We start from the raw sequence: 144,179 nt of genomic DNA, 5'->3' as shown, positions 1-144,179 counted from the left end.
ACACAAGATAGTATTAGGGGGGTTACTTAGGGGGTTACTTTGTCCTAATACTGTCATAGATGATAATTTAATTTGACAAACATTTAATATTTGATACAAATATTATTATTTCAGATACCAAACATATTTATTACAAACTTAATGTTAATATTAAAACTTATACATTAATACCGTTTTCTGCTTTAGTAGAAAGCCTTTCAATTCCATCACCATTAAAAACTCTAATGTAAAAATTTACATCTTTGTCAAAATAAATATCCAGTCTTTCTCCATGAACAATGTTGTTGGAGATTACAAAGTTTGCCCATTGTTCATCAATAAAACAACAACCACAACTTCTAGTATCTTCTGGTACGCTTACCACTCTTACTTCCCAAAATCTGTATTATTCCCACGGTGAATTTTAGCTGGATACTTGAATTTTTAAAGAAAGTGTTTCCATTCTGCAGGAACTGGCTGAAATAAAAAAAAAAAAAAAAGAAAGGATTAACTTTTTATTTACTAAAATAGAAAAGAAATGTATAAATATAAAACTTAATGCAAAATGTATTTACAAGACTATTCCGATAATATGTTATGAAATTAACATATTATTTTTCCATATTTGCATAGAAATCAATCATTGTCTTCAGTATTGAATAGAAGAAGAAAAAATATAAGGTAATGATACGGAACTCAACCTTATATAGAACAATATAGGTTGTTAACTTTATATAGAAAAAATAGAGGTTGTTAATTTAAGTCTTTTAATAGAAAAAACCTGATTTAGTCCAGCCTTTAAATAGAAATCAGTTGTCTATGAATAGTCTCAAAATAGAAGTCTGATTTGTATGACTTTTTGATGATGCATTAATTACTTTTTCAGATTTGTATGACTTTTTGATGATAAAATGAAATACTTTTCAGTTTTGAATGACTTTTTCATGACTTCAGTCAAATTTGTATGACTTTCTCATAATGCTATAAATTAATTTTTTCAGCATTGTTTAACTTTTCAGCAATAATAAATTTTTTTTTTTCTGACAAATTTGATCTTATCCTGACAAACAACATGTTATTTCTCACATGTGTAAGGGTTATTTTAGGGGGTTACTTTAGGGGGTTACTTTTTAGAATTTAGTTGGTCATATTTTTTATATTCTTATGTGTAAAGTTTACTTAAGGGGTTATTATGGGGTGTTAAATAGGGGTTACTAAACGATTTTGACTGGGATTACTAAGGGCAAATGGGTTACTAAAAAGGTTATTAGAGATGTTAGTTACAGGGTTACATAAGGGGTTACTGAGGGTGTAATATAAGGGGTTATTAGAGGAGTTATTTAGGTGCTTTTATAAGGGGTTACCAGAGGGGTTAAGGGCAGATGGCATTCATATTCCATTAATTTGGGGTTACTAGATGGGTTACTAAGGGCAGATGGTTTACTAGAGAGGTTACTAAAGATGTTAGTAATTGTTACATCAGGGGTTACTTAATGGGTTACCTTTAAATTGTTATTAGAGGGTTACTTAATGGGTTACCTTTATATTTAATTCTCATTTTATAAGGGTTACCTTTATGTTGTTATCAGAGGGCAGATGTATTATTTAAGGGTTACTAATTATAATTTGATATAAGGGCTACTTTAGGGGGTTACTTTTAGGAGGTTACATAAATATATATTTATTCTCATATGTGTTTAATTTAAGGGGTTTCTTTTCATGATCTTTTCTTTCTTTTGTTTTTTTTTCCCTGTTGATTTCTTTTTTTAACTATGTATTTTTGTTTTATTTAGAGATATCTTATGTCAAGATACATGACAATCAAAGGTCGTAAAAATGGAGTGGATGTAATGGATTTCCCAATTCGAATGATTAAAGTTGATGGACAGAAATCTGGTGCCAATGTTGATTGTGGAGTGTTCTATCTTTATCATTGTGCTTCATATTTTGGCAAATCATTTAAAATTTATCGTTTAAATCAGGTGAAATGTTATTATCTTCTAAGATTTTTAAATGTTTAGTCTTCTACACTGTTTTTCTGTTTTTTTTATTTTATTGATTTAAATTTTCTTTTTATACGTTTTTCTAGATAATTGAACGTCGTCGATATCGAGCTGAAATTTGTGCTTCACTGGTTTTGTCTGATTTAAATAAGACAAGAGAAAATGTATTGTCACGTGTTGATGATTTTGTCAAAAACAATGAAGCAATTATGATTGAAGTTTTAAGGAATGAAAAGCTTGTTAGAGAGGCTGAAATTGAAGCTTTGAAGGCAGAGCAACAAGCTGATTTTGAAAGGAGAAGAAAAGCTAAATCTGATAGAGAAGTAGCAGCTTTGGTGGCTGCTACAATAGCAGCAGAAGAAGCTGCTGCTGAAAGAAAAACAACAAGAAACGAATCAGCACAAATTGGAGCTGTTGAAAAAGAAGAAGTTGTTTTAGTGGCTATTACAATAGCAGCTAAACATGCAACTTTAAATAGAAAATCAATACGTAATGCATCAGCAGCAGCAGCACCAGTACCAACAATATCACCTAGATCTAGAGCTCCAGTTGTCAAGAGTAATGGACCAGCAGCATCATTAGTAGTACCAGCACCAGCATCTAAATCTAAAGCACCATCATATAGAAAGAAGAATTGAAATGAGAACTCAAAGGACAGTAAGGAATATATTTTTCTCTAGGTTTTTAAGTATCATTGGATTCATTTGAATTTTATTCATATAGTTTGTTAATGTTTGATTTTTTTATCTCTATGTTGGATGATTAGTCACACTTGATCTTGATGCATTGTTAATATTTCAAAGTATGTAAACTAGTTTAAAATTTTGTTCAGTTTTTTTTTTTTGTCTATGGAATATTATGCGCTAGGGGTTACTTGGGATTACTTTAGATATTAGACGACTTATTAGAGGGATTATTAAAAGGGTTAGGGGTTAGGGTTAGGGGTTACTTCACTTTATTTTTGTTGAGGTTACTTGGTTTTTTTTTTATTTTTTATTTTTTATTTTTTTTTATTTACATTATTGTTACATTATGTATGTTAGGGGTTACTTGGGGTTTTTTTATTCCTTATTAGGGGTTACCTTTATTTACATTGTTGGGGTTACTTTCATTTACATTGTTGGGGTTACTTCCAGGTGTTTATATAGGGGTTACTTGGAGCTTATAAGGGGTTACTTCCATTTACATTGTTGGGGTTACTTCCATTTGTTTATATAGGGGTTACTTAGGGTTATATGTTTCATTATCAGGGGTTACTTGGGGTTATATGTTTCCTTATTAGGGGTTACCTTTATTTACATTGTCAAGGTTACTTCCATTTACATTGTTGGAGTTACTTGCATTTGTTTATATTATTAGTGGTTACTTGGTGTCATGTTTCCTTATTGGGGGTTACTTTTTTTTTTTTTAATTTTGTTTGTATATATATATGTTAGGCGTTACTTTGGGTTAAATGCTTCTTAATTGAAGGTATATGTCAGGGGTTACTTTTATTTTTTTCTTTATGGTTACTTGTTATTTATTTACAATATTATATACATGTTATAAAAATTAAAAAAATATCTACAACTTAAATTATAAATGTCAAGGAAAATAATAACTTAATAAATATTATTTCTACATTATTCTAAAATTTTAACTGTTGTAAAGATAAAACAGTAATATGAAATTAAATGAGCTTTGGATTTACTACAGGTGTGATTGTTCCAAATTCTCTTGTGTCACCTTTTGCTTGCATTGCTTTTGTTTTCTTTGTTTTTGGTCGTTTTCCTTTTTCAAAGTGTCCCTTGATTCTTTTACTTCCCTCTTTAGTGTTTGCCCTTGCTGGATCACTCACTGTTGGTATTTCTTCTTCATTTTGCTGTTCTATTGTGGCTTCATCAGATTGTTCTCCTTCTTCTTGTGCTGCTTGCATTTCTACCTGTGTTTTTATTTGTTCTACTTCCTCTTCAATTTTCTTTAGTTGTCTCTCTAAGAAGTTGCGTGTCTCTTTGTGGTGTTGATACTTCAGAATTAGATTGTAGCTCTTTCTTGCCCTTGTGTGACGCCAAGGCATAAATTTCTCTCTTGCTATTGAATTTTATATTGCATTTTCATCCTTTTTTTTTCCATATATGAGATTTAGCCATCTTTGTCCACCTTGCTGAGACATAATGTTCAAGAATTCTTGTAATTGAATGCTGGTGTAAGATGCGTAAACAATGATAACAAAGCCATCCTACTTCTTCAAAATTTTTGCATGAGCATGCAACTTTATTTTGTGTGCTAACAAATGTGACCTTTTGCCTAGAAGACATGTCATCTTCAATTTGCACGTCATAAAAGTAATGATCTCCCAATTGACCATGTAGATGTGCTATGCAACCCATTGAATAACTAAACTCTGATTCAAAATCTCTGAAAATTGTCTGTGTGTATATCTCTGATGCATACTTCAACAGTCCATACGTGGGGAAATGTGATGCTGGTTCAGAGTTTAAACACTTAAAATATGCATCAAATTCATTTTTTCTCCATTTGTTCACAGTTTTCTTGAATATTCTGAAAAAATCTGACAGACTTGTGTTCTTGTTTGCTTTAAATCCAACAGCATTATTAATACTCTCACTTCTTTGAGAAGATAAAATACCAGCAGAAAAAAAGTCTTTACTCAAAGTTGTGCACCACTTCTCCCTAAGGTTATATAACCTTTTGAACCAGGTATTTTTTTTTTCAAGTTTATAGGTTGTTATCATGTTATCCCAATAAATTTGAAATTCTTCTGCTGTTACACAACCACTTAGACATTTATTGAATGCATCTTTGAAAGATGTGTTTCGTTTTAATTCTCTAAATCTTGAAACAACATTTTTTATTAGATATATGCCAGATACATAACCTATGCCTTGAGTGAGGAAATACCTGTAAGTTTACAAGGGAAGAAAAGGGTTATTTAATCAATTTTAATATGGTTAGTTGCTCATTAATATTGGGGTTACATAGGGGTTACTTGCTCATTAATATTGGGATTACATAGGGGTTACTAAAGGATTCTGACTGGGGGTTCTTATTTTTGATATATTGAGTTTGGTGGTATTTATTTATTTTTAATATACTAGTTATTTTTACTGGAGTTTATGGGATTACTTAATGGGGTTACTTAATGGGCTTTCTTAATGGGGTTACTTTATTAATTTTGACATGGGTTACTTAATTAATAATTATAGGAGTTACTTAATCAATTTTTATAGCAATTTTACTTAATCAATAATTACAAGGGTTACTTTATCCATTCTAATACTAGTTTTTTTGACAAGGGTTACTGAATCAATAATTACAGGATTTATTAAATCAATTTTAACAGTGGGTTACTTAATCAATTTTACTTAATCAGGAGGTACTTAATCAATAAATACAGTGGTTACTTAATCAATTCTAATAGGGGTTTTATGACAAGGGTTCCTAAATCAAGGGTTTTTTGGTAATTAGTTTGGTGGTTATTTAGTCTGTTTTTAGAAGAGTTACTTATTAGTTCATGTGTTACTTAGGGGTTACTTAGGGGGTTACTAAGGGGTTTACTAGAGGGGTTAGCAAAGGGGTTATTGGAGGGAGTACCAGAGGGGTAATTTTGGATTTGCTTAATGGGTTACTTACCTGAGGGGTTACTGAAGGGACTACCAGAGTGGTTTCTTAGTATTTGCTGAGGGGGTTACTTAGGGGGTTATTACAGGGTTACTTAGGGGGTTACCAGAGGGGTTACTTAGAGGGATTACCAGAGGGGTTACTTAGAGGTGTTACTTAGGGGGTTACCAGAGGGGTTACTTAGAGGGGTTACCAGAGGGGTTACTTAGGGGTTACTTAGGAGGTTACTAGAGGGGTTACTTAGGGGGTTACCAGATTGATTACTTAAGGGTGATCAGAGGGGTTACCAGTTAGTTCAGTTATTTTAGTTTAGAAATAGAGGGGTTACTTAGGGGGTTACCAGATTGATTACTTAAGGGTGATCAGAGGGGTTACTAGTTAGTTCAGTTATTTTAGTTTAGAAATAGAGGGGTTACCATAAGGGTTACCAAAGGGGTTACTTTTATATGTAGGGTTTAATTAAGGGTTCCTAAATCAATAAGTACAGGAGTTTCTAAATCAATTTAAACAGGGGGTTACTTAATCAATGATAGGGGATAGAAGATTACTAGATAGATAAAAAATATTGTGTTTACCTTTTCAATTGCATTAGACATTGTCATGCCTTGATCTGTGAATATTGTAGCTGGTTGACTGCCTCCCATAGACTTTTTAAAAGTTGTTAAAAGGTACTCAAATGTATCTGTCTTCTCATCAGCTATAAAAGCACAGCCGAACATCACATTCTGCCAATGATTATTCACTCCCACTATAGGTGCACAAATGAGGTTGTATTTGTTAGTTTTGTAAGTTGTGTCAAAAATAGTTACATCACCATAGACATTAAAGTCCTCTCTCATTTCAGAGTCTCTCCAATATATGGCTGTTAGCCTGTTACTGTTTTTATCACCTCCTAGTTTAAATCTGAAGAAAAAATCTTCTTCTTCTGCCTGTCTTTTATATAGACTGTCTATAACAGTTTGTGCATCTCCACCTTCAATTTCTTTCATTTTTCTTCTTGATATTTAGTTTAAATGATCTCTCAAGGTATGACCTAGAAATTCTACACCCCCAGCTTCATTTGTCATCAAGTTGTAAGCTTCAGTTGGCTTTAACCCACTCTCTGCCATAAGGTCAATTACTTTTGCTTTTTCTTCAGTGATCTTTCTTTCTGATCTGTGTAGATGTTGCCATGCTTTTCTTATTAACTCATGGTTGTGATTCATGATATTGTTCCTCAATTTTAAACAGGCCTTCCTTGTTGTTTTTTGCTCTTATTAATGCTTTGCAACCTGTTCTGGTTGTAGGAACTTGTTTTACTTTTTTTCTGTTTTCATTAGTTACAGGAGGAGTTTTTTGTACTTTAGCTTTGCATCTAAACCCTTCTTTAGAACAAACAAAATCTTTTCCTTTTATTTGTTTGTTATCTCCTTGAGTCCATCTTGTGGTTGATAGTCTTACTCCAAATCCCATAGCAAATGCATGCTCTTTATATATGTCACCAATTTCACCCAAAGTTTTTGCTGTAAATCCTATTAGGCTTCCTGTATAATCAAAATCTTCTTCTTTGTGATCTTGACTATGTTGTGTGAGATTGTTATCATTTGTGCTTTCTTCTGTTAATGTGCTCTAAGTTTGTTCTGCTGTGTTTGCACTTGGTTCTGTTGTTAATGTATAATAAAAATTATCTTACATACAGTTATCATGTAGAATATTTAATTCAATTACAGTAAATAAAAACAATTAGTGGTTACTACAGTAGTTATTTAAAGGTGATCACTTAAGAAAGGTCAATTTAAGTGATTACTTGATCAGATGTGTTTGAATTACTTAAAGCTTACTTAAGGGAATGCTTAAGGGGTTATATAATGGGTTACTTAAGGGGATGCTTAAGGGGTTACATAAAGGCAATTAGTTTGGTGGTTATTTAGTCTGTTTTTAGAAGAGTTACTTATTAGTTCAGGTGTTATTTAGGTGTTACTTAGGGGTTACTTAGGAGGTTACTAAGGGGTTTACTAGAGGGGTTAGTAGAGGAAGTACCAGAGGTGTAATTTGGGTTTGCTTAATGGGTTACTTACCAGAAGGGTTACTGAAGGGACTACCAGAGTGGTTTTTTAGTATTTGCTGAAAGGGATACTTAGGGGTTACTTAGGGGGTTATCAGAGGGGTTACTTAGGGGGTTACCAAAGGGGTTACTTAGAGGGGTTACTTAGGGGGTTACCAGAGGGGTTACTTAGTGGGATTACTTAGAGGGGTTACTTAGGGGTTACTTAGAGGGTTACCAGAGGGGTTACTTAGGGGTTTATCAGATTGATTACTTAAGGGTGATCATAGGGGTTACTAGTTAGTTCAGTTATTTTAGTTTAGAAATAGAGGGGTTACCAAAGGGGTTACTTTTATATGTAGGGTTTGCTTAAGAGGTTACTTGGTCAGATGTGTATGTATTACTTAGGGGTTACTTAGGGGGTTACTCAGGGTTTACTATAGGGTTTACAAGAGGAATTATTTAGGGTTTGCTTAAGGGGTTACTTACCAGAGTGGTTACCGTAGGGACTATCAGAGGGTTTTCTTAGTATTTGCTGAGGGGGTTACTTATTAGGTGGTTATCAGATTGATTACTTAAGGGTGATCAGAGGGATTACCAGATAGTTCAGTTATTTTAGTTCAGAAATAGAGGGGTTACCAGCTCAGATTTTGATCGGGTTGCTTTTATATGTAGAGTTTGCTTAAGAGGTTACTTGGTCAAATGTTTAGGTGTTACTTAGGAGTTACTTAGGGGGTTACTTGGAATATTTCTATATGTACGGATTACCAGTAGGGTTTCACAGAGGGTTACTTGTATTGTTTTCCTGGGTTACTTGGTAATTCATAGTAATAATGATAACTAGAGGTTACTTGTAATGTTTTTCCTGGGTTACTGAATAAGAAATGGTATTCCTGGGTTACTGAAAAATTGATTATAAACATGTATATAATCGATTTAATTATATTGCAGAAATATTAATATAAACATGTACTTTTACCTGTAATTTCGATGTTTTCCAGTATATGTTGTTGAATTTCTCTAATTTTCTTTTCGATCTCTAAATTACTTAATAAATCGCCTATTTCTTCAATTTCCATGGTTTCTTGTGAATCTGGAAAATTTTGATCTTCGTTATCCATGTGAAAAATCTCTGAAAAAGTGAGAAAAATCGGAGTTTTAGAAAAATCGAAGTGTGAGAAAATGAAAAAATGCGGCGGGTCATTTATTAGGTTTTTGGGAAGTGTGAGAAATGGGTCCCGGTTTTTTGGAAACTTTTGTGGATCCCGTTATTTTTATTCGCCTCCGTTATTTGTGCTGAGTTGGCGTACGACCGTACGGTGCGGTTGGTGGCACAGAAAACGCGATGATATGGTATAACTTCTTATCCGATATACTCATTTAAGAAATTGAGTATAATTTTTAATTGTAAATTTGTGTAAAATAAGAAAATTTATTTGCTAGAATAAGATGAATATTCTTTCTTATCTTCAAAGTAAGAAAACCAAATAGAGTTTCATCTTTGGATTGAATTTTACTTAAGGAAAAATTAATTTTACAATTTGCTGAAAGATTGAGTTTTTCATTCACCTTGTAAAAAGTATGAGAAAGTATTTATGTGAATTTTTCCTTAAAACACTTATTGATATTATATTAATTACTTCTAAGCTTTTCCTTATGTGATTTAATTATTTAACTCTTATGAATAATATTTTGACAAATATACCTTTAAAAATGTTTATTTACTTATTTGCCTTCATTAACATTAATTTCCTTTTTTTTAAATTCTTAAGAATTGTGTACGAACATTTATAGCCCGTAAAATAATTTGTATAAATAAATAGATTATCTTTGATATTATAGAATTTTTGATGAAATTAGAGAGAGAAATATGTTTTTCTTAGATGTGCCAAAATATATCAAAATGAATGTCTATTTATAGAACATAAAGTTTTAGGATTGCTGTTATAAATTTTTAATTAATCCAAAATATATAAAATATCCATTATAACTAACTAACAGTAGCAATTTTGAAACAAAAATTTTGATTGGTTTCTTTAACCAGACACGTGTTGCGCCATGGATTCAATAGATATAACTTAAAGTTTCATTATCTTTCTCTTATTTATTTATTTTCTAATAAAAAAACTCTCCCGTATTAGACTTCATCAAAGCTACATGCTCGATTGAATTTGTTATAGTTCTTTTTATTTAATGAACGTCTTAACAACTTTAACAATTTTTATTAAATTTTCTAAAATTTAACTTAGTTTAGGTTGAATTTTATGTTCTTAATCTTTTTTAGTCAGCTTTCTAAAAAACATAAGTATGATGTTCTAAATTTTAATTTGAATTTTTTTTAAATAAAGAATGAATTACTTTTGATATGAAGAACTACATTAACATGCAAGAACAAGTCACATCTTTGGGAAAATTAATATTATGAGAAAATACAAATTTTAAAAGCAATAAAATTCATATTGATCAGCTTAAGACATATGTTATTATTAGTTGATATTTGGTATATGTTATAAACGAGATATGAGTTAATATTCTAAAATTTAAGTTTGTTGCTCTAAAAATTGTTTTATATGTTCTTGAGCTTGATTTACAAGTTCCAAAAACCAAAAGGTTGATTTACATCATTTCAATATGAAGAAATATATCAAATGTAACTCCATTGCTTTTAAAGCATAATTTCGTAACTAAAATTTAAAAAAAAAAAATAAATAAAATTCTCTTGAAGAAATTTTCAATTTTTCGCTTAAAACTTGTGTTTTAGATTACTTAAGCCATTGTTATAAGTATTTTGACTTCCATGCTCAAAAAGTCAAATCTGAAGTTCTAACAATGTGTTATAAAGTTATAATATATATAGAAAGCTTTCATTCTTTTTCCTCTTTCTACATTCTCATATAATTGAGGATATTTTTTTGGAAAAGATATTTAGGAATATCTATATTTGTATCTGTATTTATACTTTATTATATATTAAAAAGCGTTCCTAAAAACGTTTATGTGCTAGGTGGCACCCTAGCCATGTCATCTTTCAACTATGAGCATATTCTAATTAAAATGTCTATCATGAGATTCGAACTCATAACCATAAAAATATGAATGAGATGTCTTACCATCTCATCCATATATTATATAGGATAGCTCTCGCTGGACTATCGCCTAGCCCCCAGGGTGCGCACTCACCGCTGAATAAGCGACTAAAGGAGGGCTCGTTAGTCCGGCAGAGTCAGCCCGCAGGGCTGACCAGGCTAAGCTCTCCACGAAGGAGATAGTACGCCTATAAATAGAGGGTAAAGTACAACGGAAAAGAGGTTAGACACTCAAGTTATTACACTTTCTATATCTCTCTAAGTACACTTTCTCTCTCTAAACACTCTCTAACTTAAGCTTCGGAGGGGGGTTCCTCGAGCCACCCCCGAGGGCAGTTTACGTGTGCTACCGTGTGTAGGTTGCTGACGGGACCCAGGTTATCCTGCAGAACCCTTGGATCCATACCTGGAACAATTGGCGCTAGAAGGAGGGGATTGGATCATCTAACCTGAGGTTCACCAACTAAGCTAGGGACTAGTTAACCAACCACCATGGCCGGAGAAGAAACTGTACAAACACTCACGTCCAAAACTAATGAGACCAACCAAACACCACAAAAAACACCCCCAGTAACCAGCGATCCAAAAGGATCCACCGGAAACCCTAAATCGACCATCTCGCAGAAATCCAACCCCATCGGATCGACATCAGCCACTGCTAAAGCAGCGGCGAAACCAGTAGATCCGGTAGGATCCAACTCTATTTTCAAGTACGGAATGCCGTTAACAGGCGCGAACAATGAGCTTATTGTCTCAGCACCTGCAACCCAGAAACCGCAACCCGTGAACATGCTAGCCATTCTGCAGAACCTCTCTAAGTGCAGCAAGGAGCAGCTGGCTGCAATGACAGCGATCCTTACCAATATGGGTAAGGGGGCAAGCCCATCACCGACAACGGCAGCTGCGGAGCCCGCAGCGAAAAAGCCGGAAGTCTCAACTCTCACCCCGGAGCAAAAAGAGCTCATTCAGCTGAGGAAAAAGGTATTGGAGCTAGAAGCTCGCAACCTGAATCGGGAATGGAGCGTGGAGGAAATAACCCCCGCTCGAATCAGCCTAGAGAAGCGGGTCCCTCGCAGTAGGTCACCGGCCGCAGAGCGAGGACCCAGCCCGGAGAGAGACAAACGAGCGCGAATCCAGGTTGTTCCAGATGATTCCCCATTTTGTCGGGAGATTCTGGAAGAACCCATGGAGAAGGTGAAGATGCCGAGCTGCAAGTACAATGGAACCACAACACCCAAAAGCCACATATCAGCTTTCGAGAATCATATGGTACTCTACACCATGACGGACTCAGTCTGGTGTAAGGCTTTCCCACCAACTCTAGAGGAGCTGGCAGCGGAATGGTACGGCGCCATCCCCAAATGTTCTGTATACTCGTACAGCCAGCTGAAGAGAATGTTCATGGAGCATTTCATAACATTGGTGGACAGAACCAAGATGACAACCGAACTGATGTCCCTGGTTCAGGAAAAGGATGAGCCTCTGAGGGAGTTCGTCACTAGATTCAACATGGAGGCAACAACCATTCCAAATATGAGCCAGGAAGTAACGCTATTAGCAATGCAGAGTGGCCTACTGCCAGGGTCACCATTCAGAGCATATATGGGGCGTAAGAGCCTCAAAACGCTCGCTGAAGCGCTGGGTAAAGCGCATGAGTTTATCAAAGCAGACGAGACTGACAGAGCAATGCTGGGTAGGAAAGCAACAGGTGACTCGGTTAAGCGGGCAGAGGTCACCCGGGCAGAGAACACACCCAGGGTGGACCAGCCAAGCAGAGCTGAGCAAACCCGCAGAGAAGCCAAGGCCGGGGAAGTTTGATCAGTATACCCCACTAACCCATTCCAGATCTCACATATTCAGCGTAAATAAGGCTGTGATAAGTGGCAGAGGCCTCCAAGGTTGGTAAACAGGAGTCGTGATACCAGTAAGTGGTGTGACTTTCACGTGGATTATGGCCATACCACTGAAGAATGCACGCACTTGAAGGACAACATAGAGGACTTGGTCAGGAGAGGATACCTGAGTCAATTTAAGCAGCGTGGTGAGGCTCCTAGAAGAAGGGAGGAGGATAGAGCGGGCCGAGCTGACTGTAGAGGAGGTCAGAGGGGCCCAGCTGGAGACAAGGATAGAGATGGCAAGCCAGAGGGCAGGGTGTACGTGATCAGTTGGGGTCCGGTACATGGGGGGACAGTAAATAGAGCGTGGGCTGACCTGCGGGCGATGATACATCAAATAAACGACAATAATAAGCGTAGATGGCCACCTCTTCCCCCGCAGCCGCGAGCCACGTTCGACGAGTATGACCAGAAGGGCATAATTTACCCTCATGATGACCCGCTGGTGGTGACAATGAGAATTGCAAACTGGGAGGTGGATAGAATACTGATAGATGGAGGTAGCTCAGCCAACATCATATACATCAGTGCGTTCAATGAGCTGAAGTTGGACAGAAAAGACCAAAAGAGAGTAAACTACGAGGTCACTGGGTTTAATGGCTCGGGGCTTACCCCAGAAGGCATAATCAAACTCTCAGTCCGGGTAGGAGAGAGGTCAAGAAGGCGTGATGTCCGAGCAGAATTTCTCGTGATAAACTCCCCTTCACCCTACAATGTAATCATTGGAAGACCGCTCATCCACAAGATAGGCGGGGTGGTATCCACTTACCACCTGGACATGGCTTACACAACTAATGAGGGTTGGTCAGCAAAGCTCAGGGGAAGCCAGAAGACAACCCAACAATGTTACATAACTGCCTTGAAGCAGCCTGCCAAAACCAGACAGCGGTCCGGTTCCGAGAGAAGGCTCCCTGAGCAACCTGAGAGGAAGTCAAGGAAAAGGAAGCGTGAAGAGTACCACAGGGAAAAAGATAAACAGAAGTTGGCAATGAAAAACTTTAAGCCTGCAAAAGAATAAATGACCAGACCACTTCCCAGCGGGGAGCATGTCACAGTTGAGCTCACAGAAGGTGATCCCTCGAGGACGGTGAAGATTGGAAAAGACATTGATCCAGGAGTAGGGGTGCACCTCACAGAGCTGGTAAGAAAGAATAAAGACATTTTTGCATTTTCTGCAGATGAGATGCCCGGAATTGACCCAGCAGTCATGGTGCATAAGCTGAATGTGAAGGAGGATATTAGGCCAGTCAGGCAGAAAAAGCGAAGCTTCTCCACAGAGAAAAACCAGGCAATCCAGGAAGAGGTAAAAAAACTCTTGGAAGCAGGATTTATTGAACCCTGTGACTATCCAGAATGGTTAGCCAACGTGGTCATGGTGAAGAAGGCAAATGGCCAATGGAGAATGTGTGTAGATTTCACAAATCTTAATAAAGCCCGCCCGAAGGACTGTTACCCACTGCCACGGATAGATCAACTGGTAGACTCAACCAGCGGGCACGCCTTGCTAAGCTTTATGGACGCCTTCTCAGGGTACCATCAGATCAGCCTACACGAGCGAGACAGGCAGAAAACTGCATTCATTACCGAAGGGGGAGTGTATAATTACATAGCTATGCCTTTCGGGCTGAAGAACGCTGGAGCAACTTTTCAAAGGCAATGGATAGAGTATTCCTTCACCAGAAGGGAAGAAATGTGGAAGTATACGTTGACGACTCAATTGTTAAGAGCGTCACGCAGGCTGGACATATCATGGATCTGGAGGAAACATTCGCCACCCTGAACAAGTATAGAATCAAGCTTAACCCGAAAAAGTGTGTCTTTGGAGTGAGCTCCAGAAAGTTTTTGGGTTTTCTAATCAGCGAGAGAGGAATAGATGCCAACCCAGAAAAGATCGAAGCAGTCCTCAATCTGCCCGAGCCTAAGAGCATCAAAGATATCATGCGGCTGACAGGCAGAATGGCCGCAATGACCAGATTCATCAGCAAGTCAGCAGACAAAGCCTTGCCATTCTATCAGCTGTTGAAAGGAAACAGAGAATTCAAGTGGGGGACTAAGGAGAAAGAAGCCTTTGAGGGTATTAGGAGCATCTGACTAGGCTCCCAACAATGATCAGCCCGGAGCTGACGGAAAAGCTGCAGTTGTACATCTCAGCGTCAATACAGACAATCGCAGCCGTCCTGCTGGTAGAAAGACAGAAGCAACAAAGGCCGATATATTTTGTGAGCCACGTGCTGACCGAGGCAGAGCAAAGATACCCCCTAGTAGAGAAGCTAGCCTTCGCAGTGGTCACAATAGCAAGAAAGCTAAAACCATACTTTGACGCGCATATAATAGAGGTCCTTACAAACCACCCACTGGAGAAAGCATTACAAAAGATGGATGCGTCGGGTAGACTCTTAAAGTGGGCAATCGAGCTTTCTGAGTATGAATTTGAAGTCAAGCCTAGAGCAGCCATCAAGGCACAAGCTTTAGCAGACTTCAAAGTGGAAGCCTCCTACGAGGAGAAAGAGGATGACGTTGGGGTCTGGAAGGTGGAAGTGGATGGATCCTCAGCCCAAACGGGGAGTGGGGCAGGAGTCATAATGACGTCTCCAGAAGGAAACGTATTTGAGTATGCAATCAAGTTCAAGTTCAAAGCGTCTAATAATGAAGCAGAGTACGAGGCGACGCTGGCAGGCCTGCGTATGAGCCTCGCAGCCGGAGCCCGCAAAGTACACCTACAGACTAATTCTCAGCTCGTTGCCAGCCAACTGCAGGGGGCGTATGAGATAAGGGAGGCCACTATGATGAAATACGTAACCAAAGTGAAAGAGCTAGCAGCCCAGCTAGTCCATTTCTAGATAGACTTGGTCCCTAGAGCAGGAAACTCTCAGGCTGACGCCTTATCTAACTTAGCTAGCTCCACCTTACAAAGCCTCACAAGAACAATGATGGTCGAAGTGTTAGAGGAGAGCAACATCGCTGAAAAGGAGCAGCAAAACTGCGTCAGGAGTCAAAGAGCCTGGTTCTCAGACATCTTGGCATACAAACTTCATGGCTCGTTGCTGATGGTCGAAGTGTTAGAGGAGAGCAACATCGCTGCCCGATGATGAAGCACAGGCTAAAAAGGTGAAGAAAAACGCAAATTGGTATGTAGTGATGAATGGAGAGCTCAACAAGAAAGGCTTCTCAAAGCCGCTGCTGAGGTGTATTCCAGAATGGGAGCAGGAGGGAATTATGGAAGAAGCCCACTCCAGAATATGTGCCAACCATATCGGCGGGAAAGCATTGGGAGTAGAGGTCCTTAGAAGAGGGGCATATTGGCCAACTCTCACGCAAGACGCACTAGCATATGTCAAAAAATGCGACAAGTGTAAAAAATATTCACCAGTCATAAATCAGCCAGCAAACGATCCGACTCCAATCCTCAGCCTGATCCCGTTCGCTCAGTGGGGAATGGACATATTGGGACCTTTCACCACTGGGTCGGCGGGCAGGAAGTATCTCATTTATGGCAGTAGATTACTTTACAAAGTGGATAGAAGCTGAACCCACCAAGTACATAAAGGCAACCCAGGTCTGAACACTTATATGGAAGAGCATCATCACTAGATTCGGGGTGCCACGGTGCATAGTCTTTGATCATGGGTGCCACGGTGCATAGTCTTTGATCATGGGTGCCAATTTGACTGTGACACCATAAAGGACTACTTGGGAGATATGGGCACCAAGTATGCAAGTGCCTCAGTCTGCCACCCGCAAAGCAATGGCCAAGCAGAGGCAGCAAACAAGCTGATGATGACAGCCCTAAAGAAGAAGCTGGAGGAGTACAAGGGCCTGTGGGCAGACTTAGTCCCAGAGGTCTTGTGGGCAAATAGGACCACTGAGAAGGAGTCAACTGGTAAAAGCCCTTTCACCCTAGCCTACGGGGTTGATGCAGTTGTCCCTGTGGAAGTGCAAATCCTTAGCCTGAGGATACAGCACTATGAGCAGCAAGGAAATGAAAAGCGCATGCTGGAAGAGCTAGACTTCCTGCCAGAAGTAAGGCTAAAAGCAGCCCTTAAGCTGGCAGCCCAGAAGAGCAGGATCTCAAAAGCTTTCAACAAAAGGGTTAAGCACAGGGAGCTCCTGCTAGGAGACTTAGTCCTCAGGAGGACAGTAGCAGCTGGAAGAGGAAATCAGCATGGAAAGCTGGCAGCAAACTGGGAAGGTCCTTTCATCATCCACGAGTAGGTTGGACCAGGCGCGTTCCTCCTTACAGATCAAGAAGGTCAGGTCTTAAGAAACAGTTTCAATGTTGATGTGTTAAAGAAATATTTTGTTTAAATAGCCTAAAACCTAGTTGTTTCAAGTTGATAAATTTCTATTTAGTCCATGATGTGTTAATTAAGGCATTTGAGCCATTTTTGTTCAATGAAATACAAGCCTCTACGTGAGGAGTATGTTGCGTAAATTTGTTTAATATAGTATGCCCAAGAATCATATACTAACATGCAGAAATCAAACAAGAATAATAATAAAGTGTTAGAGGCAAGAAGCACTCTAGTGCAAAATGACAAAGTGAAAGCATCCCTCCTTAAAACCTCGCTTCACATGCAAAAAGCAAAACAGGGCACCACCTCGGGGACGCCTGAGGGGGGGCCTGACACGTTCAGCTTAAGCAGGGGAGGAGAGAGGAAAAGAAGAAGATGAGCTACATGGGCAACACTAATGTTCTCTTAGTCCCATCCAGCCAATCTCTTCGAGGGGGGAGAGGAAAGGAGAAGACAATCAAGCAGTAAGCCCTTACAAAAAGAAGTAAGCAGGCAGTAAACAAGCTGAATGACATAAATAAGTCGCAGCATAAACAAGCTGAACGACATAAATAAGTCGCAGCATAAATAAGCTGAATGACATAAATAAGTCGCAACATAAACAAGCCGAACGACATAAACAAGTGGCATCATAAATAAGCTGAATGACGCAAATAAGTCACAGCAAAGCAAGCTGGTGACACAGACGAAATAAACAAAAAGCTGATCGACACAAACAAGTCTCAGCAAGGAGAAGTCGAATAACCCTAAATCAAATATGTCCACCAACACGCAGACGAAGCCTTTGGTCAAAGCCAAGTGAAGTACACAACGCGCAAACACTTGAAGCAGATAAAGCAGGAAGGACAAAGTGTAACAAAGTCCCTGCCGAAGCACAGAAGAGCGCAAAAGAAACAGAAAAGCGCTAGGCAGCTAAATTAAAAAGACAGGAAGGCCCAACCTACAAGGTCCCACCAAATGTAATAAAGAGCAAACATGCAGACAATGAAATAAACAGCAAGAAAAGCAGCAAGAGGAGATCATAAGGAGCATACATTATAAGGCTGAACCCCTGCCCACCAAGGCAGAGTAAACATCCAGCAGGTCAGTCACAGAACAAATAAAGCTGAGCCCTCATCCACCAGAACAAGGAAACACTCAGCGGGTAAAGTTAGAAGATCACAAATTCAAGTTAAGCTGGACAGACCCATCAACGAAAGAAAAAGTATTCTGAAAATACACAGAGGAACATAATCTTTGGCAGCTATACAGCCCAAAGAAAGTAACAAAAACTACCTAGTTACAACATATCTAGGTGAGGGAAACTCAGAGGAACCACTGGAGTAGGAGGGTGACAACCGCCATAACCTTTATTGATCATCAGTCAGAGACTCCACTCTAGTAGCTGCAGCAACGTCAGGGCAGAGAGGCACCTCCAAGTTCAGCACGGCGTGGTTGGGGATCTTGCAGCCAGCAGCGCGAAGGTGATCAGCGGGAAGATCGAACAAACCAGCCTCACCGGCAGCTTCAACCTTAGCCCAGAAGGCATTAAAGCGAGCCTGCTGCTCTTCACCCTCACCATACAAGCTGCTAACGCATTGAGTCGCAGCTTCCCATCCTCCATCATGGTGGTCAGCCAGGAGCTTAGAGAAAGCAGGAGAGAGCGCAAAAGACTTGAGAGCCTCTCTCCTAGCAGCCTCCAGCGCAACAACATGCGCAGCCTGTAAATCTGCCACCTCCGCCTCTAACGTCTTCACTCTGGCCTGAGAAGTCCCCAATTGCTCCTCGCAGTCCTTCAGCTTGGTCTGAGTAAGCTGAAATTCTCCCAATTGGAGCTGCAAGGCATCCGCCTTCTCCCTCAGCGGAGTCATCTCATTGGCCATAGCATCCCTCTCAGCTTGAGCCTGCTGAACCTCCAGAGTCTTCTGGGAAAGAGTTATACCCTTTTTCTAAAATTCCTTCTCCACCGACATCAAGGCATTGGACAAATCCCCCACAGACATAACAAGTTGCAAGAAAAGCAGAAAAGAAGAATCAGCCAAAGTGGGATTTAACAAAAGAAGTTAACAATATAAAAAAATAAATTAATAATAAAAATAAAGTATAAGAATAGATAAAACAAGACAGCAGCAACAAAACAAGCAAAGAAAAGCTGAAACGAGAAAAAGAAAAGCCAAAAGCAGAGGCTTACCTTCTGCAAATCATGGCAAGCGGTAGCTGCTGGAAGGCTGACTGAGCTGCGCGTAGAATCCGCAGGGAGACGATCCAATTTTTACACTTTTAATATTGGGGAGCAGATTAACCACAGGTTCTTACACATGCAGCATTCACATCAAGGTTGTGGGATTTTGAGTGGAGAGTTGGTTATTATTCGCAATTTATCTCTTTTGCAAGTTTGAATTTATTTAAACTCTGGTTTTATTTATTTACTACTTTTATGGGGTTTTGAATAAGGGCATTAATGGTTCTAAGTTGTAAGATTTAATTTGGTTTTGGTTATTGGTTTCGAAACTTATTTATAACTAAGTTAGTTTTTCCGCTGCTATTTCTGATAAAGCCTTAACGTTTGAACATGTGGCAGTAGCACGCCAGTAATTCTCTTGGAATTGTTCAGGTTATTAACAGGTTTTAAGAGAGAATTATTGGGGTGTTACACTTTTTGAAAGTGTTACCATTCATTACCCAAAATATTACATAAGACCTTAGGTAACATGGGCGGAAGTATCACCCAATAAAGTGTTACCTATTGTCTATAATAACACTTTTACCACTTTATGTAACACTTTGTGGGTGTTACATAAGGCTAGTTTTGTACTAGTGATGGGTCGTGGTCTCTGTGACAAGTTTTCGTTGGTAAAGCTTTGGGATTATTTGACTCACTTAGTTTTTTCTAAAAATACGTCTCTCTCCACTCCGACTTCCAATTCTCCTTTAGGTATTCCTTATCCTTTACCACATTATATAATTGTGACAAATTTTCTGTGAATTATCATAAGTTTCTTGCAGCAGTGTAAGTAGATAGGCCAGGATTCAAAATCATTTAAAGAGGCCATGATACATGAAGGTTGGCGTAAGTCTATGCAAGAGTAAATAAAAGCATTAGAAGACAATGGGACTTCGACTCTAGGGAATATTCTCCCAAGTAAACGTGCTTTAGGGAGTCAATGGGTGTATAAGACAAAGTTTTTGTCGGATGGTGATATTGGACGCCTCAAGTCTCGGTTAGTTATTTTCGAGAATCATCAGCAAGAAGGTATTGATTACAGTGAGATGTTTGCACTTGTGGCAAAGATGACAGCAATACAGGCATTTTTAGCAATTGTGGCCTCTAAAAATTGGGAACTCCATCAGATGGATGTTCACAATGCCTTTCTGGATGGTGATGTTGATGAGGAGGTGTATATGAAATTTCCTCCCGGGTTTGAGTGTTTGGATCTGAATCTTGTGTGTCGTTTGAAAAATCTCTGAATGATTTGAAATAAGCTCGCGGATGTTGGTTTACCAAGCTAGTTACGGGTTTGAAAGGGTACGACTTTCTACAATCTTACTCTGATTATTCTCTTTTCACATATACGTACTAATGACAATGTTCAGATGAATGTCTTAGTTTATATTGATGATCTTATTATTTCTGGGAACATTTCTGCTGCACTTATGAGTTTCAAGTCTTATCTTATGATTGTTTCAAATGAAGGATCTTGGTCCTTTGAAATATTTTTTGGGCATAGAGGTTGCTCGAAGTTCATCTGGTTTGTTTTTGTGTCAAAGGAAGTATACTTTGGATATTATTTCTGAAGCAGGTTTGTTAGGAGCAAAGCCAAGCGGATTTCCTATTGAGTAAAATCACAAACTTGGTCTTGCTACAGGCAAGCTTTTTACGGATCCCAAGGCATATCGGAGGCTGGTAGGCCATTTTATTTACCTTGCGGTCACTAGGCCTGACTTGGCGTATGCAATTCATATTTTGTCTCAGTTCATGCAAGAGCCTCATAGTGAACATTGGGAAGCGACTCTACGTGTAGTTCGCTACTTAAAGGAACCTTGGGTCAGGATATTTTGTTGAATATAGATAGTGACTTAACTCTGTAGGATTGGTGTGATTAGATTGGGAGGCTTGTCCACTTACTCGTCGCTGTCCACTTACTCGTCGCTCTTTAACACATTGGCTTGTGTTCCTCGGGCATTCACCTATTTCGTGGAAGACTAAAAAACAACACACGGTGTCGAAGTCCTCTGCTGAGGCTAAATATAAGTCTATGTCTGTGATAACTTGTTAGTTGAAATGGCTTAAGGCCTTGTTGTTGGGCTTGGGAGTGCATCACCCCAAAGCAATCAAGTTATTTTGTGATAGTGAGTTAGCTTTGCATATTGCAAAGAATCTTGTTTTTCATGAGCGAACAAAACACATTGAGGTTGACTGTCATTTTGGTGAGGATGCAATTTATGAAGGCTTAATTTATCCATCTTATGTTTCTACTCCTCAATTGGTATATATCTTCACGAAGGAACTTGGGAAGGCGCAATTCGACAATCTTCTCTCCAAGTTGCACTTTTTACACTCATACTCCAACTTGAAGGGGGGGGGGGGGGTTATTGTGGATATATTTTGGTTAAAGATACTTGGGAATATTTAGTTGTTATGTGAGGTTATCTTTTATATTGTATCATAATTTCTAGTTACCATGTTATAGTAATTCTAGGGTTAGCTTTGTGTATATATTGATCTAATAAGATTAATGAGATTTAAGCCATAAGTTCATACAAATTCTACATATATACCTTTCTCTCTTCTCAATTGAAAAAGTATATATGAATGAAAACACTTAGCCTACAAATACATCTTATATTATACCAAAGTTAACGTAAAATTTTTTTTGTAAAAAAAATAATCTCTTTCTCTTTCTTATCTTCTCTCATTCCCCATTAATTAGTTCATGTTAATTATCATGCATTGAAATCACAACATTAGGTTTACTATTTTGCTGCAAACTCATGATAGTCGTTGAAAATTTTGTTGTTATTTTTTTTCTTCTTTGAGATTCTTAGTGACTCCACATATATATGGGGTTTTTTTCTATCAATTTGAAGTTATGGAGAAATTTGTTTAACTGCAGCAATTTTGCAACAAATTTTGTATAAATTTAAGAGAGGGAGAGTGAGAGAGATAGAAGGGGGAGAATTTTTAAATTAGGTGAAATTTAAGATAGAGAGAGAACAATTGGAGATTTATTTGGGAGAAAATTTTTGGAGAAACTTATGAAAGAAAAACTGGAGGAAGAATGAGTGAATGGGGGAATTTTGGAGAGAGAAATTGAGTGAAATTTGAATCTTTGATCTTGTTTATATGTTCTTAAAAAAGTGTTGAGTACATTTTAAGCAAGTACGTAAGAAAAGTTCAATGTTTACATTTTACAATTATACCATTATGTCAACTAAATATCCACCTTTACATCTAATTTAATTTTATTAATTAGATTAATTCTTACATAAAAAGGTGTACTTACATAGGGAAGGATTATTTTATGAGAAAATCCAAGTTTCTCATAGTACGTTTGTTGTTAATCAAATGACAACATTGTAAATAAGTCGCCTTGATTGTCGCACTTTAACATTAAAAATTTCAGTATTTTGCTTTGTTGTCCACTTGGTAATTGACTCGAGTTCAAAACTTAACCTTATAAGTTAGCTCAGTCAATTACCATAAGGCATGAAGCAACTTTGTTAACCGAATCTTACCCAATTAACACCGAAAGGGGAACATTCTAGAGAGAGAAGATAAATGAAATTTCTCCATCGAAGTGCTAATTGGGATTGTAGTTTTTATTTTTTGTTCGTATGCAAGCTTTTATCGTAAAATTATATGCAATTGTCACCTTATTTCTCCGTTTTTTCTTAGGTTTTTCGTTTAATTCAGCAGTGAAGTTGCCGAAAAATGGTGGTGGTGGAGTCGATTTCGGTGTTGGCGAAGACATCATTGAAGCGAATTGAAGGTGACGAAGAAGATAAAGGTGGCTGAGGAAGGAAATGAAGAAGATGTCTAAGGAAGAAGATGAAGTTGGGTGAGGAAGAAAATGAAGTAACTGTCCAAAGGGATAACGTCATTTAACACAACTTTCATAAGGTTGACTCAGGTAGATACCAAATTACAATTGTTCCAGGTATGGATCCAAGGGTTCTGCTGGGTAAGCTGGGTCCCGTCAACAACCTACACACGGCAGCACACGTAAACTGCCCTCGGGGGTGGCTCGAGGAACCCCCCTCCAAAGCTTAAGTTAGAGAGTGTTTAGAGAGTAAAAGTGTACTTAGAGAGATATAGAAAGTGTAATAACTTGAGTGTCTAACCTCCTTTCCGTTTTACTTTACCCTATATTTATAGGCGTACTATCTCCTTCGTGGAGAGTTTAACCTGGTCAGCCCTGCGGGCTGACTCTGCCGGGCTGATGAGCCCTCCTTTAGTTGCTTATTCGGTGGTGAGTGTGCACCCTGGGGGCTGGGCGATAGTTCAGCGAAAGCAATCCTATACAACTAGCCCCTCAAGAGGTGGTATGAGGTCACTCATGCCGACTCTTTCCCTGTAAGAACGTTCTTCTCAACTGAGCCCAGCTGGAAGGAATAGCTCAGCAGGAGCAATCCCCTACAACAAGCCCCTCAAGAGATGGCGTGAGGTTCTTTCATGCCAGCTGCTCTGAGCGTGTAGCCTTATCGGCCCTGACTCAACGGGTCGTCTGACTGAAATAACCTGCACACTTCTAGCCCCTCAAGTCTCTAAGGTGTTGAGGCGCCCTGGAGACTTGGGAGGTCAGGCATTGCTATTGCTGAGTCTGTTATCCTATTTCTTGTATGGTGACATTGGTTCCAGACTTAAGAGGTGATGAGCTCGCAGAGAGGAATTTCGATCACTCCCGCTGAAGTCTGAGAAATGACGAGCTTGTAGAGAGGATTTTCGATCACTCCCGCTGAAGTCTGAGAAAGGACGAGCTTGCAGAGAGGATTTTTTATCACTCCCGCCGAAGTCTGAGAAATGACAAGCTTGCAGAGAGGATTTTCGATCACTCCCGCTGAAGTCTGAGAAATGACAAGCTTGCAGAGAGGATTTTCGATCACTCCCGCTGATGTCTGAGAAATGACGAGCTTGCAGAGAGGATTTTCGATCACTCCCACTGAAGTGCTCTCCTCTCAATTTTTTTTTAGGCGGGAATCGCATTTGCATGAGTGGGACACATGTTGGCAATCCGAGCTGTCAGTTTGATTTTACTGAAGTGACATGGCAGTTTGGCTTTGCCTTATGTCTAACTGCCCATTTACTCCATTCCCCATGTTCAGCCTTTAAACAGTTTTGCTTAGCTTGATGACATGGCTGACATGTATCGGTTTGATCATTATGTAGTGCGCGGTGGGAATACTAGGACTCCATCACCTTCTCCTTCCCCAGCAGTTCAATCAAGTAGAATGGCTGAGTCTCCTGGTGACCGCTCATACTTCGACTGTCAGCCCACTTATGTTGTTGAGCCCGTAGAGGAGGGCAAGACTGAATTCTTCCTTGATGACAAGTGTTATGGGCCTAAGAACTGCGTGCTAGATTCCAGTTGGCGTAAGGACGCTGAGAGACTGGGCCTGGCTGCTGTTGGGCAGAAGTTTTACGGTTTTGGGGAGGGCTACGAGCTGGTTCTGCCTACTAATGGTGCGAAGTTATCAGCCCCTCCTGCAGGTCATATTGTTGTATTTGCCTCGCAGCTAGACTTGGGCTTGAGGTTCCCCTTGGACCCCACCTTAGAGAAGCCGCTACGTGCTTTTAACATCTGCATATCTCTGGTGCACCCTGCCTCCCTTCATACCCTGATTTGTCTACTGTGGTTTTTGAGGTTTTGAAGGTACCCTGAGTCTCTGCATTTGTTCAAGTCTCTCATGAGCCTGAAAAGATCAGCCTCTAGGACTGAGTCAGGGTGGTACTATGTCGCTCCCAAAGAGAGTAAAGTCTTGTCCTACCCAAAACTTGGGTGTTTCAGGGACTGGACTGGCAAGTTCTTCTGGGTGAGGGTGCCTTCCAATTTTGCTACTCCGCGCAACTTCAGAGAGATTCGCACCAACATGGCTGGGGTCATAGTTTCTCCTTCTGAACCTGCTCGTGAGACGGAAGCTTTTGAAGCTCTGCAGGGAGCGGGGACATGTGACTCCAAGTTTCCCAAGGTCTGGCTGCCCAACTCTATTTACATCGTGGGTAATGAGCAGCTTTCTGCCATGCGTTTGTGCCGTACACATGAGTCTGGTAAGCTCTTTCTGCCTTCTGCCTTTTTTCTGTTTTCTGTCTTTTCTTATTTTTCTTTTTCTTTTTTTTTTTTTTGCTCTTGCCTCCCTGCCTTATTTGAATTTTTGTCATTTTGTGTTTTTAGGCTATGACAAGTTGGACAAACGCATGCTCGGGCTGGCCGATAATTGAAAGGACCCTTTGACTGCCACTCCTGAGAACCCTCCTCAGCTCTTTGATACGCTGGAGGTGTTTGCGGGTTCCCTGAAGGACGAGGTGCGTTTGGCTCCTACTAAGCTGCGGGTTGTTGTTGGCACCGTGGTTACTGGCGAGCGTGCTGGGTCCAGCCACACTGAGCCTGAGCCTTCGTCTTCTACCGTTAGGAGTAGGCGTGATACTCGCCCTGCTCCTCAAAAGGTGGCTTCAAATTCTGAGGCGTTAGTGGCGCCTGCTGCTTCCCCTGAGAAGCAGTCTGTCGCGGCTTCCGGCCGGGTGGCACCTCAGACTTCTGTTGCCAAAAGGCAACGTGAACAAGCTTCTGAAGAACCAAAGGCTACTGCCGATGATTTTGCTGACAGTGTTCTCAAGTTTCCCTCTGAGGGGATTGAGACCACTGCTGCGGGTGAAAAACCCGTTTCCTCTGCTGAGCATGTTCTGCTCTTTCCTACTTCTACTAATGATACTTCTATTGCGAAGGGCACTGCAGTTCCTTCTGTTGCAGCTACTGATTTTCAGCTTCCTAATGAATCTGTCATGGAGCTTCCAAGGATTCCGCCGCGTCCCTACGGGCTGAGGGGGCGGCTCCGAAGCACTACCCGGGGTGGGCTCTCCCGAGCTACGGGCTCTATCCAGCAGGATCGTCCAGTGATTGACCTGGAGGACAATCCTATGTCTTCTGCCCCTGCTAGGGATGAGCCAGAGGCGAAAAAGGCTCGCACTTCTCCTAGCCCAGACCCTCTTGCTTCCACGTCTGCCAACACTGGACTTCCAGGTGGGAACGTTGGTGGGGGAGACACTCAGAACTCTAGTGAGCTTAACCGCTGCGTTCATCAGTTCTTGGGTGATGCCTTTGAGAATCCTCTTTCTGCGTCCTCACTCTCTTCTGGAGGGACTTTTCGCTCTACTGGGGCCATTGAGTTTGCTGAGGTCCCTATTGACATTCATCTTCACCCAATACTCTGTCCTTCTAGAGCTGAGAACGCTCCCTTTCGGCCTTTGATGAATGTGAGGGTTGATGAGTCTTTATTTGTAGACGACCCTCAGAAGGGTGGTACTCTAGGATACCGCCTGACTCAGGGGGTTCGTCTCCCTGCGGATTCTATGGCAGCTCAGTCAGCCTTCTAGCAGCTACTGCTTGCCATGATTTGCAGAAGGTTAGTCTTTGCTTTTGGCTTTTCTTTTTCTCGTTTCATCTTTTCTCTACTTGTTTTGTTGTTGCTGTCTTATTTTACTTATTATTATACTTTTTTTTTATTGTTAACTTCTTTTGTTAACTCCCACCTCGGTTGACTTTTCTTTTCTGCTTTTCTTGCAGCTTGTTATGTCTGTAGGGGATTTGTCCAATGCCTTGCTGTCAGTAGAGAAGGAATATCAGAACCAGGGTATAACTCTTTCCCAAAGGACTCTGGAGGTTCAGCAGGCTCAAGCTGAGAGAGATGCTATGGCCAATGAGGTGACTCCGCTGAGGGAGAAGACGGTTGCCTTGCAGCTCCAATTGGGAGAATTTCAGCTCACTCAGACCAAGCTGAAGGACTTCGAGGAGCAGTTGGGGACTTCTCAGGCCAGAGTGAAGACGTTAGAGGCAGAGGTGGCAGATTTACAGGCTGCGCATGCTGTTGCGCTGGAGGCTGCTAGGAGAGAGGCTCTCAAGTCTTTTGCGCTCTCCCTTGTTTTTGCTAAGCTCCTGGCTGATCGCCATGATGGAGGATGGGAAGTTGCGGCTCGATGCGTTAGCAGCTTGTATGGTGAGGGTGAAGTGCAGCAGGCTCGCTTTAATGCCTTTTGGGCTAAGGTTGAAGCTGCAGGTGAGGCTGGTTTGTTCGATCTTCCCGCTGATCACCCTCGCGTTGTTGGCTGCAAGATCCCCAACTAGGCCGTGCTGAACTTGGAGGTGCCTCTCTGCCCTGACGTTGCTACAGCTATTGGATTGGAGTCTCTGACTGATGATCAATAAAGGTTATGGCGGCTGTCACCCTCCTACTCCAATGGTTCCTCTAAGTTTCCCTCACCCATATCTGTTGTAACTAGGTAGTTTTTGTTACTATCTTTGGGGTGTATAGCTGCCAAAGATTATGTTTCTCTGTGTATTTTCAGAATACTTTTTCTTTTGTTGCTGGGTCTGTCCAACTTAGCTTGAATTTGTGATCTTCTAACTTTACCCGCTGAGTGTTTCCTTGTTCTGGTGGATGAGGGCTCAGCTTTATTTGTTCTGTGACTGATCTGCTGAATGTTTACTCTACCTTGGTGGGCAGGGGTTCAACCTTATAATGTACTTTCCTTTTGATCTCCTCTTGCTGCTTTTTTTGCTGTTTACTTCATTGTTTGCATGCTTGCTCTTTATTACGTTTGGTGGGGCCTCGTAGGTTGGGCCTTCCTGTCTTTTAATTTAGTTGTCTAACGCTTTTCTGTTTCTTTTGCGCTCTACTGTGCTTCAGCAGGGACTTTGTTACATTTTGTCCTTCCTGCTTTATCTTCTTCAAGTGTTTGCGCGTTGTGTACTTCACTTGGCTTTGCCCAAAGGCTTCGTCTGCGTGCTGGTTGACATATTTGATTGAGCGTTATTTGACTTATCCTTGCTGAGGATTGTTTGTGTCGATGAGCTTTTTGCTTATTTTGTCTGTGTCATCAGCTTGCTTTGCTGTGACTTATTTGTGTCGTTCAGCTTATCTATGCTGCGACTTGTTTATGTCGTTCAGCTTGTTTATGCTGCGACTTATTTATGTCATTCAGCTTGTTTATGCTGCGACTTATTTATGTCATTCAGCTTGTTTATGCTGCGACTTATTTATGTCGTTCAGCTTGTTTATGCTGCGACTTATTTATGTCATTCAGCTTGTTTACTGCCTGCTTACTTCTTTTTGTAAGGGCTTACTGCTTGACTGTCTTCTCCTTTCCTCTCCCCCTCGAAGAGATGGGCTGAATGGGACTAAGAGAACCTTAGTGTTGCCCATGTAGCTCATCTTCTTCTTTTCTTCTCTTCTCCCCTGCTCAAGCCGAACGTGTCAGACTCCCCCTCAGGCGTCCCCGAGGTGGTGCCCTGTTTTTCTTTTTGCAGGTGAAGTGAGGTTTTAAGGAGGGATGCTTTCACTTTGTCATTTTGCGCTAGAGTGCTTCTTGCCTCTAACACTTTATTATTATTCTTGTTTGATTTCTGCATGTTAGTATATGATGCTTGGACATACTATATTAAACAAATTTATGCAACATACTCCTCACACAGAGGCTTGTATTTCATTGAATAAAAATGGCTCAAATGCCTTAGTTAACATAACATGGACTAAATAAAGGTTTATCGACTTGAAACAGCTATGTTTCAGGCTATTTAAACAAAATATTTCTTTAACACATCAGCATTAAAACTGTTTCTTAAGACCTGACCTTCTTGATCTGCAAGGAGGAACGCGCCTGGTCCAACCTGCTCGTGGATGATGAAAGGGCCTTCCCAGTTTGGTGACAGCTTTCCATGTTGATTTCCTCTTCCAACTGCTGCTGTCCTCCTGAGGACTAAGTCTCCTGGCAGGAGCTCCCTGTGCTTGACCCTTTTGTTGAAAGATTTTGAGATCCTATTCTTTTGGGCTGCCAGCTTAAGGGCTGCTTTTAGCCTTACTTCTGGCAGGAAGTCTAACTTTTCCAGCATGCGCTTTTCATTTCCTTGCTGCTAATAGTGTTGTATCCTCAGGCTGGGGATTTGAACTTCCACAGGGACAACTGCATCAACCTCATAGGCCAGGGTGAAAGGGCTTTTACCGGTTGACTCCTTCTCAGTGGTCCTATTTGCCCACAAGACCTCTGGGACTAAGTCTGCCCACAGGCCCTTGTACTCCTCCAGCTTCTTCTGTAAGGCTGTCAGGATCAGCTTGTTTGCTGCTTCTGCTTGGCCATTGCTCTGCGGGTGGAAGACTAAGGCACTTGCATACTTGGTGCCCATATCCCCAGGTAGTCCTTTATGGTGTCGCAGTCAAATTGGCACCCATGATCAAAGACTATGCACCGTGGCACCCCGAATCTAGTGATGATGCTCTTCCATATAAATGTTCAGACCTGGGTTGCCTTTATGTAGTTAGTGGGTTCAGCTTCTATCCACTTTGTAAAGTAATCTACTGCCACAATGAGATACTTCCTGCCAGCTGACCCAGTGGTGAAAGGTCCCAATATGTCCATTCCCCACTGAGCGAACGAGATCGGGCAGAGGATTGGAGTTAGATCGTTTGCTGGCTGATTTATGACTGGTGAATATTTTTGACACTTGTCGCATTTTTTGACATATGCTAGTGCGTCTTGCGTGAGAGTTGGCCAATATGCCCCTCTTCTAATGACCTCTACTCCCAATGCTTTCCTGCCGATATGGTTGGCACATATTCCGAAGTGGGCTTCTTCCATAATGCCCTCCTGCTCCCATTCTGGAATACACCTCAGCAGCGGCTTTGAGAAGCCTTTCTTGTTGAGCTCTCCATTCATCACTACATACCAATTTGCGTCTTTCTTCACCTTTTTAACCTGTACTTCATCATCGAGCAGCGAGCCATGAAGTTTGTATGCCAAGATGTCTGAGAACCAGGCTCTTTGACTTCCGACGCAGTTTACCTGCTCCTTTTCAGCGATGCTGCTTTCCTCTAACCCTTCGACCATCACTGTTCTTGTGAGGCTTTGTAAGGTGGAGCTGGCTAACTTAGATAAGGCATCAGCCTGAGAGTTTCCTGCTCTGGGGACCAAGTCTATCTGGAAATGGACTAGCTAGGCTGCCAGTTCTTTCACTTTGGTTACATATTTCATCATAGTGACTTCCCTTATCTCATACGCCCCCCTGCAGTTGGCTGGCAACGAGCTGAGAATCAGTCTGCAGGTGTACTTTGCGGGCTCCGGCTGCGAGGCTCATACGCAGGTCTGCCAGCGTCGCCTCGTACTCTGCTTCATTAATAGACGCTTTGAACTTGAACTTGATGGCATACTCAAATACGTTTCCTTTTGGAGACGTCATTATGACTCCTGCTCCACTCCCCGTTTGGGCTGAGGATCCATCCACTTCCACCTTCCAGACCCCAATGTCATCCTCTTTATCCTCATAGGAGGCTTCCACTATGAAGTCTGCTAAATCTTGTGCGTTGATGGCTGCTCTAGGCTTGACCTCAAATTCATACTCAGAAAGCTCGATTGCCCACTTTAAGAGTCTACCCGATGCATCCATCTTTTGTAATGCTTTCTCCAGCGGGTGGTTTGTGAGGACCTCTATTATATGCGCGTCAAAATATGGTTTTAGCTTCCTTGCTGATGTGACCACTGCGAAGGCTAGCTTCTCTACCAGGGGGTATTTTTTCTCTGCCTCGGTCAGCACGTGGCTCACGAAATATATCAGCCTTTGTTGCTTCTGTCTTTCTATCAGCAGAACGGCTGCGATTGTCTGTATTGACGCTGAGATGTACAACTGCAGTTTTTCCCTCAGCTCCGAGCTGATCATTGTTGGGAGCTTAGTCAGATTCTCCTTAATACCCTCAAAGGCTTCTTTCTCCTTAGTCCCCTACTTGAATTCTCCGTTTCCTTTCAACAGCTGATAGAATGGCAAGGCTTTGTCTGCTGACTTGCTGATGAATCTGGTCAGTGCGGCCATTCTGCCTGTCAACCGCATGATATCTTTGATGCTCTTAGGCTCGGGCAGACTGAGGACTACTTCGACCTTTTATGGGTTGACATCTATTCCTCTCTCGCTGATCAGAAAACCCAAGAACTTTCTGGAGCTCACTCCAAAGACACATTTCTTCGTGTTGAGCTTGATTCTACACTTGTTCAGGGTGGCAAATGTTTCCTCCAGATCCATGATATGTCCAACCTGCGTGACACTCTTAACAATTGAGTCGTCAACGTATACTTCCACATTTCTTCCCTTCTGGTGAAGGAACACTCTATCCATTGCCTTCTGAAAAGTTGCTCCAGCGTTCTTCAGCCCGAAGGGCATAGCTATGTAATTATACACTCCCCCTTCGGTAATGAATGAAGTTTTTGAAGGAGTTATGTCTTCGATAAGTGCAATTACTAAATATATCAAGGATCACTATTATGGAGATAATAAGTTCATTCTATAGGGTCGTCAATGTTTGGTGCTAGATATGACAATTGATCTTTGGGCTAGCTTAATGGCCCAAAGCCTTATAGAATGGATCCTACAAGGTTACACATAAGAGTATTGGGTTAAAAAAGTTAGAGGCCCATTATTGGGCCTCATGAGTTCATGACATACCATGTTGATGATTGGGCTTGGATAGTTAGAAGAGTCTAATGGGTTTTGGACTTGACATGGTTTTATTTCTAGATATGATCTATAAATATAAACCATGCCTAGGGTTGCAAGACAGAACAATTGACATACAGTGAATTGTCACACAAGCAACCAGGTTTCCCAAAAACCTTAACTCTCTCTCTCTACTCGGCCCTCTCTCTCTCCTCCCTGTCCGTACGGCCCTCCTCCCCGTGTGGCGCGTGTGGTGGCGCGTGGGTGGTGTTGTGGTGTGTTCGTGGCTCAAATCTCCGTTGAAGGTTGATTGAAGTGTTCAGTCACAACTAACTAGCATTAGTGGGGGTTTAATCCATGCTCGTGGACTAAGTAGAGGAATCACGCTTGGGGTTCTTTATCTCCCAATGTTCTTGCTCGATCGCACGTGGAATCACGCTTCAAAGGTACGATTATATGTTCTTTATGTGTTATGCATTAGATCTTGGGATTAGGTACTGTATGAATATGATTCATGTTTTTCCGCTGCGTAGTACCTATAATTCCCTACAGTGGTATCAGTTAGCCTATTGCATTTACGCATATTGACTATAATTCTTTGATAGTCCACAATTTTAATTCAATTAAGAGGGAGATTAATTTAATTATGGTTCAATTATTATATTTAATGTGATTAAACTTTTGGAATCGATTAAATATGATTTAATTATGCTCCAAATAGCCATGAAGAGACCGAATTTTAGCCCTAATATGTTCGAAAATTTCGAACCCCCTAACCCTATTTTTCTAATTTTTTGAAATTCCTAGCCCTAAAATATGATTTTTGTGCTTGATTTTAATTTAATTCGATTTATTTTATGATTCATAATTTTAATCGGATTGATTTATGCATAAAAGTGATTTATGTATGATGATCAATTTAATTTTAAAAGTTAGAATTAAATTGGGATTAATTTTATGATGAACCCTAATTTTAAAGTTGAATGTGATTTAATTTTAATCTTATGGACTGATTTAATTTAATTTTAATAAATGTTATTTTAATTAAATTAAAAACAAAAAAAAAAATATTTTGGTCGGCAACCGCGGCTGGGTGGCGCAGCCACGGCGGCTGCCGACCAGGTGGTGGTCCAAGAGGGAGGGAAGGGGAGGGCGGAGGTCGAGGTGGCTGTGGGCAGCAGCGTGCAAGTGTTGCACGGCTGCTGCCACGGCTCCCAGAGCAGCTGCCCGCTGCTGCCTTGCGGCAGTGGCTGCTGTTATGGAAGCCAGCCACCGTGGCTAGCTTCAGCTAGCCAACCACAGTGGCCGGCGGTGGTGGCTTGCGGTTTTTTCAAAAAAAAAAAAAAGTTTTGAAAAATTTATTTCAAGATAATTATGAATTATTTTGGGATAAAATCAGTTTTATTTTGGATAAGATAAAATATTTTGAAAATATGATCTTTTATTTTAAAAGATAAAATTGGTTTTATTTGGATCTTTCAAAAATTGTTATATTTGATATTATCCATATTTAAAGTTGTTAAATTGATAATTATTCATAATTAAAGTGGTTAATTTTGGATAAGATTTGTTAGGATATTCTGAGCATATTCCAAAAGGATAATAATTGATTTAAATAATGTGATTATCCCATAATTATATTTGGATAATAATTGATTTAAAATTTTGTGATTGGCTAGTAATTAGGATAGAATTTCCTAACTTTGTTAGGATAATCTTTGAGGATAAATATGATTTATCTTTTAAGATTAAAATAAGATTTGATTCTATCTCATGACTAGTTTAGAATATATGATATTTTATTGATGGTCATGAATAATATATGATATTATCTAATTGCATTTATTAAAATATGAGATATTTTGGTGTCATGTTTCCTTAATTATGAACATTCGATGTTGTAGTTTAGGAAAGCATGATGAGTGATTTATTATGTGGCAATTTTATAATATATGATATTATTTACTGTTATATAATGACTAGTATGGCCCAGTAGATTACTAAATACGATCTGCGCATCGTGATGTATTTTTGTAATCTTAGTACGGTCTACGTACCAATAAAGTATTTTTGTAATTTTATTTAAGTAGTAGATAGAATAGAGTAAAATTACAGGTTGCAGTTAATCCAAGAAGCCCATGAAGTGAAGGACCAAAGGAGCAAGGTGGATGAGATCCATGAAGGTTCAAGTGGGAGCTTTTTGCTTTATTAGTTTCTTAGGATTAGGGGGCCATGTTATGTCTTGTTTATGCATTCAGTTTATTATGCATGTTAGATTTTATTGATGTTTTGTGATGATGCGCTAGAGTTCACTATTTAATCACAACATAATAAATCTAGGTCCCAGTAATATTGAGGTTGCTTTTCCAATTAAAAACCCGATGAAACCTTCGATATTTATGATAGGTCATGCCTCAGCTGGGTGTCATATTATATCTTAGGGGAGTGGGGGTAAATCACGTTTTACACTTTTAATTGGTTATACTCAACAAGGTTACCTAAAGAGTTTAGAACCTTGAAGCTAAGGGTAATAATTAAACATGTGATGGTTAATTATTCAACCAAGAGTTACAAAGAGTTGTAATCAGTAAAGAGTTTACTCACCTTGAAAATGTAATACTTGATGGTAGGGCCTCAGTCCGGTCAATTATTGCACAAATAAAGGATCTTGGAATCATTCTATTCAATAGGGATCAAATTAAAATTGAATAAATGCTTTAAAGTTGCCAATTTAATTCGCTTATGGCACTTTAAATTTTTATTAAACATAATTGAATTTTGCGTTTACTTACAAGTAACATGTCGTTCTAATTTTATTATTATATATAATCTCCTCAATTGAAAATAAAGTTGAGAAACGTTCTCAAATGTTTAAAAGATAATCCATAAACCTATATTCCAATTTTTCTAAAATGGTTCTAAAAGGCAAGTTTTAGAAATCCATGTCACATGTCTAGGGTTGGTTTTATTCAAAATGTTTGAGTAAAATACCAACACATCTTCATTTTGAAAAGTGTTTCAAGGGATAAAATGAGATGGGAGGTACAAACCCTCTAAAATACAAGTATAAAAGTCCAATAAAATCTCTTATCTTCAATATGATTGAATATAAGAAAGTGATTGGAAATCTCTATGATCAAAAGTTGATCAAATGACGCTATTCTTCATCCACTTTATATAAGAGTTAAATAGTTGATTAAACTCTATTATAAATAATGTTTGAATAGGCTTAGCAAAATCATGAAAAGTGCTTAAAGTAGTTAAGCAAAGCATCATTTTGAACCTAAGAGAAGTGTTCTAAGTGGCTCAAATGGGAAAGGTTTAGGAATATATGAGGATTGCATTAAGAAGTTATGGGCCAAGAAATGCAAACAAGTTGCTACCTCTCAAACCTAGAACTACTTATAAGCTAAAAGTTGTTATGAACAACAAATGTTTCAAATTAAATGGACCAATTCCAATTGATTAGAAACTATCTCATATAGTTGGAAGGTAAAAGAATGGAAATGTTCCAATTTAAGAAGTATATTATAGAAATTAATTTAGCACATTGCTACATCTTGGACATATGATGTCTTGTTTAGTTCTCTCTCATTGAGAATGAGGTTGAACTAAATGAAGAAGTATGGCTAAAGGAGAAATAAATCTACAAGTTTAGAAGCAAATGTTGCTACTTCACAAGTAGAATCTATGAGTCTGGAAGCAAAAGTTGCAACTTTACAAGTAGAACCTATATTTCACCTTACCTTGTTATTGGCTAGAATTAAATAAATGTTATTCATTCTTGCCATTATCAAAACACCATTCAATGTTAGTAATGACTACGCATAGAAGATTCAAAAACGTGGAATAATGTTATTCTATGCTTCATTGAGTCATAATGTGTTTTGAGTTGCTAAATATAGGTTCAAAGTTCTATATGATAGAAAAGTTAAACCATTTCTATATATAAATTGTCTCTAAAATGTCAATTAATTCGAATGAAAAATGAACATTGCATGCGAAAGATCCAAAGGGATGGACTTTCAATATCATTTGATTATGAATCCATTGATATATGTAAATATCATTCTAATTTGAAATTATTGACAAAGTCACCATTTAGAGAAATTATGATGCGAACTCGAGGTCAAATACATATCGATGTAAGAAAACCAAAGGTTCAAAGGCTAGAGACGGACAATGAAACTTCATTTGTGATACGATCACTACTTGTGCTTAGTTGAAGCATAAGAGTGAAAATTTTGAAAAGTTCAAAATGTTCAGTATGAAGTTCAGTATCAACTTGACAAGATAATAATTGCATTACAATATGATTGTAATTGTGAAAATTTGAGTCAAGACATTTACTTGGCAACACATTCAAAATATTGCGATATGATCGTAATAATGAAAATTTAAGCCAAGACCAATGATGAACATCCAAGAGTTGTGAAATCGTTTCACGACAAACTTCGAAAGAAAACCTTGTGAAGTGTTTATGAAGGGAGCTATCAATCTATATGAGATATATTTTGATAATGGATAAAATTACCTATCTTCCAACCATTATTCAGGGGATATACTTTTAAGATAAGCTACAAAACTAAACAAGCTACATAAGTCAAATCAAATTGTAGCAAAGGCTTCATATGTGATATGGATAAGAAGAGTTCTTATAAAGTCTTTCTACAAAGCAAGGAATAAATATTGTATTAAATCGTTTAATGTACGATCAATTCCTACACAGAGCACGGGGTACTACTACTCAAATCATACTTAGCACAAAATGTTTGTTTCTCAAGTAGGTGCCTTATGGAAATTTTTCCAAAAGGTTAAGTGGGAGTAGTATAAATCTCGAAAGAGTTCGAGAAAAGCAACAAACAAACATGGCTCAAACCATGATTGGTTCACCCTATGCTAAAAATGCCTCCTCAAAAAGGAAAGTGGGAGTATAAGAATCTCGAAAAGTTCGAGAGCCTTGAAAGAGTTCAAGAAAAGTGATTTCGAAAATCTTGAAGAAATTTGAGAAGTAATCGAATCAAAGCAACAATATGAGCATGATTCACCTCATGTTACAAGTGACAACGCATGGTCTCATTAAGTGTAATGGGAATAATAACCATGTGTCGAAGGTAGTACATTCCAAGTGCACATCCTCAATTGTCGTTTCTCATTGAAAGCTAAACAAAGTTGTTGTATGAGCTTCAATTGTTGCATCAAACCCACAACAATGACTAGCATATGTAAAACTTAGTCAAAGAAATATGATTTCATATTGATTAAGAGTTCTAAAATATTCATTTTGGAACATGATGATTATGCAAGTAACAAAGATGATTTGATAAGTTATGACTCCAAGTGGTTTAAAAACCAGGAAATCTGAAATAGATTCTAAGTCTGTAAGCAAGTGTATGACACTTGAATAATTTGCCTAATTGGGTGAGACCCATTATAAGAAAAACAGACAAGAAAGAAAAATGTTTTCTAACTGAAGCAAAGACTTATTAAAGGATTCAACTAATTCATAGTATGACTATGACTACGATGAAAACTTTATATTAGTCATGTTGCAAAGATCTATTAAAGATATTTTAGTGATTACTACCTTATAAGATTTGGTAGATGGACTTCAAAACACTTTATTGAAATTGTTCATGAAAGAAGATTTGTATATGATACAATCAAAAGTTTGAAGATCCAATAATCCTAGGGATGCATAGCATCATGGAGTTAGTGTTCTTTATTTTGTGAGTTAATCAAATCGTTTGATGTTCTCATAAAATGAAGAAAAGGTCTTGTGTATACAAGATGTTTAGTGGGAGCTATGAAGTCTTCTTGGTCTACTACAAAGAGCAATTATTCATTTCTTGAAGGGCCAAGTGATGGCTAATGCATTTTGTATGGAAATCTTGAAGAAGAAGATGAGTACATTTGGGATTCAAGATCTATAGAGATAGGTTTTGATGGATGTTTGAGCTTGGTTAAGAAACTTATATTGATAAGATTCTTATAAAGTTCAACGTTATATTGAAAGGAGTTTCAATCCCATGTAACATGGCACATTGCTTATGATTCAATACTTTGAGAAAGGTTGATGAAATTAAGGTTTTGAGTGATGATCCTCATGCAATATGCAAAGGATGCATCATGCATGTCATGGACTATACTCGTCTATTTGATTCACATGTTTTAAGAACGAGTGATGATAGATTTCAGTCGAAATCCAATGTAACGTTGGAATACAAATTAGAAATTTCTAAGTTCCTTGTGAAAGGACGAAGGAAATTCTTAGTGTATGGAGATGAAAATGATTATAAGATTTAGAAATTGCAAAATTCATGTTTATGAGAATATCTAATGAACTCTACTTAATAAACCCCTTCCATTTCCAAAGCATGAGAAACATGCAAATGAAACTGGATTGAGGCAAATAATGTAATTAGAAGTTGTATTTGTTTTTGGAGAAAAACAAGTTACATATGTAATACATTCATTTGCAGAATTATGTTTATCAGTTGAAACAAAGTTTCAATCTTATTTAATCGTGGTTTCAAGATTAAATAAAATGTCCAAAATAACTATGAATTGATGGGCTCATCAGGTTGATGACCTGGTGAATGAAACCCCACAGGTGAACTAAATTCATATATTATTTAAGTTCCTAGTTCGGAATCATTAAACTGGACATAAATGATTTCAATTCATGGACTAGCATGTAAGATTGATTGGATAGTGCAGTTTCATGGGCTATAGGAGCATAGTGATGATGCTCGGTCAATCACATGGATATGCATGAATGATGCATGATCGAACTACTGACCTACTTTGAAGTTCAAGTATAGAGCTTCCGGATATATTAGTGGATTCCTTTGACATGAGTGGAACATTGATTTCATTCAATGGATGTTATGGCTGTGGTACACTCAAACGTCTGCCCGTAACTGGAGATTATAAGGGTGTTTCCCGGTTATTTCAGAAATTGAGTGGGAGCTTTGGTTGCCACAAGATTGGATAGAGTCTACCTATTTAATTAGGAATGTGTCTTGGCCTCTTGAAGAGGGAGAATTCAGAGAAATGCATGGCCGTGCTCAAATGGATTACATAGTAATCATTTGTTTTGTAATTCTCACTCACAAGAAAAGATTTGAAGACTAATATGATCACGACATGAGATGCAATCATATTATCAAATCGACACACATTGACTTAAGGAATTTGAATATTGCGCACTTGTCTCAGACAAGTGGGAGATTGAAGGAGTTATGTCTTCGATAAGTGCAATTACTAGATATATCAAGGATCACTATTATGGAGATAATAAGTTCATTCTATAGGGTCGTCAATGTTTGGTGCTAGATATGACAATTGATCTTTGGGCTAGCTTAATGGCCCAAAGCCTTAAAAAATGGATCCTACAAGGTCACACATAAGAGTATTGGGTTAAACAAGTTAGAGGCCCATTATTGGGCCTCATGAGTTCATGACATACCATGTTGATTATTGGGCTTGGATAGTTAGAAGAGTCTAATGGGTTTTGGACTTGACATGGTTTTATTTCTAGATATGATCTATAAATATAAACCATGCCTAGGGTTGCAAGACAGAACAATTGACATACAGTGAATTGTCACACAAGCAACCAGGTTTCCCAAAAACCTTAACTCTCTCTCTCTCTACTCGGCCCTCTCTCTCTCCTCCCTGTTCGTACGGCCCTCCTCCCCGGGTGACGCGTGTGGTGGTGCGTGGGTGGTGTTGTGGTGTGTTCGTGGCTCAAATCTCCGTTGAAGGTTGATTGAAGTGTTCAGTCACAACTAACTAGCATTAGTGGAGGTTTAATCCATGCTCGTGGACTAAGTAGAGGAATCACGCTTGGGGTTCTTTATCTCCCAATGTTCTTGCTCGATCGCACGTGGAATCACGATTTAAAGGTACGATTATATGTTCTTTATGTGTTATGCATTAGATCTTGGGATTAGGTACTGTATGAATATGATTCATGTTTTTCCGCTGCGTAGTACCTATAATTCCCTACAGTTTTCTGCCTGTCTAGCTTGAGCAGGTTGATCTGATGGTACCCTGAGAAGGCGTCCATGAAGCTTAGCAGGGCGTGCCCGCTGGTTGAGTCTACCAGTTGATCTATCCGTGGTAGTGGGTGACAGTCCTTCGGGCAGGCTTTATTAAGATCCGTGAAATCAACACACATTCTCCATTGGCCATTTGCCTTCTTCACCATGACCACGTTGGCTAACCATTCTGGATAGTCACAGGGTTCAATAAATCCTACTTCCAAGAGTTTTTCCACCTCTTCCTGGATTGCCTGGTTTTTCTCCATGGAGAAGCTTCGCTTTTTCTGCCTGACTGGCCTAATATCCTCCTTCACATTCAGCTTATGCACCATGACTGTGATGTATCCATTCTATATAGTAATTTACCCCCTCCCTTGGTCATAATTAGTAGTGTTTTTGGCTCTTTCGAGCCACTTTTATTACTAATTTGGGGTTTCTAGTGTTTTCGTAGTCTTTGTTGAGTTTTGTAGGAAATTGCGCCTTTGGAGCATTTTCTCGGGTTTTTCATGGAGCGACTACGGGAATTAGAAGTGCATGACCATCTTTGAAGCCCAAGGTCGGTTAGAATCATCGAGCCAGTGATTAAGGGCTCGGTAATTGGGATCCCGAGGTATTTGGACCGAGTATTCAAGACCCGAAGAGGAAATCCGGATTGGGCCGAGAAATCAAGCCCAATCGAAGTCCGAGCCTCAAAGTGAAGCAAGGGCCCGATCGGGCAACCTCTAGCACGATCGGGCGCGGCGCTGCTGGTGCTGTGTGTGGCTTATAGCGTGCCCGATCGTGCGAGCGTCTAGCACGATCGGGCGATGCTGCTAGAAAGGAACGCGAAGAAAAAGGCGCGCCCGATCGGGCGCGTGTTTCTACAGGACCTGATTAGTTTAGTTTTGATTTCTGTTTTAGGGAACGTTTATATAAGAGTTTTGTACGGAATTTTGTTTATCTTTTTTCTTAGACTTTCTCTCTCTACTTAGGATTTTTCTCTCTCTTAATTTTTCTCTCAACTCTTATTCTTAATTATTTCCATTAATACAGATTAGTTCGGTAACTATTTCTCTTCTCTTAATCTTAGTTGTTTATTTTACTCCTTTCATCATGATTTGTTTTATTGCTTTGATTAGTTTAACTTCTGTTATGTATGAGTAGTTTTCATTCTAGGGTTTATGGGGATCCATGAATAATATGAAGGGGTAATTTATTATTGTTGATTATCAATGCTAGATTAATTTCCTATTGATTGATTTAATGCTCTGTGACTAGATTAGGCCTGATCTTTTATGCATGAGTCTGACAATATTGATTTGAGATTTGACAGATGAGAATTGATGTTTAGGTGTAGTTTCAATAGGCATGTTAATTTATAAATGGTTAGGTCGAGATTCGAAAGATGAGATTTAATACCGGTAAATTAATTGTGTGATTATAATACGTAGCGAAAGCCCTTTATAATCTGATTAATATATGCATTGATGAATGATTATTATTTTCTACCCTGGAATATTATTTATTGGTGAACCTATGCCCTAGATACTTTATATATTATTTTCTCCCTATTCTTAATGTTCGTAGTTTAGTTTCATATTCAAATTCACATATTGGTTACTTTATAATTTAGATTACTTTAGTTAATTAGGAATAGAAAGACTTGTTTCCCTGTGGAGATCGACCCTACTTCCCTATCTACTTTAGTTAGAGGACTTAGATATTTACTTTTGATTAGGGGATACGACTTTACCCTGTCAGACTGCTGGGTCAATTCCGGGCATCTCATCTGCGGAAAATGCAAAAATGTCTTTATTCTTTCTCAGCAGCTCTATGAGTTGCACCCCTACTCCTGGATCAATGTCTTTCCCAATCTTCACCGTCCTCGAGGGATCACCTTCTGTGAGCTCGACTGTGACATGCTCCCCGCTAGGAAGTGGTTTGGCCATTTCTTCTTTTGCAGGCTCGAAGTTTTCCATAGCCAACTTCTGTTTATCTTTTTCCCTGTGATACTCTTCACGCTTCCTTTTCCTCGACTTCCTCTCAGGTTGCTCAGGGAGCCTTCTCTCGGAACTGGACTGTTGTCTGGTTTTGGCAGGCTGCTTTAAGGCAGTTATGTAACATTGTTGGGCTATCTTCTGGCTTCCCCTGATCTTTGCTGACCGACCCTCATTAGTTGTGTAAGCCATGTCTAGCTGGTAAGTGGATACCACCCCGCCTATCTTATGGATGAGCGGTCTTCCCATGATTACATTGTAGGGTGATGGGGAGTTTATCACGAGAAATTCTGCTCGGACATCACGCCTTCTTGACCTCTCTCCTACCCGGACTGAGAGTTCGATTATGCCTTCTGGGGTAAGCCCCGAGCCATTAAACCCGGTGACCTCGTAGTTTACTCTCTTCAGGTCTTTTCTGTCCAACTTCAGCTCATTGAACGCACTGATGTATATGATGTTGGCTGAGCTGCCTCCGTCTATCAGTATTCTATCCACCTCCCAGTTTGCAATTCTCATTGTCACCACCAGCGGGTCATCATGAGGGTAAATTATGCCCTTCTGGTCATACTCGTCGAACGTGGCTCGTGGCTGCGGGCGAAGAGGTGGCCATCTACGCTTATCATTGTCGTTTATTTGATGTATCATTGTCCGCAAGTCAGCCCGCGCTCTATTAACTGTCCCCCCATGTACTGGACCCCCGCTGATCACGTACACCCTGCCCTTTGGCTTGCCATCTCTATCCTTGTCTCCAGCTGGGCCCCTATGACCTCCTCTGCAGTCAACTCGGCCCGCTCTATCCTCCTCCCTTCTTCTGGGAGGGTCATCACGCTGCTTAAATTGACTCAAGTATCCTCTTCTGACTAAGTCCTCTATGTTGTCCTTCAAGTGCGTGCATTCTTCAGTGGTATGGCCATAGTCCCTGTGAAAGTCACACCACTTACTGGTATCACGACTCCTGTTTACCATCCTTGGAGGCCTCTGCCACTTATCATCAGCCTTATTTACGCTGAATAAGTGAGATCTGGAATGGGTTAGTGGGGTATACTGATCAAACTTCCCAGGCCTTGGCCCTCTCCTTGGATCGGACCTTCTCAGTCCCACTGCCCTGTCCGCTTCTCTACGGTTTTGCTCAGCCCTGCTTGGCTGGTCCACCCTGGGTGTATTCTCTGCCCGGGTGACCTCTGCCCGCTTAACTGAGTCACCTGTTGCTTTCCTACCCAGCATTGCTCTGTCAGTCTCGTCTACTTTGATGAACTCATGCGCTTTACCCAGCGCTTCAGCGTGCGTTTTGAGGCTCTTACGCCCCATGTATGCTCTGAATGGTGACCCTGGTAGTAGGCCACTCTGCATTGCTAACAGCGCTACCTCCTGGCTCATATTTGGGATGGTTGTTGCCTCCTTGTTGAATCTGGTGATGAACTCCCTCAGGGACTCATCCTTTCCCTGAACCAGGGACATCAGCTCGGTTGTCATCTTGGTTCTGTCCACCAAGGTTATGAAATGCTCCATGAACATTCTCTTCAGCTAGCTGTACGAGTACACAGAACATTTGGGGATGGCGCCGTACCATTCCGCTGCCAGCCCCTCCAGAGTTGGTGGGAAAGCCTTACATCAAACTAAGTCTGTCATGGTGTAGAGTACCATATGATTCTCGAAAGCTGATATGTGGCTTTTGGGTGTTGTGGTTCCATTGTACTTGCAGCTCGGCATCTTCACCTTCTCCATGGGTTCTTCTAGAATCTCCCGGCAAAATGGGGAATCATCTGGAACAACCTAGATTCGGGCTCGTTTGTCTCTCTCCGGGCTGGGTCCTCGCTCTGCGGCCGGTGACCTACTGCGAGGGACCCGCTTCTCCAGGCTGATTCGAGCGGAGGTTATTTCCTCCACGCTCCATTCTCGATTCAGGTTGCGAGCTTCCAGCTCCAATACCTTTTTCCTCAGCTGAATGAGCTCTTTCTGCTCGGAGGTGAGAGTTGAGACTTTCAGCTTTTTCGCTGCGGGCTCCGCAACTGCCGTTGTCGATGATGGGTGATGTGTTTATTTTATATAGTATTTTACCCCCGTCCCTTGGTCATAATTAGTAGTGTTTTTGGCTCTTTAGAGCCACTTTTATTATTAATTGGTGTTTTCTAGAGTTTTCGTAGATTTGGTTAACTTTTGCAGGGATTTATGCTTTTGGAGTATTTTCCCGAGATATTTTGGAGAAATCACGAGCATTATATTGGAGAAGCACGACCAGAGTTTATAGCCCATGGCCGGTTAGAGCCATCGAACCGGTGATTAAGGGCTCGGTATAGGTGATATCGGGGCATTTGGACCGAGTATTCAAGACCGGAAGAGGAAATCCAGATTGGCCCGAAGAATTGGAGCCCAATCAAAGTCCAAATATTGGCCCAAATGAGCCGCCCGGCCAAAGAGGCTGGCGCCCGGAGGCGCGCCCGGCCGGGCGGGAGAAGCTTAGGCTGGCACCCGGTGACGCGCTCGGCCGGGCGCGAGATTAGTATTAGGAGCAAAAAAGGCGCGCCCGATCGGGCGGTGCCTCGCCCGATCGGGCGCGTGTATTTCTTAGTAGACGATTAGCGTCGTTTTAATTTGTTTTAGTTTAGGATTTTGTACGGAGTATAAATACTCCTCCGTAATACGATTTTAGGATCTCTTCTTCTCTCTTTTTACTTTTTCTTTACTCTCTTAATTATTCTCTTAGAATTCTCTCTCTAAACCTTTGTTCTTAATTTTACTCTTAATTCCAGATTTATTTTGGTAACGATTCCTCTTCTCTTAATCTTAGTTATTTATTCTATTCCTTTAATCATGTCTTATTTTATTTCTTTGATTTGTTTAGTTTTTAATATGTGTGAGTAGTTTTATTTCTAGGGTCTGTGGGGATCCATAAATAATATGAAGGGGTAAATTGTTGTTGTTAATTATCTATGCTAGATTAATTTCCTATTGATTGATTTAATACTCTGTGACTAGATTTGTGCAGATCTTTTATGCATGAGTTTAACAATATTGATTCGAGATTCGACAGATGAGAATTGATGTTTAGGTCTAGTTTCAATAGGCAGGTTAATTTATAAATGGTTAAGTCGAGATTCGAGAGATGAGATTTAATACCGGTAGATTAATTCTGTGATTGTAATACGTAGCGAAAGCCCTTTACAATCTGGTTAATTGATGCATTGATGATTGACTATTATTGATTATTGGTATTGCATGATAATTTCTTATTGAATTGTTTTAACGTTTTACAATTTCGGCTTGTAAAAGTATAGCAATATTAAATTGATGAATCGAGCAGATGTTAATTTGATATTAAAGGCTATTTTCAATAAGAACTTAGATCTAGTAAATTGTGAGAGCCTGTTAGATCTATGTTGATTAATAAATTGCGAGAGCCTGTTAATCGTGTTATTTATGCAATGTCAATGATTGATTACTATGTTTTACCCTGGAGTATTATTTATTGGTGAACCTATACCCTAGATCCTTTCATATATTGTTTCCTTCCTATTCTTGATCTCCGTAGTTTAGTTTATTATTCACATATAAATATTGGTTACCTAATAATCTAGATTATATTAGTTAATTAGGAATAGAAAGACTCGTTTCTCTGTGGATTCGACCCTACTTCCCTATCTACCTTAGTTAGAGGATTTAGGTATTACTTTTGATTAGGGGATACGACTTTACCCTGTCAAAATTTGGCGCCGGGGAAACGGTTTTATTTTTATTTCTGATTGTTTTTGTAGTCTAGATTATTTCCCTTTTGTCTCAGAGACCGTTAGTTCTCTAAGACAAATCTCATATTTGCTTCTAGTTTTTGTTTATGCCCAGGTGTTCCAGATCAGGTTACATCCCATTCGATCCTGAGATCGAACGTTCCTTCCATAGACAGAAAAATTTCTACAAGCAAATCCTGGCGGATTCTGGTGATAATAACAATAATCACCGAGATCCTCCAATTGGTTCTAGCGATTCAGAGACATCATAAGACGCAGAATTAGAGATGACGGCTCCAAAGAAGCTTAGTGATTATTCACAACCAAAGCTTACGGATTTTCCACATCTCACCCCTACTCCGGCTCTTGATGGGGTTCAATTTGAAATCAAACCTCAATTTATAACGATGATAGAGAGGAAGCAATTCAGTGGAGCCAAGGGTGAAGACCCGAATCTTCACATTGCCGACTATTGTCAATATTGCAACACCATCAGGCAAGCCGGGGTCACTCAAGACCAAATCAGGGAGATTCTCTTTCCTTTCTCTTTAACTGGAAAAGATAAATTGTGGTTTAATGGCTTAAATAGAACTACACTTGGTATAACTGACTGGGAAACTCTTGTTTTGAATTTCTATAACAAGTATTATCCTGCAGAGAGAACAGCAGTACTACGGAGTGCGATTCAGAACTTTGCCCAAGAAGCCGATGAATCTTTATATGAGACTTGGGAGAGGTTCAAGGACTTACAAAGAGAATGCCCTCACCATAATTTAGCGCAATGGCAGTTAATCCAAGCCTTTTATAACGGCATTGGAAATTCCTCTAGAATAATTTTAGACTCTGCAGCTAGTGGGAGATTCATGAATCTTAATGTTGATGATGCAGGTCAGGTTATTGAAGATATGGCGATACACAATTCCCAATTTGGGAATCCCGGAGGATTTTCTAACAAGGGGAAGCATAGTGTCGACTTTGTATCCTTTTTGCAAGCTCAACTAACCTCTATTTGCCAAAAATTAGATAATCTGAGCACTACTAATGTAGCTAATGTTTCTGCAATTAATAATAATTCTAATGAGGCCTTATGTGAAAATTGTGGTATTGTAGGTCATTGGGAGCAAGATTGCAGGAGTTCCGTGGAGCAAGTTAATGCCTTCCAAGCTTATAGGCAGAATAACCCATACTCCAACACCTACAATCCTGGGTATTGGAATCATCCGTACCTTTCCTACCGGAGCACTAACGTTCAAAATCCACCACCACAAGAACCACAGGCGCCACAGCAGCAGAAATATTATCATCCCAATGCTAGCCAGAAGAACCAACCACAACAAACCCCCTCATCTTCCGACCCTTCTCTGGCGGAAATAAGAGTAATGTTGGTTAATATGCAAAAGCACATGGAGAGCAGAGATGCGACAATTGATCAAATTCTAGCGCATAATAAAATTATGGATAATCAAATTGCGCAACTCTCCGCTACTCTACAAGCCCGCCAACAGGGAGCTCTGCCGGCACAGCCGACTAGGCCTTTGGATCAAGAATTTGCAATTACTCTAAGGAGTGGTTCAAACTATGAAGGGCCCTCTAAGCCCAGAGTTGATGAACCTATTTTATTAAATAATGCTAATCTTGATTCCGTTAAACCAAACAATGTAGTTGATAGCCCTGCAGGGCTAAAGGATAATACTAACATATCTAATTCTACATTGCAGGGTACAACTCCAGAGAAGGTGGCTACTCCAGACAAGAATAATAATGCTCCAAAGCCAATTATCAAACTTCCTTTCCCCAATCGTCAATTGAAGACAAACTTGGATAAGCAGTTTGGTAAGTTCCTGGAGGTGGTTAAAGATTTGAAGGTAACAGTTCCCTTTACTGAATTGATCACACAAATCCCCTCATATGCAAAATTTATGAAAGAAATATTGACGAGAAAAAGGTCTATTAGTGAGGTAGAGACAGTAGCTTTCACTGTAGAGTGTAGTGCCGTACTTCAAAATAAGTCTCCACCTAAATTAAAAGATCCGGGTAGTTTTTCTATCCCTTGTCATATTGGCAATCTCTTGATTGATAATGCATTATGTGATTTGGGTGCTAGTGTTAGCGTCATGCCATTATCTGTGTGTTCTAAGTTGAATATGGGTAAATTAAAAGCTACCAATATAACTCTACAAATGGCCGACCGTTCTTTCAAATACCCCTTAGGTGTTTTAGAGGATGTCCCCGTTAGAGTAGGTAAATTTTATATACCTGTAGATTTCGTTGTTCTTGATATGGCTGAGGATACGCAAACCCCAATTATTTTGGGTAGACCATTCCTTAACACTGCAGGAGCAGTCATAGATGTAAGAAGTGGTAAGTTAACACTATCAGTAGGGGATGATAAAGTTGTTTTTAATCTGAATAATGCCCCTAAAAGCTCCATGACTGAGGAGAAATGTTTCAGTGTTAATGTGGTTGTAAATTATTATAACAAGCCCCAAGCTCTTGAAAAAGATCCCTTGAAGGCGGTATCTTGTGTTGCATCCTTTTCAGATGAGATAGACAAATGGCAGAAGGAAGTCGATGCAATAAAAAGAGCACTCTATAATGTTGGTCTTGGTTTCAAGGATGAACAAGTGGAACCGATCGAGCAAGTTGTGCGAATCGAGCCTACGGTAAGTGTTCCGCCAGATCGAGTTGCAAGTGTTGAACGCAATGACAATTTGAAGCAACATTCGATCGAAGAAGGGTTTTTAGTGCGTAGCATTGAAGATCCCCCAATCCAAGTCAAGGAGGATCCACCAGATAAGGAGATTTAGCGTCCCACAGGGTATGTCAGGAAGCCGCATCGCAGCCTAAACACTGCTAGACCGGGTGAGAAACCACCTGATCAAGCGTTAGGCCAAGGGTCCTAGAAATTGTACTTGGTAAGAAGGTCGTGCGGGACCTAGATAAACCAGCGCTTTGCGGGAGGCAACCCGTATTTTTAATGCTTTTTAGACTAGTTTTTCTTTTCTTTTTCTTATGAGAGGAGAGATGAGGGAATTTAACGAGTTCTATGAGTGTTTGTACAGGTTTGAAGGAAAAGAGTTAGCCAAATTTTGGAGAAAATAATTAAATTAATATTTCGCCGATTTAGTCTCGGGCCCGACCGGGCGAAGCTCGCCTGATCGGGCCCGAGAGCAAGGATTTGAAAATAAGTAATTTTGCCCGACCGGGCGCGAAATTCGTCGTATACGGACTAAGTTGTCCGCCCGACCGGGCGCGAGAAGGGTGAAAATTTTGACTTACAGATCGCCCAATCGGGCGAATGGCGCCCAACCGGGCACGACAGCTAGAAGGAATCAGGTCGTTAGATCGCCCGACCGGGCGCGAAAGGTTACGAAATTAAGGCAATTCAGATCGCCCGACCAGGCGCGAGAATCAGCTACGAAATTTTCCAGATCGCTCGACCGAGCGACCCACCGCCCGACCGGGTGCGAGCGTATCCGCCCCCTTCTTCTTTCTTTTCTTCTTTCTTTCTCCATTTCTTCTTTCCTCCATTACTTTCTCTCTCTAAAACTCAAATTCTCTCTACCTTCTCTCTAAGATTTCTCCTTCATTTCTTACCCAAATTCAAAACTCTTTATATATTTGTGATCCTCTCTTCATCCTCTTCACTTTCATATAAAAATTTTTCAGTTTTAATTCAATAAATTTTCAAACCCATTTCTTGAACATGGCATCAAAGAGGGCTAGGTCCATTTTTGGTAGGAGCTCCAGTTCGAGGGAGGAATACGACCCGGACTTGCAACTCCCATACTGGCCGACGATCCGGATTGTGAGCCGGGAACAAAAGGAACGGCTAGAGCATTTGGTCGGTCGTGAGGTAATTCCTTCTCGGTGGTTACACCGCCCTACCCTAGAATCATTTGGTTTGTATGATTTTGTTAAACGATTTTTGAATGACATTGGCATGAGAAAATTTGTTGACATGCACTATCCTACATACCGAGAACTTACTTGTGAATTCCTGTCCACTTTTCATGTTGTTAGTAGTAGAAATGGGCCAAATTTATTTTTCAGGTTAAATAATAGAAATATTAGTTTAACTTTTGTAGAATTTTGTAAAATTTTTGAATTAAATTCTGAATTATCTCACCAGTGGCATGCGGACTATAAAATGGGTGACTTATATTATGATTTGACTGGTTTACCTACCCCCGACCCCCAACATGCTAGTACCAAACCTATTCACCACCCTGTCCCAAAAATCTGGCAAAGATTTGCGGGTTTGTGTTTTTTAGGTAGGGCCGAGCCCCATAACGCTCAAACTAACGAACTAGCTGTCATAGGACATTATGTGTACGGGTACGGGAAATTGAACATAGGTAGGTTTATAGTTCACCATTTGAGTAGGCATGCCACAGCCAGCACCACTTCCAAGTCCCCTATCCGTTTAGGTGGCCTTATCACTCGAATAACAGTGAAAAAGGTCGGTTTTGTAGTAGACGGACCCCACCAGCTGACCAACTGTGGACCAGATACCTACATGACTGCTAGGTATTTTGAGGATGTGGGGTGGGTTAGACCGGATAGCGAGCAAACACCATTTTGGTGTATTCGAACTGGGAACGAGCAACCTTTGCCCATTTTTCCCCTACCCAGTCCAGACTTGACCGCCTTTCCCCCAGGGCAACTTTCTTACACTTATGATGTTTTAGTTTCCAACGCTAGGGGACAGGCACCACCACCACCAGTTCCACCACCCCAGCCTCAGCCCGAGGTGGCTTTCTCTCCACCTCGTATGTCCCACTCCGTCCCTCATGTTGACTCTGACCCAGTTTGGGATCTTCAGAGTATAGGTCAGGCCCTAGGACGTATCGAGCATTCAGATACTGACCTTAGGAGGATGGTAGGCTCCTTAGACCAGAGGTTAGGGTACCTAGAGAGGAACCAGGGTAGAGCTCTCTACCCTATGTACGATGATTATGCTCGTCGGGGCAACATTCCCGACGACGCTATTCACCCTGACTGGTTTCAGCCTCCACCCTAGGGATATGATAGGGATCCCACTGCCCGTGGTATTTACACTGACTATTCTTCTTTCTTCGGGTACGGGCAGGACATTCCTTTCGGGGGACCGGCGGGGGGGGGAGTTTTCACGCTGATTATTTTGGTGGTAGCTCTTCTGGTGCAGGTGGTGCAGGTGGCAGTGGAGGTGCGGGTTTCGGCTCGATGGACGAGGATGATGAGGACTAGCTATGCTGGGCTAGTTTCCGAGCCAATGAGGACATTGTCTGATTCTGGCTTGGGGGAGGTTTTGGTTTGGTATATTTCTTTTTCTCTTTTCTTTTATTTTTGGTGTGTTTTCTTAGGTTAGATTTCTTGCTTTCTAGGTTAGTTTTTATTGCTTTCTTATATATGAAAAATACAAAAAAATTGAAAAATAAAAAAATCCAAAAATACGTTCCAATGAATTATAAATTATGCTTCCCTGTGCCCCTTACTTGAGGAAATTGTTTTGATTCTTGGTATTTGATGATAGGCATTGTGGATTAGTTGATCATGATTTGATGTTTGATTGCCCTGAAACCTTAACATGCGTCAATTTGTCCAACTTCTTGTGAATATAGTGCTTGACTAGTTGATTTGGTAAGGAATGTGTGATAGTTCCATAGTTCCTGGTATATCAATGAATTTGAGTATTGGTTTGCAACTATAAGTAATGTTTATATGATTCATTATTATGCACATTGTGGAGGACGAAGGCATTTGTTCTTTTAGGTAGCCTCCAGATGATTGTAGAAACATTTGTTCCCTTCTTGCTACCCATGTTGTTGCCTTGACATTTTGTTGTTTATTAGCCACATTACAAGCCTATTTTGCCCCGTTGATTACTAGTCCCAAGCTTGGCTTGGGGGAGCTATTAGTGAGTGAGGTGAGGGAGTTTGTAGTGTGCTTAGTATTAGCACAATTTGGGTGGGATTTGAGAAGTTGTTTTGTTGTTATTCATGTTTATTTTTGATGAGTTTGAGAGTTATATTTTCTTGAAAAAATAAAGCATGATATTATGAAGAAAAAAAAAAGAGAAGTTCAAGAAAAAAAAAACAAATGTGAAAAAATAAGTGAACTTCGAAAGAAAAAAAATGTTCAAATGTTCTATTTGGAGGTTGATCAAAGGAAAAAAAAAAGAGCTTCATTGAAAAAAAATTCAAGTTTGAAAAATAAAGTTTGTTTATTCACTCTATTTCTTCATTATTATATCTTATGAGTGAAATTGTAAGAGTTGGGTTTATTTATTATGATTGGAGTTTATTTGGTTGATGTTAGAGTTGGTTATGTAGGAGATGTATGATCACTATTTATTTTGATCATGGGTTTTATTAGGATATAGCTCCTTTAAGCATAGCTTTTCTCTCACTTAGCTTATTCCCAAATTTATCCTACCCTTTACCCTAGCCTTACATTACAAGCTTTAAAGACCTTCCGACCTTTGTGCATAGAATTGTATGAATGTGAAAGTGTTGTTTATCAATGCAAGTTATGATTTGGCATATTTCGAGTCGACTAGTAGGATTGAGCGTTCATTGTTTTATACACACGAGAGTGTGAGTTGGGAGGGCATTGTTCACATAAAGGGGTTGGATGGAGAGCGATCGAGTACATCTTTTACTCGCCACGAAAATAAGAGTTGAGTGTGTGAGCACTAGTCTTGAATTCTATATGCTCTTGTGGTTTGCTCTATTTGACAATTGTTAGGGAAGAAAGGTAATTGAATGGACTAGATTGGTTGACTCTGAAGCATGTTTATTTGATTTACCCTGAATCGTTTGTGCTTGATTTTTACTTTTTGGGGTGAAGCATATTTATTGATTCATTGATGAGATCTTTGCTTAAGGACAAGCAAAGGTTTGGCTTGGGGGAGTTTGATGTGTCTATTTTATATAGTATTTTACCCCCGTCCCTTGGTCATAATTAGTAGTGTTTTTGGCTCTTTAGAGCCACTTTTATTACTAATTGGTGTTTTCTAGTGTTTTCGTAGATTTGGTTGACTTTTGTAGGGATTTATGCTTTTGGAGTATTTTCCCAAGATATTTTGGAGAAATCACGAGCATTGGAGAAGCACGACCAGAGTTTATAGCCTAGGGCCGATTAGAGCCATCGAACCGGTGATTAAGGGCTCGATATAGGTGATACCGAGGCATTTGGACCGAGTATTTAAGACCGAAAGAGGAAATCCAGATTGGCCCGAAGAATTGGAGCCCAATCGAAGTCCAAATATTGGCCCAAATGAGCCGCCCGGCCAAAGAGGCTGGCGCCCGGAGGCGCGCCCGGCCGGGCAGGAGAAGCTTAGGCTGGCACCCGGTGACACGCCCGGCCGGGCGCGAGATTGGTATTAGGAGCAAAAAAGGCGCGCCCGATCGGGCGCGTGTATTTCTTAGTAGACGATTAGCATCGTTTTAATTTGTTTTAGTTTAGGATTTTGTACGGAGTATAAATACTCCTCCGTAATACGATTTTAGGATCTCTTCTTCTCTCTTTTTACTTTTTCTTTACTCTCTTAATTATTCTCTTAGAATTCTCTCTCTAAACCTTTGTTCTTAATTCTACTCTTAATTCCAGATTTATTTTGGTAACGATTCCTCTTCTCTTAATCTTAGTTATTTATTCTATTCCTTTAATCATGTCTTATTTTATTTCTTTGATTTGTTTAGTTTTTAATATGTGTGAGTAGTTTTATTTCTAGGGTCTGTGGGGATCCATAAATAATATGAAGGGGTAAATTGTTGTTGTTAATTATCTATGCTAGATTAATTTCCTATTGATTGATTTAATACTCTGTGACTAGATTTGCGAAGATCTTTTATGCATGAGTTTAACAATATTGATTCGAGATTCGATAGATGAGAATTGATGTTTAGGTCTAGTTTCAATAGGCAGGTTAATTTATAAATGGTTAAGTCGAGATTCGAGAGATGAGATTTAATACCGGTAGATTAATTCTGTGATTGTAATACGTAGCGAAAGCCCTTTACAATCTGGTTAATTGATGCATTGATGATTGACTATTATTGATTATTGGTATTGCATGATAATTTCTTATTGAATTGTTTTAACGTTTTACAATTTCGGCTTGTAAAAGTATAGCAATATTAAATTGCTGAATCGAGCAGATGTTAATTTGATATTAAAGGCTATTTTCAATAAGAACTTAGATCTAGTAAATTGCGAGAGCCTGTTAGATCTATGTTGATTAATAAATTGCGAGAGCCTGTTAATCGTGTTATTTATGCAATGTCAATGATTGATTACTATGTTTTACCCTGGAGTATTATTTATTGGTGAACCTATACCCTAGATCCTTTCATATATTGTTTCCTTCCTATTCTTGATCTCCGTAGTTTAGTTTATTATTCACATATAAATGTTGGTTACCTAATAATCTAGATTATATTAGTTAATTAGGAATAGAAAGACTCGTTTCTCTGTGGATTCGACCCTACTTCCCTATCTACATTAGTTAGAGGATTTAGGTATTACTTTTGATTAGGGGATACGACTTTACCCTGTCAATGGGCTTGCCCCCTTACCCATATGGTAAGGACCGCTGTCATTGCAGCCAGCTGCTCCTTGCTGCACTTAGAGAGGTTCTGCAGAATGGCTGGCATATTTACGGGCTGCGGTTTCTGGGTTACAGGTGCTGAAACAATAAGCTCATTGTTCGCGCCTGTCAACGACATTCCGTACTTGAAAACAGAGTTGGATCCTACCGGATCTACTGGTTTCGCCGCTGCTTTAGCAGTGGCTGATGTCGATCTGATGGGGTTGGATTTCTGTGAGATTGTCGATTTGGGGTTTCCGGTGGATCCTTTTGGGTCGCTGGTTACTGGGGGTGTTTTTTGTGGTGTTTGGCTGGTCTCATTAGTTTTGGACGTGGGTCTTTGTACAGTTTCTTCTCCGGCCATGGTGGTTATTTATCTAGTCCCTAGCTCAGTTGGTGAACCTCAGGTTAGATGATCCAATCCCCTCCTTCTAGTGCCAATTGTTCCAGGTATGGATCCAAGGGTTCTGCTGGGTAAGCTGGGTCCCGTCAACAACCTACACACGGCAGCACACGTAAACTGCCCTCGGGGGTGGCTCGAGGAACCCCCCTTCGAAGCTTAAGTTAGAGAGTGTTTAGAGAGAGAAAGTGTACTTAGAGAGATATAGAAAGCGTAATAACTTGAGTGTCTAACCTCCTTTCCGTTGTACTTTACCCTCTATTTATAGGCGTACTATCTCCTTCTTGGAGAGTTTAGCCTGGTCAGCCCTGCGGGCTGACTCTGCCGGGCTGATGAGCCCTCCTTTAGTTGCTTATTCGGCGGTGAGTGTGCACCCTAGGGGCTGGGCGATAGTTCAGCGGGAGCTATCCTATACAACAATAATATCCTTATTCGAGATTACATGTTTACCCTTTGTTTATCAAAGTGATGAACCTAAAATTACTCTATTATTACCAAATTCATCCCCTATATATTTCCCCTTTTTAAAATTAGTCGATATGTTTTGACTTTTTAGTATATTTCACTCCAATCTTATTGGATTCCTCATGTGTATTTCAAAAAATCTAAATTTTTATAATTTTAACTTAGTGATGATTTTAGGTATTTACGATTAAATAATGCAGGTACGCATAATGAAAAATGTGTCAACTAATTTGAAACGGAGGAAATAAATGAACAAATAAATTATATAACTAATATATAAAGCTAAACTTTTAGCCAGATCACGAGGCAGCGACACTTGGCGTTCTAACTTTTCGCCAAGTGTCGCGTCACGTTGGATTGATTTAAATAAATTTCATAAAATAAAATTTAGAATTCTATTTGGATAGAATTTTAGTATAAATTTGCTAGTTTACATCTTTATTTTCGATTAAATACCAAATTTCAGATGTACAAATTGAATTATAATTTATTCAAAAAAAATTATTAGATTATAATTCTCAAAAATTATCATATAACTTTATTTTTTATATCATAATAATTTTTTGAGCGAAAGAAGTAGTTTGAAGCTTAAAACATCCATTTATAATATATACTAATTGGTAAAAATAATATATTTCACAATCTAATAGAATTTTATTACTATGTAGACTTATCAATTAGGGTCGGGTCATGAGTTATCTCGGATTGTTTCACTTTAGGTTACGAGTCAATAAATGTTCAACCCTTGCCCAAAGTTTTGGGTTCGGGTCAACCAATCAACGTGCTTTGAACATTTATTTTATTTAATTTTTTTGCTGAATTTTTTTAAAAAAAATTTAATGTATTAAATCAAACGTTTCCACCAACATTATTATTAGTCATTACATGCCTACTAGATAACAAATCGTTACAAAAGTACATCAATTCCTAACTAATTTTATATCAATGACATATTTTAAAATTTGACATATTAATTAAAATTTTATCTTAAAATTCAAAAAACAACGCGGGCATCGCATGGGGCACAAAACTAGTAGTCAGTTCTTAATAAAAAAAACTGACACCGAAAGTAACACGTGTCACATCCTAGTGCTTTTTTTTCCCTCTAAACTTCTTTCTTTTTAGACAATTTTTTAAGAATACATTTATATAATACAAATATAACAATAATATTCCAAATATTTTATATCTTCATAATAAATATATTTCTATTTATTTGGTGCTCTTAATTCTCTTACATAAACATTTACCTAAAATATTATTCCAACTCTTATTTAAATATCTTTTAAACTGATTAATATTAGATTTTGCTAAAAATAATAACAATAAAAGTGATTCGTATATGAAATTCCTTTTAAACAACCTTTTAATATAGATTATGATCATATAATTTCTATATAGCTAATGGGTATGTTTTATAAAATTTTATTTGTTGGATAATTAATTAGAATTATTGTGCATGACACGAGACCTAAGCTAGTATATACTACCTCTGATTTTTTTTTTTTTGTTGCAACTTTGGGGTATTATTTGAGAAATATAAAATATTCCAAAGTTGCAACTAAAAAAAATCGAAGGTAGTATATGATTATGCCAATTTATCTCCTGGCTAACACAAACTCACAACGCCATATTTGACCCTAATGGCTCCAAGTAGACTAGTACTCTAGTAGTGCTCAAACTTTGCTATCTTACCACAACTTCACAAGCATATATGGCCTTGATGACTCCTACTAGTGATCAATAGAGGTTGTCCTATCACCATTTAAGTAATTACTGGTTATTTGCCATCAAATATTTTGTTTAACAAATTCCTGCAGCGCATGAGTAAGATAAATGCCAACACAAGAAAAAACAAGGCAAAAAAATGTTTAAACTATCACTATGTAATATAGTTGTTAAACATAGTTGTTCACTTAGCTAAGAGGAGTACCATGAAAATGGCTAAAGTCAAGATTTATATTTAAATACCACTATACATGAATGTACAAGTCTCAAAATTGCATGATGTGTTGCTTTGAATCAACAGAAAATGTCTTCGAAGATTCTCAGCTTGAATGCTACCTGCCTACCACAATCCTCTTAACAACAACATCAAGTCATCAACAGAAAATGTCTTCTAAGATTCTCAGTTTGAATGCTACCAGCCTACCACAATCCTCTTAACAGCAAAAACACCGACAAATAACCTGGAGATGCCTGACCATTCACCGTTATTACACTGAAATATCAATTTACAGGATCCAACATAAAGACAAATAAGCAAAAGATGCAGCTAGTATCACTCACTTTAACTGTTTGTCACCAAAACTGTAGATTCAAGAAAAGCTAACAATCCTCTTAACAACAACATCAAGTCATCAACAGAAAATGTCTTCTAAGATTCTCAGTTTGAATGCTACCAGCCTACCACAATCCTCTTAACAGCAAAAACACCGACAAATAACCTGGAGATGCCTGACCATTCACCGTTATTACGCTGAAATATCAATTTACAGGATCCAACATAAAGACAAATAAGCAAAAGATGCAGCTAGTATCACTCACTTTAACTGTTTGTCACCAAAACTGTAGATTCAAGAAAAGCTATTCGGTTTTTGGTCAGATTTATTTTCTCCTCCATTTCCTCAGCTTTTTCTTGAGATGCCTGGACAATTTCTGCGGGAGCTTTCTCCAAAAACTATGGGTATGAAAAGAAAATCGGAAAGACTCAGAAAGAATTTGTGTTAATTTAAAAAAAAAAAAAAAAAAAAAAAAAGAAAGGCAAATGCTAATAAATGCCCATGGAGTGGTAAATAAGATGAAGAAAGAACTTAGATCATACTACGTATAAGCTAGATATCTTTTATCTCAGTCTCTTCTATATAAGTACTACCCTAACCCATTCAAGTGTTGCTTTTTTGCTTGAAATGATTGGATATATGGGTGTGATGTGAGTGGATATGAAATGTCAACAAAATAAAATCACCAGCTCCAGTCTCTAGCCTCTTTTGCACCGATATATGGGCATACTATAGACAGTATAACACAATTATGAAAGAAAGATCAAAAGCTAGACAGAGGTTAGTGACCAAAACATCTCCTACCTGCGGAGAACCAAGGCGAGCTTTAAGGCCCTTATACTCCCCTTCCATCTTAAGAAGACGCTTGTGAAGCCGCTGCAATTCAGCAGAGATATCTACCATATCGGCAAGAGGAAGATATGCTTCCAAACCTTCACTGGCAACTATGTGAACTGATTGATTTGCATCTTCTGGTGATGAAAGTGTTAATATGTATTCATAGAGTAGATCATCATTTTTAGGGTTAAAGAACAATATTCAACTGTAATAATGACAAACCTGGAAGTGATTCTGCAAAATGCAAGGCTTGCAGGTCCAGTTTGGATAGGAGAGCTAGAACATCTCTCTCTTCCTGTTATGAAAGATGATAACATTTAGCATTTCTTTTTAAACATACAGTTAGAGAAATAGGATATGCCACTAATTACAACCTCAAGAGACCAAACAAAAAGCAAGGTATTGCCACACACACGCGCGCGCGCAAGCAGTCAAGCACCCCTCGCCCGCCCACCACCAACTGGAACGCTAGGATGCATACCTCGCCCGCCCGCCACCAACTCTCTCACACACACACACCCACACACACACACACACACACACACATATCAGAAAAACCGTATGCTTCCTACAATACTCCGTACAAAGCCTTACTAAGTCCTAGTCATCTCAGCTATGTGATTCTTCTCAAATGTCCAGAATAGAGCACTAGTTTATTATTTTGGCTCGTAAACAAAAATAATAACCACAAAGGTACATGGTGCGATGCACAGAGGACGGCCCACGCCTTAACATACGCAACAAGGTGATAAAGAAAAGTTTGACTGTATTGTATAACATAATTAATTACTCTGAACAACTACTTAAGATGACTGTTATTACTGACATGAAATGAGGCATAACATACCTATCTAAAAACTTAAGAGAGAACTGACCCTTTTTTTTCATGAGCCTTTCCAAAGCCTAACTTGAAATTGTAGTATATGGATTATAACACTAGTTCACATCAGTGTTTAAAATATACTTAGACGATACTGATGTGAGTCACATTAAGATTAAAAAATACACACATAAATACTCATCTATTAGCATATCATTAGAATATTCATAAACAGGCTGGAAGACATTAGTTGTATACTTACAGAGATGTACTGGAAAACGTCAGGGTTGGCAACTATAGTTGCAGATATCCGTTTCACTGGCTCAACCGAGTATTCAGCTCTAACATTACGGATAGCCCTAGTCTGGAAACAGATAGAGTTAATTGCTGTCATTCTTACATTAGCATACATCATGACTGGAATTGTATTAAAAACATCCATTTACAAAAATTAAAAATCAAAAACAAGATTTTAGTGCACCATGAATTCACTTACCAAAGCTTGAAAGTTCTCAAATCTTTTTATCACATTTGAATACGCTGGAAGCGAAGTTTTTGGCCATGAAGATACTATCAGAGGCTCTTTTTGATGGGGGATTGCCTACATAAAGCATAAAACACCATCAAAACCCTAACAGAAGCAACAATCTAATACATAAGTGCTAATTTGAATCCCAAAAAAAAAACCCATCACATACGATGAAAATTATAAATGATGTCACCAACAGACCTGTGCTTCTTAAATTTACGTATCTAAAAAATTAGTGACAATACCATTGTTTTTATGGAACAAAAGCTTGGGATCACAAATACATATAACATAAGCTAACCAGATATATTAAAGCACTTGAGCTCACTCAACACTTGAACAACATTTAATCTCCCAAAAGGTTTCAGGCATGTTATTACTGCAATTGAGGTTTGTTTCAGAGGAAAAATAGTTCTTTATAAACAATTAAAAAAAAAAAAAAAAAATCATTATATCTAATCTGAGAGGATTTTATAAATATAGTGAGGCAAGTCACACCCAGCATCTTAATACCATAGTCCTTACTCCTAACACCAATACTTTTCACCCCCAACCAAGTCTCCTACTACATTATCATGTCAAAGAACTTATTTCCAGTTTGCACGTTTCCATGTCGTCCTTAAAGGCTGGAGCCAGGAGAAATTGAAGATGGTGAATAGGAAAATATTATCTACTTTAATTTAATTTCTTTGTTAGTTATTATTTTTTAATGAATAGTTCTGCAAGAGATCAGCCCTGACCTGAGGTCCGTTTCACATATGCAAGGAAAAGGTTCAAGAATACTCTAGCAAATGCTGGAGGCTGAGCTGGACAACAGTTGGTTATGATTTCAGTTTTGGATCAAGGGCATGATAGTAATTCAAGAAATAGTTTGTTATTTTGATTCCTTGCATTAGCTGTAATAATTGAGTTTGTTAGGCTAATTATGATTATAATATTGCTAATAGGGGGAGGGAAGGATATTCAGAAAATTATTGTGGTTGCTTGTCGGGAGAGTTCCTTCCTCTCGAATGAAGGCTATTGTGTTGTAATTACACTGATTGCAATACAAATATCTAGGCTGCTAAATTCTCTTCTTTCTTTGCTTGATATTCTCTCTGTTTTCTTACTAAATTCTAGCAAATTTGGTATCAGAGCAGTGGCGATTCTTGCCGGAGAAGACAATGGCACGGCTAAATCATGGTCAGAGACTGGACTTACTGGAGCAGGAGATTCCTGGGCTCCCTGCTCGTGTTGCTCGAGAAATCTCCACGGCTATGGCGGCATTCAAAACGGATGTCACCAACCAGTTGGCTGAAGGTCAGGAGAAGCTCTGTTCCGAGGTGCGGTCTACTATGTCTGGTGGTCCGCAACCACGAGAAACTGATGGTTATCAGTGGGATAACCCCTTCTCCTCGCAACACCACCCCGATTATGGTGATTGTGGATTTCAAGGTGATCAATCGAATTGGAAATTGCGGAAGCTCGATTTACCCATATTCGATGGTACGAACACAGATGGATGGATCCTCCGAGCGGAGCGATTTTTCCATTTTTACCGTCTGTCGGAGGAGGATCAACAAGAGGCCGCTGTGGTGGCGCCCTGCTGTGGTACCCGTGGGAGCACCAGCTGTTACACCGCTTCAGAACCACCGCGACGAGGTCCTTGCACGAGCAGTGGTTGGCCACGAGCAAAACGGCTCGGTGGCGGATTACCGGCGCCGTTTTATTGAGCTTTTAGCTCCTATTGACGGAGTGCCTGAGGAAATTGCCAAAGGGCAATATATTAATGGACTTAAGGAGGACATCCGGGTTGAAGTACGGATCCTTAGCCCACCCACTCTGGATCTGGCTATGGATCTTTCGATGCGGGTCGAGGAGAAATTAAAATTAAGCCCAAAGCCCAGATCCAACTCTTCGAACCTACCCACCTGGAGAACACCTTACCCAAACCTTCGATCTAGCCCAAACACAAACCAAAACACAAACCCAAACACACACCTCACCCAAAACACCTCAATCCACCCTTTTACCACCAGATCTGCCACCAAACCAACTAGCGAACTTCCCCGGTTATCGGAAAAAGAGCTGCAGCAGAAATGGGAACTCAGGTTGTGTTTCCGCTGCGATGAAAAGTGGACCATCAATCACTGATGCCAGCGGCGGGGGCTTAGCATGCTTCTCACGGTGGATGACGATGACCGGGACGATTCAGGTGAGTTTTCCATGGTCGAAACTCAACCTGTCACCCCCGAGCAGCCTCCTGTCCCCACTCCCTTGCCACAAGCCACACCCTTGCCGCAATCCGCCCTACACCACGAGGCCAGAGTATCCCTGAGCTCAGTGATGGGACTAACCGGGCCTAAGACTATGCGGCTGGCTGGTGCGATCAACGGCAGCCCTATGGTGGTCATGATTGACCCGGGGGCCACGCATAACTTTTTGTCCTTGGTTGCTACCAGCACTTACAAGTTCAGCCATCTACCACTAAGAGCTTCGGTGTGACGCTTGGAACAGGAGAAGCAGTGCAAGGGGAAGGGGAATGTAAGGGCGTTTTATTAGACCTTCAAGGGGTCACAATTGTGGAAGATTTTCTCCTTTTACCCTTAGGAAACTCTGATGTCATTTTGGGGATTCAATGGTTGGAAAAGCTTGGGAACACTACCACCAATTGGAAGACCTAGACACTTAAGTTTCAATTGAATGGCGAGACTGTCACACTACGGGGTGATCCTCAGTTGGGTCAAACTGGCATTTCATTGAAGGCAATGCTCAAAACTCTTCAGAAAGAGGGGAAAGGCTATTTGCTCGAACTCAATCATATTAGCAGTGTGTAGGAGGAAGAAGCACCACCTGTTCCAGCAGTGTATCAGCCCTTATTGCACGATTTTCAACAAGTTTTCAATATGCCACCAGTGTTGCCCCCGCAACGCCAAATTGAACACTCTATTGTGCTTCGTAGCGGCTCTAACCCGATTAGCGTTAGGCCTTACAGATAACCTCAGTCACAAGGATGAGATGGAGAAATTAGTAGCTGACCTGTTGGCTGCAGGAATTATCCAACCCTCTTCAAGAGCATACTCAAGTCCGGTGTTGTTGGTCAAAAAGAAAGATGGCTCCTGGTGTTTCTGTGTCGATTACAGGGCTCTTAACAAGGAAACTACTCTGGACAAGTTTCCAATTCCAATAATTGATGAATTATTGGATGAGTTGGACGGGGCAGCTATCTTTTCCAAATTCGATCTAAAATCTGGGTATCACCAGATTAGAGTCAAGGCTGAAGACGTGCATAAGACGGCCTTTCGCACTCACGAGGGTCACTATGAATTCTTGGTCATGCCCTTCGGGCTGACCAATGCTCCAGCGACATTTCAGTCACTTATGAATGAGGTTTTCAGGCCGTTTCTTCGCAAGTTTGTTCTTGTCTTCTTCGATGACATTCTTGTCTATAGCCCCTATGAAACCACTCATTTAATTCACTTGAAACAAGTGCTGGAGGTTCTGGCAGAACATGCATTGTATGCCAATTCCAAAAAATGCGAAATAGGGAAGTCCTGAGTAGCTTACCTCGGCCATGTGATCTCTGCAGCAGGGGTGGAAGTGGATGCTGCGAAAGTGCAAGCTATGGTTGATTGGCCTCCTCCCTCGACTTTGAGAGAGTTGCGGGGCTTCCTTGGCCTCACAGGCTACTATCGAAAATTTATCCAAGGATATGCTCTCATTGCTAACCACTTACGGACCAGCTATGCAAGGATAAGTTTGATTGGACTGAGGCTGCTACACCGGCCTTTAACTCTCTTAAAGGTGCCATGGTCAATGCACCAATTTTGGCAGCACCTAATTTCTCTCTTCCTTTCATTGTGGAGACTGATGCCTCGGGGCATGGTCTGTCGGCAGTGTTACTTCAGGCTGAACACCCCATTGCTTATTATAGCAAAATCTTGGGAGTAAGGAATCGGGGCAAGCCAATTTATGAGAAAGAATTAATGGCTATTGTCTTCGCCATTGAGAAATGGAGGCACTACTTGGCCGTCACTTCCTTGTGAGGACGGACCAAAAGAGCCTCAAGTACCTCCTTGAACAGCGGGAAATTGGGCAGGCTTATCAAAAGTGGGTGAGCAAGCCACTTGGCTATACGTTTGACATTCATTATAAACCCGGACCCATGAATAAAGTTGCTGACGCCTTGTCTCATCAATTTTCTCCTAATGTGGAGTGTTGTACTATGGTCACTTCTTGCGGCATTCGCTGGGATTATGTCTTATCTTTCATTAAGAATGATGTTGTCCTCCAGAGGGCTGATATCACAAATTCAGTGTAATCCCCCGTATTTTTAAAATATTTTATAAATGAAATTTTATTTTATTTATAATATTTATTTGTTATTTTCCGGAATTTAATTTCAAAAGTTTCAAATTATTAATCTGGGTCGAAAATTATTTGAACAAATTATTTTATGCACCTTTATTCTACAATTTATGTCCAATCAAACAAACCTAACCCATTTGTTTACTTAATTGACCCATTATTTTTATGAGGCCCAATCTTCCTTTTTACCCTACAATAATTCTCTCCTATAAATACCCCATGAATCTCCAAAAATTTCCCACACAAAAAGGTTAGTCTTATTTTCATCCTCCTTTGTTTCATTATTTTGCTTAATGTTAATTTAATTGTTTTGGGTTTTGATTTTAGTATAAAGATTATATTTTTAGTATCAAATTATATTTTGATGGTATAAAGATTATAAATTTCAGGTTATATTTATGTTATAAATTTTCATATTTAATGAAATTATAAACCTAGGGTTTTAATTTATTGAAAATCATGATTTTAGGGTTTTTATGAACAATTGGTTTAGGGCTTTTATAGTAATGATGTTTTGAAATTTTGGTGATTATAATTACTGATTAGTTTAATTTAATTCCAGATTATTTTGAATACGTAGATTCGTGTTTTGATTTTTAGATTTTCGTTCGTTAATATTAATCCCGTTTTAATCCCGATCAGGTTTTGAACTCATCCGATTTTGAGGAAAAAGTAGTGTTTTTCATGTGGAAACAACGTTTTAAGAAAGACTCATTACCTTTGGTAGTGAGCACCACCCTCTCGTGGCCAAATTCAGCCTCTAAATATGATTTTTGGGCAGTTTTTTATTTTAACGAAGTTTTTTTTATACTTAAAATATTATCCTTGAGTTTGATTAATAAAATTAATTATGTTTAAAGTTAATTAAGCATAAATATATATGTTTTTATTGAAGTTTTAAGTGTTGGAAATAGTTTCTAAGTACTACTTTTGATGTTTTATAAAGAGGGTTTAATCACCCATTAAAAAGGGAGATTATTAGGGGGTTTTATATAATTTTCAGATTTTTATTAGACTTTGAACTTGCTGTAATTTCATGTATAAGAGTGTATTTTAAGGTTTTTATGAAGAAAATTTAAAGAACTATATATAAGCCTTTAATTTTAACTAAAGGGAAGGTTTTAAAGTGTTGTTTGATTTGGATTTTGAAGGTTTTAAAGTAAGTTAGTATTGCTGTAAATTTGATTGATTGGGTATTGATTGAGATGTTATTATTTGGCTTAGGAGAGGAGTTTATTGAAGGTGATTTCTAGTTAGTAAAGTGGCATACCAATTCGTTTATTCAAGGTACGTACGAGTTACGAAACCTTTCTTTTAGATGCATGTTTAAGGACGGATCGAGAACTTAATATCATGTATAGGATTGACTGGGTTAAATTATTTGGTTATACATTGTGAATTTCAAATGATGTGCACTATTTTATAATGCAAGTATTATTTGTGCTCTAGTTATGCAAGGTGCGTTTAGAGGCAAAGGTATGTGATTGGTAAAAAGATTAATTTATTACTCATTCATGATTATGCAAACAGGATGAGTAAAGGAAGGATTTAAGTCTTATAAGACGAGGTTAAGGTTTTGGTGTGCCTTATGCACTCAAGGTGTTTATACACCGAGGTAGTAAAGGATTAAATAATAAGTGTTGTTTGTCACTAATAAATCAAGAATTGAAATTGGAAACTTGTCTTGTTTGATTAAATTGTGTTTAGAATGTTTGTATTGTTATGTATATGAGTTATCACCAAGTCTAAACCTGTAAATCACGTAAAGTGCAAGATGGATGAGCAATAAAACTCTGGATTGGTGCACTTCTGGAGTAATGACAATCAGGGGTTGGGGTACATGGGGTATTAGCCGAGTACTTTTCTCGAGGTCGTCTGTTCTACGAGTCTCTTATTTCAAATATTTTTCAAAACTAGGAGTTAGGTGAGATCTCATACTAACTACGGTCACGGAGTCGCGCCCGTGGTCGTTGGATGTTTATTGATGTTTCCGAAAGGAGGCATGGGGTTTTTCTTTTATTGATGTTCCAAATGGAGCATGGGTTGGACAACCTTGTCTATTGCGTAATCCAATGAATAAAAATAATGATTTACCTATTATTAATTAATGGAGTCTTAGTAATATAAATAGTTGAGTCGTGTGTTGAGTCTATAATTTAATGATGCATGATGATTGATTATTAGTAGCATGTTATGGATTTCTTAATTTATTTTGCAGCTTGTATGTACTCAGCTTTGCTGATTGCGTGCTTTGTGTGTCTTTCTTTGGTCATGGCCTTCGCCTTTCAATGACTCTGTGACGATCCAATTTTTACACTTGTAATATTGGGGAGCAGATTAACCACAGGTTCTTAAATACGCAGCATTCGCATCAGAGTTGTGGGATTTTGAGTGGAGAGTTAGTTATTGTTCGCCGTTTGTTTTCTTTTGCAAGTTTAAATTTATTTAAACTCGATTTTATTTTTATACTATTTCTTCTAGTTTGGATTTTGAATAAGGACCTTAATGGTTCCAGCTTGTATGATTTAATTTGGTTTTGGTTATTGGTTTTGAAACTTATTTATAACTGAGTTAGTTTTTCCGCTGCTATTTTCTGATAAAGCCTTAACGTTTGAACACGTGGCGGTAGCACGCCAGTAATTCTCTTGGATTTTCTTCAGGGTATTTACAGGTTTTAAGAGAGAATTATTGGGGTGTTACATTCAAGCAGGTGATTCGGTTCCTAAATGGTTTTGCCTGAATAATGGGGTGCTGAAATACAAGGGGAAGATAGTGATCCCCAAGCACAGTGAACTCACGCGCAAATTGCTCAAGGAGTATCATGATTCGGTGGTTGGAGGGCATGCGGGAGATTTCAAAACATACCAACGTTTAGCAGGGGAATGGTTCTGGTTTGGTATGAGAAAGGATGTTCAGCAATATGTGCAGCACTGCCATGTTTGCCAACAAAACAAAACCTCAACTCTTTCACCCTTGGTTCTCCTACAGCCTTTACCCATTCCGGAAAGGGTGTGGGAGGACATATCTATGGATTTTGTAGAAGAATTACCCAAGTCTTCGGGGTGGGATACCATACTTGTGGTCGTGGACAGGTTGACTAAGTACGGGCATTTCATTCCCCTTAAACACCCCTACTCCGCTCAGAGTGTGGCCCACACTTTTGTCACAGAGGTGGTCAAGCTCCATGGCATACCTTGTTCTATTGTCTCGGATAGGGACAAAGTCTTCCTTAGCATTTTCTGGAAAGAGTTATTTCGCCTCCAAGGAACTCATCTCATGCGTAGTACGGCCCACCACCCTCAAACGGATGGTCGGACCGAGATAAAGGTGTCGAGGCTTACTTAAGGTGCTTTGTGAATGGAAAGCCTCATAGCTAGGCTCGTTGGCTTCCTTGGGCTGAGTATTGGTATAATACTTCTTTTCACTCCGCCACCAATTGCACCCCTTTCAAGGCTCTCTATGGTCGTGATCCACCACATCTGGTTCGCTTTTCAGCTGGCAGTACTACTGTTTCTTCTACTGTTTCTTCTGTGGAAGAACAGTTGAGTGAGAGGGATGCCATGTTAGATGACTTGAAGTACCACTTGGTGCAAGCACAAGTGTATATGAGGCACTATGAGAATCAGGGAAGGCTTGAGGGTACATTTCAGGTTGGTGATCTGGTCTACCTGAAATTACAGCCTTACAGGCAGAAGTCTTTGGTGAGGAGGTCCAATGACAAACTCTCTCCAAGATTTTATGGGCGTTACCCTGTCATTCAACGCATAGGTAATGTGGCTTATAAGTTGCAGCTTCCTCCCTATGCCAAAATCCATCCTGTTTTCCATATGTCACAGTTGAAGAAGGCTATTGGAGTCACTCATACCCCAACCCAACTCCCTGTGCATTTGTCTGCTGAGCTGATTTGACTCTGGAGGTAGAACCTGAGGCTGTGCTGGGGGTGCAAAACTCTCAGACTACCATGGAAGTTTTGATACAGTGGAAGGGGTTACAAGATTTTGAGGCCATATGGGAGTTCTTTGATGAAGTCAACTCGAGGTTTCCTTGTTTCCACCTTGAGGACAAGTTGAAACTTTGGGTGGGGGGTATTGCAAGAGATCAACCCTGACCTGAGGTCCGTTTCACATATGCAAGGAAAGGGTTCAAGAAAACTCTAGCAAATGCTGGAGGCTGAGCTGGACAACAGTTGGTTATGATTTTAGTTTTGGATCAAGGGCATGATAGTAATTCAAGAAATAGTTTGTTATTTTGATTCCTTACATTAGCTGTAATAATTGAGTTTGTTAGGCTAATTATGATTATAAATATTGCTAATAGGGGGAGGGAAGGATATTCAAAATATTATTGTGGTTGCTTGTTGGGAGAGTTCCTTCCTCTCGAATGAAGGCTATTGTGTTGTAATTACACTGATTGCAATACAAATATCTTGGCTGCTAAATTCTCTTCTTTCTTTGCTTGATATTCTCTCTGTTTTCTTACTAAATTCTAGCAAGTTCCTTTGGAAAATTCATTCATACAAACATCACAGGCAAAAGGCATGTCTCATAGTTACAGAATAAAACATGCCACTGTAGAATCTAAAGCAACAGCTTGACAGGAATAAATTATCCAATTTTATTGCAGGACAAGATGGCAGGATGTACTAGATATTTCTAAACTGTCCCTATTCCTCAAATGCATATTAAAGGAGACTACTGACAGGTTACCTTCCAAGAGATTTACTGTTCTAACGACAGTAATTATGAATATTGAATCAGACATTGCACCCACACATCTGAAACCTAATCTAATTAACAAAAAAGTAAAGGCCTCTAGAATAACACCATAAAGTTGTGAAATTTATTAACAAGAGGCTTCTAACTGAAGAGCTAATAAACCAGAATAACATAACTGTTCGGTGATTTCATGTGACAGTTAGGCACAGCATCTAAATCTGCTCAGCCAAAATAATGTCACTATAGTTATCCAGACAAATGCAGTACTGCAGGACCACTATTAATGAAGTTCACTCATCATACCTGCCAAAGAGCCTCGGTAACAAATGGCATAAACGGATGCAGAATTTTCAATATGTTTTCAAAGACATACAGAAGTACTGCTTTTGCTGCATAGGACACAGAGTTATCCCCTGCTTGGTAGAGGCGAGCTTTGCTAGCTTCAATGTACCTATTATACACATGAATTTCATTTGAATAAGTCAAACAAAGAAATATTCATAAGGTTAACATTGTTTGTTCATACACTCACTTCAGTAAGATTAGAATCTAATGCAGAATACAGTTTGGGCAGTTTAGTTTTGATTGAGAAGAATTTCATTGATAGAATAGGCAAAAGGATGGAGGAAATTGAGTAATCTGTAATGAATATCAATGAAGATACATAGCATGTGATAGCCAATCACTGACATCATTATACAAGCAAATTCATACAATCCACGAAAACAGTACCCTCAATCCTCTCTTTACCTTGAAACCAACTACGAACAGTGAAATAGGATTAATTATTAGTTACAAAGTGACATATATCCATTCTTTCAGGTTCCTACGCATTGCCTAATGAAAGGTCTGATTGTACTGAATATGTGTTAATATCTTCTTGATATTATTGTAATCTGTTACTTAGGTACATGTTCTGTAATAACGGATGATCTTTACAAAATATAATACTTCCTCCAATCTTTTTATTGCATCATTTGCATAAACACAGATTCCTAGGCAAATTTTGGAGATGAGAGAGAGAGAGAGAAAAATGAGGACCCATGTGATATGAGAGAGATAGAGTAAATTTATTAACTAAAAAGGAAATGAAGCATCTAATTTGAAACTTTCTTATTTAAAAAGTAATGAATTTAAAAAGAAATGGAGGAAGTATATCACAATTTACAAGATATGTACTATAACCTATTACTGTAGTATCAAGAAAATAATATTCATGTATTTAATTAGTTATATTGCTCACTTTTTGTTGTAACTATGATTGAAGCAGAATTTGAGAAGTACAGATTATTAGAACTTAGAAATGCATACCAATCAGCAAAATCTCCCCAAAAGAAATCATAAGTTTCTCTTGCAACATCTCCAAAGTAAAATTTGTCATAACTTGTAGTCACTTGGTCAATCAGCATGTGTAGTTTTGATACCTGTTGATTGAAGATGAATTCAATATAATATAGGAGTATAGCATTCAATAAACATAAGCACAACCTAAATAATTCTCACCACCCAGCACTCTGGCAATCGCAACATCAGCAATGACTCTTCTTTATCGAACTGTAAAAATTAAATTAAAAGTAGAAAATGGAAACCAGAAATAATCAGCAACGTGCTAATGTTCTCTTTAAATTATGGAAAATGTTGATTTCAAAAAATAATAGATACGTAGAATCACGTATGCAGAACCACAAACAGATGGAAAGCCAACAGGACAAAGAGAGAAGAAAATGAAATTGATAGAAGATGCTAGCAAAAGGTCAAAGAGAAAAGAAAAACTCATAAGTATTTACTTAGGTTGATAATTTAAAGTAAATTTTAAAATACCCTGCTCTTAATCACAATTGAAAGTGAAGTAATCAAGTGCGCCACATGCCATTTTAATTACAATTAATATTCAATCCTAAAATTTAACAATCGTAGAAACAATGTAAGCAGTGTTGTTATCCATGACTTCCTAAAAAAGCTTCACTCTAGTACTAGGTAAGTTGTGACTCATGTGACCAAGAACGAGTAACTATCTAGACTATATTGGAATGAGTTGGAAACATTTTCTTATAGTATTCATAACAGAACTGTCCAAATTATATACCTTCCAACATGAGAAGCAAAAAGCACTTAAAGAGTAACAACATGATCATACTTCCTTTAGTAGTATATTTCAATGGAAACTAAAGTGACATAAAAGGGTATCATAATTTACAATATACAAGTCATCTTTTAAGAATACAGCCATATGACTGCAAGAATCTTGAGCTAGGCTGAGTCCCTCTTGATTTGGTTCCATTTTCTGTTCAGAAAAATTAGGCCACTAGAAGAAAATTACCACCCTTATGATTTGAAACTTCATTAAACTTCTATCCCTCTTATTTACCAAAATGAATTATTATTTAGCTTCTCAAAACCTTCTCCACATTCATCACTACACTTTAAATTTTCAAACACCTACCAACCACTCCTTAAAAGATCAGAAACAAACTCAAAACACTTTTTGGGTCTTGGCAAACCATAAGCATATATTCAATCATATTACTAAAATCATATCATTAAAGGTGGCATACTAGTAACCTAAAAGAGGCACAATTAAATTTCTAACCATATAATTCATAACTCTTGTTCTCTTACCATCCTACAACATTAAGATGCTACCAATGAGAAAGATTACTATTTGTTTATAGGAAAAAGACTATTAAAGATACCTCCTAACGAATTCATGCTCACAACTCAATTATTACATTGTATTGACATTTGCTACTAATCACAATTTTCATTTGACCATCTTAGTGTTTGGTATTTGAGGCAAAATGTAGTCAATTGGGATCTTAGATTCATCTCAAAGTATATTTTCAAAAGATCAGCTTTACATAATTTTTACTTGAAAGTTAAAGATATTGACAGTTATAGTTATGCATTGGCAAACGTGAAAATCAACATGTTGCAATTAAAACTGAACGAAGGGGGTATTCTTTACTTTTTTCGATAAGCAGATATACAAAGACAGTAGAGAGTAAACCAAGAGGACAGATATCCTCCAGGAAATAGCAACTACTACAGATTCCCTTTATTCCTTAAGATCTCTAGAAATAACTCTTAAATTCTTAGATATTTACATAATTTTTACTTGATAATTAAAGATATTGACGGTTATAGTTATGCATTGGCAAACGTGAAAATCAACATGTTGCAATTAAAACTGAACGGAGGGGGTATTCTTTACTTTTTTCGATAGAATAAGCAGATATACAAAGACAGTTGAGAGTAGACCAAGAGTACAGAAGAGGACAGATATCCTCCAGGAAATAGCAACTACTACAGATTCACTTTATTCCTTAAGGTCTCTAGAATTAACTCTTAAATTCTTAGATATATGTTCATATGCTATGCTACGTATCTGCATCTCTAGAGACAAATCAATCATTGGAACCTGTGGTTCAGCTTGATAAAAATGGACATGCAACAAGCAAAAACACTAGGATATGCAAATTAAACTTGTTCATTTGGTTTTGGTTTTAACATGTCACGTAAAAAAACTGTCATTTTCACTGCAACAAACTGAAGCAATATGCAAATTGAAGCTTTCTTGACACAACAATCATATGAACTCAAACATTACCAGAGAGAGAAACAGAAATCAACAAGTATAAATGAGAGAGGAAAGCTGTGGTGCTTAGTTAAGAATATATTAGCCATTTAAAAAAAAAAAAGGGAAATATACCAACCTCAAATGCACGTAAAGTTTCCCATGCCAAACTATCACTTTGGTTAGGCAGGTTTTGTAGCACAAACTTCCCAGCATTCCACAATTTATTCGTGAAAGCCTTATTTGCAGTCAATCTTTCTGTTGACAAATTGAGATCCTGGTTTGAAAACAAAGAGGCAGTATTAACATTTGTTAGATCATTTAAGAAGCCTTTACAGAACCAAACAACAAGTAATCAGTTGATTATTGCCATCTCACAAAAGAGAACAAATTAATCCACTAATACTAAGAATATGAGCTTTCTAGATCATCCAATATGAAATTATAAAAACTCACCCAGGTTTTTCCAGAGAGACAAATAAGTTAATCTTCCAAGAATGACAGAAAGTGCTTAACAAACATGGCTGCTTACACGTATACACATTCGATATATAATATAAGAAAACTCTGATGAAGAACCCCTGCTAATGACGGTAAACAATCAACCAATAAATTTTATTTAAAAGGCACCATACAATGACGTTCACCAATGTTTATCTGGCATCAAGGTATATTTGTATAGTAGCTCATAAAATACCTAAACAAACACTATATTAAACAAAAAGTTTTTACTTTTTTAGCACAATGTCCTCTTTTCATAGTTCAGTTCATGAAAAACTTGTTTTTTGGCTCCATAATTATCTTAAGAGTTCCAAGTTTCTAACCCATTATTCACCAGTAGATGTATGAGAATGAACACGAGAAAATAGAAAGACTGGCTTCAGCATACATCATGACAAAGAAAAGGCCAATAAATCAGAATGCATTAGTTCAAAAGGTTATATGAATTCTAAAAAGATGCAACAAAGCTCAATAGTTTATATCTTATGTTATGAACCCGGTACAAGGAGCAACACTAAGAGACAAAAGTAGTTAAAGAAGCACTAGGGAGTGCGGCAACATAGGACTGAATTCTGTCTCTTGAGCAGTAGAGGACAAACAATATTAACATTAGGTTATCTTTGTAGTTTTGCTTGATTATAAAAGAGAAGTAGTAGCATAGCAATAGAAAGACATGATATTTGTAATGCGGAATGAGAGAGAATGGTAACCTCAAGTTACTAAGAGAGAGTGATAACCTAAAGTTATCAAGAGAGTAAGCCTCAAGCTATCAACTTTATCATTTTGCAACTTCTTTTGCCATTATCAATCAAATTTCCAAGCTTTCATCTCAAAATTTCCTCTTATTTATCAAATATACAAACCAGAAAATCAATTCTATAACACTGTAATATAAGTCATCTGAAGCCACTGTGTGCCATCGGGGGAATTTCAATACATTTTTGTCCTACGAAGACATCATAGCAGTATTAAGAGGCAACATCGATAGGGAGATTAGATGGGATATCTTAGAGTCCAAATGAGCAGTTTGGTATAAGAAAGGACCTTTAGTATATCTCAATAGAAAGATATCACGAGATTACTTACAAGGTTTACAAACCTCTCAGTACTCTACTCCCTGCTCAATTCAAGTTGGCATCTCACCAGTGCTCCCCATCTAAGCAAATTAAGGAGGGCATGCATTGCATTCACATTTTAGTGGTATAGAAGCCGCACGTGGACATGCAGTAAGTTATTGTGCAGCATTAAAAAGTTACACCTCAAAAGCAAAAGATTATCCCGAAAATAGAAAAGGTACCCAGGTCTTATAAAAAGTTATTATAAGTCTTACTCACATGATATTTTGATTAGATATGAATAATATTGTAAACCATAAGAAAAGGATTTATCAATGGTTATATCACCATGTACCCTCGAGGTTTCTAAAAATTATATAAATATACTGTGCAGTCGTGCAGCCCTAAGGTATGAAATATTACTGGATAACACCCCAATAGACCAAACAGAAATTAACTTTTGTTATTAAAAACTCCTAATGAATGAGGTTTTAATTCAAAATAGTACATAAAATGCTTTGATTATTTTGCAGCATTTTAAATTAAGGATCTCACTATTTTGAGGGTTTAGCTGCTGAAAGTTGACATCTGTTTGATCATTAAGGGTATTATTATGCAGTATCTTTTGAAACCTTTGAGGTATACAATGCACTTACTCAAATATTGGTAATCTTGAGCAAACTAACCTTAGTGGTACACTGGTACATAGTGAAATAACCATTTCAAAATGATACCGAAAAAAAAAAAAAAAAAAAATCAGAATTATAAAGGAGAAACAGAAGTACAAGAGATTAGGAAAAAGAAAGGATGGTATAAGGATATGGAAGCTACAATCCAACAATTAGATGATAGTGTAGGATTTTATAATTTCATTAAACAGACCTGACCAGCAGTTCCTAGTGCAAGTGTAAATCGTAACGCATCAGTTCCGAACTCCTTGATTGTGTCAACAGGATCAATTACATTTCCCAGTGTTTTGGACATCTTTCTTCCCTAAAACACAAAATAAAGATTAATAGAAGAATAAAATAAAGTTAGAAACTACGAGTTTAAAGATATAGTAATACAACAACCTTTTCAGACTTTCGCATCTAATTAAGAAGCAAGTATATCTCTAGTTATTCTATCATCTAACTTTTACTCATACTCAACTCAAGGATGTTCTATTTAATATGGGAGGCTCAAACTCTGTAAGGTAACCTGTCCTTCTGTATTACCCTTTTTGAAGTTTTAGCAAAACAATTTTTTTTTACTAAACACTTTTATTAGTTGGTAGATAAAGTTGGCAGGAAATCAGTACATGGAAGGGGACTTGGCAACGGAATAATCTGATCTGACTCCATAATATCAGGTTGGACAAGAGGAGTCCCGATATGGAAATCCAATCAGGCATAGGGCATAATTAAGTTACAAAACACCATAATTAAGCTCCTCAAATTTGTTATATACGCAAGTCCCTGGAAAGCCCAATCGACAAGTCCTTCAGTTTTTTTTTTTTTTTTCAATTAGTAATTATATTTTCCAAGAACTTTCTTGCCTTCTGTCATATTAGGTTTTAATTGTAAATTACCACAACTCACTTTCTACTCCGCGCCCCCTCCTACACCAAACTTGGCACTGAAAGATGAATAATTATAGGAAATGACTAATAATTGTTCTTGATGTTCACTATTATATGTTGATTTTTTGTGCCTGAATCTTTTGTAAAGCAGCATAAGAGACAAGAGTAAAGAATATAGGTCCAAAACATTTTAAATTTTCAACATCTGAATGTTCAGATGAATAGGTTGGGATTCACCTTGCAACTGCAAATTCCCATGATTTCAGATTCCAAACATATGCCTTTGTGTGTAACCTTCCCATAAAAAATGCAAATCAGAATCATAAGTTAGGAAGCTACTCACTTGAGAGTCTCGAATGAGGCCATGCAGGTATACATAACGAAAAGGTACATTTCCTGTAAACTCTATTCCCATCATAACCATTCTTGCTACCCAAAAGAACAGTATATCATGCCTGTACAAAGGGGTGGCAAGCATCAGAATCATCAAACATTTATCAACATAGTCAAGAAATACTCTACCTGCACTGCTTGATGCAAGCTATATTAAAGCACTAAATATTATAAGTTAAATCTTCATGTGAGCAAGCAATAACCCGATGTTTAGCAAATTACTCAGTTCCTTTTTCTATGTGGACTATGGAACCCACTTCCATACTACACCAATCCACTTCTTCAGTTATCTTATCCATTTTCCCAAACATCTTCGATACAAAAATGAAAACCAAAACTCAAGGGAAAATAGATTCCATACAGAAACTACATGTAGCTGAAAAGAAAGATGTGGTCTACAGCTGTCCCTAGTCTCCCTACTCTTCCTCACAGAGGCAGCAAGTTACAACTATCAGGTTTTCCATACTGAAGTTACATTCTCATAGTTAATGCAACCGTAGACAACAAACAGGTGTGGCAGTCAGAGAGAAGAGTATTGCTCTTAATTACCCTGTTTCAAGCATTGTTGTTGGATAGAATTTTTTAAAATCTTCATCTGATACATCAGGCCATCCCAGTGTGCTGAAGGGCCACAAGGAGCTGGAGAAAAATGTATAAGCAAAACATCATCAGAAGCTTACAGATATTTTAGTGTTCACAAATGGAATAAAAGTTTGTGCCATTATTCCATGAAAGGAAATGACAATAAGAAATGAGATAAGGTCAATAATTTCTGTCATACACAAGTGAGTAAATGACCGTCAAATTTTCTCCTGCAATATGGGAACAGTTAGTGTGTAGATGACACCATTTTCTATGACCAATATATCTCAGTAATTGATTGTATTGTGCAAGTCCTGTAGTAACAACTTCTTGCAATATAATCAGAAGCTTTCAAGGACTTATTTTCTAGTTCTGCTCCCCTGTGAAGAGAGGAAAACCCATTGCCACTTTGAACAAACAAATCTTGTGGCCTTGTGGGTGTTGTGTAAATATGAATAAACAATCTGAATCTCATTATAGGATAGCAGTCTTCTTGGCCTCATATTAAACTTAAATCTCAAAGATTTTGAAAAAACTACTTGTCCTATGTGAAGCCCCTTATCATTCTACATATGTGGTTATCCTATGAGTGTTGCCTTGAGAGGAACAAAAACCTTTTTCAAGACTCCTCAGTTCTCACTGAATCTCAATGTAGAACATAGTAGTCTTCTTAGTTTAACAATAAACTTTTGCCTCAAAGATTTTGAAATAATGCATACAACTGATATTCTAAATGACAAGTATACAACAATAATAGCTAACCTTGAAAACCAAGTATCTAGAACATCTGGGTCCTGATATATTTCTGCATCCTTCCCGTACTTCTGCTGAGCCTTCTGAAGTGCTTCAACCGGACTCCTGGCAACTATATATTCTTCTTCACAATCTCTTCCCACAATATACCAGACTGGTATACGATGGCCCCACCACAATTGTCTACTTATACACCAATCCTTGATATTGGATAGCCAGTGATTATAGATCTATAAACGTAAAACAAATTTTGCATAAGAACAACCATTCTTGTTAAAGAAAGAAAAAAACAGAAAGCTCGCATATTCCACACACCATAGAAGGGAGTATGTATATGCACATACCACTCTATTAGGAAAATAAAGTTGACTTCACACTCTTATTAACCACTAATTTACCCTCCATTATTGTATTCTCGATACCCACGTTCTTGATAGACCAGGGCCTTTTACATGACTACATGTTTGGTTTTTGGAGATGGTTCTACTTGGAGGGGTATTCGGAGAAAGAAACAACCATGGGGATTGATAGTACAATGTTTAAGGTACACGACCGTGTAGTGTACTATACACGGTTGTGTATTTCTCAAAGAAAATGTGCTTAGTCGATTAGGATTAGTAGCATATATGAAAATTGTGAATGCAGCCGTGATCATGTTAACGCTCGCATTGTCGAGGAAACAGCTTGTGATGGATGAATAGAACGGATCGTGGCTAACACATTTTAAAACGTTTTTCCAAAAACTCACATTATCGTGTTAAGACTTGTTTACATTTTTTTTTCTTTTTATGACTAAAAAACTATTCATATGAGTGGGTATGGTTAGGAAATTTTTTTTTGGAAAAGTTAGAAAGAGAATATGAATGGGGACCACTAGGAATAATGGGAGAGGGTGAAAATATTATAAAATGATAGTGGGGTTAATAGGAAGAGAGAGAAATAATATATTATGTTAGTGGAATTTCTACTTTTGGTAATGGGACACTTAAAAAATATAGCTGTTTTTGAGAATTGGGCCACTTGAAAAAACATAGGGAGTAGAATATAATGGATGTTATGGTAATAAAGGAAAACGCATCAAGTCCCCGTTACGTAACGGACAAATTCGGCTTTATGTAATGGGTTTTTGCAGAACGGCATATCCAAAATCTGTTACCAAACAGTTGTTACATAACAAAACGTCCGAGTTTTAATTCCATGGTTAGGAGAGAATTTGTACTCTACTACAAATATCCTATTACATTATTTAAAATCATAATTTTTAGGTTAGAGAACCCTAAGTGAGGGAATTTGTACTATTAAGAGATCTTATAGTTAACTATCATCATCTCATACATTGATTAAAATCCTGGTGCAAAGTTCATGGTTTAAGCTTCTCTTAGGCAAAGAGAAGATTTTCCACGTAAAAATCTATCTTGTTTTTTTAATTGTTATTTCATGTCTATTAAATCCGCACTATTACGTAATGGACTCAAGCTTGTTAGACTCACACACACAATTAACACAGACAACATAGAGAAAAGATCGAATCTTTGATTGAAAATATTGAAAAGGGGGTTTGTACAAACTATCAACTTTAAGCTGCCAAAAGTGACTGAAATTAGTGACTGACACCACTCTCAAGAGGTCACAAATCTAAATAGGTTTCACTTCAAAATCTGCCTGCCTCTTCCTTTCCCCTCTTTCAACTTTTAAAAAAGCTAAAGCTATTAACAAAGTAATACCAGAATCTCCTTTGGTTAGTTTATTACATATTATACCAATTTATTGCACATTTTGTAGCCACAGCCCTTTGTCCTAACAATACACTCCTTATCAGTTTCAATATTGCAAAGTTCACTACATATAAATGCTTTCTCTAAGAAATATAAGCAGCAAAAATTAAGCCAACAGGCCCTCCACTCAATGCCATCCAACACATATCTCTAATTGTTGTCATCACTGTGGACCCCTGCATGGAAGAAACACTCTCCCTGACAATGGCATCTGGATCACAAGTTATCAATCATCACACTTATCACAACACTCCTCCCTTTTGATTTCCAAAATCCAGACCTCCTTCGCGTTCAATTTTCAATTCTTGACCTACTACCTTATACCAATATCTAATTCACTTTCCCTAATACTATTTTCCGTTGTAAATTGCATTCAAATCCATCATATCAATCAACATAAACCCTTTTCAACCCATTAATCTCTATAATCACCTTAACAGTCTCTTATTTTTTTTCAATATTCTTACATCACAATACTATACTAACATGGTAAGTGGCTGTAATTTGTGATATTCCGTATCAAAATCCTTGTCTTAACATAGAATATCATGTTTTACTAATATCAGATAAACAAAAGTAATTGATGCCATCCCCACATTTTTCTTACATAGAGAAATAGTCATGAACTTTCCAATAAGAGAGGCACTCGTTTACCCAAAATCTGAATAAAAAATCCATGGATTTTCACCACATGTCTATAAGCAAGAGATAGAAAACGCAAATGGCCATTATTTCTTCCAAACCTATCCGTCATAGCATCATTGTACAAGAGCCTAGGGCAAACTTTCCTAGTCAATCATAGGCGACAACAAAACCAATAGTAAGTACATGACAATATGACATATCATCTCTAGCTTACCTCCCTAGGCTGCCTTAAATTAAATCATGATTAAAGCAAGTGGTCATCTAAAATGACATGGTCACTTCAACAAATCAAAATATTATTAGTAATAGCCATCGTAAGTAACTAATTTCTATTGGGAAAAACCATTTTTATTAGTTCCAACCCCCACCCCACCCCAGCCACACTAGACGCCATCAGCAAATATGACAAATCACCAAAACCACTACAACCTAAGCGCCTTTGCAAAGCCTAACTTGAAAACTTCTATTAATAGCAGCCATCACAAGTTTACTTTTTTGGGGAAAATAAAATAATAAAAAAATAAAAAAAAAAAACCATCTTTTCCACTTCCAAACCCCCTACTCAGACTGGACATCACTAGTCCATGCATGTCATGTGGCCATGTGGGTGTTGCCAGGGGCGAAGTCAGGAATAAAAATCTAAAGGGGCCAAGACTCGATGAAGTAAAAAAAAAAAAACAAAAACAAAACAAAAGCACTAAAGTGGGGAGTCGATCTTGAGACCTCTTTCCCCACGCAAAACTCAAACTACCAACTTAGCTACCATTGGCAACCTATTGTATTAGCTAAATATGTACTATTTATTAGTTTCTTATGGGGCCAGACCACAAAATACACATATCACCCGTTGGGTCACGGGGGGGCGGGCCTCCACCAGCCCCTGGGTGTTGCTCATTTTTTTAACATTAATTCTCATGTATCTTCATACAAGCTCATAGGTGTCACCATGCACTCTCCCCCTACAAATCTAGTAATTAGACCCAACAATCCCCACCCACCCCCCAACCAACAACAACCACAAAGCCTTTGTCCCAACTTGATTTGGTGTATGCTAACATGAATTGTCATAAGTCCCCTGCCCAAGACACAGAGTCACACACTTGTCCAAAAGTTATAAAATTTACTCCTTCTGTTTCAGAATGATGTTCCTGTTTCGTAAATCGATGCAAATTTTTACCCAACTTTGATCGCAAATATCTTTAATATCACACTAGTAAAAATTATAAAAGTTAGATATTAATAATCTACTCACCAAGACGAATCAAACTAGATCCCACATGACTATATTTACTCTTATAGATTAAGAGAAATTAAGAAGATTCTCTCTTTCTTAAAAAAAGTCAAAGATTCCAAACAAGAATATCATTGTGGAACGGAGGGAGCAATTTTTTGGCTATTTTTATCAATCACATTTAACGGTTAACAATCTACATAAAATAATTAGGGTATGTATAGGGCTTGCACCCATCTTATCAATCCTTATGCATACACATCTACAAATAATGAACAAAGCTAAGAATTATCAAACAGGAATAAAGTGATTAATTAGGTCTATCTCAAAACATTATTGATGACTTACCTTCTCAAACCTATCAGGAATAATGGTCAGGTCTCCTGTCTCAACGGAATGAAGGGCTTTCTCAGCCAAGGCCTCCATAGTTACAAACCACTGCTTGCTTACAAGTGGCTCAATTATCTGCTTTGCCAATTTTTTAAAAGAAAGAAAATAGTGTGAGTGACATGTGAAAAGGAAAATGCAAAGTTTTGATGAATATTAAATTAATTACAGCACTTCGTGCCCAGGTCAAGTACACGCACTTCTCCACCTCGTTGCGATCTAGGAACTCTTAAGGTGTGGGGTTCCTTTTTTACAGCTAAGCCTGTCTCGGTGAGATCTTTCCAAAGTTTTTCCCTAGCCTCAAAACGGTCTAGCCCACTGCAACATTCATAATCATATAGATAAATATAATTGACATGATCATTGACAGTGCACTAATACTCAGAAACTTACCAATAAAGTCCAGCAACTTCATTCAATGTTCCATCCTTGTTCATAACATTAAGTATCGGGAGACCAATCTTTCTAGCTAGTAGATAGTCATTATGATCATGCCCTGGGCTTATCTTCAAGACACCAGTTCCAAATTCCTTATCAACATACTGCATTAATCAACAAGCATCTGATATTATGTATCACACAAAGCAAACACATGCATAAACTGCAAAGATTATCATGCAGTGAACCTGAGCAGCACTAGCAATTGGTACTAATACACACAAGTACACAACACAGCACAGCAGTAAACAAAAGTGGAACAAGCTTTGAAACAAAGCAGGATAATCAGCAGCCAAAACAAAACAATACAAATGGTGAGTATAAAAGAGACTCACTAACTCTCTCACATAACCTATGACACTTCAAGATGCCTTCTTCTGTCGATCACCTTTCCTATTTATTTACAGCAATTCCTGGGACGATTCTTATACCTTTTATGCCAGCTCTATACACTGCCAATCAACTGTCCTTAAGGTCCTTTCCCACAAGCAATTCCCTTCCCTCCCTCTTCTGTTTGTTCTTGCATCAGGAGTAAGTTTGAATTACTGATGGCCTTTCTTGGTCAGTCACATACAACTTACAAAGTAACGAGCCTCCATAACAATATGTATTTATGATCATGTGGTTTATCTTTTGACTCTTTGTAGTTGATCAGAAGCTCACAGCACAGGGGTTAAGCAAGTAACTCTCAAGTAATGTCTTCAACTTGAGGCTGGTGATTCTTATTTTCTGATCCGAAAAATATTAGTCCTCTACTCAAGCACATTGCTTAAATTTCTATATGATGTTCTCAGTCTATGAAAATTGGAAAATAAAATAAAATACATAATAACAAGAAAGAAAGAAGAGGACTGGCAGACTTTTAATAGACAATCCTTATAGCCTTATAGGTACCAATTGGGCAATATGAATGATAATCGAAATGATCTTTAAATGCCTAATTTCTGTCAGAACCCACATAGCAGCGGTGTAGAGCAGTACCTGATATTAAACTAGCTGTGTTGAGATGACATAATGTGTGATTTGACATGACTTTTGACTAATTTATTACATATAATTACCAGAGATAGTTCTTGTGGATCCAATTACATGAAGCATTTTTCACTATCATTCCCTACACTCTCATAATATAATCGTACAATGAACCCGGTAATAAAAAAGGAAATTAAGAGAAAGCTTACAGATTTGTATTTATTAATCCGTGTAATCAAGTAATTTAGTTTTCAACTTTTCATGATCATATTACAATATTCTCATTGCTTATTATTCAAAAAAAAAAAAAAAAGATTCTCATTGCTTAACTTCCTTCCATGAAATCCACTTACTTCTTATTCCTCCCTTGCATTATTACTTGATTAAACCTACTTAATCTTATTTGTTTATTTATTTATTTGTAGGTAAGGAAGGAGCCCTACTAGACTGGAACCTCTTACAGATCAATCCGGCCCGGGCTAGGAAAAGGAACTGTTTTATAAGGTCAAAGGAAATTAAAGGTGCCAAAAATCTGAGGACACAAATAGGTGACGATTTTACCTTATCTGCAATAATTGGGATATGACGACCATATGTCATTGGTACGATTGCCTGACAGCCTACATATTTTGCATATCGTTCATCCTTCAAAACACAACAACCTTGGTCAGAATGCAGAAATAAATAATAAAAAAAAGCTAAAATTTACTGCCAAGCATACAATATATGTCACTGACAGCAGCCTCTACCATTCTTCAAATGCAGCTGCACGTTGAATCTGGTAATGCACAAGTAACCCGACATACTTTTACATGCTCAATAATTGACGGGACATGTACCATTATCTTGTAATATGAAAAGATACAGCTTTTAGTAATGAAATTCATATTTTCGGTACATGTCACATGAAAGGATCATAGAATCTGATCAAGGATCCTAACCAATACAAAACTGATCCCATTAATCCTCAAACAGTCCAGATCAATTTATACTCCTTAGTCCTTACAGTACAATCCTATGCTAATAATGCTGCAGAATCCTAATAACCTATAGGTCCTAAACATGGTAGCTAATCTGCTAGTTATCCTTAAATTATTTCCTAGTAGATTCGCAAGACAAAAGAAAATGATAAGTTGATTCATCAAGTGTTACTCTCATTTATCTTAAATTGAACCTAAAAGTATATTTCTAACAGAGACGAATGGAACATTGACAAAAATTAGATATCAATTCATTGAATATGACCGAGTAAAAGCATCAAGGATACCGGACCTACATGACAACTATATTTTTTGTAGAATTTTAGTAATTAAGAACAAATGTTGTTGATACAATAATGCCTTCAGGTCCACTGTCATCATTATATCCAACTTTCTCTTAACATATGGGTAAGAGAATAAACAACACTACTTATTACTTGACAGATATTCTAGAAAGATGCATGTAAATGAGAAAAACTTCAACACGATTATTCCAATCATACAAAACAATCAAAATCTGGGAACAGGGAAGATAATGCCGTAAACCTCAGGATTAACGGCGATAGCTGTATCACCAAATAGAGTCTCTGGCCTTGTCGTTGCGATTGTCAGAAAGTCCTCCCTTCAAATGAGAAAAAAAAGGCTTCACTTAGCAAATTAGAAATATTCCAAATAGTGTACCAACATACATAAACTCTCAAATTTATCACAATGACAAGACAAAAGGTGATCACTCCGGTACAAACTAAACATATAAGCCCTTCAAACTAAGAAGCAGCTACAGCTTATAAGATCTGGTTTAAAGGAGAATATAGGTCTAACGTATAACTAGAATAGGAAAATAAAGCATAGCAATCACCTTGAGCCTCCAGCCACGCGATATCTAATATGATAGAGAGCACCTGGTTCTTCAGAATATTCCACTTCCTAATTGTGTATAGAACATATAACTCAAACCCAAGAAAAATCATAGAATAGAAATATCAGCAATACCTTCACCAAACATGAACTTACCAAATCTGAGACAGCTGTCTGAAGATTAGGAGACCAATTTACCATGTATGAACCTGAAACATTCAACCCATGCATATTCAATTGTCTACTAGATGCATGTGAGCAACTTCCATCTTGTACTATTAAAGTTTATTTTAGCAGTTAACCACAATCATTTAAATATATTTGTGAAAGTCAATTTTTTGTGCAACAATACTTTGTGTAGAACAAAATATATACCTGGCTGATAACAATCTAAAGAGGAAATAAAAAGTGGGAAATACATTTGGTAACTAACCCCTTTTCTTTCACAACAAAGACTTAGCAGGGCATCATCATACATTTGTTTAGAACAAATTCAAGCAGTTAATTCAAGAACCAATCCAAGAAGATAGAAGCAAAAGATAGACTTTATGTGCCAAAAGTGTATCTGGGTGTCAACACAAAACTTGAGAAGCACATATTCACAAAACATAAATAGAACTTGAGAAGCACATATTCACAAAACATATACAGAACTTGAGCAGCACACATTTAGAATACATTACTCACAGTCACACTAAAAAGATAGACTTCAGATAATCTACCTTGGTATATTAGGCCTTTCTCATGGAGCCTCACAAAGGCCTCTATCACAGCTCCTGCAAAAGTAGAAATTCTCAAATAATAAACATTGCATTGGATACAGAGTACCAACTAGAACAAGAAAATTAATCTCAAAAAAAAAAAAAAATAGAAATTCTAGAACAAAAAATTAATTAAAGCTACAGGAATAAAAGGTTAGAGAAAAATTCATTAGAATGATGGTTCATGGCTAACCATTTGCTAAGGTGATGGTTAGAACTAGCCAAATTTTCCTCTAAGATTTTTAGGCAACTTTACGGACCATATAACTTTATATCTCTGTATATTTGTAGCAGTTTTATCTATCTATCATCAACAATACAAATCCATCTTATTTTACATTCATAACTTTGCCTGTCTCTCTCATGACAAATGCCTTAGAATGAATCTGCCCTCCCGTTTTAATGCTACATATGGCAAAGACTTTGTAATAAGCAAGACAAAGACTGCTTTAGGCTCCTCCAATACAATCTAAAACTATTAGCCACTATAGAAAACACTTATCCAATTAAATTTAGATATTTCTTCTTAGCTTCCACATTATTGGTCCAATCAAACATGGTCAAAGAACATTGCTGCTATTTACCATCTAAGAGCCTCACCTCGGCCACCAAATTATATAGATGTCCAACATCTCCAATCTCCATCTAGCCATTAAATGTCCTCTTAGAAGAGAAATTATTCCAGTACTAGACTATGACACCAAAAACACTCATTTACTTTAAGGCACGTATTTTAAACCTTATAAATTTTACAATAAAGAGCATAAAGAAACAATAAACTAATTGAAAGCAATCCCTGAGAAAATAACTTAATGAACCTAGCGAAATGCTCCTCCTAGCGGCATGCAGTTATCAGAATCAACAAAGGATCCTCAGACATGACAAGAGTGAAGAGATAAATGCCCACACATTTTGCAGAAGAGAATGAAGTACATAAAATCACAAGATTTTAAACAGAAAAAGTACAAAGGAACAGAACAGTTTTGGAGTTTTGCCGTAAACTAAAATCAGGTATAGTCAAAAATAATCTGGGTCGCCACAAGAAGCTCCTCAACCAAAAACCATAAATGCCAAATTGATTTGGTGCCTCAACTGTAATGCTCCAAAATGAACTCGTATCATACATCAAAAGTGTAGCACAGGTAGTAATCCTCTATACTAAGATCCGACGACTTCCAAAAGGATGATAGAGTCGCCTCTTTCTAAAAAATGCATGGCATATTGACTTCATCACTCAACTCTATATTAGCTATATGCTAGGTTAAAGAACTTTGTTCATACAGATTTGCAGGTTACCTTCTGCATGCAGCACCAAATAGATAGATGAAACAGTTCCCACACATCATTCCTACAGGATTTTTGTAACCTTTTTTCAATGACACAAAGCATACCTTCAGCCTCAAAAAGATGAATCCATAGATCTCACCAAGAAAGATGTTTCCCATCAAAACAAACAGAGTCTATATGGTTTCAGGTTTTCCTAGATTCAGTTTGTCAGAGATCTCACCATTAGATATATTCAAAAATTGTGTGCAAGTGACAAAATAAGAGAAGGACTAGCTTCTTGAGTTAGAATACATTTTTGGGGCATCTTGTCCTCCAAATTCCTTCCACTTCAGCACAAATACAATTAATTATTTTAAAATGTAATTATCAGATGGTTTATTAATCAGATAAAACAATATAAAAAAAGGAAAAAAAAAAAATTCTCTTACGACTTAGGTGTTCATCAAGAGTAAAATGCTCTCGACTCCAATCACAAGAAGCCCCAAGCCTCTTGATTTGTTTTGTAATGGTTCCACCATACCTATAAGTCACAAAAATTGTTATATCCACAGCACAAAGTTCTAATAGCAATTATATAACATAACAAATTATGCAATGCAATAAATGTCCACTACATAAAATAAAGGTAGCAAAAACCATTTCTATTAACAAAAATTAAAAGGTAGCATTAACCATGAACCCCTTCATCCAAAATTTTTCTTTTAAAACAAAATTTTAAAATCAATTAATTTGGGTTCAACTATGACACACAAACATTTTTCTCTCCATTATATTTCTTCCCTATCAATGCAGTTATCATTGGTGGAATAAACGAATTAGAATAGAGAAGGAATTGCATTTATAAGCCAAGCAATGGCAATTCCACCATACATGAGTAAATACATTGTTAAAGATATTGATTTGTGTACATTAAATAAATAGCCAGCATCTGCATATTCAATCAATTGGACACTACTTAGATCCCTGTGTTTTTTTTATAAAACAGTCTCATATCACTAGTCCCATATAGATAATGTAAAATGCGTTTATCACCACACCAGTGTCTTCGTTGAACTATATCTTGCTAATAATTTGCTACAAAAGCTGCATTCGGCCTCAAATATGGGATTTTTGGAACCAATGTCTTGTCTTTTCCTCAAGTGGAAACTTATGCATATCTTTATGGGATTAACTAAGAGTAATACCACATTAGAAGGTTACTTAGTGATATAGTTGTTACATCCACCTTAGGATCAAATAAAAGCATGTGAATAGTGCAAAACTTAATAGGGAACAATTTTAAATAGATAAACAATAAACAAAAACAAAAAACCAAAGGGTATGTATTTGTGTGCATGAGCATGTAATTTCATAAGAATTACTTTTGAATCAAGAATCGCTAAGTGTAACTGTCAATAAATCAAGAATCAAACTTACTTCTCCTTCCACTTCCAAACATGATTAACAAACTCATCTCTGTCTAAATCAGCTCTTTTTATTCCCTCTGAAGCAAGCATTCTTTCAACAACCAACTACAAGAAAAGAAACACAGCATCATCAGTTTATAAGAACATCTGTTTTTGAATTTGAGAGGCAAAAAATTAAAAAAATGTTAGAAGATAAACCGCAGTTTCTGAAAAAGTTGCTCCACAAAAAATAAAAAAAAAATTATAAAAAAAAAAATAAAAAATAAAAATAAAAAAAAAAAACAGTTTCTTTCCCACACTAATTGATTCTAGTCAAACTTGGCATGTAGCCACAACTCATTACATTTTAGAAAAGCTTTTCAGCCCAAAAGATATTAATATTCCCTTTGTCCTTATATGTTTGCGCCATAGGATTAAAATGCTGTAAGATTATACAAAAAAAATTTGCAAGTGGATGGGTTTTTTTTTTCACTTCTATGAGTGTATGCAAGTGGGGTAAATGGTGGAGATATGTAACTATATAGGAAACAAAGTAATCTTCAAGGGATATTCCAAAAAGAAATAGGGATGGAGGGATTATATAATATAGGAAAAATCTATGTTACTCGGACTCGGGTACCCATGTCCGACACGGGTATGTGTCCAAGTATCCGACTAGGCTATTTTGTGAAAAAATTCTATGATTTTGAACTAAAATGAAGTGTCCAAGTGCCATACCCATGTCCGAGTGTCGAGGGTCCGACACTGGTACTTGAGGTAAAACGAAGAGTCCGAGTAACATAGGGAAAAATTGTCAAAAATAATACAAACTTTGAGCGATCCGCTAAAACAAGTCAAACTTTTAATTATTTCTAAATAATACAAACTTTAAGGGATATCTGCTTTAAACAAGTTATTTTACCTATATCTTATTTAACCGGTTTTTTTTTTTTTTATTTATCTTATAAAGTTGTTTAATAGTTTTAAAAAAATAATACAATGTCACGTGTTCCATATAACCTATTCATGAGGTAACTAATCGGTTTTAACTTGTTTAAAGTACATAACCCTCAAAGTTTGTATTATTCAAAACTAATTAAAAGTTAGACTTGTTTTTGGCAGATTGCTCTTTTGACAATTTTTCCTATAATATATCAATAGGGCATAGGGATTTATATGAGCCAATCTCAATTGAGTACTGTTCTGTTTTGTTCAAACTTATTTTAATAAGTTGAACTCCAGTTGAGCTCAAAAATCTGTTCAAACCAATTCAATTAGACATTAAAGTTATCGAATGTGTTCAGCTCAATCGATTATAGCTACTTTTGGAATAATTATTAAGCTCATTTCTTGTTGGAGTCAACAGATGTGTATTGTGTTAATGATCAGAAACTTAGACAAAACAAAACCAAAAATAAAGTGAGTGTTGCCAATGTTTCTTCAATTATTGTTTATAAGACGCTTCAAAAATACAGATTTTATTTCAATTTACAATTTCCATACATATAGTTTTTTTAGAATGCTAACACTCAAGACTACAAATTGTTAACGACCTAAACCTCTCGACTTGTGTATCACAGCTTACTCCTTTCCCTTCAACACTTACTCTTAATGTGCCCCTAGGGATATTGATTAACAGCACCAACGTCAACTTTCAGTAACAGTATTTCCTATTGATCAATTACCAGCCCAATGAATGACACTCATTGTAGAAATTTGCATTTGGCATCACTTATGGTATTTGTGTGTTAATGATTTTTAATTTCATTAGCACCACAATTTTTCCTAATTTCCAATGCATACCTTTGACCAAAAATAATTTTCGATTTGTATTTTACAAAAACTAAAAAGTTGATACTTTGTATATACACACTATGACAAATTTAATGAGATCCTTTTTTCTTGGTATATATTAGTAGAAAAATATGGCAAAAGTCCGCAAAGTTTGACAAAGAGAAACGAACGGTGCCAAAAAAAAAAAAAAAACCTCGCTTTTTTCCAAATTTATAACTTCCATTATTTACACGCAATAATAATGCCACTTTCTTCAAATCTTTGTTCCATTTAGCTCCACGCAAATTTCTAGCCATAATGTAATTAGGAGGAAGTGCCTACATGCTGTTGAAAACGATCCCCCTTCCCAAACCAATGGCACAACTACTACCAAGCATCCAGGTCACACAATCACTAAAAAAAAGGGGGGTAATCGAATTCAACATAATTAAGTTTATATAAGTTGCTATTAGGTCAACTGTAATTATATTGTAAAGCCAACTTCACAGCAATGGAATGCCGAGTATATTATTAAGTTAGGAAACAGACGGGAAAGTCATACTAGTCATTTCCATGACGAAAATAAAGAGATTTTTAAATAATAGTAATGGAAAATAAAGGTGCAGCCTGGGTGCTGGGAAGTCTTACATTGATGATATGGATTATGGATGAAGATGAAAGTACTGATTGATAATTTGCAGAGGTCATGTAAGCAAGTCAACTAGTATCATGTTCAATGGAGGACAAAACGGAGACCAGGGGGTGCAAAAGTAAACTTCCGGAAATCAACATGAGTTATATCAAGAAACACACACATAATTAGCCATTTGCAATTTGTCCAAACGAAAAAAAATTGGAAGCGGTGAAGATAACTAAACTCTATCAACTCCCCATTTGTGCAACATGTTTCTGAAGGGGTAATCACATTATGTTTACCAGGAACAGATCCAGAACCAAACCTGAGTAGCAATGCCTGCATGATCAGTACCAGGAATCCACACTGTTGGTCTTCCTTTCATGCGGTGATATCTAACCATAATATCCTACAACAGACCATAAAAGGCATCAGACTTTAGAAACTCCAAGAAACCTCCCAGTTGAAACATCAAGCACACAGCTGTATTGTAGAAAAAAATGAACATTCATCCATTAACACCTCTTCACTTTAGATGGATAAGGAAAGCATCACATAAGATAAAAATGACGATAAAATTCAAGATGTCACATAAAGGGACACTTCCAAGTGCCAAGCAAGCACAAGCTGCATAAACATACACCCTACATAGGAATAAGCCCATAAAGTCATTTAATCTCAAATGGCATTGTCTAGGACACCAATTTCTAAAGTTGAACCATTCTTTATTATTACTTTCTCCATCTAAGACAAACTAATTGTAGCAACCCCATTAAGCCCTTCTTATTAAATATAGAAGCCACATTTAGGTTAGAAAAACACCATGCAAACCTTTGGAGTGTTATCGATGCACTTAAAATCTTATGATAACAAATTCAAAGCAGCTTTTGTGAATAAACCAAACCATAACAATAATACTACCTCCGATTTTTTTTAGTTGCAACTTTGGGGTATTATTTGAGAGATATAAAATATTCCAAAGTTGCAACTAAAAAAATCGGAGGTAGTATAAAAGTGATCTAAGAAAAATGAAATCAAATTATACTCCCAAAACCATTACATATCAAATCCAATATATTTTTATTACAAAAATCTTCTCTTAACTTTGTTAATTTATTCTAAGCCCCTGCTAACTCATAGTTATATACTATGTTACATGGACTCGGGTACATGTGTCGGACCGTGTCCGAGTGTCCGATTCGTCAATTTCCAAAACTTTAGGACACGGGGACTCTATCCTATATTTGGACACGGGTGCGGGGACACGGCACTTTCATTTTGTGCAAAAAAATATTATAATTAAAAAAAAAAAGTTAAAAGTGAAGAGGTTGAGTGGTCAAAAAACTAATAAATGTCGTCAGTAACTACACTTTCTATCAAATCAAAATATTAAAAGTAAAAAAAAGAGGTTGAGTGGTTAAAAAATAAAATATAACCAAAATGAAGAGCATCACACAGTTGTCCACCCTTTTTTTTTATCAATACAGTTGTCCCACTTACCACAAAACCTCGTTCTTATCACTTTATCAGCCCTCACCCCTCAGTCTTTCACTCTCTTCTTTCACTCTCTATTTCTTTATCATGCATTCATGTAGTTGCTACACGCCGGCAACAATGGAGTCCACCACAAAACTCCAACGAACTCACGAATTAAAGCTGTTTTTGGGGGGTTTAAGTTGTCTATCAGTCGATCGAAAATGCGGAGTTTTTATACTATGGTTTCTCCCCTTCCCCTCTCTCTGAAGTGTCCGAGTGCAAATTACCGAATCTGACACGAATTTCGTGTCCGTGTCCACATTGTGTCGTGTCGACACGGACACTCTAGCCGAGTCCAGTGAACATAGGTTATATACCTTTACTTACCTAGATAAAACATGAAATAGAGGAGAGAAATTCTCCCAAAAATCATTAAAATGACTAATTCCAACTTCATCCCATAAAATAACTCATTTATTTCTGTGATGCTTTTAGGCACATAGAATAAGAACATAACTACAACAACCAAATTAGTTGCCAATGCACGATTTTTAGCCAATAACATATATATATATATATATATATATATATATATATATATATATATATGGGAGGGATCCGGTGAGAATAGGTCCATATGTGAGAATTCATACTTATGTGAGAACAAATTTAAAATTTAGAACATGTGAGTTAAAATTTAGAACATGTGACTCAAATTAAAATTCAAAACATATGAGTAATAATTTAAAACATTTATGTGAGTAATATGTTTAGAACATTTGATTTAAGAATTAGAACAAGTGATTAAAAATTTATAAAATCTGCTTTATGAAATTTTAAACATATGAGTAAAATTTAGAACATCTGATTTAAGACTATGAACATGTGAATAAAAATTTAGAATAAACTGATATAAAATATAGAAAGTGTGAGTAAAGAATTTAGAACATATGTGTAAGAAAATAGAACATATGCTTTAAAATCTAGAACATATAATTAAAAAGCTTAGAACACACGTTTTAAATTTTTAACATACGCTAAAAATAAACCTAACTAAAATAAGAATTATAATTTGTATTATATTTTAACAATTACATACATAAGTGGGAACCCGGAACCGGTACCTAGTGGTTCCAATACCAATTCCTAAATTTTAGGACCCAGTTGAACCAATTCCAATTCCAAATTCGAATTTTAGGACCCGGTTCCAACCAATTCCAAGTCCGGGTCCTAAAATTTTGACGTGATACCCGGTTTGCTTACCCCTACTCTCTCCTATTTCATCTTACACCCACCCACCCACCCACCCACCTTTTACCTTTTCTCTCCTACTTTATCGTATAACGGTATAACCCCTCCCCCCCCCCCCTCTTTTTACATCTTCTCTTTTACCCACAATTATTAAGAGTAGTACTAGGATGGGTAACCTATAGAGAAATCCTCATGTTAGTTTATCATGACGACCCCACTCATGGGATTAAGGTGTTGAAAGTGAAGAGTACTTTCAATAATAACATGGTGGTTATAGAGTTATAGGTAATTGAACAGGTAAAGAATTTAAGGGGGTTCTCATACCTTTAAATATTTATAAATATTTAAAAAAGTTTAAAATTAAATTAAATAGTATTTGGAAAAAGAGAGATGAAACATACTTTCAGCTAAGCCCAAGTTCTGAGTTTAAAGCTTTACATTATTTTGTTTTGTTAGTACTTTCATGCCTCCAAAAAAAGCTTTTTCCCTATAATTTCATTATTGACAAATTCAAACATTTTCCAAAAAGATATACAAAACTCCACTTTCAATCATCATTTTTTCATTAAGAAAAATTCCAATCATAGCAACATATGGAGAGAGAGGGAGAAGAAATACAAGGGGCATCGCACGTCCATCAAAATCAAAAAATAAGAATAAAGGAAAGAGAAAAAAGTATCTATATGTTACATATGAATAAGGCACAAAAAACCTCATGGCCATGAGCTCAATTAAGCTATAGAAAAGCTAAAAACATCGTCCAATCCGATAAGAAAGCTTAATTAGACATTTACTCCCAATGTATCATATTATTTCTCTAAATATGAAAAATAGCTAATATGTGGAGTATAATGGCCCATGCACCTCCCAAAAGTCACATAATGGACCTATTAGGTTGTAAATGTTTTTAAAAAATTAGGTGGAATCCCAATAATTCCCAGTAACACTTTATAATTACTAAGGAAAGCCGCCAAATTACAAATGCAAGAACAAGTAAGTTCCATCTCTACACTAGCAAATCACATAGTGATAGTACACATGCAAGAACATATTTTCCCTCCATGAAACACATAAGACGATTAAGATGTTATAAGAAAACAAACATTACTTCACCAACCTCAAGAGTAACGAACATTGCATGCCCCATGTGTAATGATCCTGTTACATTAGGTGGTGGCATAGAAATAACAAAAGGTTCACCTCCTTGGTCCATATTTGGTTTGAAGTAACCCTGAGAATCCCACCTGAAAGCAGCCACTTCCACTTTAAGATGCCATAAATTGCCTTCACCATGAAAAGGACATAATGAGAGAGAGAGAGGACCCAAATGTGTTAAGCAAGCTTAAAAGTGAAAGGGAAATATGCACAATTGTTACAGCTATGTTGCTTGCAGAATCAATCCAAGTGTCCAACGCAGCGATTTTGTGAAAAAATTCCATGATTTTGGTCAAAAATGAAGGGTCGGAGTGTCCTACCCATGTCTAAAAGTGTCGAGGATCTACCGCAAGTAGAATGAATTTCCTCAAAGTTAAAATTTCTTCCTGTTATACACATCCAATCAAACATTATTTCACCCCCCATTCCCTCTTCTCATCTACTACTACATTTTAATGACTTTAACAAGAGACTGCTTGCAAATATTAAAATTTCTTAAGCTAGTAGCTCCACCATTGTAGCACTTCTTGCTAGCTTGGTAAATATGAAATGAATATAAAAATAAATAAATAAATAAATAAATAAAAAACAATTGACAATCATCATAATAAATTGATGTGGCATGTCCAGCTAGATAATTTCGCCCAACTCCCACAAATATCGTAACAGTCAAATAAATGGATGGTTTTGATTTTTGACACATAAAATACAAGAAATTCAATGAAACTGGAAAAATAATTATTCAAGAATATCAGCTATAAATTTGCTGTCTGCAGATAAGTAAGACAACAAAGAGATAATGCAACGGACAAAGTCATATTAAACCGCATTAATTCACAATATAATCTATACAACTTCATAGCATTACTAGTTAATTAATGTCAAGAACACACCAATTGTAAATGCGCTCCTCCCAATCAAAATCAAATGATTTCGCCACCTCTGGCGATGTAAACACCTCATTCTTCGAAGCTGAAACTGCGACCAAAACAGCAATTATGAAATATAATTATAAATAATAAAGAAGAATTATACGAAATTAAAAGTGGGAATTTCTTCCACAATAAAGAACTACCGGAGAAAAGCCGAGGTCTGAAATAGGATAAACGAATAGAGGAGACATTGATTAAGAAGCGACGTCGAGAGAGAATAAGAGGTTTGAATTTGCGAATGGAGCAAGAAGAGAGAATTAAAGGGTTGGCAAGTAACGCCATTGTTGTGCTCCTCTAAGAGCTTCACCAGCAGATTGTGGTGATGGCAACACTTTTGAAATAGGTCTTAATTATTTCATCCATAATTCCAACTTGTTAAGCTTAATTCCTACTATATACAACATAACAACACTCATGTATAATTTTGTTACCATCCAAAATATGATATTCTTTACTACAATGGTGGTGTGAAAATATACCCTAGAATATTACCATGGTAAACATTTGCTTTCGTCCCCGTGTAATCAATCAATTGTATGTCAAATTTTAAAATATATTAAAATATATGTGCTTTTGTGACGATTTGCTATCTCGTACCCACGTATTGACTAATAATAATATTGGTGGAAATGTACGATTTAATACATTAAAAAATTAGCAAAAAATAAATAAAATAAATGTTCAAAGCCTGTTGGGTTGACCTGAACCCAAAACTTTGGGCAAGGGTTGAACATTTCTTGACTTACACCTGAAGTGACTCAATTCATGATGACTCGTGACCCGACCCTAATTGACAGGTCTACATAGTAATAAAATTCTATTAGATAGTGAAGTATATTATTTTAACTTATTATTAGTACACATTATAGATGGACGTTTTACGCTTTAAACAACTTCCTTCTCTTTAAGAAATATTATGATATAAAAAATAAATTTATATATAATTTTTTAGAATTATAATCTAATAATTTTTTAGAATTATAATCTAATAAATTTTTTTTAATAAAATCATAAATCAATTTGTACATCTGAAATATTGATATTTAATCAAAAATAAAACTCTAAACTAACAATTTTATCCTAAAATTCTATCCAAATAGAATTATAAACTAACTTTTTTATCTAAGGAAGTTTATTTAAATCTATCCAACGTGGCGCGACACTTGGCAAAAAGTTGGAATGTCAAGTGTCACTACTTCGTGACCTTGCTAAAAGTTTAGCTTTATATATTAGTTATATGAAGACACACCAGCAATGACACGTGTCATCTCCTGGTGTGTCCTCGGGTTTTTTTTTTTTTTTGAAAAAAAAATATTTAAGAAACAAATCTCTTATTTGTATAAAGTAATAATTATGAACATTAAAAAGATTTGATGTATCTTTAAAAAAAAAAATCTTATTAACAATTATAAACTTACACAGAAAAATAAAAAATAATATTCTTAACATAATTTGTGACATGGACTATGTTTTTTCTTAATAGAAAATACATACTTTATTATGTACTATGTATTAAAACAAGATTATATATTTTTTTTATTGTGTAATTGAAGTTCCATGCTTAAACAATGAAATGCAAATATCAAATCAACACATGATAATTTTGTTATTTGTTTGAATAATTTATGATTAGAATTATTGAAAATTACCGTGTGTGGCATGGGATCTAACCTAATATAAAATTATAAACCAACCAGGTCACGCCATGTGGCCTGGTTATCATGTATCTTTTTTTTTTCAATTGTATTTTAAGAAAAAGTTATAAAGTAAATAATTATGAAAAAATTACCATTGTTCATAATTTTTCAAAACCTACACATAGACACCCATATTGATATAGTTTAATATATTTTTTCGAATTCGCTTTTTATAACCTAAATTGCTTATTTTATTTAATTAACTTTACAAACATTAATTAGTTATTTCCAATAATAAAATAAAATAGAATTATAATTAAATTAATTGTATAATTAATACATATAGGAGAGAGAAAGTGTGGTGGTAAACTATTTTTATACCGTGGGTGGGATGATTTTTGGAGAAAGTATATTGTATTGTGGTATAAATGATGTGGAGGAGTGAGAAAGTGGTAGAGAGAGAAGAATGGTATAAATTTTTATACCATGAGTGATGATGGTCTAACAATCCCACCTTTGGCCAGTTCGCCGTTAATAATCCCACCTTTTGATTATTATCTAATAATCCCAGCTTTATATTGCATTCTCTTCTACTGGTCCCTGACCTGTTAGTAACCGGTTTGATGGATTGAGATGCTACGTGTCAATTTGTAAGTGGCTGGAAAAAAAATTAAAAAAAAAAATAATAATAAAGGAACACTAATTTCAAAAAAAAATTAAAAAAAATATGGCCACCGACCGTCACCATCCCCACTCCCTCCGATAGCCCCCACTCCCACCACCGAAAACCTCCCTTAGCTTGCCACTAGCCACCCACCGATATCATCCCCTCTCCCCAGAATCCACCCCGATTTTCCACCCTCTCCCCCACCCCCGAAAACCACCATTTCCCCTTCCTCGACGTCAAACAGCTTCACACCGCCGCAGATACACACCCACTAAACCACCATCACACAATAATTCCCTCCCCACAATTGCATCTCCCACCACCACCAATTTAACCGCACCACAAATCGCCATCCAACAAACGCACACACAGCCGCCGTGCAACAACAACAACGGGATAATCGGCCTCCATCACCAAAAGCTGGAGCAGCCACGCCGCTCCATATGCAATGAATTGTGGTTGAAATTGTAGTGCTTTTGGTTGTTGGAGTGGGGGCTGCCTGAGGCTGGGGGGATGGGAAGGGACTGCCGGAGAGGTGGGGTGGGGATGGGGAAAACGACGAGTTTTATTTTTTATTTTTTATATTTTACATTTTTTAGTTTTTAGTTTTTAGTTTTTTTTTTTTTTTTAAAAATTAATCACTAAGTGACACTTGTTCCTTAAATAAAAAAAAAATAAAAAAATTACCTATTACTCGGGTCACCAGTCACAAAGGACCGGTAGAAGAGAATGCAACATAAAGGTGGGATTATTAGGTAATGATCAAAAGCTGGGATCATTAGGTAATAATCAAAAGGTGGGATTATTAATAGCGAACCGGTGAAAGGTGGGATTATTAAAATCAATTTTTCCTATACTTTAATAGTTTAATCTTCGTATCAAATTAAAAGCGTACCTGTTTCCACGACTATGCGTCACACATTCACACATAAAACTAGTAGGGACCATAACCCTAGATGTCTACTTATATAAACTCCTTTCTAGGGGTGTAAATAAGCTGATACGTTCGTGAACTACTCGTGAACAAGCTCGGTCAAAGCTCGTTTGTCAAGCTTGAACAAAAAACTTAAGCTCGTCAAATAATTTATATATCTTTTATTCATACATATTTGTAAAAAGTACTAATTATTTCATCATGTGAAGGGATGAAAAACTCTGCATTAACTTTTTTCTATAGAAAGAATATAAACATCTTATATAAAATTAAACAAATGTGTTAAAAATTGTAAGAATTTTTTTTAACGATAAATTAGAGATCGTTTATTTAATCAAGCCCGATATAAACCCGTTCAAACTTGAACTTAAACTCGAAATGTAAACGAGTACGTTTGTGAACAAAGCTCGAACAAGCCAAATTCTTAATGAGCCCAGTTCGAACAAGATTTTTGAAACTCATTCAAGCTCGGGATGGTTCGAACACGAATAATTCTTATCAAGCCTAGCTCGAAAAGACTAAACTCGGCTCGACCCGGATCGTTTGCAGCCCTACTCCTTTCCTAACCCGCTCATCATGAATTAGAAAGGGTTTAATGGTCTCTACACACAAATTAAACTCATAATCTATAAAAAATAATAATAATAAAAAAAAAACCACGTAACAAGACCAATAATAATCTATATCAATCTATATCTATTAACTATTACTAAAATAAAAGTTGTTGACGACACAAATGTCCATGTGTCACTTCCTCAATAAAAAATTTCCCGCCTAAATGCAATGATGATGTCATCTTTTTTTTTTAATCGTAGAGCTATCATATTTAACATTTTTGAAATTTAAATGTTGGAAGCATCTACATTACAACTTAAACCTATCAATTTATGTAGGAAATTGAAACAATTTTAAATAGCAGACTAATAAATGACCTATATTGAACTATGGATTAGACAACGTTGAACAGATACTATATCATAATTTTGATGAAAATACAAAATTTTAATATTAAAAAAATATACATAGTTCTTATTTATGTTCATGTATAATAGCGATTTATTTTGAAATGTACAAATTAAAAATAGGTTTTATATAAACCGTGCTTCACACGGGTTCTAACATAGTATAAACTAAAATAACAACCATTGGTGTCATTATTGCCTACGTGTCACTTTTTTGTTTAATTTTATCCCCCAAAAATGCAAGGATGATGTCATATTTTTTTCCTTTTTAAGCTACCTTATTTAACATAGCTTTGAAAATATATTTCATTAGAATTTTTAAATTTTAAAATTTGGATTTTCTACACATATTATGCTATTTAGTTATTTACGAGTTGTTAACCATAGTTAATAATATAATTTAATTCAAATTTCTTAATTAAATATGAAAATTATGCACTTTTAGGAATTGTATATTCATATTTAATTATAAATTAATTAGGAAAAATGAGGAAGTTATTTTCTTTCAGTACATGTTAAAAGTCTATAATTCAATTCTTATTTTAAAATTGTGCATCGCACGAGGTTAATTTACTAATTACTTAAATGGATCACTTTAATTTTGGGCTAAACTATATGAGAGCATATATATACAATTATTTTTTTTTGGTACTACTACGAGGAGTTCCCACCGCCTTTGGCAAGTGAAGTACTGTATAGTCCACATACATTATTGTATTTAGGTCAATACAAAAGTTTCTTTTCCATTTTTTTTTTCTGGAAAAATTGTGTAATTTTTTTTATTAAGTTCAATTTACACGTGGTTTAAAAAAAAGTTAATTTACACGTGACACTACGTGATTGGTCAAAAATAAGTTTTAATTTTTTTTAAGAAACAATTATTACTAATTAACAGTATTAAAACCAACTTCTTTTAAAAATAATTAAAAATCAAAACCATGTCTTCAATTAAAGATTCCCACCACCATCAGCCCTATCCACCTCCACGCCCCCACCATCAGCCTAGACCAGGCTCAAAGCCACCATCTCTACCAAGACCAGACCGTAGCTCCCCCGCACTGTTCATTGGCACTCCCCTACCCCCTTTCGTCGCCTTTAAACCACCACAATCATATATTACCGAAATCAAGGCGTGAAAAGGGAAGAAGGGCTAAAATCGAGGCGCGAGAAGGGAGAGGGGAAAAATCGGGGGTTGGCCTGGTGGATGTGGGCGGTCGTGGAGGATGGTTGGCTGGTAGGGGTTGTTTTTTAATTAATTAAGTAATAATGTTTTATTTTTTCTTTAAAAAAAATATTTTTTTTAATTTTATTGACCAACTAGATGCTGACACGTGTTATGTAACTTGTTATAACAAGTTGAATGATTGGTTATTGGGATCATTTAAAGCAGCATATTGGCATTAAAGTTCGGGTTATTAAAAACTCAAAAAGTGGGATTATTATTTGAGAAAATACAAGTTATCTCCTTAAAACAAAATACATTTATAAAGACAATATATAAGATTATGAATAATATTACTGTTATAGTTGTACTATTATACAAATGTTTCAAAAATGAAAAAAAAAAATTGCTACAAAAAAAAGGAGTTTTGGAGGGAAAAAACAACACCAGATGAGACACATGTCACTTCCGGTGTCTATTTTAGTTAAGTTATTGATGTTAGTTTTTTGTACTATAATTTGCAACCGTTGATGTCATCATTGCCTACGTGTCACTTTTTTATTTAATTTTTCCCCCCAAAATGCAAGGATAATGTCATATTTTGTTTACTTTTTAAGCTACCCTATTTAACATAGCTTTGAAAATATATTCCATTTGAATTTTTAAATTTTTAAATTTGGGTTTACTACACATATTATGCTATTTAGTTATTTACAAGTTATAAACCATAGTTAATAATATAATTTAATTGAAATTTCTTAATTAAATATGAAAATTATGCACTTTCGGGAATCGTATATTCATATTTAATTATAAATTAATTAGGATAAATATGGAAGTTATTTTCTTTCAATACGTGTCAAAGGTCTATAATTCAATTCTTATTTTAAAACTGTGCATCGCACGGGGTTAATATAGTAATTACTTAAATGGATCTCTATAATTTTGTGCTAAACTATATGATAGCGTATAAATACAATTATTATTTTTTTTGGTACTATTATGAGGAGTTCCCACAGCCTTTGGCAAGTGGACTACTGTATAGTCCTCATACATTATTGTATTTAAGTCAATACAAAAGTTTCTTTTCCATTTTTTTTCTGGAAAAGTTGTGTAATTTTTTTTATCAATTTCAATTTACACGTGGTTTAAAAAAAAAGTTCAATCTACACGTGACACCACGTGATTGGTCAAAAAATAAGTTTTAATTTTTTTAAGAAATAATTATTACTAATTAACATTAATTTACTGTTTTAAAACTAACTTCTTTTAAAAATAATTTAGAAATTAAAACCATGTCTTCAATAAAAGAAAACCACCACCATCAGCCCCAACCACCTCCCCCCCCCCCCCACCATCAGCCTAGGCTAGGCCCAAAGCCACCGGCTCTGTCGCGACCAGACCGTAGCTCCCCTGCGCTGTTCATCGGCACTCCCCTACCCCTTTTTGTCGCCTATAAACCACCACAATCATTACCGAAATCAAAGCGTGAAAAGGGAATTGAAGAAGGGTTGAAATCGAGGCGCGAGAAGGGAGAGGGGAAAAATCAGGGGTCGGGCTGGTGGATGTTGGCGGTCGTGGAGAATGGTTGGCTGGTAGAGGTGGGTTTTTAATTAATTAAGTAATAATGTTTTATTTTTTCTTTAAAAAAATTATTTTATTTTATTTTATTGACCAATTAGATACTGACACGTGTCATGTAACTTGTTATAACATGTTAAATGATTGGTTGGGACCATTTAAAGCAGCATATTGGCATTGAAGTTCGGGTTATTAAAAACTCAAAAAGTGGGATTATTATTTGAGAAAATACAAGTTTATCTCCTTACAACAAAATACATTCATAAAGGAAATATATAAGATTATGAATAATATTACTATTATATTTGTACTTATACAAATATTCCAAAAATGAAAAAAAAAATTGCTAAAAAGGAAAGGAGTTTTAGAGGGAAAAATCAACACCATATGAGATACATGTCATGTAATCCCTCATATTTTTTTAAAATTTAAAATTATATTTTAACATATTTATGTGAATATTTAATTATGATTATTTATTTACAAAATTTATTTTATAAAAGAAAATAAATTTAATGTTTATAAAGTTAATAAAATTAAAAAAAAAAATGAAATCGTAATACAGGAATTAAACGAGTGAAAAAATAAGAGCGCGTGTGACAGCGCGAGCTTTGCCGCGATGGTAGTGAGTACACAAACTCAATCTTCATTGAAAATTGAGAAAAACAAACAGAAACACAATTAGAAACAAAAGAATGGAAAGAAGAACAAGGAAAAGCATGGAAACCCAGAAATTGAAGCAGATGAAATTGGAAACCCAGAAATTGAGCGATTCATGGATGAACAAATTCTCTCACCAAGAGCTTCAATGGCGGATCGGGAGAACCAAGAGAGGACGAAGAGACGTTCTCTGAGTGGATAAGTGCTATGGAAGCAAGCTCAAAGCAGAAATTAAAGGAGCATAATCTGGGTATACATCGTACCCCTGTTCTTCAGGTAAATTCTGTTTCTAAGAATCTTCAAGCTGAATTTGATGCACCAAACATGCATAAGATTGATGATGATTCGGAGCAACCTAGAATGATGCCTGAATGTGTTAAAATCAATTTAGAGGATACACTAGTGGAAAATATGTCATTTGTAACGGGTTATTCGTAACGGGTAAAGCTATGCCCGTTACATTTAATATATTTGTAACGGACAAAATATGCCTGTAACAAATAATATAGTATTCGTAACGGACAAAATATTGCCCGTTACAAATAATATAGTATTCATAACGGACACCATGTGCCCGTTACGAATAGGTGGCCCAGCTAATGAGAGCCAAAGAGGAGCCCATTACTTTTTACTCTGTATTAGGGTTTCACACTTCATTGTCCTTAGCCGTCAAACCTCCTATTTTTCCTCTCCCTTCTTAATTTTCTCACTCAATCTCGCTTTCTTCTCCTGATTCACCTCAATCCATTCACACAATCTCCTCCATTTCACCACACTAATTCCCAAAGTTCCCCTCTTTCTCTCTCCTCTAAATTGCATCAAGGGAGGAGGACCCAATCTAGAATGTCTTTTGAACGAATCTCGGCACCTAAAATTGTATATGAGGGTGATGATTCAGGGTCAAGAACATCGCAATGGGTGTTTATATCTCTTCGATTTTTTCAAGCAAATTAAATTGGAGAAACCCGATTATTCTTCAAGAGAAAGCGAACAAAACCCTAGTTTTTTTTCCCTAATTTTACAGCCTAAATATCCCATTTTTCTGCTCATTCTAACCCTAAGATTTTGAATCCGAATCGCCTCCCTCCCGTGTACGATTCTGATGATGCGGTTCCTCAACGATGTTTTCTTGTTAATTTATCTCTTAATCATTTCTATTATAAATTTTGGGTTTTCACTTTGTAAATTTTCGATTATTTTGATTGGGGTCTTCTTAGGTTTCACATGTCGTTTTGATTTCATTTAATTTTTCTAGGGTTTTTTAATTTGGTGATGTTTTGATGGAGTTGTGTGTGTGTGTGTGTTGGGGAGGAAGAAGATGTGGCTTTGATTCTATTAATACCACTGCTGCTTCAATTTAGGGTTTCCAATTTACAAATTACTTGCTTGAATTTCGATTGATTTGAATGATTCTGCTGTATTCTGTAATTGGAATTCTTATTGAAGTGCTGGTTTGATCGTCTACTGTTATTAGGGATTCAGTGGATAATATATGGTTTTGAAGGGATTTTTGGTTTTGTGTTGATGTTACATAGGTTGTTGGATATGAAACAAGGGCAAAACAAAGAGGGGAAGACTGTTTTGTACCTGGTGTTTGAGTACATGGACACTGATCTTAAGAACTACATCCGTAGTTTCCGTAATACCGGGGATACTGTCCCTCCTCTGATCATCAAGGTATACTATTATCCCATGGAATAATTCTGAGAACTATATCGCCTAATATAATTGACTAGTGTTTTGAAGTTGTTCAATTTTATGGTTTTGATTGAGGATTGTGTGGGTTGATGAAGAGTTTGATGTACCAACTGTGTAAAGATGTTGCTTTCTGCCATGGTCATGGTGTCATTCACAGGTATACAATCGTCGTCTTTTTTTTGTGTTCCACAATTCATACTGTCATTATGTTGATCTCCTGTGAACAATTCCTGATGATTTGGATTTTTAATTTGGTTCCTTTTTTTGTTTTTTGTTTTTTTTTTTTTTTTTTTTTTTTTTGTGTTTACGGTTTCATTTTAATGTTGAGCTGTTGTTGAGTTGGTTGATATTAAGAAATTTATTTCTTAATTGGATGATTTTTTTTTTTTTATTATTGATTTACCTTGAATTTTAGTGTAAATTGATTTGGATTTATATATATGTATATATTATTTAAGCTGATGTTGATTACTTTGATTTTGTATGGTACTAGAACTGCTAATGAGGATTATACACTGTTGTTTAACAATATTTGGGTGCAAACATTAGAATTTTGAGAAGCCTTTGTTTCAGGAGTAGGGTTTTATTTTCCGAAACTCTATTTCAAGGGGTGAATAAGTGGGTGTGAGAGTAAATTTATATGCTTCGGAATAAGGATTGAGGGTAGTTAATGGAATCACGTATCGAATTGTTTTGGATGCTCGACTTCGTGATTGAATTATGAAAGTTTAAAATATTGGTATTGGTTATTAGGCTGGAAAAAGTATCATCATATGATCATTAGTCTTCTAGGTGGGACTGAAATGAGCAAGAAAAATTGTTAACTAAGGTCTGCATTATTGCTGATCTGTGGTCCTTTGTGTTTTGTGTATTTCGGTAGATCTTTTTCTTTTGATTCTAATTGGCTAGATTATTGGGTTTTATATATGAAATTTTAATTTGATTCTACTTTGGTTGATTGTTGGTATTTTATTGTGTTGCTTTTTGTAGAAAAGGATTGCACAAGCCCAGAATGCACTGCCTAATGGAGATGTGAAGGTCAAGGGTGAGCTATAGGTTCTGATATCCGAGAAAAGTCAGATTTTTTTTATAGTTCTTACAATACGTGTAACTTCAAGGTGTGTCTATGAGTATTATATTCGCTAAAATGTTAGTATAGGTGGCTATTTATACGATGCGTGGAGGTTTTTATAACCTAATAGTGTCATGACTCTCAACTTATCTGTTATTTAACATGTGAATATGCAATTACCTGTATGTTGTATATCTTTTGGTGTCAAATTGTCAATAATGCTATATAATCTTCAAATATGCTTTTCTGTGCATAATGACTTATATATTTGTTTGGACTTGTCAATGTAATTATGAATGCCATATGTAAGCCTGAAACAAGATGAAGAATTATCAGTGCACATGGTTATTCTCATGATTTATACATAAGATGAGACGGTCTTTCGAGAGCCTTTGATTTTTCATGTCTTGTTGGTTTGCTGATGTTGTTGCTGTTGTTGTCGTTCTAAGTCTGTTTTTGGTTTTTTGTTTAGTAATAATCTAAATTTAATAGTTTGTGGTCTGGAAAATATTGAAGCTGAATAGAATCTTTGTTGGGTGTGTTGTTATAGAATCATTGGTCTAAATTATAGGGTTTGTGATCTTGTGCTTTTGAGCATGGATTGAGAGTTACTAAACTTTGGATTTCTTAGTAGATATTTGATGGTCACAATGCCATATTAGCTGCTATATTTGCTAAGGAGCACCTGCTGAGCAATGCTCCGAGTGCCGTTTCTGAAGGTGCTAGTAGGGAAGAGTGCGTGGCTTCAAGCACTTCCTTGTGCCCTGGTTGCTGGGTTTGTCAAAAGACTCAAAACTGATATTAAGTTCCAGCGGAAAGGTTAGTTTTGTAATGACTTTTATCTGTTTTGGCTGATGGATTGTTTAATTTTGGTGATTATTTTGTTGTAAATTGAGGTTTAATTGTTGCGATGAATGATAATATATTCTTTCAATCTATGATTTCATATTTCCCCGTACAAATGTATTATCAATCATATTCCATAACTCATTTAATTTGTTTGATTTGTATTCGAACCTACTCTCAAGATTTTGAGCTGAGAATTGGATTTTTAACTCACAAATAGAATTGGAGATTGGTTATGGTTATTATAACAAAAATACTTAGTTTTGAAGTGTCATAAATCACATTGGCACATGTTATATCCTAAATTTCAAGCTTCCCTTCTAACAGTACTGATATACTTCATTGGAGAAGCTGAGGTGCAACATAATCATCATGCAGAGTGATTACTTGGAAATAGTAGGTAAGAAGTTGGTTGCTTAAGCAGGGTCAATGCTGAAATAGTGTACCTACTGCTATATTATGCTTAAATAGCTTGCATATGAGTAATAACTTGCCTTTCTTTGTCAAGATATTAGACATTGAAAGTTAGCTTGTAGTATCTTTTTCATTAATGATATAAATGTAGCTTCATTACTATTTTTCATATTTTAGAAATAAATTGGAAGTGAACAGGGAGGGATGCCTAGGAAAGTCATTTTCTTGCTGGCTGCTGTAACACCATAAGAAAAATAATCTTACCTAATGGTTAACAAATTGTTTTGACTTTTCTCTTTAATAAGAACTCAGAAGGTACTCTCTTAAAATTTACATAATGTTCATGAATTTCTGTAATGCTCATCGTATTGGTACGATTGAAATAACTTTGTTTAGGATTTAAGGAAGTGTACAACGGTTCCAAACATGTCTATCTTATATAATTTGGGATGCTTGTTTTGGTATAATGCTATCTAAGTCCAGGTTTGTTCATTTTCCCTTTTTTTGTAGGCTTGAACAAATATGCAGGAAGTTAGACAATGAAAGAAGTACTTCAACTTTTACAATGTCTGCTGCTGCTCTTAGTTGCTGCTGCCAGCTGCTTTTGGTTGCTGCTGTTTTGCTACTAATAATGCTGCTCTTTGTTGCTACTGATACTGCTGCATTTGGATGCTACTATGATTTGTTATTTGCTATGATCGTTATTTACTGAAATTTAATTAACATATTTAGCATTACAATATTGTTGGTTTATAAGCAACTTTTCTGATGTAAATTGAATTTGGTGTATATGCTATGATTAGAAATATATTTGCATTTGTTATAAATTATTATAATAATTTGGGTGGCAAATGGAAAGAAGAATAGGGGTATTTGTAACTAGCACCTGAAATGCTAGTTACAAATGCCCCTAATTTTTTGTCTTATTCGGAGATTATTCGTAACAGACATTATCATTGCCCGTTACGAATAACTACTTATTCGTAACGGGCACTTACAATGTCCGTTACAAATACGTACTTATTCGTAACGGGCGTTTCAAGTGCCCGTTACGAATAATGGGTTATTTGTAACGGGTGTTACAGGTGCCCGTTACGAATAATGGGTCATTCGTAACGGGCGTTTCAGGTGCCCGTTACGGATAAGTAGTTATTCGTAACGGGCAATGATAATGTCCGTTACAAATAAGTACTTATTCGTAACCAACATTGCAAGTGCCCGTTACGAATAAGTAGTTATTCGTAACGGAAGGTTCCCGTTACGAATAATAATGGCCATCCGTAACGGCCGCATACGTAACGGACGCTGCCCGTTACGGATGGGCCCTTTTTGCCCGTTACGAATGGCCTTTTTCCACTAGTGATATGCAAGATGAAATTGATTTTTGGAATTCTGCAATTGTTGTGTATGTTTGTGGTGCTAATCCCCCACTAGCTGTAATGGAAGGTTTCTTTAGGAGGATATGGAGGAATTTGGGGGTAGATAAATTGGCATTGAGAGAAAAGGGTATTTGGGTTCAATTATGGGGTCTAGATGTGAAGTATTGGGGGGGGGGGGGGAGAAAACTCTCAAGAAGTTTGTGGGAAGTTTGGGGAACCTAGTTAGAATGGATGCTTCCACTGAAAAGAGGGAGAAACTTGTAGACACCTAAAAATGTCTCCCCAAAACCAAATCCGATGATGAACAACCTTTCACTGCCATTATTGGTCGGGTTGAGTATTTAATCCTGGAGTGCTTAAATCCATATTCAATCCCAATACATTTCATAAACCAACCCAATTCATAGCCTATTTCCCCAAGCCATAACTTATTTTACTCTTTTCGTGCCTTTAAACCCAAAATAATTCATTCCGTGTCCTTTAAAATCATTCATTTCGTGTCCTTTTTATAAAACATTTAGTCCAGTTTATTTTGGTCCATAATCTAGGTCCAATGATTTAATATTTGGATGGGGCTTGAAATATAAGCCCAAATCCGAGTTATACCGAATAAGTTATGGCCAAAATACTAAACTGAGCCCAAACCGAACTTAGATCCACCTTACCTACGACCCAATGATCATGTGGAGGGTCCAAAAGCTTTATCCCATCCCTAAACTAATTAGGATTAATTGGAAGCCTCTACAAGTTTCTTAAAGATATTAATTATTCTTTTTGAAAAGATAAGATTAAAGAGTTTGAAATTAATAAAACTTTTCTTTTAGAAAGTCCTAATTCTATCTGAATAAAAAGACATTCAAAGATAGACAGATATTATTTTCGTGCCTCATATTTTTTTTTATCCAAGTCTAATATGGTTGGATAGCCCTTAAAATTATCTTTCCAATGATATATTATTTTATCAATTCCGAGCTATAACGAAAAAGATATGAATGAAATATCAAACTCTATCCAAAACTGACACGGTCCCACTATTTTGGCCATATCTTTCATTCTACAAAATATTTTAATATGATTTTAATTGTGTTAGAAAGTATACTTCAACAGATTTCCAACGATATATTATTTATCTTATTCCGATTTCTGGATCAAAAGATATGATAAAAACAAAAACCGCAAAAACTGCTGTCTATCGCAAGAGTATTATTCCAATTCGAATTCTTATCTATTCTTGATTCTTCGACCCTTTTTTTTCCTTATAAATAGAGGTCATATCACCCCTTTTTCAATCATCAACAAGCTTGATCATCAAATCATTCTCTTCTCCTTCTTTATCCTAAACACTAGGCTCCATATTCTTCCATTATTCCTTCCTTAAGCACTCCAAGGAGTCCATACTTAACCCGAGGTTCCGTCCTTAAACCAAGGCGTGAAAGCTATAATTAACTGAGGGTTTGGACCAAATCAACTCTACTTTTTATTTTATTTTATTTAATTAATTTCCATTTGATTTATATTTTAATTGAAGTTACTAACAGTTTATTCATGTTGTAGCAATTCAAGGAAACGCGGAAAGTGAGAAATTAATCACTTAATTACTCTTTTTTTATTCTTGTTGCTAGTATCATGATTAGGTTTATAATTTCTATTTGATTTGACTAACAATTTATTGTTAAATTGCTTCCAATATTGATGTTTATTCTATTATATTTATTGATCACCATATTTCATGTTAAAGGGAATATGTAATTGAAGATCACGCCTAATAAGATAATTTGGACAACCAGTTTAGGTTCCTTTTTAATCTTGTTATTTAATCAAGTGATCACAATATTTTAGAATTATATGTTGCATTAATATTCAACCAATTTAGCTTAATAATAGTTTGGAGCAAATTGAATATTTTGTTTGTATGCCTTTAAGATCGCAGGAATCACTTTTCACTATAAGAATCGAGTAGAGGCCAATACGGGCGAATGTGACTCCATGACTCACTTTGTACTATCATCCCCGATCCTCCTTTCGTGGTTCCGAACTTAGTAATCTCATGGATTATGAATGGGGTGTAACCTTCACGGGTCAATCGTAGTTGCCTATCGTTGTCCCTTAATCGTGGTTGCTTTAAATGACCGTGAACGGTTTACAAGTTTCTTAAAAACTTGTTGACGGCTCCCTACTTTCCTTGTCCCTAATTGTATATGTCAATTCCCACTTCCTATGAGTGCCAAGCATATTCACAACATGCTTAATGTAGGCGCACTTTAAACGACGCCTACAAAACTACAGTTTGCTAGGGTGTTATTGGAGGTTGGGATAAATCAGCATTTCCCTAATTCGATTGAGTTTGTGAATGAGAGAGATGTGAAGATATCTGTAACTTTGAAGTATGATTGGAAACCAGTTGTTTGCACTGCTTGTAAAAAACTGGGGCATGTGGCTTCTGATTGTATGAAGGGGAAGCAAAGGATATGGGTTTCTAAGAAGAAGCAAGGGTAGCAGGAAACTAAGGATAACCCCACTACAGTGATAAGATTGGGTAAGGAAGCTCAAGCTAAGAATGGATTTCAGCAAGTGACTAGGACTGCAAGGAAGAGCCTTAGTTCAAGGGGTACTATGCCAGTAAATTAAGAATACATTTGCTGTGCTGGAGAATGAGAGTGAAGTGCAGGTGCATACTAAAGATAGTAATGAACCTATAATCCATACTGTTGAGGGGGGAGAGCCCTCTAACAATCATGGATAAAATCCTTGCATGGAATGTGAGAGGAGCCAATCTAGCTAACAAAAACTGAAAATAAAGCAATTTATTGAAGCTAATAATTGTAAGCTGGTTGGTCTATTGGAGACTAAGGTAAAGAGCTCCAACTTGGGGAAGCTTTACCTTAGAGTTTTTTATGGGTGGTGTTTCGCTAGCAATAACAATAATCATCCTAATGGAAGAATAATCCTAGCTTGGAAGGCTCAATATTTTGATGTCACTACAAGAAAAAACGCTTTGCCCAATCTTTTGTGCAACGAATATCAACTCGTCGTGGGGTCGTCGCCTTATCCTCGACGCCCATGCTATTTTTGGCAATGAACGAATACTTCGTTGCCCATGCCATTGATTGTGCGTCAACTTAATCCGTTGCACATGGTGGTATTTTGGGCCACGACAGTAGATGTCGTCGGCCAGGGATGCTATTTTGTGCAACGAGATATCAAGATTTGTCGCCCAAAACTTTGTATTAGTTACTAAAAAAAAAGCTTTAATACAATGCTTTTTAAAATTTTATTTATTATTGTCACATATTTCTTGTAAGATAAAAATTTACTCATATTTTGTAGAGCATAACTTGATCCACCCACACTTTAAATCTTTACAGTATACTTAGAATTAATTATAGTGTATAATAAAGGTTATCATTCATAGGAAAATTAAATATCCATAGTCACCAATAAAAAAAAGTAGTACATCTATTTACAGTAAGCAACCTTCTACATCGCATAATATTGGAAATTGGAAAATCTCTAATACAAGTGTAATGACAATCTAATTACTAGCTCTAAGAGAAAATACATGAAACCACATGATTAAAAGGTTTTAAGGACAAAGTTGAGTTGCTAATTAGAGGAGACTGCGTCACCATGGATTTGAATCTGATAAGAGTCTGCAAGAGTTAGAAAGAGCTAACCATTAGTTTGGAGTAAAAAAAAAAACGTTTTACCAATACAACATACCACAATTCAGATGAAACCACTTGTATTCATTCATACACAAATCAACTACAACTGTGAAAAGATATTATCCAATATATAAATTAGTGTTAATCAATTATACTAATTTACTATTAAAAATCATAATTATGAAAGTCAAACAACATATTATTCAACAATGGTAAACTAATAAGTAACTTACCCAATATGTAGAATTTTAAGAGATTTTTTCAATCTAAAATATCCATAACAATTCATTGTTGGGAACCTGACTTGCACGGCTGCATTGTTTATATACAAATAATTAGCAATAAACATTATTAAAGATCAAAATCTAAAACTCAAAAACAACAATACCCAATAAATAATTATACACTCTAATGGCACAAATTTACCAATGTTATTTCCTACGACCAAAAAAGATAAATTGAACGAAATCAATATTATTACCTAAAAAATAAAATTATCAAATGACCAATATTTCATCAACAAATAAAATAAAGAGAATAATTTTGCAGAAAAAAGGCTTAGAGAAGCTACGTACATACAATTCTTCGAATTGAAAAACCTTCAATGGTTAAACAATCCAATTGTAAGAAAATGAATAACAAAAATATTAGAATATTAAATCAAATTAGTCATATAATTAACAAAATTGATAGGAGTTAGAACAAAATATTACCTTACTAGTCATAACTAGGGGTGGCAATTCGGGTTGGTGGGTCAGGTTCGGGTCAGATTTCGGGTCAATTTCGGGTTATGCTTAGAAATAATAAAAAAATAGTGTAAAACTTAAAATTATTACGAAATATGAAATTTTGGTCAAATCGGGTCGAATTCGGGTTATTCGGGTTCGAATCGGGTCGGTTTTGGGTTTCTCTCGGTAACTTCGGGTCGGGTTATCGGGTCGGGTCAGGGATTGCCAGCCCTAGTCATAATGATGGTGAACGATCGAATAAACAACTCTATGAAACCTATGATTTGACAACTTCAGTGAGTTTTCATTAACAGCCATTGAAAATTCAGAGAGAAAGAGTGAGAGGGGGGCCGGGGGAGATAATAGTGAGGGACGGTAAAAATAAACTGCAAATTGCATTTCCTAGGGTTATGACTTATCACGGTTCAACCTATTAGAATTCGAAGATAAGCGGCAAAATTTTGGATTGAAAAAAATTTCCGCCTGTTTGTCTGGATTTTTGGGCAATAAGTTCCAAAATTGCGTTGCCCATAATGTAAAATAAGGACGACGTTATATCCGCTATCGTGGCCTAATTATTGTTTTGGGCAACAAAAGAGAAAAGTCGTAGCCCAAAGGTCATGTTGTGCGACGAGTAATGAAGATCGTTGCCCATAATTTAATTTAGGGCAACAATTTTAATCTTGTCGCACAAACGGTTCACAATGTGCAACAAAATGAAGATTTGTTGCCCTTAATAAACTCATCCGTCGCCCAAAATAGTTTTTCTTGTAGTGTGTTACCATCTTGCTGAGCACTAATCAGCTTATCCATTGTAGTGTGCAAGCCGAAAATAGGAGTGTTCCTTTCCATTGCACTTTTACCTATGGTTTCAACAATGCAAGGGATAGAGGTCCGCTTTGGGACAGCTTGAGTGGTCTACATAGCTCTTTTTCATGCTCCTTGGTTAATATTAGGGGCTTTAATTGTGTTCTCAATGCTGAAGAGAGAATTGGGGCTCCTGTCTCTTTGAATGACATGGCTGACTTTAGACAGTGTGTAGCAGATTGTGGTCTTGCTGATATTAAATACCGTGGAAATTTCTTCACTTGGAACAATAAACAAGAGGGCACAACTAGGGTGTTCTCTAAGATTGATAGGGGCTGGGGATGGTGAATGAGAAGTGGGAAGATATCTTTGAGCATTCTGAGATGTGCTTCCTGAATGAAGAAGAATTTGATCATTGTCCTGGTATTGTTTCTGTCTTTCTTGAGCAGATTACTGGGAAGAAACCTTTCAGGTACTTTAATATGTGGAGTAAGGCTCCAGATTTTAAGGATCTTATCTCTTCAGCTTAGAAGGTGGAGTTTCAAGGATCTTGGATGTTTCAAGTTACCAGGAAACTAAAAGAGGTGAAAAAAGCTTTAATTGGTTTGGATAAGAAGGGTTTTCAAGATGTTGAGGTAGCTTACAAGGTGGCTTCTGATAAACTGCAGTCTTTTCAAAATGCTATGCATCAGAATCCCAGGGGCATTGATATGAGAAATTTTGAAAGTGAGGCAAGTACTGCTAAGCAAAATTATGTTTCTTTCTTAAGTCAAAAGTCGAAAGTGACTTGGCTTTTAGAGGGAGACCAGAATACTGCTGTTTTTCATGCAACTTTGAAGAAGAGACAGTTGCAAAATAAGATTTACACTATTCATGACATGGATGGCAATTGGATAGACAATCCTAGTGATTTGCCAAATGATTTTCTAAAGTATTATGATGTTTTTCTTGGCAATTTAGATGATTGTAGAGTTTAGGTTAATAGAGCAATTGTTTAAAGTGGGCCTATAGTTTCCTCTGAGTTGAAAACCAAGTTAGAAGCTCCTTATACTATTAAAGAGATCAAGAAGGCAATGTTCGCAATTGATGGAAGCGAAGCTCCAGGTCCTGATGGATTTGGTAGTGATTTTTATAAAGAGACTTAGGATGTAACAGGGCAGGATGTTAGTGTTCAAGACTTCCTAAAGCACTGTGACAAGGGGTGAATCTAGGTCGTTGGGGTCTAGATTTCCCGGCCAAAACAATAATTATAAAGCTAAACCAACCAGAGGTATAGGGTAAGTCTAGGTCGAACCCCAAGGGAAGGAGGGAGTGCTAAAGTCAATGTTAAGCTATTCTGAAGGGCTAAAGAGTGGGTTGGTTACACTAATAGAAATCAAATTAATCAAGCAAAATCAAATAGAATTCAATATCAAACACTAAGGAACTTAGGATCCACATGCATTGCTAACAATCTTGCTAATTTGGGAGGATTCAATTAACAAAGTGATGCCAGGGAAATGGAACAAGCAATCATAGTCACTCAATATGCTATTTCCTAGGGTCAAGATAGATTTCTCTACAAATGACTCAAATAGGAAAATCACAAATTGAGATCAAACGATAATAATAGCACTCAAATCAATTGTTCGTGTCATTGAAGACTATTATGCAATCTAGCATGATCCCAAAAGTTAGCTACTCCTTTTTAAACCAAGCATATGCACAAGATTCATTAACCAATTTAATCACATCAACAATTCAATCAAAAGCCCCAAATTAGCATTAGATTATCACCAAAACATGCTTCACCACATTCCCTATCAAACCAACTACTCACTAATCATGGTGAAATTTAAATGCATAACAAAGAAATCATCAATCTAATCATCAACATTGTAATTCAACTTCAACAATCAAATTCAAGCTAAACAATAGAAATTCAACAATATAACAAAATTAAACTTCAAATTGCATTGAAAGGTAAAGAATTCTTACACAACTTTGATCAATATCATAGAGAAATGAAGATCTCAATAGCACATTCATCAAATACCAAGTTTTTCTCTCTAGAATCTAAGAACAATACCACAAAATCAAGAGTTTGTCTCTCTAAAAATCTAATCAAAATCTAATTCTAATTATCTTCTTTATAAAACTTCCCTATACATAGCAAAACAAACTATAAAGAAGTTAGTTAGACGTTCCAAAAAGGACCTCAAAGAGCGTGGTCCCTCTCTTGCAAGCGCGACCGCTACAAAAAGGATACGGAACAGGGAGAGGAAGGGGGCGCGACCACTCCAGGGTCGCGCACGGCCGCTCCTCTCGCGCGCGCCCATGCGGCTGGAGCAGGGGAACCTCCCTAGTGCGGCCGAGCTTGTCCTCGTGAGCTCAAGATGAGCCATGATACTATAGGCAGTAAGTTTGAGCACTCTTAGTGGGTTCGACACCACTCCTTCATGCCCACACGACATGAAAGCGCAACCTTGATGAACAAGCTCTTAAATTCCTTTGCTCTTGGACTTCAAATGGAGAAACGAGACATCTCTTTTGACTTGAAAACTTCGAGGAGGACACACTTGAGACTCTCGAATGTCACCAACTTCCTATAAAAAAAGAAAATCAAGCAAGTAAAGAAGAAAATGCAAAATAAACTAGAAAAGCAAGAAAATAAGAAAACTTCTAAGGAAAAAGCAAAGTAAAGAAAATGTAAGAAAAACTAGAGAAAATGAAGTAAAAGTGTAACGCCCCGTATTTTTGAACCACTATTTTGTGTGCATTTCAACTTATTAAACCTAATTCTAGTTTGAAACTCTATTTTTTCTAAATTAAAAAGCTAATAATTTAATTATTAAAATCGTTATTTGATTTAAGGGTCATCCCAAGCTTTTAAGACCCTAATTATAATATTTTGACAAAAGGTTTGAAAGGTATTATGTTGTATATTTGAGTTTTAATCATTTCAAACTGTATTTGACTTGTCTGAATTGAGATTAGCTTTAAAAGGTGATTCCTTAAGTTTAAGTGTCAATTCAGATATTTAACCTATTAAAATTGATATAGGTCATCATGGGTGATTCCTTGACTACAGTGTCAATTCTATATGTATAAAATGATTTTAGGGTTTTTAAGACGTTTTACGTACAATTGTATCAATATCGATAAGTAAAGTGGTATTGGGTGATTCCGTCAACTCGTTTATCGAATTAATATTGTTTATAAACTATTCTTTATTTTATATTTATAAAACTCATTACAATGTCCTTTAATTATTTAGGTCATTATAAATGAATAATATTATTGGTTTCGCATTTCGTCTTTTATGTCGTTCTTTGGTACATATGACCTATATATAAATATTTTTTTGTATTGTGATTTAAATTTTTATTTTCATTATTATTATTGAGATATCAATAATATAATCTATATTGTTGTTTTTGAACGCGTTTTAAAAATGTCTTCCATTACTTTCCTTTCCTAGTTTAGTTTCGGGTCAACTAGCATTTATATATTGGTCGAATTTTTCCTCAAAGTTTTCATGACTATATAGATTAAGATAGACTTGTTTATTATCTTCCTTAAACCCATTCTTAAGCTAAAGTAATCATTTAATCAAGCCCAACGAAAAGCCTTGAACCTAGTTATTATGGGGCTTGTTGGTGCGCTTCTTTTGAGCCCATTTTACGCTGATGTACATAGCAGCTTTGAGGGATATTTGGCTGATCATTTTACCCTAAGTAACCTCCTCTAATAAATGGTAATAACACCTAATTATGGCTGCCCAACTCCTCTCCTTCTCCTTCTCTTATAACGTACAAAACAAGGCTAACTTTCATCGGTTTTTCTCCACCCAAAAGATGCAGCAACTCACTCCTCTTCTCCCCATATTTTTTGTGGGATTCAAGGTGGGAATCAAGGGGAAATCAAAGACTAGCATACTGCCATAAACTCTGCAAAAGTCGTGCTCCATTTCCCCTATAAAAACAACACGGAAACGAAACAAGGCACAAGGCTACTTGGGAGGGTGTTGTTCGTATTGGTTGTTGTTGTTTGTGCTTGGTAGTGCTGTCCTTTCTTCTTGTTTTGGTGGCTTATACATCAAGGTAACTAGCCTTTCTTCCCTTAGGTTAGAAATGCTAGGTTTTAGGGTTGAATTGATAGGTAGAAATCATGTTAGGGTTAGATTGATTTGTTGATTTTCGTTCTTGATATGTATGTCAGAATTTCGTGTACAATTAAGGTGATTTTGGGTGTTTGAATCATATTTTTTATGCTTGAGTTATCTTACAATCAATCCTTAATATGTTTATGATATTTTGTTATGATTATATTATGTTTGTGATGATTTTTGGGGTACTTAAAACTGATTATGTAATCTGATTATGTGCGTATAAGTCTGCAGTGTATGTCGTGGTTATTGGTCATGAATGAATCATGAATTCAATGATTTTATTTCTTATTATTTTAGAGGATTGTTTTAAGATCGATTTGATATATTATGGGTAAAATTTGGAGGTGTTTAAGGCCACCAAACAACTGAAATTGTGAGCCAATGTAGTGCTGCCAGTGCTGTGTTTGGACGTGTGAGTAGCAGTATTTTAGGGCATGATAAACTCTTGCTATTGAGGTTAATTGAATATATATCTTCTAGATTATCATGTTAGGATTATTATAAGTTTATACCATAGAGAAATTCCATGTTTATATGCAAAATTCTATCTTTTTATGAGCATGTATATTCTAAACTCTTGGATTGCTGACACCATGTTTAGTATATCTTCTTAGGTCTTAAATTAATTATCTTGATTGATTTTATTGCCTAATTTGAATTAGCATCATGTTAGGATATTCCCTAAATTGATATAGCATGATTTTATATAATTTAAGATAGTTTAAAGTGCCTAAATTAGTGCAACATAGCTGCTGCCCCTAATCTGCTAGGCGTGTGAAGGATGGTGAATTTCAATTGTGTATTCCTTGATTTCTAAGCGCTAATGCATGTTTAATATGGCCTATTGTGTTTTTAGAGTGTGTACTAAAATGGGCTAAGCTTAGTTTCATGTTTAAGGTGGGTTTTTGGGTGATTTGGTATAATTGGTATTGTTGTACATTAGTGTAGGGGCTGTTGTAAATATGATTTTAATTTGGCATGTTCTCTTTTGAATTTTAAGTCCGGAATGGTTTTATATGATGCCTAATGAGTGTATGTATATGCCTTAATTTTTATTTTGCATTTTAAGCATGTTTGGTTGGGTTTTTATGATGATTTTCGGAGTTACTTGTTGCTGTCCTGTTTTGGTTGTTTTATGAAACTCTAGTTTGGATTTGTTGTTTAATAAAATGAATTTATGGGATTTTTATTATAAATATTATATGTTAGTTGAATTTATATGTTAATAAGTGATGTGTGAATTTTTGGGTATTATAAACCCTTAAAGTGAAATATTTCTATGTGTGTTTGAATATGTGTGGGTTGTAATTGTATTGTCGACGTCGTAATGCTTTAGAGAAGGATAACACTGTCTTTAGCATCACTTCGCCAAGAGTTGTGAATGCACTTAATTGTTGAATTTCAATAATTAATTATATTCCCAAACTCAGACGATACCTTTTGTGTTTTATTAAGTTGAAGTGTGTTTTGATAGGGAGTTTCAATTGAATTTAAGAAATATGATTTTCTTATGCAGTTTGAATTGAGTGTAAGACCATTTTTGGCTTCTCTGCAGATTTCTGAGTGACATATATAGTATTATCTATTTTAAGTGATTTTTGAATTGTGTGTGGGGCCATAGTCGGGTGTGAGGCCGAGTTGCTTCTCAATGGTTAATGAACATGCTAACTACCTAGATTGCGAGTCTTAGGTAGCTCAACCTGGGTTAATTGTTGTCATCCGGGGGTGTGTAAGACCTTATAGGCATCTACCCATAACCAGGAGTTGGCCAATCTTAGACACGGTCTCTGCGAGATGACCGGGGGTTCGTCCTGACAAACCTTAGGAAGTGGATTGCGAGGCCACTAGCGTTCCCTCCATGCCAATTCTACTGTTTTGAAGGTTTTGGGTATGAAATATTTATATTATTAAATTATTACTTATTTGAAGTCTATATATTATTATGATTGAAATTGAGTGATTTAATATTGATATTTCTGTTTTAAGTTTATTTTGAAATATTTCATTGTTTGTATGGTTTGATGGTTTTAAGTGATTTCATTTGAGTTTTCAAGTTGATTGTGGTTATGGTTTCTTTCTGTTAATTTAAGTCTAAGATCTTCTATTTCTGATTTGAGGGAGAACTGCTAGTTGCTCCCCACTGATTAAGGAACGTTGTTATAATTTGCAGGTTTCATTTGTTTATTTGATATCTGTGACGATGGGATGGGGATTGAGAGTTTAGAACCTAACTTTTAGGCTTGTATGCCTTTGTTGTTAGTTTACTATTTAATTACTTTGAATTTAGTCCAGTTTGGCCGATAAGGGTTGTTCTGCCCTTGGTTTTTTTGAATGTAATTGATTTGTCCATGTTAAAGTTTGTTTGCTATTTTCTTTTGTTCACATAGTTTGCGCTTAGCTTAAACAACTTAATTTGGTTGTGTGAATGAGTTAAAATTTTCCTTTGGACATAGGTTAAGCTTGACTTTGCCAATCGAAGTTAAGTAGCCTCCCGTTCAAGCGTAATTCCGCTAACGCTTCCAGTTCCAAAAGGACGGGGTGTTACAAAAAGAGATACAAAAACTGTTAATTGAGATGAACACTACAAGAGGGGGGGGGGGTGAATTGTAGTTGAGTTCCTAAATAATAATTTTGCAAATATAAAACAGAACAAAATAGGAACTTGCGATGCACACAGATTTTACGAGGAAACCTTCTAGTGCCCAACTAGAAGTAAAACCTCGACCCTACCTTAGGGATTTCAAACACAAATAATTCCACTATAATAGGGCAAATACCAAGTTACAACCTATTATAATTCAGCCACTACTCTCAAGTTTCAGAATGAACTTGCTACAGAACAACACCTTGTTCTACCCAGTTTGAGTCCCACACTCAAACTCACTCGTACTCCCTAAGTACAGATCTTCCCCCTTCTCACCAGAAGCTCTCTCTGTATGCAATGATAAAAATACTCTCACCCTAATAAACCCGAAACAAAATACAAGAATTAACACCTAGTATATGATCGGCAAGCTATGCATGAAACTCGAAACTAATATGACAGTATGATAAGCTTGGCAAACTTACGCAACTATAGCTCTGTAAATTCTTCACGCATTAAACTCACCAAAAACCTAGGCTCATGTTATTCTCTAATATTTATACGAGTATTAACTGTATAAACAGTAGGTTTACATAAAGATAAATAAGTAAAACTTAACTTATCTTAAAACACGGTTTTTTAATTAAATCCTTCGAAGAAAATCTTTTCAGAAAATAAGATAGAAATATTGAATTAAAAAGCATAATATCTTTTTAACAAACTGATTTTAAAAGATAAATATTTAAAGAAAATCTTTTTCCGATTTCTATCTTTTATCTTTTCCGATTTTAATTTATTTTCCAAGCTAACTGTCACGCTTCTAATAAGTTTCATGCATATCCTACTTAACATATTTAACAATGAATCTAGAAGATAAAATCTTAACTAAAACATTGCTGCGCTGTACTCTTGTTCTGGTAGGTTTACTTGGACTCCACGCTTACTAAGTTCCTCCAAAGATCTTAGTCAGCAATCTTCAAGTTCCTGTAAAGGAACGTTCCTGTGAGGGAACTCAGTTCCTGTTAGGGAACTCTTCTTTTATATTGAATAACTTTCTTGATAAAGAACTCCTTCAAGTCTTCTCAGCTTTAGTTACTTCTTCCATTTCCAAGATCAATTTCACCTAGGCTGCACAAACACTTGAAAAGTCTTTATGAGATGAGTTTGCTGTAACTTAAGTTCCTCATCATCAAAACCTTTAAACATCAACAATTTCCCCCTTTTTGATGATGACAAACTTAAGCAAACTCTTGAGAAAGTTAAAACAAAATAAAAGGTCGTATTTTTGTATTTTAATTTTATTGACAGAAAATAAACACACAATAGAAATAAAACAAAAACAAAAAGTAAGCTAAGTAAACTAAAAATAAACTAAACTGAGAAAGTTATGATACTTTCTCAACTGGAACCCAGAACAACTTCAACCTCCATGTTTGCTTCTTCTTTTCCCCCTTTTGGCATTATCAAAAAGTCCTGTATTTTCAAGTGTATGAAACATCCACCAACAGCCCCACAAGCAATTCATCGAGTGTGGGAAACTAAAGGCAGCGCTGCTAAACAACCTCAAGTAAGATCTACTCGTCAGCATAAGTGTTCGAAATATACACAACACACAAGTATAAGCAAGAGTTCCAACTTTTCATTAAAAATATTTAACATCCAGATGAACAATTTTAAAAATTTACAATCAAAATCAATTGTTCAAATACTTAAAAACGAAAATTAAATATGTTCGTAACTAAGACAGTGAGAGAAAAAGCTAGTCTGATTTTGAGATGGGGTAGGATGAATTTGAGATGGGGTAGGCTAGGTTTCAAGAAACTCCAGAATCTTGTTGAAGTCCTCCTTTGTTTGCTTTGTAGAGGCCTCCAACTTTTCTTCAACCCCCTTGAGCTTCACTAGGAACTCCTCCTTCTGTTCCTGTAGAGCCTTGTGAAGTTCTTTCTCCTGGAACTCCTTCTGTTCTTGAAGGTCCTTGGTCTGTTTGAGCGTCATTCTCTTGAGTTCCTTCAACTCCTTCCCCTGCTCCTGGACCAATTTTTCAAGTGTCAGCACATGAAGTTTTCCAGCAGAGTCCTTCATTTGACTCTCTACCCTCTCCATTCTGTCAGCCAACTCAGCAACTTGCCCTTCAAGGATATTCTCCTCGACATCCAATTCCAGTGGTTGTTCCATGCTAGTTTGAGGAACACCACTGGCAGAAATCCTCCTACTCTTCCTTACAGGCTGCTCTGACATAGCCTTTTCCTTCCTCTTCCCTGTCACTTTTTCTTTCTTTTTCTCTCCTTTTTCTAACTTCTGAATTTTTCCTTTTACAACTTCCAAACTTAACCCAGCAAGGGTTTCCTCATTGATCACATTTTTTGGCTTCTCATTCAAAGCCCCAAATCCGCCTTTCAGAACAACTCCAGCATTTTCAAAGATAGTAGACAAAATAGCACCATACCCCACCTTTGTCTTACTCGGAACACAGTGAGCTAAATGCTGGTACATTAAGGACAGAAAATTTACTTTAATTTTCTTAGATATACAGAAAATCACTGCCATATCCAACAGACATGCTTCCCCCTTTTTAGCAGTTCTGGGCAGAATTGTCTTCTTTACCAAGTTGAACAAAAGCTTATTTAAGGGACTAAGGTTATTGTGACTCATGACCTTCTTCCCTCTCTGGCCACCAAGGGCTTCAACAATATCACCAGTCAGATAACTACCTACATTCACATTTCCCTTTCCCTTAATGTAAGAATCAAACCCTTCAGTAGGAGTTTTTAAAATTTTACCTAGGGTTTCAACATTCAATTCGATTTTAACCCCATTATCCGAACTTGTAATTGTTCCTAATTTTGCTTGAAAATTTTGGCAAAATTCAGTCATAGCATCAGGATACATAAGGTTTGCTGATACTCTAGACAACATGAACTCCCAACCCTGAAACTTAATTAAATCAAGAAATTCCAGAAATCTTGCTTTTCTACACCAAACAACATCAATGCGATGACCAACAACATACCTTCCAGCCATAGATTCAAGTTCCTCTTGATCAGTCACTTCCCCTTCTTCCTCTTCCTTTTCAGACTCTTCCCTTTCTGAGTCATTTCCCTCTTCTTTATCTTCTTCTTCTTCCTCGCTCATCTCTTCTTCTTCTTTGTTCTCCTCTGTTGTCTCTTCTGGATTTTTCTCTTTTTCAAATTCATCAACTTCCTCAATTTGCTCTTCCAGAGACTTTACACTTTGTTTTCTTTCCTTCCACTCTTTCAATTTTTGAAGAACATTCGAAACAGAGGAATCCCCTTGATCGATTGTACTCTCTACTTCTTTTGGTTTTGGAGGAGATTTCTTAGGGTTTTCAGAAGGTGTTTTAGAGGTAGAAGATGCTTTGTAGTTTACCATGGCTAAAGACGATGATTCTTCCTGAATTGAGTTTTCTGGGCTTTGGGATTCTTCAGAGGAGACAAACTCAGCAATGATCACCATTGAAGCTTAAGAAAGGGTTTTAAAGGGGTTTTCCAAGTTTTACTGAGAGGGAGTAAATTCGATGTGACAGTGAGGTGAAAGAAGTGGGTGAAAATATGCTTTTATAATAAATGAAGCGGTGTGAGGGAATTTAGGAAGTTTTCACTGTTTAGTCATTAATTGAACAAATTCAATTAACTTTTCAAAATTTAAACACTGGATGAATCTTTCAGAAAAAAATTTTAAATTTCCAAATTCAGTTAATCTTAAATGAAGTTTCTATAAAACACTCTTGGAACACGCTTTCAACATGTATGCAATGTACAAATTTAATAACTTAAGCTGTTGAGCAATTTAATGAACTTACCTTTGGTAGTTAACAACGGTGACACTTTAGCTATGTTTATCACACCAAATTTGTGGTAGAAGTTCCTTTTAGCTCTATATACAATATTTTTGACTTTGCCATATCTTGGAACTTCAGAGGCTAGTATTTCAGCTTGATCATTCCAAGTTCCAGTCTCAATTTCTTAAATCTTTCTCTGTTCAAGGGCTTGGTTAGAATATCTGCAATTTGATTTTCAGTTTGGCAAAATTCTAACTTAATATTCCCTTGCTCCACATTATCTTTAAGAAAGTGATGTCTAATGTGGATATGTTTTACCTTTGAGTGTTGAACTGGATCTTTAGAGATACAAATAGCACTTGTATTATCACAATAAATAGGCACACATTCAAAAATAATACTAAAATCTCTAACCTGTTGTTTTATCCATAAGACTTGTGAGCAACATGCTGCTGCAGCCACATACTCAGCTTCTGCTGTAGATAAAGCAACTGTGTTTTGTTTCTTGGAACCCCAAGAAACTAAACAAGGTCCTAAAAACTGTACCATACCTGAAGTGCTTTTCCTGTTTACCAAGTCACCTGCATAGTCAGCATATGTAAAACTATTCAAATCAAAAGAATCGCTTCTAGGATAGAAGAGACTCAAATCATCAGTTCCTTTCAGGTATCTAAGGATTCTTTTTACTGCTGATAAGTGAGACTCCTTTGGATTTGCTTGGAACCTGGCACACAAACCTACACTGAAAGATATGTCAGGTCTACTAGCTGTTAGATAAAGTAGTGAGCCTATCATACCTCGATACATAGATTGATCAATGCAAGTTCCAGATGGATCTTCATCCAATCTAGTAGAAATTCCCATAGGAGTATTGTTGGTTTTGGCATTTTCCAACTTGTATTTCTTGATCAGTTCCTTAATATATTTTTGCTGATGAATCATAATTCCCTCTTCAGTTTGCTTAATTTGCAAACCAAGAAAGAAATTTAATTCTCCAGTCATGCTCATTTCAAATTCTCCACTCATAAGGTCAGCAAAATACTTGCACAGAGATTCGTTAGTTGCACCAAATAAAATATCATCAACATAAATTTGTACAACTAAGATATCAGTTCCATTTGACTTTAAAAACAATGTTTTATCAATTTTGCCACGTTTAAAACCATTAGCCAAAAGGAACTTAGATAATCTTTCATACCATGCTCTAGGAGCTTGCTTTAACCCATAAAGAGCCTTGTCAAGCTTATAGACATGGTTTGGGAACTCTGGATTTTCAAATCCAGGAGGCTGTTCCACATAGACTTCCTCATTTAAGTATCCATTTAAGAATGCACATTTGACATCCATCTGGTACAGCCTAAAACCCATATAAGCAGCAAAAGCAATAAGTAAACGAATAGCTTCTAACCTGGTTACAGGTGCAAATGTTTCTTCATAGTCAATTCCTTCTTGCTGGTTGAAACCTTGTACAACTAGTCTAGCTTTATTCCTGACAATAATACCATGTTCATCTAGTTTGTTTCTGAATACCCATTTTAGTCCAATGGACTTCTTGTCTTTAGGTCTAGGTTCCAGATGCCAAACTTTATTTCTTTCAAATTCATTTAGTTCAGCTTGCATAGCATTAATCCAGTCTGCGTCAGTTAAAGCCTCAACATAATTTTTAGGTTCCATAGAAGAAAGGAATGCATTGAATGCACAGAAGTTCCTAAGCTGAGATCTGGTTTGAGTTCCTTTTGTGATGTCACTCATGATTGTGTCAACTGGATGAGATTTCTGATATTTCCAGGGCCTTGGAGTGAAATCTTTGATTGGATACATCCTCTCTTCATTATTGTTGACTGGCTCTTCTGTAGGAACTTGATTCTGGAACTCAGGTTGAACTTCTTCAGGAGTTTCCACATTTTGGCCTTCATTATGATTTTCAATCTGTTCTTGAAGTTGAGTTCCTGGTGCATTCTCCAACTCTGGTTCAACATTTGCTTCAGGATTTGTTACTTTTGCAATTTCAACTTGCTGCTTCTGCAGTGATACTGATTCCTCATCTGGATTTTGCTTACGCACAAGTCCAATCTCGAAATCATCATCACAATCCTGTACATCAACCAAATTTTCAGTCTCATCAAATATAATATGTACAGACTCCTCAACACACATTGTTCTTTAATTATAAACTCTATAAGCTTTACTATTTGAGGCATATCCTAAGAAAACTGCCTCATCACTACGTTCATCAAACTTTCCCAAGTTCCTTTTACCATTATTGTGAACAAAACATTTGCAACCAAAAGATCTAAAGTAAGAAATATTAGGTTTTCTCCCTTTCATAAGTTCATAAGGAGTTTTGTTAGTGATGGCCCTAACAGATACTCTGTTGAGTATATAACATGCAGTGTTCACTGCCTCAGCCCAGAAGTTCCTAGGCAGCTTGCTTGATATCAGCATTGTCCTTGCCATGTCTTCAAGACTCCTATTCTTGTGTTCCACTACTCCATTTTGTTGTGGAGTTCTTGGGGCAGAGAAATTGTGATCCATACCATACTCAGCACAAAATTCATCAAATTTTGAATTCTCAAATTCTGTTCCATGGTCAGATCTAAGATGTATCAACTGATTACCTGTTCTTCTCTGTTCTTTCTTAACAAAAGCAACAAACTCATCAAACGTTTCATCCTTGCTTACAAGAAAGAAAACCCAAGTGAACCTTGAAAAATCATCAACAATAACCATTACATATTTCTTACCACTTCTGCTTTGGATTCTCATTGGACCACAAAGATCCATATGAATGAGTTCCAAAGGTCTTTTGGTACTTACCATCTTTTTGGACTTGAAGGAAATTCGGGTCTGTTTACCTTTAGCACAAGCTTCACACACTTTATCATACAGGAACTTAATGCAAGGAAGTCCTTCCACTAAGTTCTTAGATCTTAGTTTATCAAGTAAAGAAAAGCTTGCATGGCCAAATCTTTTGTGCCACAACAGAGGATCATCCTCAATAACACTAAGACATGTTAAACTGCTGTTAGGAACCTCGTTAAGATCCACAACATATGTGTTCCCTTTACGAGTTCCTTCTAAAATTATGTTCCCAGTGTCATTGTGGATGATTCTACACTTGTTTGAAGTAAAGCTAACAGAGTTACCTTTGTCACAAAACTGTGAAATACTTAACAAATTGTGCTTGAGGCCTCGACAAAAAATACATTATCAATAGCATGGGAACGTGACCTTCCTATCTTGCCAATAGCAATTATATCACCTTTCATATTATCACCAAAGGTCACAGTTCCACCATAGTAGGCATCCAGTGAGAGAAATCTAGTTTTATCTCCAGTCATGTGCTTAGAACAACCACTGTCGAGGTACCAACTGTTGTTCCCCCTCACTGGAACCTGCAAGAAGAATTAAACGTTAGAGTCAGGAACCCAGGTTTCCTTGGGTTCCTGTGTAATATGGGTTAATTCATTTTTCTTTACCCAGATTTGTTTTACATGTTTGATATTTTTCTGAGTACTTTGTTCTTTCTTAGGACACTTAGCTTGCTTATGCCCTGTATTGCCACAGAAATAACAAACAATGCTACTGGGCAAGTTGACATACTTCTTTTCTTTCTGGAACTTCTTTTTAAAACCTAAACCTTCAGTATTCTTAGTTTGAGCCTTAGTGATCCATTCAGGAACTCTATACTCCATTGGTTGCTTACCTTTCCTAGCCCTCTCAAGTTCCCCCTCAAGACGTGCCTTATCCGTTTTTAACTCTTCCAACTCATGTTTTAATTTTTCAAAATTCGGATAATCAGTAGGTGGAGGAACTTCAGAGTTAGGAGTATCAACAGTAAGTTTTAACAAAGACAATTCCACATTCAAGAGTATGTTATTTTGTTTGAGGTTCTCAATGGTGTCTTTTAAAATTTTATTATCATCAAACAGACTGAAGAACCTGTATTGAATATCAAACTTCATGTTATCAACCCATTCACTGTTCTCTTTGAAAGTTACTAAAGCTTTATCACTTTGCTGTTTGGATCTATGCAATTCCTTTAAATCTTCTTGAATTTCCAAAACAGTATTTATTAGATTCTCTTTAGACAGATGTTTTAATTGGTTGTAAGAGAACCATACCTCAGACTCAAGCTCCTTTAGCTTGGCAGCTTCATCAGTTTTTGCCATTAAATATAAATGAGCAGTTTCTTCTGATAGTTGATCCTCCTCTTCTTCTTCTGAATCTGTGTCTCCCCAAGCAGCAAGCATGGCTTTCTTAACGTTGTCCTTGGTGAAGTAAGGCTTGTAGACTCTTGACTCCTTGGATTGCTCCTTTCCTTTAGTCTTTCCTTTCTCTCCATCCTGAACAGGAAAATCTTTGATAAAATGATCCTTTGATCAACACTTGAAACACGTTGTGTTTCTGGAACTTGTATACTTCTTGTTCCTGTCAAACTTCCTATTGTTCATCATCTTCTTAAATTTCCTCACTAGCATAGCCATATCTTCTTCATCAACATCTGATCCTTCTGAGTCTTCAGCCTTGAGTGGCAAACCTTTATTTCTGGAACTTTCAGTGTTGGAACTCAGATGAAGTTCATGAGTCATCAATGATCCAGCTAGTTGTTCCATATTGAACTTAGTAAAGTCCTTAGCTTCCTGCATGGCAGTAACCTTGGATCTCCAGCGTTCATCTTGTGGTAGGCTTCTTAAGATCTTCCTTGCCTGTTCATCAATAGGAATTTGCCTGCCAAGGGAGTTCAGTTCATTAATAATATCATTGAATCTAGTAAACATCTCTTCTATGGTTTCTTTGGATTACATTTCAAACCTTTCATACCTAGACATCAATAAATCTATTTTAGAACGTTTTACCTCGTTAGTACCTTCATGAGTTACCTGTAACAAATCCCAAATCTGTTTAGCAGACTTGCATCCCATGATACGATTATGTTCATGGGGTCCAAGTCCACAGTGCAGATACTTTATAGCTAAAGTGTTCATTTCAAGTTTCTGATAATCTTCTTTATCATAATCAGAAATAGATTTAGAAACTACCTCATGCTTGTCATTGGTTTGAGTTATTTCAAAATCACCAGTTTCAATTACACGCCAAACCTAGTAATTTTCGGCCTTGATGAATATCTCCATCCTGTTCTTCCAGTAGGCATAAAACTTACCGTTGAACATAGGTGGACGTTGGGTAGAGTACCCTTCTTCAAGTTTCTCCTTGTAATTCATCTCTCCAGGAACTTACTCAGCAAAATTATCTGCTTGCACGTGAGAACCGCGCTCTGATACCAATTGTTAATTGAGATGAACACTACAAGAGGGGGGGTGAATTGTAGTTGAGTTCCTAAATAATAATTTTGCAAATATAAAACAGAACAAAATAGGAACTTGCGATGCACACAGATTTTACGAGGAAACCTTCTAGTGCCCAACTAGAAGTAAAACCTCGACCCTACCTTAGGGATTTCAAACACAAATAATTCCACTATAATAGGGCAAACACCAAGTTACAACCTATTATAATTCAGCCACTACTCTCAAGTTTCAGAATGAACTTGCTACAGAACAACACCTTGTTCTACCCAGTTTGAGTCCCACACTCAAACTCACTCGTACTCCCTAAGTACAGATCTTCCCCCTTCTCACCAGAAGCTCTCTCTGTATGCAATGATAAAAATACTCTCACCCTAATAAACCCGAAACAAAATACAAGAATTAACACCTAGTATATGATCGGCAAGCTATGCATGAAACTCGAAACTAATATGACAGTATGATAAGCTTGGCAAACTTACGCAACTATAGCTCTGTAAATTCTTCACGCATTAAACTCACCAAAAACCTAGGCTCATGTTATTCTCTAATATTTATACGAGTATTAACTGTATAAACAGTAGGTTTACATAAAGATAAATAAGTAAAACTTAACTTATCTTAAAACACGGTTTTTTAATTAAATCCTTCGAAGAAAATCTTTTCAGAAAATAAGATAGAAATATTGAATTAAAAAGCATAATATCTTTTTAACAAACTGATTTTAAAAGATAAATATTTAAAGAAAATCTTTTTCCGATTTCTATCTTTTATCTTTTCCGATTTTAATTTATTTTCCAAGCTAACTGTCACGCTTCTAATAAGTTTCATGCATATCCTACTTAACATATTTAACAATGAATCTAGAAGATAAAATCTTAACTAAAACATTGCTGCGCTGTACTCTTGTTCTGGTAGGTTTACTTGGACTCCACGCTTACTAAGTTCCTCCAAAGATCTTAGTCAGCAATCTTCAAGTTCCTGTAAAGGAACGTTCCTGTGAGGGAACTCAGTTCCTGTTAGGGAACTCTTCTTTTATATTGAATAACTTTCTTGATAAAGAAATCCTTCAAGTCTTCTCAGCTTTAGTTACTTCTTCCATTTCCAAGATCAATTTCACCTAGGCTGCACAAACACTTGAAAAGTCTTTATGAGATGAGTTTGCTGTAACTTAAGTTCCTTATCATCAAAATCTTTAAACATCAACAAAAACCATGTAAAATCATCCTAAAAGAAGCCAAATGAGTGCCATAAATGACACTCATTAAAATCCCCTAAGCTAAAATTTTGCTCGTCCTCGAGCAAAAACCAAGCAAGAAGAAATAGGATGAAAGACTTTATTAAAAAATGAAAAATAAAGACATGAGATTAGAATATACACTAAGACTCACTTTCGCAGGAATCACGGTCAACTTTAGCAACTAAAGACAAGCCATTTAAACCTTTAGATCGCTCTAAAGGACGAGTGATGCTCTCGTAAGGGTTTCCTAAGAGATTAACCCATAACTCTCAACAAACAAACATGAGGCAAATCACAAAAGTAAAAGAAATCAAAAGAAAAGCAAAATCAAAACCTTTACGAATCGGACTTTACAAAATGACTACACTTCAAAGGAATAAACAACTTTCTTAAGCAAATAGGGGTATGCACGTTCCAAGATATCCGAGGTTGATTGAAACATAGAATATGCTAAGCGTAGAGAACTAGTAATCACAATCCACCTTCATCCCATTCGATCTTACCGCGTTCTCCCTATAGTCTCAAATCTCCCTCTAGTGATCATCCCAATAGCTCCTCGAAGGAGCCGGAAAAGAGCATATTTTCGGCTACTCGACGTCTTGACTTTGCATCCCCTCTTCTTAGGCTTTAACTCATAGTTCCCTCCCTCGGTATGTGACTCAACCTCTAGGTCAAAAGGACTTTCCCAAAGGTTGTAACGTAAGGGCAAAAGGGTGAGGGTAGGCTTAAAATTTAGAATTTGGTGGTATTCCTAATTAGTGAAGCAAAAGGGTGATCAAACCTTCTCCTCATAACCAAGTAATCATCAAACAAAAACAAACTAACACCCTCAAGATTATTCAAAGCTATAACCACAATCATGTATACAAAAAGTGTAAATGCTTCTCCCCCAAGAATAAAGGAAACATTGTCCTCAATGCTTGAAAAGGAGAAAAGAATCACATCAAAATATTTTTGTATTTCTCATATTTTCACTTTTTTCAATTTTTGCCAAAGCGTTTGAATGAGCTTTGCCTTTTCTCATTTTTTTCAATTTTTCATGACTTCACTTTATTCATTATCCTCACCTCTTTTAACAATGGACGGCTTTTTCAACTTTGCATTTGATTGTCCTTGCCTTTTTATCTTTGGACGGCTTTTTCATATATTCACTTGCCATTATTCACAAGATATACAAAACACAAGCTTGCTTACCAAAAGAACCAATATCCAAACTCATATACCACAATCTCCAATAACATGACCATTTGCTTCACAAAAACCAAAAATGAAACAAAAATGAAACAAAATGCTCAAAGTTCTAAAGATGTGGCTTGGAAAGAAGGGAAAAAGGCTTAAATAGTTAGCAAGTAGACAAATGTAAACCCAAGGACTAAAATAATGAAGATTATCCTAGAAAAGAAAAATTACCACCCTGAAAAGATGCCTTTGTCTTCCCTAGATGGTTTAGTCTCGTGTTTGAGAATTATGAGTCAAGGTTCAAGATTAGGTCCGCAATAGTCAAGGATCCATGCCACTCATGCAAGTAAGTGTAGAAGACTTGAAAAATTATAAACCTCACATGGATGTAGCAAAAACACACTACTTGTGTCAAATTGACCATAGGAAGCAACTACCAAGCATGCCAAAAACAAGTAGAATCGGGTTTCATGATCCCCCTAGTTCTTAGACACGCTACCTTATACGCCACCCTAGAATCAACCAAGAATATTCTCAAACCTTGCAAACCACTACCAATTAGGAATATGTTCATTCAAAAGCAAAAGTCCGTTGGTATATAGTACAATTCACAAGAAAGACAACAAAAAGAAAAATAAAGCCTCAAAAACATTAAGCAAACCAAAAACAAAAAGAAAAGAGAAGAAAAGAAAATAAAAGAAAAGAAAGAAAAAGTAAAGAAAATAGGAAAACAAAGATAAAGAAAGAGTAGGAAAATAAATAAAGGAACAAAGATGCAAGTATAACACGTAATTCCCAATCGTCAAACAAGTGGTCATTTGACAACAACGTCAATGACCCCAAACACTCTAAGGTGTTACAAGAATTACATCCTCAAACCGTTCAACTTTTCCTAAAACTAATACTAATCTATGAATTCAAGAAAAGTAAAGAAATAAAAGAAAGAAAATAAGAAGGATCTCACCGGGCTTCCAAGCAATGCTAATAATAATAAGGCGAAAGATCAACCACCTTCATTAAGCTCCAAGAATCAATTGCATCATCATCAAAGCTAAGTGAGAAGAAGAATAGAAAATATAGCTAAAAACAAAGAAAACGGTTAGTAACTTCATAACAAAATAATAGAAAGAAAAACTAAACAAAAAGGAATACAAAGCAAAAATCAAGTTAAGCTACCAAAACGTAAGAATAAACAAAGAAAACTAAAGTAACTATACACTAAACTAGCAACTAATCACCTAAACTACAAGATTTGGATTGAAGAGATTTGGATTCAAGGGCTTTGGATATAAGAGCTTTGGATTCACGGGAGCAAACAACATGCATCATCATCAATAAGAGACCAAGGCATGCAACTATCAATCATCAAGGCAAAAGGTATACAAGGAAATTCCTAATAACTATATTGGCCATTGAGACAAACCCCTAAGAAAATAAAGTTCCCCCAAGCTAATCATGAATACATCTCAACATCCCATCAATATAAAGCAAACAACACATAAAATAAGGGATGGAGGAAAAATCCACAAAATAAGGGAACTAACTACCACTCGGCCCAGCATTATCATTGTCATCCCTGTCATAGGAAAACCCGGATGGGGGACCATAAGGATCTCATCCCCTGGTGTAACCGAGTGGCCAACCATAGTGCCCCTTGAAGTTTTCTTGTTGCCAAAGGGCAAGGGGAGAATATTACTCGGGCAAAGCGAGCGGTAGTGGATGATCGGGGTGGACATAGGGGTAGTTAGGATCACCCCTATAATCGCTCGCACCAGGAACACGGTAATCGTAGTTACCGTGCTCATTGGGGAATGAGCGAGTCTCGGTGTTGGACCCCGGAGGTCCTTTCCAATAAGGATACTCGCTTGATGGAATAGGACCAAGTTGGGGTGGAAAGTAAGGATAGTTAAACGCGGGGGGAGAATTCCCTATTGTTAACAGTAGCATCATACAAATGTTGTTGTTGTTGGAGAAACATACCTTGCTGCATCTCCGAAATGCCTCTCATTTAATTATACATTGCTTGAAAATCTTGATCATACATGCCTTCCAGACGAATTTGCATCCCCTTCATTTGCGCACTAAGAGCATCCATATCGGGGTTAGAAAATATGTATTGTTGTTGTTCTTGATGTTGATGTTGTTGTTGTTGTTGACGATGTTGTTGTTGATGTTGTCGCGGTTGTTGTTTTTGTTGATGTTGTTGTTGTTGATTTTCATGAATTTGCCGCTCATCATTTAAAACATCCTCCATGTATTCTCAAAAACACTCTCACACTCCAAATGAGGTGCCTCACATCCATTTACATCAACCAAAGCACTCATCACTTGGGCAAGCCTCACTTCTCTCAATTTTTGTTCCTCTTGAAGCTCTTGGAGTTGTTGGGTGAGATATTGCATTTGAGAAAGAATTTGGGCTTCAATGTTATTGGGTTGAGGTTCATGATCAAAGTCAAATTGCACATCATCAAAATTAGCACAAACCTCATCAAAATGAGCATAAGGGGGAAAGGTGTCAATTTGCATACTTGGATTATCACTAGGCACATAAGAAGTATCAAGAGAATTCATGCAAAAATTAAAAGAATCTTGGCATTGAGAATCAAAGTAAGAAACATGAGATTCTCTATCTAAAGAATCCTTAGCAAGCCATGTGAAGAAATCCCACGCATCATGCATAGACAAATGACAAAATCTACCATTATTCATGTCCTCAACCATTCCCCTAGTATACTCATTCATGCCCCAATAAGCTATATCACAAGCATCATTAAGAGAACACCCATGGTAACTAAGAAAACCATCTAGTCTTTCAAAGTAAGCATAGAAGGGTTCACCATCAAATTGAGGAAAAGATAAGCATGCCATTTTTATACAAAGATTGAACAAAGAAATGCAAACAAAAATCAAATTATATACAAGAACCTAGCTAATCTAATCAACACAAACTAATGAACGCCTTAGTCCCCGGCAACGGCGCCAAAATTTGATCGAGGGTTAGAATAGTGTCGTTAGTCTACTAACCCTAATCAAATTAACAATTTATAATACCTAAACTACCCTAATACGAGTATAGGGGTAAGTAAAGGGTCGAACCCAAAAGGACTAAGTGTATCAATCTATGCTAATTAGACTACTAGGAAAGCTTGTGAGGTAAGAGAGGTTCAATTAAACACTACTAAGAGCAAATAACTAAAACTAGGGAAAGTGGAATCCAATTACATCAATGCATTCAACAACATCAAACAATTAGATGAAAATGACCTCAATTAGGACGATTTACACATTTAACTCACTCTCGCGCAATTAAACATGTTAATAATCCTACTAAACTAATTCACTCTCGTGCAACTAGCCTAGCAAAGATATGGAGGAATTTAGGGTTCTCAAACAACTCACTTTCGCACAATTGATTGAAAACACAATTAAAAGCATAGAATCAATTAGCTAGAAAGATTCTAATCCATAAAAGCATCATCCATACACAATAATCAAGAAACAATTTCATACTAACCACAATCAATCATTAAATTAATTAACATAACCTTCATCCATTTCCCTAGAATAAAACCTAAACTAACATAATGAACAAAAATATGGAAAACAAGGTAAAATAATAATAAAAGCAAGAATCAACAACTAAACTAATTAAACTACTCAAATCAACAAATAAATAAGCAAAAACAATAATAAATGAAAGCAATAAAGGTGAGAGAAAATTAGGAAAACTCATTGAATTTATGAGAGGAAAAATCCACAAATTTGCTTCTTCAAAATCCCAAAAACTCCATGAAAAATCCAATCTTTCTCTCTCTAAACTACTCCTAAACTAGAGAGAAAAACTCCTAATCTAACCCTAAGAGAGAGAAAATAAAAGAGCTAAACTAATCTAATCTAATCTAGGGTAAACTAATGTTAAGTGAAAGTTGTAGAAAATAACCCCAAAGGGGTATTTATAATACAAGGCTAAAATAAAATAAAGTAAAAGAGAAAACTAAAAAGAAATAAAAACTAAACTAAAATAATTAAAATAACTAAACTTAAAAAAAACAAAAATAAAACTAAACTAAAAATAAAAGAAAATAAAAGAAAATGAAAAGAGAAAGGAAAACAGAAACAAAACCCCACAAATCCCCAAACCCACGAAACAATCAGCTTCCCCCTTTCCTTCCCCTTTCGATCTTGGCTGCTCTCGTTTTCTATCCATCATCACCAACACGCATCATCAATCATCACTCAATCACCACCGTCAATCCTCATCGTCATCAATCAAAGCCGCTCAATTCTCATTAAAAAAAACACGTGAAAAGCTCGTGATTGACCCACGAATGCGCGCCCGCGAAGACACCGCGCAGAGGTCGCGCATAGCTTCTGCCTCGACTCTGAATTTGGACTCCAATCGTGTGCGCTTTCTGACAGGGGTGCGCGGCCGCGATGATATGGGTTGCTGTTATTGTTGTGGCTGGTGGTGTGAGAATCGCGTGGTGGTTGATTGTGAGCTGAGGGAGCAGGGGAGGTGCGATTGGAGGCGGTTTTGTGGTGGCTGGTGTTTGCTTGGGTAAATTGGTGGCGGTGGCTGGTGTAATGGTGGTGTTGCGAGGTGAAACAGGGGAGATGCGATTGCGAGGGAGTTTCGTTTAATTGGTGAGTGGTTTAATTGGTGATTGATAGGCGATTGGCGGTTTTGGCGGAGGTTGATTGGAGGTGGCTGATGGTGTTGGTGTTGTTGACGGTTGTTGTCGCTGCTGTTGCTGTTGGTGTTGTGATGTGTGGTGGTTTGTGGTGAGCTGCGTGGTGTTGGTGGTGTTGTGTTGTGTGGTGGTTTGTGGTGAGCTGCGTGGTGTTGGTGGTGTTGTGTTGGTGGGTGGAGGTTGCTGTGAGGGCTGGTGGGAGCAAGGGATTGCGTGGTGTAGGTTTAGAAAGGGTGCGGTGTATGTTAAGCTGCTAGCAAGAGGGCAGCAGCTAGAACATTTGCTTCGAACCTTGACCTCCGAACACAAATTTGACTTTGAAACCCGATCGACCACGGACCCGAAAACACCTACAACCAAAAACATCACGAGGGTGAAATGGAAAATAAAATAAAATAAATAAAATAAAGTAAAATAAAATAAGATATATAAGTATAATAAAATGCTAAAACTAAAGAAATAATAAAACGAGATAAAAAGAGAAATTATAAAAAATATAAACTAACGACTTAAACTACAAACATTAAAAGAAAGAAAAATAAAATAAAACACGAAAATAAACTAAAAACTATAGAAAATTACAAAAATACTCAAAATAAAGAATAAAAGACAAGAATAATAAAATAATAGAAATAAAGGATATAAAAGGTGAAATTATTGGAAAATAAGCCGGAATACGACTCAATAAACACCCTAAAAGTGACATAAAAGTCACTTATCAAACTCCCCCAAGCTTACCTTTTGCTCGTCCTCGAGCAAATTGACATGAAACACGGGAGAAGGAGAATGATTTATTCAAGCAAAGCTAGAACACTAAAAGAGACAAGAATGTACACTAACTCACTTTCGTAGGAATCACGGTCACTTTTAGCAACTAATGACAAGCCCTTTAAACCCCTAGATCGCCCTAGAGGACGAGTGTGCTCTCGTGAGGGTGTCCTAAGAGTTTAACCCACAACTCTAAATAAAAACCAAGGCACGGCAATAAAAAAAAAGAAAAGAAAAAGAAACATAAAAAAAAGAAAGAAAACACAATTTCATATTTGGACAAGAGATAGGAACAAACACCAATGAATGTAAACCTTTCTAAATAGACAAATGTATGCACGTTCCAGGATGTCAATGGTTGATTGAAACATAACATATGCTAAGCATAGAGAACTAATGAGGACTCAATCCACCCTAGCCCCAACCAATCGGGCCGCGTTCTCTCCACTAGCTTCAAATCAACCCTTAAGCTAGCTTCTCATGATTCCTCGAAGGAACCGGAAAAAGATAAAGAAATGAAAAACTTTGAGAAGGTTATCCCGACATCTCAACTATGCATACTCTCTCCATAGGTTTGAAATCTATCTCCCTCCACCGTTCTTTGACCTAACCCTACTAAAGTCTAAGGGTCTTTTATTGGGTTGTAACATAAGGCTAAGGGTTAAGGCGGGGTAAAAATTTGAAAATTTTGGTGATATTTCCTAAGTGAAGCAAATGAGTGGCCTACTCTCAAAAACAAACTCAAGAAATCGCAAGATATCAAACAAAAATACCAATAATGCCAACTCCCCCAAGCTTACTCAACACTAACACACAATATATACAAAAAAAAAATGAAGGAACGCTCCCCCCCCCAAGCTTGAACGAAGCATTGTCCTCAATGCTTAAACTAGGGTAGAAAACGAAACCAAACTAAAATATATTTGTGTTTTTTGTTTTTTTGTTTTTTTTTTTTTTTTTTTTTTTTTTTTTTTTTTTTTTTTTTATATGTGTCCTTGCCTTTTTCTAACCATGGACGGCTTTTTCTTGAAACTTCATTTGATTTTCTTGAATTGCATCTTTCTTCTCGAACTTTTTGCATTTTCTTTTCAAGCTCAACTTTCAATACCGTACTTAAACCAATTCACAAAGTTTTCTTGCTCATGATCAACACTCTCAAAACTCAAACCTCACATGCCTATGCTTCACTAACTAAAAGGGTTGGTAAACATAGGCCATTGGGTTTGTAATGCGGTTTAAACAAGAGCGGGAAACATTAGGCTCAAATTGGTTAATAAGTAGGTTGATGCAAAATAGAAAATCAAATTTGTAACAAAATAAAAAGAAGATAAAGAAAAATGAGAAAAGGTGCCCTTTTCCTCCCCTAGAGAGGCCCGGTCACGATCTTGGGAGCTAGAGGTCAAAACAAGGATTAAGACATGCATAGTCAAGGATCCTAAATAGCCGCTCAACAAGGTGATGAAGGCTAGAACAAATGAAGCTCGCAAGGGATTATAACCAAACAAATACCAACCAAGGGTTTCAAATCCACTATAGAGATCAACTCCATCTTACCACATTCCCGTGAACTAAGGCTTCATGGACCCCTAAAAGTTCTTAAACCGGCTACCTTAGCATATAGTATCCTAGAGTCAACCAATGACACTCTCAAACCGTGCATACATTTACCACTTAGGAAGAAAAACATTCAAGAATGCAATTCCAAAACAAAATGTCCAAAATAAGAACAAACAAAACACATTTTGCCAAAATTACCTTGAAAATAAACAAAAATCTTTTTGGAATTTTCAAAATATAAGAAAAGACATGAAAATGCATATACTCAAGTGCATGGCATAAACGAATCAACATCCCACCAAACATGATAGGATACCCTCCCCCAAGCTTGAATGAGACAATATACTCAAACATAAACCATATAAAACATGGGAGGGGAAAAAAAAGAAATCAACCCAACAAACCAACACATGTCCAACGAGTTACCAACCATTAGAGAAAGAGCTAAGAAAGATGTTACCGGATATTGGTGGGTGTAACTTCCCGCAAATGAACCAATTTAACCTTTCAAAGCCGATTTCCTCTTGAATTGAATCTCGATTTCCATATGCTAGCAAAAATAGGCATCAAACTTCCTTGATTCTTGATCCAAACCAATGCATTAGTGTATATCAAGTCATGTACCTAGCAAAAGGACACACAAACATTTCCATGAGAGAAAATCTAATCTAAAAAGAAAAGAAAATGAAAGCAATAAAAGCCTCGGGTTGAAAGTGCAGCTGGTACTCAAGAAGGGGGGGGGGGGTTGAATTGAGTACAGGGCAGTGTTAAGAATTATTGGATTTTCTTCTCTATTTATGTAGGGGGACCAGGTGATGAACTGGTCCTGCAGCGGAAACAGAAAATTCAATAAATAATCAACACAAAGATTTAACGAGGTTCAGCTCAACTCTGAGCCTACGTCCTCCACTACCCTAATTACTTTTATTAATCAACTCTGAAAAACAAAAGCAATTACAAATGATCACACTCGTGATCCCCACACCTAACTCTAGGTGTCACTTCGCACTTGAACTTACAAGCACTTGCACTCACACTCGTAAATGCTACCCAATCACTAACCTCTTAGTGATTCAATACAAACCCTTTGTTTCCCTCTAAATGCTTCCTACTCAAAGCTTACAAGAGATAATTACAAAACAATCCTTACTGTGTGCATAAATAGTTTGTAAGAGATGAACTAACTATTTCCCTTAGAGTGTATTTCGAGCTTTCAAAGATAGAGAAGTTTTTCAGAAAAGCTCACTCGAAATTCTGATCGAGTTTATGCTTTTATAAGGTTGGGAGATGAATTCTTTCGTGATCTTTTCAGATCATAACTTAGGTAAATAGAATATCTTTTATTTTGTAAATAAGAGATATTCTAAGATATTATTCTACTTTCCATAAATGGGTAGAATAATATATTCTAAGTTATATGCGAAATAATTCATCTCCAACTCTGCATAAACTGAATCAATTAGTTTAGTAAATATTCTCTAAGGATAGGAAATATATATTCCAGAAAATATTTACTGAACTAATGTCCAGGTTCATGAAACAAGCTACGAAGCAGCTGTTTCCCAACCTGTTAGTGTCCTAGAGATCAGGTCAACTTTTCCTGATCTCTACAACACTAAATATTCTAAGTAAGGGATACAGATAGCTCACGTACAAACATCCATGCACACTTAACATTATAAAGACTACAAAGATCAACTATCCTAATCTGAGAGACTTCATAATCTTCAAGTCTTGACGGCCTTCCTTGATAGAACATTCTGATACAGATTTCTTGAATGCTTTGATTCAAAAGAACTTCATATTGCCTCAAGTACTTGGGATAGCTGTTCCTGTTCAAAATGTCAGTTGATATAAAATAAAACCAACAAGAACCAGCTAGTCAGCTGTTTGTCATCACTCAAAACCTTAAGTGACTCAACAAATTCCCCCTTTTTGATGATGACAAACACTTTGAAGTTTCCTGCACCTGCACGTTAGTGAGAAACAGCAAAGTAAAGAAAGTTCTAATCTACACTTAAGAAGACAAGACTTTCTACTAGACTTTCTACACAGGGGATATCTTGTGTAAAAGACTTATGACACTGATGACTGACCAGGATAGCCATCTTCATTTAAAAGAAACAACTTGTTTTTGGATTTTTGGAAAAAGACACTGAAACAGTTAGTTAATCTAACTGTTCTCTCTATTTTAACTTGTTTTTGTGATTATCTGACTCAAGGAAATAAAAGACTCAATCTAATTGTCTAACAAGGCCTTTTCAGAAACTTCAACCTGCTTTTCCCCCTTTTGGCATCATTAAAAAGCATTCAAAAAATAGAATTGCACACCAAAATATCGCAAGTAAGCCAAAAATCAGTAGTTTCAACCACTGATCAATCTCAATGCTGCAGGGTAGCATAAACAGGTTATTCAATCACATGAAACAGAAAAAGCTTAGAACTGTTCAGGATTACACACCAGAAGGTTAGAAACATAATAGAAACCACACTGCATGAAAAACAGTCTAGCAGTGTGGGGGAACAACAAATATTATGGCAGTTAATGGAAGGGGAGGGGGAGACTGAAGTGATCATTCATCATCATCTTCATCCTCTTCTTCATCCTCTGGGTTGATCTCCTCCTCGAAGTCAGAACCTTCCTCAGCTGTCTTTTCTTCTTCCTTCCTCTCCTTTTCCTCTGTCTCTTCTTCTTCTTCCTCATCAGATTCATTTTCCTCTTCTTCAGAACCTTCTCCTTTTTCAGCATCAGGACCCTTCTCACTGGAGGATTCCTCATCATCCGTCTCAATGATCCTACAGTGTGTAGAGTCAAACTGCATCCCAGACTCTGGGGGCAACAGGTGATCAATCACCCTGCAAATAGTGAGGAATTTCCTGTTGTTCATAAGCTTATCAAGCTTCCTTTCTTCTTCAGCCTGCACTAGACTGGCAGCCAACTTTATGATCCTCTCATCCTGCCTTTCCAACTTGGCAAGAAGCATTGCCACATCCTCAGGAGTGATTTCCTCCTGGTTCCCTGCATCCCTTGGGCTACTTTCTTGACCTACAAAAGTCAGCCTCTTTCCAGAGTAGTCAATCTTCTTCTGAGTGAGTATTTTCTTGGAGAACAACTGAAGACTCACCACCTCACCAGAAAAAGAAAACTTGGGATTCTGCTCCTTGAAGATTTTGCAGATAAAAGAACCATAAGGCAGGGAGTTGTGGGATGAAGCATGGCAGTACAACATGTGCTCCATCATTAGAGCAGGCAGATTAACCTTAACCTTTGTCAGGATCAGATAGATCAGGACCATGTCCATGATCCTAACAGTACCTCTGCCTTGACCCTTGGGCAGAAAGACCTTCAAACACATGGAGTGCAGAACCAACATAATTGCCTCCCTAAAGTCACTAGGGGAACCAGCTTCTTCCTTCTTTCCAAACAAAAACTGAGTAACCTCCTCAGGTGTTACTCCTCCCATTAGGGGCCACCCATCACTGCTATATCTACCAAAACCATCTCTAGGTATACCCAGCAACTCAGATAAAACAGACTCAGAAACATGTACAATACTACCAGAAACAGTTGATGCCACAGACATATCAATGTTTTGCTTTAGATTAACAAAGAACTGACGAACAGGACCAACAAAAGCATCATTTAAATCATTAAACAGAGACATCCATCCTTGGAACTCAAGAAGTTCCTTAACTTGACTCAAAGCAGGAATATCAAAATATTCATTCTCAACACCACAACCAGATAACACAGTCCTAGAACTTAAAGAAGTTGCACCAGTACTGGGGTTAACAGGTTGTTTACCTTTAGCAGCCTTGGAGATACGGGAAACAGATGATGTAGCTTTCCTTTTCTCTCCTCTCTTAGGTTCAGATGGTGTAGTCTCCTTCTCTTCTGAGCCCTTAATGACCTTTGAAGCAGCCCTAGTCTGCCTTTTCCTTACAGAGCCAGTAGTGGTACCAGCAACCACCTTGGTCACCACTACATCTAGATCCTCCTCCATCTTCTTGTCCTCCTTCTCCTCATCCAATCCTTCATCAGCCACTTCCTCTAACTGTTTTTCAAGTTTCTTGGCTATCTTTTTAACAGGTTCCCCCTCAGAAGGTGATTTGGGGTTTGAAGAAACGGTTTCAGTTATTTGAGTGAGGGTTTCGATGGATTTCTCTTTTGGGGCCTTTTTGGATTTGGATTTTTGTGGAGAAGGGTTTAAAGTTTTAGTCTTTGATGGTGAAGCAGGTTTTTCCTTCAAGACATTCTCTTTTGAAGGAGTTTGTCTCAAGGGAACTGCCTTGATGGGTTCAGTTTCAGAGGGGTTGATTTCTGGTGTTGCTTGTGAAGGAGTCTGCTCAGAGACGTTCATAAGAACATCCTTGATTGTTTCTTGAGATTTTGACGAGGGGGAACTAGCCAAACTTGCTTTGGAACCTCCTTTCCTTCCTCCTTTCCTTCCAGTTCCAGCCTTTCTCACCATTGTTGCTTGTCTAAGCTTCGAAGAATTGATCTTGTGTAGAGAGAGAAGTTGAGAATTTTTGATGAATGATGAATAATCACGGAGCAAAGAAAGGGAAGCAAATATATAGCAAGAGGAATTATAGAGACAATCAGAAATAAAATCGGAGGATCAGAAGATATTTGGAAGTTATTTTAATTTGGAAATAACTTCCATAAATGAACAACTGCCCATAATTGCAACTGTCAGAACAAATTGCCGTTGGAGGAAAATAACTGCCATATTTTAAAGATTTTAAAATCAAATAAGAATATAAAAAAATATTTTCTCACGGTTTAATTTGAAATTAATTTCAAAATTAATCCGTTTGTATTTGCTGCTGTTTCCTCTGCTGGTAGGGTTACTGAAACAGTTGCTTATCTGTTCAATATGGCCTTCAATCCTGAAAGTGATTAGCTGCAATATTGCTCACATAGAGATAAGCAATTATCATTGAGATAATAGACAGATTGCAAAGGTATGATGCACGCACACATTTAAAGAATACTTAATTAGCCAATCATTGGGGAAAAACAGCTGAGAGAGGTCTCTTAGTTTGACCTAGTCAGACCTAACATGACTCTAAACTTGCAGAAAGACTCTTTACCCAATGGCTTAGTGAAGATATCTGCAATTTGTTCTTCACTGTTGCAAAAACTCAGCTCTACAAGACCTTTCTCAACATTATCTCTTAGGAAATGATGTCTTATCTCAATATGCTTTGTCCTGGAATGCTGCACAGGATTCTTAGAAATGTTAATAGCACTTGTATTATCACATAAAATAGGTACATTTTCATAGAAAATACCAAAATCTTTCAACTGGTTCCTTATCCACAACAGCTGGGAGCAGCAGGCTGCAGCAGCTATGTATTCAGATTCTGCTGTGGATAAAGCAACAGAATTTTGTTTCTTTGATCCCCATGAAATCAAACAGGGACCTAAGAAATGTGCCATACCAGATGTGCTCTTTCTGTCTACTAGGAATCCAGCATAATCTGCATCTGTGTATCCTAATAGTTCAATTGAACCACCTTTGGGGTACCACAAGTACAGATCATCTGTTCCTACTAAGTATCTAAATATTCTCTTGACAGCCTTTAGGTGAGATTCTTTGGGATTTCTTTGAAAACGTGCACACAATCCCACAGAAAACACTATATCTGGCCTACTAGCTGTCAAGTAGAGAAGAGAACCAATCATACCTCTAAACAGTGTAGCTTCCACACTCTCTCCTTTATCATCACTATCTAGCTTTGCATTTGTAGGTATTGGAGTTGCATATGATTTACTGTCTTGCAATCCATACTTCTTGATTAGTTCCTTTAGATACTTCTGTTGATGTATCATGATCCCATCAACTGTTTGCTTGATCTGCAATCCTAGGAAGAATCCTAGTTCTCCCATCATGCTCATCTCAAATTCACTTTGCATCAGATCTGCAAACTCACTACACAAAATTTGATTAGTAGCACCAAATATTATATCATCTACATATATCTGTACTACAATCAAATCAAAATTCCTGGTTTTGATAAAGAGGGTCTTATCAACCGTTCCTCTT

The 144,179-nt window shown here is 37.0% G+C and overlaps 6 protein-coding genes and 1 non-coding gene across 10 annotated transcripts; 3 read left to right on the top strand and 4 right to left on the bottom strand.

Annotated features, from left to right (window-relative positions):
• Positions 1-4,075: 4,075 nt before the first annotated feature.
• On the bottom strand, positions 4,076-6,592 carry LOC145642806 (protein FAR1-RELATED SEQUENCE 5-like). Its single transcript, XM_081693973.1, has 3 exons — positions 6,179-6,592; positions 6,089-6,096; positions 4,076-4,592 (listed from the first exon to the last, which is right to left on the bottom strand). The coding sequence occupies exons 1-3, from the start codon at positions 6,590-6,592 to the stop codon at positions 4,076-4,078; spliced, it is 939 nt and encodes a 312-aa protein (XP_081550099.1).
• Positions 6,593-11,993: 5,401 nt separating this feature from the next.
• LOC145642805 (uncharacterized) lies at positions 11,994-12,530 on the top strand. Its single transcript, XM_081693972.1, has one exon. The coding sequence runs from the start codon at positions 11,994-11,996 to the stop codon at positions 12,528-12,530; it is 537 nt and encodes a 178-aa protein (XP_081550098.1).
• Positions 12,531-16,306: 3,776 nt separating this feature from the next.
• On the top strand, positions 16,307-16,819 carry LOC145642804 (uncharacterized). The gene has a single exon (XM_081693971.1). The coding sequence runs from the start codon at positions 16,307-16,309 to the stop codon at positions 16,817-16,819; it is 513 nt and encodes a 170-aa protein (XP_081550097.1).
• A 13,315-nt stretch (positions 16,820-30,134) lies between these two features.
• LOC145642802 (uncharacterized) lies at positions 30,135-30,797 on the bottom strand. The gene has a single exon (XM_081693968.1). The coding sequence runs from the start codon at positions 30,795-30,797 to the stop codon at positions 30,135-30,137; it is 663 nt and encodes a 220-aa protein (XP_081550094.1).
• A 15,182-nt stretch (positions 30,798-45,979) lies between these two features.
• On the bottom strand, positions 45,980-46,086 carry LOC145556976 (small nucleolar RNA R71). Its single transcript, XR_014092063.1, has one exon. It is a non-coding gene; the product is annotated as a small nucleolar RNA R71 (small nucleolar RNA).
• A 10,515-nt stretch (positions 46,087-56,601) lies between these two features.
• On the bottom strand, positions 56,602-94,988 carry LOC145641753 (valine--tRNA ligase, chloroplastic/mitochondrial 2-like). Of its 4 annotated transcripts, none has more exons than XM_081692691.1 (29): positions 94,781-94,988; positions 94,599-94,683; positions 93,668-93,794; positions 90,149-90,232; positions 87,448-87,542; positions 86,460-86,551; positions 84,706-84,759; positions 84,140-84,192; positions 83,985-84,052; positions 83,672-83,747; positions 82,707-82,790; positions 81,129-81,277; positions 80,936-81,053; positions 80,697-80,813; positions 76,707-76,927; positions 75,912-76,001; positions 75,313-75,424; positions 74,291-74,401; positions 71,992-72,129; positions 69,782-69,832; positions 69,590-69,702; positions 68,582-68,729; positions 59,184-59,288; positions 58,950-59,051; positions 58,090-58,162; positions 57,835-58,001; positions 57,296-57,428; positions 57,038-57,205; positions 56,602-56,947 (listed from the first exon to the last, which is right to left on the bottom strand). In XM_081692691.1, the coding sequence occupies exons 1-27, from the start codon at positions 94,917-94,919 to the stop codon at positions 57,297-57,299; spliced, it is 2,904 nt and encodes a 967-aa protein (XP_081548817.1). In that variant the 5' UTR covers positions 94,920-94,988; the 3' UTR covers positions 56,602-56,947; positions 57,038-57,205; position 57,296. The 4 variants fall into 4 exon arrangements, with proteins under 4 accessions (XP_081548817.1, XP_081548819.1, XP_081548818.1 ...); XM_081692693.1 differs by having other exon boundaries at positions 56,602-56,937; XM_081692692.1 differs by having other exon boundaries at positions 57,038-57,195.
• Positions 94,989-103,596: 8,608 nt separating this feature from the next.
• On the top strand, positions 103,597-107,113 carry LOC145555888 (cell division control protein 2 homolog D-like). The gene is made up of 4 exons (XM_081617603.1): positions 103,597-103,917; positions 104,034-104,095; positions 104,929-105,829; positions 106,781-107,113. Exons 1-3 carry the CDS (start codon positions 103,765-103,767, stop codon positions 104,972-104,974), a joined length of 261 nt encoding a protein of 86 aa, XP_081473729.1. The 5' UTR covers positions 103,597-103,764; the 3' UTR covers positions 104,975-105,829; positions 106,781-107,113.
• The last annotated feature ends 37,066 nt before the right edge of the window (positions 107,114-144,179 follow it).

The sequence above is a fragment of the Chenopodium album genome, chromosome 8 (genome assembly GCF_948465745.1).
Source record: "Chenopodium album chromosome 8, dcCheAlbu1.1, whole genome shotgun sequence".
In the NCBI taxonomy this organism is placed as follows: domain Eukaryota; kingdom Viridiplantae; phylum Streptophyta; class Magnoliopsida; order Caryophyllales; family Amaranthaceae; genus Chenopodium; species Chenopodium album.
Note: the sequence above shows the minus strand (reverse complement) of the source record. Positions and strands in the feature narration are given on the sequence as shown.

Excerpts from the sequence above, each read along its gene's own strand:
- LOC145642806 (XM_081693973.1), bottom strand. The coding sequence starts at position 6,592 with ATGAAAGAAATTGAAGGTGGAGATGCACAAACTGTTATAGACAGTCTA.
- LOC145642805 (XM_081693972.1), top strand. The coding sequence starts at position 11,994 with ATGACGGACTCAGTCTGGTGTAAGGCTTTCCCACCAACTCTAGAGGAG.
- LOC145642804 (XM_081693971.1), top strand. The coding sequence starts at position 16,307 with ATGGGCACCAAGTATGCAAGTGCCTCAGTCTGCCACCCGCAAAGCAAT.
- LOC145642802 (XM_081693968.1), bottom strand. The coding sequence starts at position 30,797 with ATGATCAGCTCGGAGCTGAGGGAAAAACTGCAGTTGTACATCTCAGCG.
- LOC145641753 (XM_081692691.1), bottom strand. The coding sequence starts at position 94,919 with ATGGCGTTACTTGCCAACCCTTTAATTCTCTCTTCTTGCTCCATTCGC. Across the intron at positions 94,684-94,780 it reads CAGACCTCGGCTTTTCTCCG|TTTCAGCTTCGAAGAATGAG; the intron begins GTAGTTCTTTAT and ends TTTTGGTCGCAG. Across the intron at positions 82,791-83,671 it reads CTATCGCCGTTAATCCTGAG|GATGAACGATATGCAAAATA; the intron begins GTTTACGGCATT and ends TGTGTTTTGAAG.
- LOC145555888 (XM_081617603.1), top strand. The coding sequence starts at position 103,765 with ATGTTACATAGGTTGTTGGATATGAAACAAGGGCAAAACAAAGAGGGG. Across the intron at positions 103,918-104,033 it reads TCCCTCCTCTGATCATCAAG|AGTTTGATGTACCAACTGTG; the intron begins GTATACTATTAT and ends GGGTTGATGAAG. Across the intron at positions 104,096-104,928 it reads GGTCATGGTGTCATTCACAG|AAAAGGATTGCACAAGCCCA; the intron begins GTATACAATCGT and ends TGCTTTTTGTAG.